At 42.5% G+C, this 144,179-nt stretch overlaps 1 protein-coding gene across 1 annotated transcript; it reads right to left on the bottom strand.

Moving 5' to 3' along the window:
* Positions 1–50,828: 50,828 nt before the first annotated feature.
* On the bottom strand, positions 50,829–92,434 carry ZPLD1 (zona pellucida like domain containing 1). Its single transcript, XM_030205112.1, has 10 exons — positions 92,329–92,434; positions 86,771–86,991; positions 84,392–84,573; positions 78,166–78,238; positions 68,461–68,558; positions 64,532–64,612; positions 63,837–64,008; positions 58,399–58,507; positions 56,727–56,756; positions 50,829–51,004 (listed from the first exon to the last, which is right to left on the bottom strand). The coding sequence occupies exons 1-10, from the start codon at positions 92,432–92,434 to the stop codon at positions 50,829–50,831; spliced, it is 1,248 nt and encodes a 415-aa protein (XP_030060972.1).
* Between the last annotated feature and the right edge of the window lie 51,745 nt (positions 92,435–144,179).

Raw genomic sequence — 144,179 nt, 5'->3', positions numbered from 1 at the left:
CAAGAGATGGATGGGACTGGGAGGGATGGGACTGGGAGGGGTGGGAAGCAGAGGGAAGGAGCAAGAGATGGATGGGACTGGGAGGGGTGGGGAAGCAGAGGGAAGGAGCAAGAGATGAATGGGACTGGGAGGGGTGGGAAGCAGAGGGAAGGAGCAGGAGATGAATGGGACTGGGAGGGGTGGGAAGCAGAGGGAAGGAGCAAGAGATGGATGGGACTGGGAGGGGTGGGAAGCAGAGGGAAGGAGCAAGAAATGAATGGGACTGGGAGGGGTGGGAAGCAGAGGGAAGGAGCAGGAGATGAATGGGACTGGGAGGGGTGGGAAGCAGAGGGAAGGAGCAGGAGATGAATGGGACTGGGAGGGGTGGGAAGCAGAGGGAAGGAGCAAGAGATGGATGGGACTGGGAGGGGTGGGAAGCAGAGGGAAGGAGCAGGAAATGAATGGGACTGGGAGGGGTGGGAAGCAGAGGGTAGGAGCAAGAGATGGATGGGACTGGGAGGGGTGGGAAGCAGAGGGAAGGAGCAGGAGATGAATGGGACTGGGAGGGGTGGGAAGCAGAGGGAAGGAGCAAGAGATGGATGGGACTGGGAGGGGTGGGACTGGGAGGGGTGGGAAGCAGAGGGAAGGAGCAGGAGATGAATGGGACTGGGAGGGGTGGGAAGCAGAGGGAAGGAGCAAGAGATGGATGGGACTGCGAGGGGTGGGGAGCAGAGGGATGGACCAGGAGATGGATGGGATTGGGAGAGGTCAGGCACAGCAGAGGGAAGGAGCAGAAGATGGATGGGACGGAGGGATGGTGAGCAGAGGGAAGGAACAGAAGATGGATGGAACTGGGAGGGTTGGGGAGCAGAGGGAAGGAGCAAGAGATGGATGGGACTGGGAGGGTGGGGAGCAGAGGGAAGCCTACTGGAAAGAAGACACTGCATAAAACAGAAGACACTGGGATCAAAGCGAATAGAAAAACTAAATGATCAGACAACAAAGGTAAATAAAAGTATTTTATTCATAATTTATTAATTGAAATGTGTCAGCTTTTTGAAATGTGCATCTGTGATATTTTGCCTGTAAATTTCATTTCCTTCCTCCATATTAGCATATTCATTTGCATATTTATATATGCAAATTATATGCTAATATGCTCCGCCCATTCTTTGCCCCCCCAAATGAAACAGTCAAACTACGCCTATGCCCTTTCCTTCCCGCTGGCCTACAGCCCAGTTGTGTCCGGCCTCCCTAATTGGTTTGGCCTCCTCCTCAACTGGGGCATTCGGCACTGCTCATTCGTCCACCCTCCTTTTACCACCAACAGAAGACACAGGACCAGCTGCTTCTTTGACAAATTTGGAATTTATTATGGACACAGCCAAGCAGTTTGCATTACATCTCATAAATCGCATTTACTTCTGTTGCCAATTTCATAACTCATAGGAAACTCCTGGGTACACAGCTTGTCATTCGTTTCTTGCTCCTTGCGCTGCCAGTTGTGCCATAAAAGCACACCCCCGGTGATTAGGGTGCCTCCCATTTAAGGATGCACCCTGCGTAATCTCAGGGCCCCCAGCTGTTTAAGCCAGGCGCCGACGCGATCACGCTAAATGAACTTCAACCTGGCCCCTTGCCGGTTGTAAACGTGAACTTGACCTTGAACATCAGCTATTAGTCCCCGCCTGAGAGGAACTATTCTGTGCTGCCATGCTGTGTACCCGCCGTAGGTTTTCCTAATCCCTCTCCCTAACCGCCACAGCCCGCGGCAACGAAGCCTCGTTTGCCGGGGGCTCCCCCCTGTATGTGCTCCTTGGCTGCGGCAAACCCGGTCCTGTAAACCCTAGTGCCCCTCCCCCCCCAGTTTGTAGCTTCAATGTAATCCTGTAGGTCCAAATTAAAGATATCTAGCCCTATGTCTGATAGATGGACCCCATCTGGTCTGTACAACCCTGCAGAGGCTTCTGTGAGGAGGGGATGTGCAACAGCATGACCCTTCAGGGTGGCTAGAAACTTGGCCATCCACTTGTTAAGCTTCCTCCTAGTCTGGTCAATGGCCACATGGGACCGCTCCCCTCGCCACACCCTGTGTGGTATAATATCAGACCAGACCAACCGCAATTGTGGGTATGAGGATGCCAATTGTAACATATTGTGTTGCATTTTTTTTTAAAAGGAGGATGCTATTTACCAGTGCTAGATCATTGCCCCCTAGATGCACAATCAGGACTTGAGGGGGGGGGGGTGAGAGTTCAATCTCCATACCTAGGTTGGCAGCAACTGTGCCCATCGCATCCCTCGTAGTCCTAGCCAAGTGACTGTTACTTGCCCTCTGGGGAAACCCAAGTTCTCCCCATGGGGCCGTACTGCTGCCCTCCTACGAGCCCAATGCACGAAGGAATGACCGCAGATCCATATTTCGTGCTCTTTCACCTGGGCACCTGCAATGTGTGAAGCAAGGTGTTATTGACAAGGGTAAATGCAATACATGAAAGAAGGGATATTACAAGCAAAGCTAAAAGATGACGTGAGAGCGGGCCCGGTAAGGCACAATACTCCTTTTGATAGGAAACCCCTTAGGCTTACTGGGTGCTCTGGTTGTTGGTGTACTAAGGTCTGATATAAGTCTTGTAGGCCTGTGACTTCCAGCGGCCCAGGTTCATAATTTGCTGCGCTGTCATCCCTTGGGCCGCCGCCGTCGCTGCTCCTATGCGAAAGGAATGGGGACTAAAACCAGTAGGCAACCCTGCTTGCTGTACACATAGAGCAAGCACCCGGGTGAACTGAAAACGAGTGAGTGGTGATCCGTTCTGATGGACTAGCAGCCATTCCTCCCCTGTGGGCCAAATCTGAAGGTACTCGGACAGTGACCGCACCGGGCATGTCCTCATGTCTTTTTGCTGATGTAAAGATAGGCAGGTTCCCTTAGACAGCTGGTCATTTTTGGATTTTCTGATTGCTAAGGTTACGGAGCCCTCGTGCAAGGTGACATCCCTTAGCAATAGCCCCATCTCGGGGGAAGCTTTATGTGACTTAGCCACTAGCTCACTCACCCGCAGCGCCCCGAAAAATGCTAAAGAAAAGGCACAGCGGAACAGGCAAGTCTCATGGGGGGTGGCACATACTGCTCCAGTCGCCTGGGACAGTTGTAGCAGTTCGCCGTGCATAATGGGCTGCCTCCCATCGCAACGATGCCCTTCCTCCCTATGCCACCCTCGTAACAATCTAGTGACTACAAAACTGCGTGTCGGATTGTCTAGTCCCATCGCCTTTGCAAAGAAACCTATGGCCGCCAAGGTGACGGCCACTCGCCCCTTTCCAACCCCGTTTGCCCGGGATACCAGGAGATAGCGCACTATGGTGTCTACACTGAACGCCCTCGACTCTCCCTGACCATCCAAGTCATCCAGGAAAGTCGCCAGGGCACTCAGGTATCTTCTCCTTGTGGCTTCTGACAGAGAGGACAGCATTAGTTCTCAAACTGCTACGGGCCAAACTGCCAGACGCTGGCCGGTATTGGAGTCAGTGATGGGTCCGCCGTCGGAGCTCGCATTCTGAATTCTGAAAACTTAAAACGAGACAAAGCATCAGCTACGGAGTTCTGCTTGCCTGGCACATGCTGCGCTTTGATCACTATATTCCCATGAAGACACTGCAACACTATGTCCCGCAACAAGTTAACTGTGCGTATCGTATGGGCGGACAACCTGTTGAGTGCTTCAACTACCGCCATGTTGTCCGAGTGGAACAGTAGTGCCTGATTTGCGAGTCTCTGGCCCCAAATGTGGAAAGTCGCCATAATGGGAAACAATTCGAGGAAGGTAATATTCTTCATGGTCCCTGACTCCACCCACGTTGGGGGCCAGCGCGCCGTGCACCTGGCTCCTTGAAAATAAATGCCAAAACCTTCCCCCCTGCCACGTCCGTGTACACCTGGAGGGCTGACAAAGGGGTAGGGGCATCATGCCAGAAGGAGATTCCGTTGAATTGCGTCAGGAATGTCTCCCAAACGCTAAGATCGGCTTTGATGGCCTGAGTGACTCTTATGTGGTAATGAGGTTGTGTTACCCCCCTCGTTGCAAATGCTAATTTCCTTGCAAAGACTCGACCCATGGGAATGGCCCGCGTAGCGAAGCATAAGAGACCCAGGACTTCTTGGAATTGTTGTAGCGTGGCTTTACGCTGTTGCCTCAGCTGCCACACTGCCGCCCTTAATTTGGCGATTTTGTCTCCCGGGAGCCGCGACAGTTGGCCTATGACGTCTAATTCAATACCCAGAAAAGTGAGGACCATGCTAGGGCCGACCGTTTTGTCTGCTGCCAAGGATATGCCAAATCTCTGGGCCACCTCCGAAAATGCTTGCAACATGGCTGCGCACTGGCGGTTATCCCGGCCGATGCACAGGAAATCGTCAAGGTAATGGACCAGTGCCCCCCCTGGGGCCACCTGTTCCACCACCCATTGGACAAACGAACTAAATTGTTCGAAGTAGGCACAAGAAATTGAGCAGCCCATTGGCATACAGCGGTCAAAATAGTACTTGTCCTCGAAGCGAAAACCGAATAGGTGGAAGGAGTCCGGGGAAATCGGTAGCAATTGAAATGCCGACTCTATGTCGGCTTTCGCCAGATAGGCCTCGCGGCCATGTGCCCGAATGATTTTGATGGCCTGGTCTAAAGAAGTGTATTGCACTGAACACTCCTCTGGGTCAATAAAATCATTCACTGAGCATCCTAATGGATAGGACAGGTTATGAATAAGCCTAAATTTACCCGGGTCCTTCTTTGGTATGATGCCAATGGGGGAAATTATTGCGGCTGAATAAGGGAGTGTGTCAAATGGGCCCGCTAACCGCTGGAGCCGCAGCTCCTTTTCTATCTTTTCCCTAGCTACCTGCTTATAAGTATCTATGGACTTGGCATTTTTTGGGCACATGATCGATTGGAGCAGTTCCCCTTTGTAAGGAATTGGGTAGCCCATTTGAAATCCCTGCCTAATAGCGTCAGCACTCGTCCCGTCTGGGTACTTAGCCAGCCAGTGCAACATGGGCTGCAGTTTAATGGGAGACGGGGAGAGCTCTGTCAAGCACTTGTGGGGTGGGGTGCGAGGGGCCTCTTCTGTCTTTTGGTGATCTGCACTGCACAAAAGGGTGACCGCCCCCACATTGGGAGCATGCATGGCGGAACTTACAGGGATGCCATGTACACTGTCCCCCGTTATATTGCCTGCATACCCCTTTACCTCCCTGGGGATTTTTTCCTCGCCCCCCCTGATCTGGAGAAAAGATTGCCCTTGCCTAGTATTCGTCTGCGCTGTTGTGTCCCAGAGACTATATCCTTTCTCTTGGGGAAAAGGCCGGTTAGCGGACATTTCTTCGAGCCATAGGTCCACCAATTTATGCTGCCATGTAATAGCTGGGTCATCGGCCATGCTCTTCCGGAATTTTGTATCATAATTGAGCCACTCCCACCCCCCATAGTGTTTGTGGGCTCCAATGATGGAGTCCATATATCGGATCAAGTATTGGCTCATTCTGGGGTCTTTTTCGACTACCACTGACATGAAGATATGGAATGCGGAAGTCCAGTTGTTAATGGACTTAACTATGCGCGGTTTTCTCTCCATACCAATGGTATTCAAAATTTTTTCCTGTACATTCCCGCCCTCCTCATCTGACTCATTTGTATATTGCTAATGTATTCCGCTTAGATATAAGCGGACTATAATTAAATTAAATTAAATTAAACTAAACTAAACATGGTCATGTTGCCAAGTGACTTGCACAACCATGTAAGCCGCATTGAGCCTGCCATGAGTGGGAAAGCGCGGGGTACAAATGTAACAAAAAAAAAAAAAAAACTTATAGAATACTATCAGTTGCTCATATTGCATAGTGCACTTAGGCGCACCAACTTACATCAGCCATCAGGCTGCCATACATAGGCATGCCTACATTTTGGCACACTAATGCAGCTTTGTGGTAGTATTCTATAATGACTTAGGCAGGCCTAAGTGCCATTATAGAATTGGCTCTAAGAGCACCCCACTGTGGAGCCTACATCTTGGCCCCAAATTATAGAACTGCCACCTATGGGTGCAATTAAATGGCTCATTCAGAGCAATGGTGCAAAAAGAAGAAGAGCTTCAACACAGGATACAGACAAGGAAGGAGCAGTCAATATGAATGGTGCAGTGGCTACATAATAAAATGGTTCTGCAGCCCATTCATGTAATTTAAAGGTCTTGCCCGATCTCCTCTGATCTTCCCCATCTTGCAATCGTGATTCACTTTTGAGATTTCCAACATTGACTCTATTTTTTGGTGGTCCTTTATTTATTTTATTTATTTATTTTAACTGTAAGGTATATCAGGGAAGGGAGTGTTGTTGGGGACTTATCTGGCCATTGCCATGTTAGTTATTGCCATACTAGTACTACAGCTTGCAATCTGTTATTTCTTTGAACCTTTTTGTCTGCCTCTGGTTCCGAGGGAGCCACAGGAAGGAGCAGGGATTTGACCTAAAGAATAGAAGAGGCCTAATATTGTCAATTAATGCAGTTTAGTAAACAGACATGTTTGTAGCTGAACCAAGAAATTGTGACTTGACTTACCCAATCACACAAGGGGCATCAGTGGGATTTGAGCCCTGGCTTCCCTGGAGATCAGTACTGGGCTACTCCTCCACTCCAATTATTTCAGTGAAGCTATGTACTTATTACAGGGAATGATCTCAATTTGTTTTAGTAGACAATAGATATGCTTTTTTAACTAAGCTTTGATGTTCCAATGTTACCTAATTAAATGAAAGGGTGAAATTTATAATTTCATTATAACTAAGTATGTTCAAGCTGCAGCTGAGATCGTCCTGACTCTATCCTATCCCGGAGCCAAAAGCAAACATTTGGAGAATTTTTTATAGGCAGGTTAGAGCTGTTTCAGTAAACAAGTATGAAACTTCAAAGACAACGAGGGTAATATTCAGCCCATAGCAGTAAGTGGTTTGCAAGTCATGTCTATCCATGGGCTGACCTTACCCTAGATATTGAATGCCAATGCATGTGTAGCTCCCAGCATTGAATATCCAGGTAGAGCCACTGACCCAGATGTTAACTGGCCACCTCTGTTAAACAGTTGAGTTTTTTTTTTCATCAGCATGTGGCTCGAATACTCAACCCATGCTGAAATCCTGGAATGACAATGCTTTCTTCAATCACTTAGTATAATGATTGCAACAATCATTGTTGTGATGAATGTTTAAATAGATCTAGAAAAGGTACAGGTTTGGTATTATTAAATGTAATTTAAAGCTATATATTAAACCTGTTGGATCTGACAACAATAAAAGAAGACATCAGATATGCTAAGAAATAAAAGACAAAATTATTCTCAGATTTTCACCTATTCTGGGTGTATGGGCTCATTTGAGATCCAAAATATTAGTTTTTTAAGGATACTTTCAACTAATATTTTATTGATGTTTTATTTAAATATAATGTTACAAAGAGACTTTAACAATACAATACTAATGTGAAACAGGAATAGGGATCATACGTATAATATATATACAGGTCATGAGATTATAGAAGCACTCTTTTTTCTTTTTTTTTTTTTTTAATCTTCAAAAGTCATTCACAAAATTTAATATTGAAGAAAATAGACATGAAGAACTAAGAATACATTAAAGATACATTTTGTGCCAGGAAATTGACTTGGTAGCAACATCTTCACAGGTTGTGACAAGAACCAACAGCGATTTCAGGCTTGGATAAGAGACATTGGTGTTCACACCAGTGGCGTAGCCAAGGGTGGGCCTGGGTGGGCCAGGCCTACCCACTTTGGGCTCAGGCCCACCCAGTAGCAGCACACCTATGCTGATTCCCTAGCCCCACCAGCTGAAAACTCCCAACAACTGTCCCTCCTGCATACCTTGTAAATAGCAGATGGCATGCAGGTGAGACAAGGAGAGACCAAATCACCTGTGGAACAGGGAGGGGTTCTTCTGCCCACCCATCTTGAGTCCAGGCCCACCCAAAATTGGGTGTCTGGCTACGCTCCTGGTTCACACTCTCTTCTTGTTGGAGATTGAATGAGAAAACTGTGTATGCAACTGTTTCATGATTAGTTTAGTTTATAACATGTTCTTAACTGTCGTTTGACCAACACACCACCAAAGTGGTTTTAGGTACTCCCAACTGGTATCTATAATGTACTGTGTTGGTATAAATTTACTGAATTAAATAATATTTTGGACTGATACGTAGATGAAAACATGACTTTTGTCACCTTCAAGGGAATTGCCAGTATCATCTACTAGAAAATGGATTTTCAGCTTGTAAATTAGCCCTTGTAGGCATTAGTCCATCAGATCACTTTGCCATCATTGCACCAGAGATAACCTCAACTAGGTGTGTTGAGACCAGGGCTAAAACTAGGTATGATGGCATGTGGGTCCAGCCTGAATTGCAGTAGTTGCAGGTGATGGGTATTGGCAATGTTAACATTTTCTCTCTTCCTGCTCCTCTTCTCCTGCACCTTCTAAAATACATAGCCTGCAGCAAAGTCCTGGTTACCCTTCCCTAGTTCCGCTCCTAATAGACCTTATACTCAACTCACACACTAGTAACCAATCATTATTCTACAAGCAGCAGTCAATGATCCAAACATATGTATAATCTGATCGCTAACTGATCAAAATATCTTGTCTTGGGACCCCGATTTGCTTCAGTTCAGGATATCAAATGTTGCTATTTCCCTTTAATTTCATGGATGAATTTTCACAGCTGTCTCTATTCATATTCACAGCTTATCTACAGATAATTGGAAAAGTAATCTAGCTATATATATATCTTGAAAGTGTAAGATAAGATATAACACTAGAGTGATTATGATCATTATAAAATACCTATGGATAGCACAGATTTTAGTAGCACTGATTGGGATGACTGGATAAGCAATAGTCAAGGTAAATATGATGTAAGGGCCTACAAGAGTGTTGTAAAATGATGACTGCCTGGTCCTTATTTGATAGTTTCCCAAACAGCTGGAAACTTCTATAACCTGAAAAGCACTCTTTCTGTTGCTTTTATCCATTGTCTTTGGCTCAATTTATCATCTACAGCCAAGCATACACTACAGTACATCCACTTAGGTAGATAAGGGATTTGGAATAGACTCTTTATAATATTCCAGGTAGGAAATGTTTCCTTCACCTGTGAACATCCATCACTCAAGTGATGGGATGGATTGTGTTAGGTTCTACAATGGTGTGCTTCTTTTATTATTTATTTATTATCTCATTTATACCCCACATTTTCCCAACTGTGTCAGGCCCAATGTGGCTTACATTGCACCGCAAAGGCGCCCACCAATACAGTAAATTAAGCTAATACATCATTAAACCTGCATAAGAAATAAAGGAGAGGATGGGGAAGGAAAGAAAGGAACAGGAAACCAGGGGAGAGAAGGGAAGGGTGGATGAGTCCAAAATTGTCATTATATTGATGTGAATCAAGAGGTGGAGACACATGCTGAGTCTTTGGGGTAGGCTTTTCCAAATGATTTCCTGAAATGTAGATGATTGTGAATTGTTTTTATAGCTTTTGGTAAGGAGTTCCATAATTGTGAGCTGATGAAGGAGAAGGATGAAGCATATGTGGATTTATACTTTAGCCCGTTGCAGGTTGGATAATGAAGGTTAAGGTATGAACAGGATAGTTTTAATACATTCCTGGGGGGCAGTGGTGTTAGTTTTGAAAAAGAAACTTGCAAAATCATTCAGTTATACTGAAGGATGTCTTTCAATAATGAGGGCATAAACACAGAACATCACAATAAAGACAGTTTTGCAGAGTAGACGGTACTGCTCACAGACTAGAACAGGAGCCAAGTACGCTGTCCGTATTGATGTAGTCCCCTGAGAATTGGCATAAAAAGAAGCAGTGCAGTACAGGAGATAAGGATAATCCATGCAGATGTAAAGTTCTGACCCTCAATAGCACTGGAGCTTATAAATAGCCCTAGGGAAAGCTCAGCTTTGATGAATTCAAGTTGATGAAATCCAAAAGAAAATGTATTTACTCATACTTCAAAGGTGCATAAGCTAGAATGGATCAAGTAGAATTAATAGTAATGTCACTAAAGGCCAGGGCCAGGAATAAAAGGATCAGGGGAGGAAATGAAAAATGACTAGTTGCCCTGAGCTATGTGTGATCTTAGCTTCAGGCAACAGGTTTGGACCATAGAGGGGGTGATTTTCAATTGTATTTCTGCAGATAAAGCAGTGCTTCACCTGCAGATGTAGTCTGTTAGCAAAATTATCCACATAATATGCAGATGAACTTATACATGCACAGCCTGTACCTGGAGAAGTGCTTGAAGGCGCCGGTATTGGGAACAGGTTTACACTTGCACACACACTTTTCAAAATTCAAGCATATGTGTGTATTTTAACTCAGAAAAGTTGTGCAACTCAAAGAGCAGGTGAAAATGTAAGCATGTAGTTTTGCTGGGCTAATTTTCAAAGAGAAAATACGCATATTGTTTAACTATGAAAATCTGTTAAAGTCCACACAGAGAAAAGTATGCATGAAATTTTTATCTGTAGAAAAGATATAAAATTAATCGACCAATGAATAGGTTATAGACAATGAAAGCAATTTTCCCAAGTGGGCTCTGTTTGACATCTTGTTTTATTCTAAAGAATCAATTCTGAAAGTATGAAGATATATTTAGTTTTTCAATCTAAAAGCAAATACGGGGCTAGGAGACAACTGAGGAGCAAAATATATTTTTTAAAAAGCGAGATTATATACAATTATTTTGACTACAATTCACTGTGTTTTGTTCATGCAAACTACATTCTAACATTTATTATCAGAACACTTGAAGATAAACTTTTTCTCTGTAAACATACATGATAAGAATACAATTAGTTAATTAAATAGCAGTGTAAAAAGAGGATATTTTCATATTTTGAATGTTCAATTAGAGGGGCATAATTGAACGAAAACGCCTATCTCCATGGGCGTTTATCTCCAAGAACGGGTCCGTGAAGGGGCGGACCGAACCGTATTTTGGGAAAAAATAGACGCCCATGTTTTATTCAACAATGTGTGAGCTGGGCGTTTTTGTTTTTCAGCGATAATGGAAAATGAAAGCACCCAGCTCAAAAACGAATAAATCCAAGGCATTTGTTCGTGGGAGGGGCCAGGATTCGTAGTGCACTGGTCCCCCTCACATGCCAGGACACCAACCGGGCACCCTAGGGGGCACATTTACAAAAACAAAAAAAAAGGTAAAAGAGCTCCCAGGTGCATAGCACCCTTCCCTTGTGTGTTGAGCCCCCCAAATCCCCCTCAAAACCCACTGCCCACAAGTCTACACCATTACTATAGCCCTAAGGGGTGAAGGGGGGCACCTACATGTGGGTACAGTGGGTTTGGGGGGGTTGGACGACTAATAAGCATTAAGCAGCACAATTGTAACAGGTAGGGGGGATGGGCCTGGGTCCACCTGCCTGAAGTCCACTGCACCCCCTAACAACTCCTCCAGTGACCTGCATACTGCTGTCAGGGAGCTGGGTATGACATTTGAGGGTGAAAATAAAAAGTTGAGAAACTTCATTTTTTGTGGTGGGAGGGGGTTAGTGACCACTGGGGGAGTCAGGGGAGGTCATCCCCGATTCCCTCCAGTGGTCATCTAGTCATTTAGGGCACTTTTTGGGGCCTTATTCGTGAAAAAACAGGGTCCAGGAAAAGTGTCCTAAATTCTAGCTAAAAACGCATACTTTTTTCCCATTATCGGTGAAATGCGCCCATCTCTGTTCGGCAGATAACCACGCCCCAGTTCCGCCTTCGCCACACATCTGACACGCCCCCATCAACTTTGTCTGCATCCGCGACGGATTGCAGTTGAAAACGTCCAAAAATCGGCTTTCGATTATACCGCTTTATTCGTTTTTGTGAGATAAACGTCCATCTCCCGATTTAGGTCGGAACTTGGGCGTTTTTCTCATTCGATTATAAGCAGGTTAGCTACCTAAATAGGTTTTGTTTTTAGGAAGTGGCTGAAAGTCAATGTGGTGGAAAAGCAAATAGGTCTTTCTTCCTCTATCTAGTGAAAGCCAAATTTCTCTGGATATGGGATCTGCTGCATTCTTCTGTGCATAAGGAAAGCAAAGCCTCCGACTATGAAGCAGAGCAGAGTCAAGAGCCCCACTGTGATCCTCAAGCCAACAATGATATTAATGATCTGCTGCAATGTCAATGGAGCTGTAGCTGGAAGGACACAGTGATTAGACAATGTTTCTAAAAAAACAACAAAGATTAATAATCTACAGCAGTCATTTGAGAAGGCTTGCAAAACATTTGCATGTTTAACTAGCAGATTTACAATGGCTCAACACATACAAGCAGGTTACAATTAAACATATAATTCTTATATGTCTGATTCTTATTGACAATAGTCATATACTGACCATGTTCCCATTATCCTTCTTGCTACCCCATATCCATCCCTTTCCATCTTTTTATGCTTACCTCCTAATGCTCATTTCCTTCTGAACCCAATTCCTCCTATGTTTTACTTACTTTCCGCTTACTCCATTAGTTTTGCGTTTATCACAAACTGTATATTCTTATTTCGACTTTGTATTATTTATATTGCTGCTATGTAAGCCGGATTGAGCCTGCCACATGTGGGAAAGTGCGAGGTACAAATGTAATAATAAATAAATATGTAATTTTAAAATACATAACAAGTATATATAAGACCACATCAATCTATATCTCCAACCTGAAATTATCTCTCTAAGAAAGCCTTCATAAAATAGTGAGTTTTCAAATATTTCTGTTGAACATTCACACAAAGTCTCAAATGCCCTGGAAGTTTATTCCACGTGGTGGGGCATTTTCGAACGGGGCCGGCCATCTTTAAGGGCGTCCATCTCCAAGGACGGAGCCGTGAAGGGGCGGGGCCAACCGTATTTTCGAACGAGATGGCCAGCCATCTTTCGTTTCGATAATACGGTTGGGGCCGGCCAAATGTCAGAGATGGCTGGGTTTGAGATGGCCGGCCTCGGTTTTGCCAATAATGGAAACCGAGGCCGGCCATCTCAAACCCGGCCAAATCCAAGGCATTTGGTCGTGGGAGGAGCCAGCATTTGTAGTGCACTGGTCCCCCTGACATGCCAGGACACCAACCAGGCACCCTAGAGGGCACTTCTAATAATTAAAAAAAAACATTAAAATAGCTCCCAGGTGCATAGCTCCCTTACCTTGGGTGCTGAGCCCCCCAAATCCCCCCCAAATCCCACTTCCCACAACTCTACACCATTACCATAGCCCTTATGGGTGAAGGGGGGCACCTACATGTGGGTACAGTGGGTTTTTTGGGGGGGGTTGGAGGGCTCCCATTTACCACCACAAGTGTAACAGGTAGGAGGGGATGGGCCTGGGTCCACCTGTCTGAAGTGCACTGCACCCACTAAAAACTGCTCCAGGGACCTGCATACTGCTGTCAGGGAGCTGAGTATGACATTTGAGGCTGGCATAGAGGCTGGCAAAAAATGTTTTTAAAGTTGTTTTTTTGAGGGTGGGAGGGGGTTAGTGACCACTGGGGGAGTCAGGGGAGGTCATCCCCAATTCCCTCCAGTGGTCATCTGGTCAGTTTGGGTACTTTTTTGGGACTTAGACCTGAAAAAAAAGGGACCAAGTAAAGTCGGCCAAATGCTTGTCAGGGACTGCTTTCTTTTTTCCATTCTCAGGCAAAGCCGGCCTTCTCGTACCATGCCCCCATCCCGCCTTCTGTACCCTGCTGACACGCCCCCTTGAAGTTTGGCCGGCTCCGCGGCAGACTGCAGTTGAGACCGGCCAAAATTGGCTTTCGATTATGCCGATTTCGCCGGCCTTGAGAGATAGCCAGCCATCTCCCAATTTGTGTCGGAAGATTGCCAGCCTTCTCTTTCGAAAATAAGCTAGATAGTGGGTCCAGCAATTGAAAATACATGTGTACAAATCTCGACAAGGCGATAAGATTTTAGAAAAGCCGATACTTACATGCATACACCTGTGGCATGCACAATTAAGAAAGGGCCCATGTTTTTGACATGGTTTGGGCACGCTTGAGACTATACGTATTCCTAGTTTGCAATTGTAATATACAGGAATATACTATATTCCGCAAAATCCTCAAATCGTTCCTATTCAAACAAAGCCTCACAAAGAACAACCATATCTCAAGCAACTAATTATTATCTGAATTGGTTACTCTGTTTACCATTAGCCTTCTCTTTACTTCATGTATAATTTCTCATTCATAACAGATTTTCTAAATGTTAATCATCCATAGCTATCCCAGTACGTTTATGATACTGTATTGTAAAATTGGATTCTTACAACAAATTACTTTCTTATGCATTATTCTTTGATATGTATCCTATACTGTTTATTGTAAGCCACATTGAACTCAAACTTGTTTGAGATATAAATGTCACAAATAAATAAATAATATACAAATACTTTAAAAAAAATGTAGACATTAGCATTTATACCTGTTCCAAGACAAGTGTGTCACCTAGCTGCTCATTTTAGACTTAATTAGGATGAATGATTAAGGGTTTATTAAGCCGTGATACAAAGTGGCTGGCGATAGTATTAGCGAGTGGGTTTCCCGTGCGCTCTGGACACTTTTTACCATGGCCATAAAAACCCTTGTTTTCAATGGAGGCACTAAATGGCTGTGCACTAATAAAAACAGTAGCGTATGGCATTTATTGCCTGAGCCCTTACCACCTCCTACTTAGTAAACAGTAAGGGCTCAAGCGCTACTCACGAGGTAATTGGTTGGCGTGTGGCAACAGTCGTGCACTACCCATTACCACTGGGCACGTCCCCACGTACTAGAAAATAGCATTTATTTTCTGGGCATGGGAACGGGTGTGCGCTGAACACAGTATTACCACCAGGCGCACCCATCAGTAATGCTGCTTTCCCACATGGTAACCCTTCTGCCCTTTAGTAGAAAAGCCACTAAGGGAGCTATTGTGCTTACCTCTGTGGTGTTTAAAATCACTTGGAAATATTTTTTAAAAAATAGAGTTTTGGAGCTCAGCTCCTTAACTGACTCCACTTGGATGTCTAGCTTTGTGAACTTCTGCACATACACATGTAAGTGGTAGCCCCTACATGCATAGAAAAACCAATATGGCCGCTATTCAGTCAGTGGCAGCGATGGTAAATGATTCATTTGGGGCCCACATAAGACAGTTATGCGGGCCCTAACTGAATATCATCCAGGACCCACATAACATTTTTACAGAACCATGATCCCTCTTCAGCCCCCTCCCCATCCCCAGAAAGCCCCCTTCCCTCCCCCAGTTCACTCCTTGTAAAAGCTCCCTCCCCCAGGAACATTGCCCCCCTGACCCTCAACCTCCTTCCAGTGGTCTAAGTAGCCCTCTCTGGGCTTACCTCTGTTCCCTGATGGTCCAGTGGAGCATTGGGAGCAGGAGTGAAGCTCCCTCAATTCTGCTCCTTGCAGCAAGCTAGAGAAAATTGCTGCCACAACCTCTCGTGGCAGCTTGTGGTACTTCTGTAGTACTGTGAGGCTGCCACGAGAGATCGCAACAGCCATTTTCTCCAGCCTGCCCCAAGGGGCAGGATCAAGAGGGCTGGGGGAGTGGAGGTGGGGCTTTTACATGATACAGGTTGGGGGGAGAGTGAGAGAGGAGGAGGGGGATTGTGATGCTGAAATACTACTACTACTACTTAACATTTCTAAAGCGCTACTAGGGTTACGCAGCGCTGTACAGTTTAACAAAGAAGGACTGTCATAAAAGGAATAAAAGTTATGCAGGTGCCAGCACCCAAATAGAAAAGCAGGCAGAATTAGAAAAGTTTTTGAGTTGTCCTAAATTCATCCGCATAGCTATTTGGGTGCCAGCACTGAATACTGCTAGCACCTGCATAATTCCTGGCTTTTCCTTAATGCTGCCACCTATACTGCCCTTGACCTGCCCACTTTTTCTGGGGCCAGTCAGAGACAATATTCAGCAGCACTCCCACTTTAATGTCGCTGAATACCTGCAGTTAGGCAGTGGTAATTTAAACGGGCAGGAGCCTCTCCTGCCTGCTTAAACCACTCTGAATATCAGCCAGAATGTTTCTTGATAAAATGGCTGCTCTAATGGTATATACTCTCAACAGCATGTGTATTTCCTGCAGTCTATTTAAATATTTTGTGAAAGACTCCTTGTTCAGTGAGCCTTTTGTAAAATATTCTGTCTTGAGCAGAGAAGTGTGATTACTGTGCTTTTTTTTCACTCAAAGAATAATTAAGCTCTGGAACTCATTTCCAGAGAATGCAGTAACAGCGGTTAGTGTATCTGGGATTAAAAAAGGTTTGGACAAGTTTTTGGAGGAAAAGTCCACAATCTGCTATTAAGATAGACATGGGACTCGCCACTGCTTTCCCTAGGATTGGTAGCATGGAATGTTGCTACTATTTGGGTTTCTGTCCGATACTTGTGACCTGGATTGGCCACTGCTGGAAGCAGGATACTGGCTAGATGGACCATTTGTCCCACTTTGGTTATTCTTATGTTCTTAAGTGACTTGCTCAAGGTCACAGGGAACATTAGGGGATAAGCTGGGATTTGACCCCAATTCCCTGGAATTCTAACCACTCAACTAGTCTCTTGTTCTTGATTTATTATGTTTATTTATTTATTAAAATTTATAAGAGATTCTCTAAAGGTGGTGATCAGCAAGCATAACTGGACATAGGCAACTTATGCTGTAGTAACTATATAAATAGTTGGATTTTGGCTTCATCTAATTTGCACTGATTACTCCTGGGGGTATTCTACTCAAAAAGAATTAAACTTCTAAACAAAAAATTTGAAAATTCTGCAAAATTCTGCATTGGTTATTTCTAGTTTTTTGTTTGTTTGTTTGTTTATAGAATCCCTCCATCAAAAGGCTTGAAACCTCTTCCAGGCCTGAAATCCCCCCCCCCCCTTCATTCCTCATGTTCCAGCCTCCCTAGTTCCCTCATTCCAGCCACAGTTTTCTCTCCCTCTAACCCCCAGCAAAACCCTAAATTCTGTCCATGTCCAAGGTCTTCATCTGCACACTATACTTTCACCTCTTATTCTCTCTCCCTCCAAGCAATACCACCATTTTTCATTCTTTCTTCTTCCCACCCCAGATTTCATTGTTTCTACCCCCACCCCCACCCATGCACCCATAGCATACCCTCAAGATTGAACCCCATGTACCAATGGCACACTCTCAGCTTGTTTTGCCCATTCCTATCCCTGTGGCACACAATCTTACTCTGCTCACCCATCCCAACCCCATAGCACAGACACTCAACCTTGTTCTGCCCTCCTATCCCCATGTAACTCTCAAGCTTTCTCTCCCCCCCCCCCCCCCCCCCCCATATCTATGGCATACATTCAGGCTTGCTCTGTCCTCTTTCATCCCTATGGCACTTATTCAACCTTGCTCTGCCTCCCCCACCCCTCCTACAACACATCCAACCTTGCTTTCCCCCCTCCCCATCACATCCCTCCCAACATGGTCCAGACACCCTCACCCCTATGTGTTACTTATTCCATTACAGCTTGCTTTATCCCTTACCTCGTCCTCATTCCTATCCTGATTATGCGGCAAGGAGAGGGGGAGATGCAAGTCTGCACATCGGACCATATACTTCTCCTCTGCTGGCCTAGGCCTAACAGTGCTGGTATCTTTATAGCTGCATGATTCATATGAACAATCAGGTCTAGGCCAGTAGAGAAGGAGGATGCGGCTCAATGTGAAGCCATGCACCTTTTGCCACACAACCTCTTGCCACAGGGAAGGGGGAAGAGGAATTGAGGTAAGTCTCTAATGCCAGTGCTATGCAGAATTCTGCACAGGTAGAGAATTCCATGTAAATTCTGCATTGCACAGTTTTGCAGAATTATCCCAGGAGTAACTGATTCACTGTGGTATATGTCTACCTACTGTTAGCAGGTATCCACCTATTGCTACATATAAGAGCAGTTCTATAATGGACACCGGTATTGATACTTCCCTTTTGCGCATAAATTTATAGAATACTATCACTTAAGTGCACACTTACCTGTGAAAGTCCATCAGGACACCTAAGCATGTTTCCCACTTACATGTGTAACTTAAAAACTACAGTAAGTACTCTGCCCCATTTACATAACTGCAGTTATGGCTGGTGGAACTGAGAGTTGCGGAAATGTAAGGTGTACTGATTATGCTAGTATTCTATAACAGAATCTGGATGCCCAGATGCTATTATAGAATAAGTTCTCACCACATGGCATCAGGGCAACTAAATGGAAGCCCCTATTTATAGAATTGCCCCATCCTGTCACCAGGGACAGTCCCTGGAGGATGGGGAGGGATGCAGAGTCAGGTGCATTGTGGGTCTCATTTGCATAAGTCACAGGGGCTGAAAAGCCAAGCAATAAAGTGGGGCCCTAATTGTCACACTTGGACTTATCTCTCTCTCTCTCTCTCTCTCTCTCTCTCTCTCTCACCTTTTTCCCTTTCTTTTAAGTAAGAACTGAGCAAAACATTTCCCTGCATAGCTGGTTCTGGTATGAAGGTAAAAGAGAAGAGAGTCACCAAAGTATTATTTTTATCTATGTCCCTGATCTCCAGGAAACTGCTAAAGATTATTTATAGTTTCTATCATATACTAGGAGATTTTTCACTCATTAATTTAGGCTGTATCTGACAGATTGTTTGCATTTCCAACCATTTAGAATTCTAGCCACCCAAAATACATCCAGAAAAACCAGTGGGCATGATGCAGCTTCTAATATTAACGGGTGTGTAATCTTCTGAAACTTGCCATCATAATTGTTCTTTAATAATTATCATAATACAGACTATTGCAAAGCTAACAAGTAGTAAAGAAAAATGAAGGTGTCCAAGTGTAATTATTGTCCGCTAATGGATTATTCTGGAAGCATAAATGTCTATGCCTAACTCTTTTCTATTCTAAAGAAAACTGTCCCCTTGCATGCCCCTAAATCCCCAGCCTTCTGTTGGATAGTCGAACATTTCTGTCTGGCAATTCTGTCTTTGATTGAAGCCTTCAATATTTTAGCTGGCAGAAATGCATTGTGTTATCTGAGCACCTGGCAAACTCAGTGGATACCCAGCACAATTCCTGAAAAATGTCCAGCACATCGCTGAAAACCCTCTGATTGTATGCTATGCCCAGTGTGCGGTATTTCAGAAATAGGCAGGTCAAGACTCTCACTATCACATTTAAAACTGGTGTTGTTTAGTCTCTTGTTTTAAATTATTGAAGCAACTCTTCTGAACCTCTGGGAGCAACAAATGACCTCAGACTCATTGGATCAGATTAAGCTTAATGTCAGACTTGATTAACCGCCTGACACTCACTGCATGAATCCATCAGACCCCATTCTAAGTAAAGTCATTTCTGACATTGTTCTAAATGAGCCTCCTCACAAAGGTCCAGGAATTGGTACTGAATGACAACAGCATTGTCTTTGCTTTCTGTTGAAATGCACCTGTCTTGGACACAACAAACAATTTTCTGATGAGTGGTATGTTAAAGAACTGTACACTATCCTATTAAGACTGAGAAGACATCAATTTGTAATACCACTGCCTTAGAATGTTATTTTTCATTTAAAAAATATTGATCTGCTGTGGAAAACTAGGACTGTGTAACCCCTACTTTAACTCCCTGCACTGATATACTTTAGAAGTCATTTACTAATGGTTAGTGTTCCCTATCTGCCTCAGAGCCCACTGGATTCCTATGGACGCTGCGGCAGATACAGTATGCTAACTATCAGGCTTATTTTCGAAAGAGAAAGACGCCCATATTTTGACCCAAATCGGGAGATGAGCGTCCGTTTCCTGTGGGCGCCCAAATCGGTATAATCGAAACCCGATTTTTGGCGTCCTCAACTGCAGTCCGTCATGGAGACGAACAAAGATCAAGGGGGCGTGTCGGAGGCGTGGCAAAGGTGGGACTGGGGCATGGTTATCGCCCGAGGAGAGATGGGCGTCTTTAGCTGATAATCGAAACAAGAAGGGCGTTTTTGATGAGAATTTGGTCCGCTTTATTTGGACCCTTTTTTTTTTCAGGTGCAAGTCCCAAAAAAGTGCCCCAACTGACCAGATGACCACCGGAGGGAATCGGGGATCACCTCCCCTGACTCCCCCAGTGGTCACTAACCCCCTCCCACCCAAAAAAAACACTTTACAAACTTTTTTTCCCAGCCTGTATCAAGGGCGTATCTGAACTTCAACGGTAGGGGGGGCCAGAGCCGAGGTGAGGGGCACATTTTAGCCCCCCCCCCGCGCGCCGCTGACCCCCCCCGCTGAAGACGACGACGACACCACCACCACCCCCGACCGACCGCCGCCAACACCACCACCACCTCCAACTACTTTAAAAACCCACATCTTGCCGAAGACGACGACGACACCACCACCCGCCCAACGACGACACCACCACCTGGCTCCAACTACTTTGTACCCCCCTCCTGCCATCACTCCGCCGTCGTGCCTCAACTCGCTTTACAGGCGGGGGACCCCAACCCCCACCAGCCGAAGTCTCCTTCCTTCCTTCATTTGGGTTTGGATTCTGACGTCCTGCACGCACGTACAACGTGCAGGACATCAGACTCAGTTCTGTTTCTCTGAGTATGTTGTCCTGCACGTTGTACGTGCGTGCAGGACGTCAGAAACCAAACCCAAACAAAGGAAGGAAGGAAGGAGACTTTGGCTAGCGGGGGTTGGGGTCCCCCGCCAGCAAAGGGAGGTGAGGCACGACGGCGGAGTGACGGCGGGAAGAGGGGGCTTGAGAGGGTCATCGGTAGGGGGGTCCAGGGGCAAATCTACAGGGGCCAGGCCCCTGTGGCCCCATAGCAGATATGCCCCTGGCCTGTATGCCAGCCTCAAAAGCCGTACCCACCTCCATGACAGCAGAATGTGTTCTATCCTCTGACAGCCTTTCCCTGGTTCTGATGTGGGTCTCGGGTGAGTGTGACACCTTTTCTGTTAAGGGCACTGCAGAGTCACATCAGCAATGCATTGTGGTGGGTGTAGGGTATTGGGCTCCGTGATTCCACTAGCTTGTGTTAAATGCTCACGATGTTGGTAGTTGGTAGGATCTACTCCCATGGTGCTTTTCCTTCTGCTTACTGGGTCAGAGTGTGCCCTGTTTTGTTTCTGGTAGTCCATGAGGTAGTGGCCATTTGTGTAAGACACTTTTAGATCCCTTTCATGTGTTAGCCACATTACAGCACTTAGTTCTTACCTTGAATGTTGCTGAAAGAGGGCATTGTACACCATTCTGCCAGCTCGGACCTACTGCTCATCTCAGTACCAGCGAGACTCATTGCCAGTGGGGCACAACCTCTGATCTGTAATTAACTGTGAGTAAAGGTGCTTATCCAAATAAAGGACGTTTTCAGCGAGATTAGTCTTCAGGTGTGAACTGCTGTGCCAAGGTTATACACCAGCAACAAGTCCTGTCCCTGGAGCACCTTTAGTGGGTACTGCAGTGCACTTCAGGCAGGCAGACCCAGGCCCATATCCCCCCCCCCCCCCCACCTATAACACTTGTGGTGATAAATGGGAGGCCTCTAAAACCCACTGTACCCACATGTAGTTACCCCCTTCACCCCTAAGAGCTATGGTAGTGTTGTACATTTGTCCCTCCCACGACCAAATGGCTTGGATTGGGACGTTTCTGAGCTGGGCGTTTTTAGTTTCCATTATCGCTAAAAAAAAAACGCCCATCTCAGAAGGGACCAAATCCATGGCATTTGGTCCGTCCAAACCGTATTTTCGAAACGAAAGATGGACGCCCATCTTTTTCGATAATACGGTCTGTCCCGCCTCTTCACATACCTGTTTTCGGACATAGACACCCATGGAGATGGGCGTTCGCGTTCGATTATGCCCCTCCACATCCTCCTTAAATGGTGAAGTCTCTTTAAGAACTCAAGCCTCTTGCAGTGATCTTTGACATTCTATTGTGTTCCTAGTTAGTTCAGGACCAGTATCTGAGACAACCAGATTCGCAACACAAGGATGATACTTAAAACTCTAAAATAAAGAGATCTGAACTCTATTATAAAAAGCTATTACAGCTTCATGAGATGAAGTGCTTGATAAGCAGCCCATTGCATGGCAGCGAGCTACACCCATAGAGGACCTGGCTATAAAGGTCTTGATTTGCCCTCCTCTCTTTCTTTCTCCCATCTTCATCCTGTGTCACTACCCAAAATGCAATGGGTATTTTATAAACTTCCCTTTAATTGAGCCACGGGTATTGCAGAAGGCTATGGCAGGATGTGGGTTTGGGAGGGGAGATGGGAGGGATCAAGAAATTGTTAGAGGGAGAAAGCCAGACCCTCCACCATTAGACCCATCATCACCAAACAGACACCCACCTGCCTACCCTTGCCAAGCATATATTTAACAGTTTATTTATTTATTTATTGGGATTTTTTAACTGCCTTTATGAACAGATTCACCCAAGGCGGTGTACAGCAGGACTAGTTTAACATAAAACTTACAATTTTGTTAAACAACAGAACAATAGTAAAATGACCAAATATAAAAATAAATACAATAAATGAAGTAAACTTGGAAATATGATGGCAGTACAATACAAACAGTACCATAATAGACAGCATGGAAGAATATTCAAATAACATAATACGATGTCAGCTAATGCTAATGAAACACCTAATAACAAGCAATAGAACATTCAAATAGCATAGATATGATGCTAATGGTTTTCTATGTAGCTGAGGGTACAAGTGCAGATATATAGAAAGGGACAAGGTAGGAAGTACAGAATCAGTTGGGTTAAATAGATAGATAGAAACATAGTAGGTGACGGCAGATAAAGACTTGTATAATCCATTGAGTCTGCCCAACAAGATAAACTCATTACATAAGGTATGATGTAATACTTCACATGTGTAATTGATCTTGATTTGTCCTTGCCATTTTCAGGGCATAGACTGTAGTCTACCCAGCACTGTCCTTGTTCTAAAATTTTTGAAGCCCCTAAAAGCTCCATTCCAGCTTATCCAAATCTATTTATTCATGATCAGGGCACAGTGTATAAAAGTCTGCCCAGCCCTGGCCTTATTCTCCAACTTCTGAAGCTGAATCTGTTCAGTCACGATCAGGGCACAGATCATAAAAGTCTGCCCAGTACTGGCTTTGTTTCCCAGTTACTGGTATTGCCAGTTAATCTCCGCTAAGCTTCTTTGGATTCATTCTTTCTAAACAGGATTCCTTTGTGTTTATCCCATGCATTTTTTAATCCACCACCTTCTGTGGAAGGTCATTCCAGGTATCTACCACCCTCTCGGTGACAAAATGCTTCCTGACATTATTCCTGAGTTGGACCCTTTCAACCTCAAGTTATGCCCTCTAGTTCTACCACCTTCCCATCCCTGGAAAGGCTTGTTTATACAAGAAAGCTGTAATTTTCTAAATGTTAGCTCAATCATTGACAGTTATATTCTCAAGATATGTTAATTGATGTTGTCATACTGCTATATTCATCAGTCCATTGAAGCCTAAAAACAGGCAATGTCACACAGAGCAGAGAAAGCAAGACATTTCAATGGGAGCATCTCTTTGCTCCAAGGTCAGCTGCTAGCTTGGCAAAACAATGGAGGCTTATCTATGGGAGATAATACCATGACAAGATGAACATTGAGAGGTTTAGTTCAGAATAATGCAGTGAGCCACCTCCAGGAATTTGCCATATCATTCACCTAGCTTGAATGGGTTGGCAAGTAGCATCTCATACCTAGAAAGACTGGCTCAGGTGACAGATTAGTGTTACTCTCCCCCCCCCCCCCCCCAACAACCCTTTTTTGTTTGTTGTGTTCAATAAAACTTGTGACTGTTCTTTCCCCTCAAAACACTGTCCTATGTTATTCTTTAATTTATGTTGAAGTATGTCTATATAGAAGACAGGCTAAGCAGGAAGGTCCTCTCCAGTCCTTGTTAATGTAGGTTGCAGGATTCATCAACCACCCATCCCTCCTTGGAGACTTCAGCTTCATAGAAGCAGCCAATTGTGGAGACCTAGTAGGGCAGAGCCCCGGGCTTGAACTATTTACATCACTTAACAGTTCCAGACCATCATTTTCATTTTACACTAATTTTCACATAAATTTCTAGATTTTATGAAAGGACAAAATCAATTTCAATCAATTTCCACCCTAATTTTATCATCTGTAGTAGGTGTCTTTGAAACTCACAGTCACAATCTGGACCTGACACAATCACAGAGGAAGCAGAGCATTTTCAAGACAGGCAAAGACTGCAGACTCACAGCAACTCTGCAGCTGTTAGACACATAAAGAGTTGGGATGTTGAAGATTCCAGAGTGAAATACAGGATGAGCAAGATAAGTGAATTGTGATTCTAGAAGTTTCACTATCAGAATTAAGTGAAAGAATAGCACTTTTGTAGTTTTAGAGCAGGGTCACAAAGGAGTTTGTTATTTATGAGGTGTAGATTTTTTTCTTTTTTCATTATTAAAGAGTTGTTTTTACTGTTTTTTTTTTTACCTTGCACCTTTATATTTAGTGGAACCAATGATAGAAAAAGGCAGCATTAAGTACTCCGTGGTGAGTGTGGTTTAACTTTAAAATTTGAGATTCCTTTTTATAAATTATATATTTAACTCCCCTGTGGCGCTTCTTAATAGTAAGCAAACTTTTTGAGTGGTTTAGTGATATAGTACAGTTTGCACCTCTTGGATTAATAAAGACACATGAGGGAGTAATTTTAGAACAGATGGGGTCTGATAGGTGTATATTCTCTAAAGGAAAGTAGACACATACTTTCCTTTCTAGAATACTAGTGTAACTGGGCATATATGTGTGTGTATGTGCTTAGACACAAACTCTTACACCAGCCTTAGTGCTGACATAAATGTGTGCACCTATGTTCCAGTGATATGTGCCTCACTTTCAGCTTTCTATAAGTTACGTGCTTAAAGTAAAATTTGGGGGTTTTACTGCACCTCAGTTTATTGCGGGAGTCACTAACTTGCAGTATCACAACACATAAGTAACTCCCACAGTCAAACCCCGGCAAGCTGTGTTATTCAATTTACATAATAATGAGATGTTTTGCATTCATTTGCATGTTTTGCATTTCATTATTATTTATCCCACAGTAATTTAAATTAGCATTTGTTGTGGTCATAAAGCACACTTAGCCCATGATTCTATATATGGCCTCGAATTTTCAGCATGGATTGAAGATGTGCATGCAAATAAATTAATGATCCAATTAACATCGATTAAATGATGTTCACAAGCATTAAAGTTAATTGGCAATAATTTGGATTTAAATGTGCATCTGCCTGCATGCTGTTCCATAACTCTGGGTGCCCAAATCCTATAGCACGCAACCCAAAGGGGGGTATGGCCATGGGAGAGGCATAAGTGGGTCAGGGGCATTCTGAAAAAATTGGAAAAGTGTTATACAATCAAAGCTCTTTACATATTATATACAGGCACTTATTTTTTACTTGAGGCAATGGAGACTTAAGTGACTTGTCCAGAGTCATAAGGAGCTGCAGTGGGAACCAAACCCGGTTCTCCTGGTTCTCAGGCTACTGCACTAATCATTTGGTTACTTCTCCACTCCAAGGGGGTTTTCATGCCCAACTTGGGTGCCAGGAATTACACCATGGGTCAGTGGGCATAGGTCTGGTGTCCAGAGTTGGGCACAGAAATTGGTGCTAAGCACTATTCTGTAAATGCTGCACACCCTTTAAAGAATTGTGCTTAGTGCCAATCTTTTCCAATGCCCAGATTTCAGTGCCATTTATAGAATGCAGCACTTATTGTCATTTTCACATGTTAAGGGCAAATAATGTATATCCAAATCAAATAGAGGAAAGAAGAGAATATACCAGTTTCAAAATTCTAACTCTTCTTACTTGTCAACATTTTTACCAATCACACTTAATAATGCAATAAACCATACGGCATTGCACAGAGTTTTAATGCTTTGCGTGGGAAGGTTTTTTATGCCAATGACTTGAAATACCCTAACAGTTTTGCCACTAAAGTAAGTGGAAACAGGCCTCTGAAGCTTTTTCCTCCCATGATAGCACACTTTGTTGCATTGTTTATTGCTTTATTACGTGTGATTGGCAAAAATGTGGAATTAGAAAAGGTACAGAGCAGGGCAAAGAAAATGATAAAGGAAATGGGACGACTTCCCTATGAAGAAAGGTTGCAATGGCTTGGGCTCTTCAGCTTGGAGAAAAGATGGCCGAGGGGAAATATAATACAGGTATAAAATACTGAGTGGAGTGGAACGGGTAGATGTGAATCACTTGTTTACTCTTTCCAAATATACTAGGACTAGGGGACACACAATGAAGCTACAAAGTAGTAATTTAAAATGAATAAGAGAAAATCTTTCTTCACTCAACATCTAATTAAACTCTGGAATTCGTTGCCAGAGAATGTGGTAAAAGCAGTTAGCTTAGTGGGGTTTTAAAAAGGTTTGGATAGCTTCCTAAAAGTCCATAAGCCATTATTAAAATGGGCTTGGGAAAATCCACTGCTTATTTCTGAGATAACCAGCATAACATGTATTGTACTGTTTTGGGATCTTTCCAGGTACTTGTGACCTGGATTGGTCACTGTTGGAAACAGACTACTGGTCTTGACAGACCTTCGGTCTGTCCCAGTATGACAACACTTATGTACTTATGTACTTATGAGTATGAATTAGAATTTGAGAAAGCCAAATAATGTGCTATATTGCCATAAGGAGACCCTCACAGTTTAAACTGGGGGGGTAATAACATTGACTGAGGCCGAGGGCAGTAAAGTTATTGAAAGGTGAGGGTGACAGGGAAAGTAAGAGTGGGAGGGGGGGAAGAGTGACTTAGTGAATGGTAAGGTTTAGGCAGGCTAGCAACAAGAGGGAGAAAGGTGATTGGTTAGTTAAGGGTGATGATGATTGGTTGAAACATAGAGTGGAAAAGACGAGGAGAAAAGTTTTGGTGGTTTAGAATTATTAGGCGGGTGGGTAGGAGTGGGTGAGGATAGATAAGGTTGAAGGTTTTTGACCCCTCCCTGCCCGCCCGCTGTGGTGGTGGGTGTGTTAATTTTAAGGAGGAGGTTAGTTAGATATGAGTTTTACAGGGGGGGACGGAGGGAGTGGAGGTTGAGGGTAGGAATCGGTAGCAGCGTTTGGGTGATTGGGCCTGTGATATGGGAATAAATAGGCACCAGAGGCGGTTAAGTGGATATTTGTGAATGATATTGGATGAAAATAACTCGGGGGTGGAACCGCCACGAGTAAAATGTGGCTTGATGGCACCGTAAGTCACATGAGTCAAAGGGGGTAATGTGAGAAGAATCAGAGCCAGTTTCGTTACCGAATGGCTTATTACTCTTGAACCGCTCTAGGAAGTTTAACAGGGTGATAAATGATTTGTATGTTGTTAAAGAAAGTTAAGTTGAGGAATTGAGTTGGATATTCCTATGTGGTGAATAAAGCTGCTGCCAAATTTTATTCCAAAATAAAGTGTTGTTGTGTTATTTAAATATAAGAATGTTGAATGGAATAGACTAACTGAAGTGCGAATGTCAATGTTATGCACCTTAATAACTACCCCCCTTAGCATGCAAAGTGTCTTCTTTCATCTCAGATATCAATTCTGTTACTGCAAGCAATTCTTCCATAATAGCGGAGAGGGAAATCTCTTCTGCTTTGTGTGGTACCATTTTGTGCAGAGACGGTGGTTCAGCTTTGTGTCTCTTACTTCCAATAGCAAATCCCACCACTACCCAGGTTTGCTAGCTTTGCCAGATGCCATCAGAAGTCCAAGTGACACATGTTCATGGTGTAATTTATTTATTTATTTATTTATTGTTTGCATTTGTATCCCACATTTTCCCACCTCTTTGCGGGCTCAGTGTGGCTTACAATAAGATAAGAATAATGAAAATACATTTGTTGCAACTTGGTTATGGGTTATATTGTACAAGTTATGCGAGATAATCAAATTATCATTAGGAAAATCACAATGGGACATCAACATTGAGACATTGGGAGGAGACAATGGGAAGCTTAAGGGCAGTGTTAAGACACAAAGGCATATGGTGTAATGCAGCATTAGAATGGGTGAAAAACTGGAGTGTAAGCCTGAGTTTCCCAGAGTGCTCAGTGTAGGCTGACATCTTTAACAGTGCTCATCAGTGCCATTTATGAAGCTTTCCACATTATAGTGCATTGGCTTTCTTTGTGTTTGTAATTACTACATGAGAAAGAGGCCTTTAAGTTCCAAACACATGTACAATTATACTTTAGTTTGTTTGTTTGTTTATTTATTTATATCATTTATACCCCACAATTTCCCACTGCTGGCAGGCTCAATGTGGCTTACAACATTTAGTTAACAAACAGGAAAGTACAATAAATTGAAAGTGATAGGGGTGGCAGGAAGGTGCAGGGTGAAGAGAAAGTAGTTAAGTCCACAAGATATATGAGTTGGAGTCCAGGAATCACAGAGGCAGGACGGGATCTTTAGGGTAAGCTTGCCCAAATAAGTAGGTCTTGAGAGACTTCCTGAAAGTCAGATGATCTTGAACCGTTTTTACAGATTTAGGCAAATACATATAACCAAATACATATAATATCTACCTAATACATTAGTTCTGTTGTCATTTACCAATGGTATTCATATTGGTTAAATATGAATGATTATAAAATATGTGTTGTAGCTTACAGTTGTCCATATAAAGGTAGCATAACATTTTGGCTATTTTGTATTCTTTCTAGAGCTCAGACTGCAAGCAAAATTATATTGCTTAACACAAGACGATTTGAGCAAAGCTTAAGTTATCAGGAGGGGACATTGTAAGTGGATAATGCTTATCGCTAGGTACAGATGAGTCTCCCATGACTGTGACCCACTTTAGTTTCAAGTGTGGATCTTTGAAATTTTGTTTTAAATGTATTCTGATAATCATAATCTTTTCCAACCAGTCTTGTATCTAGCTCTGGGTTTTGTTTTGTTTTTTTACAAAATCTAGATTTATTTGGATTTATGCAAATATTCACTGATTTTAAATACTGGGCAGTGATACAAATCCTCAGATGTTATGATCTTAAGTACAATTATCTGAGTATTTATGCACAAATCAGGTCAAAAAAAGATTTAAGCCCAGTGAATATAGAAAATAAATATATCTGCAAATGGCTTGAGATTGTTGAGTTGATTCACAACTTGTCCTAGTTTACATGCCAAAAACAGCTTCTTCCCTATTTAATAATTAATATGATTGACTGCAAAGACAGTGTACAAAATCCAATAAAAAATGTAGTAACAAAAGAAAAGGAACACAACGGAGCTACGATTCAAAAGATAATAGTAGTGGATTAGGGAAAGACGTGGATAGAAAAATTAATGCAAGATGACAGAAACAGAGAGAGCAGTTGGGGAGCACAAAAGGCACATGCAATGAAGCAAAAACAGTCTAAAAGAACAGACTGACATTGAGAACAAAAAGAGAGACCAGCAAACAGAAACAGACACCAGCTAACAAAGCATAAACCACCTGATGAGTCCAGATAAGACAGAAAACAGAAGGGACAGGGACTCAGAGCTGCTGACTGGTGAGAGACGACCAGATCAAAAGCCTACCAGGTCTCGCTCCATGGGGAGGGCATGAAAGAATTCCAGCTTTGATTTTCAAACAGAAGGGCTGAAGTCTGAGATTTTATGAAAGTCTATTTAATAGGAGTAGAGCCTGATATGTGAAAGACATATTCCCCAGACTATATAGTGCAACCAGAGTTGCACGCACAAATCAGGTCGTATTCTGATTTGCGCACAACTTAATTATCTTAACAAGCCAATCAGCACCGATAATTGCCACTTCACAGGTAATTATTGGCACTAATTGGTATTAATTTGAATGTATGCGCAGAACTTGCTAACCGTATTCTGTAAAGTTCTGCGTGTAAATTGTAAGTTGCAGAACTGAAACAGGAGTGCGGTCATGGGCATGGAATGGGCGGGTCATGGGCATTTCTAAAATCTAATTGCACTGATATAGAATACACCCGCTCTGCACCTAACTTAGTCGCCAGCATTTATACCAAGTTTTACTTGGTCTAAATACCCATGACTAAATTTAGTCGCGTGGATGAGTACTAACTTTAGTCATCATTTATAGAATACTCCATGGTGTTTTTTTTTTTTTGGCGCCATATATAGAATCTGGTCCATGATGATTAGCTTCTAAATGTATCCGAGTAGGGTTTGGGAAGGTCAAGACACTACACTGGGATGATCTCAGGAGAATGAGAGAGAGTGGAGGGAGTGAACAGCCTAACTAGATCTTATGGGTTCCAGGGGAAGTAGGCCTGGTAGGTCAGCACCCGAACCTTGAACATGAATAGGAGGGGAGTAACATGGTTGCTTTTTGGTTGAGCACTTCAGCTGAAGTATTTTGAATAAACTGAAACCTCTTTAAAAAGGAACACTTTGATTCATTGTATAGAGAATTGTTTACGATTAGAGCATGAACTAGAAACTGAAGATCTTTGTATCCTAGCAGATGTCAAAGATTTGTCTCCTAGCAGATGTCAAAGAGCCCAAATCTTACAGAAGACAAAACAGATGACTAGTGCTTAGAATTGAAGGCAAAGAAAAAGATCAGTATCAAGGTGAATGCCCAGAACAGGCATACTAATGCCCAAAATGGAGGAGGGAAGTAGAGTTAAAATTTCTTCCACAGAACCAGATTGCTTCACATTTCTGAGAATTTAATCTCAGCTGATGTTCAGTGAAACAGTGGGCCACAGCATGAAGCCAAGAATTTGAAAGGCCTAAATTCATGTCCTTGGAATTTACAGTAGCCAAGAGCTGGATGTCATCAGCCCAGAAAAAGCAATGTATGTCAAAGTCTTAAATGAGAGTGGTGAGAGGAGACAGTAGAAAACCTGAAAGATAAAGGAGAGCTAGGATAGAGCCTTACAGCCAAGGCAATCTGCCACCTGAGGCAGGGATGACATGGCGCCCCGGTCCCCTTGGCATCACCCCCCCCCCCCCCCCCCCCCCGCCAAGTCCAACATCTTTCCACACTGTCTCTGCCAACTCCCCCTCCCCCTAGCCCTGGTCTAGCATCTCCCCCCTTCCTTCCTCCCTAAACCCCCTCCCCGAGCCTATCTTTTTTTGTTGTTTTCAAAAGGCGGCAGCAGCAATCCTCATATGCTGCCCTGCTGCCAGCACTGAAGTCTCCTCTGTACTGCAGCCCACCTCTGAGGAAATAGGAAGTTAAGTCAGAAAGGTGGCCTGCAGAACAGAGGAAATGCCAATGCCGGCAGCAGGCAGCATATGGGGATCGCGGCCGATGATGATTTTTTGAAAAACAAAAAAAGAAACTATGCTGGGGAAAGGACTTGAGGAAGAAAGGGGGGAAAGAGCCTCTAGATCTGTCATTGGCCTCACATGTGCATTTGGGATACAACAGACCTCCCATCTCGGGTCATTTGTACATCAGATAAAATTTGATGACTTTCAATAAAACTTTGGATTAAAAGCACTTTGTCTCCTTGGCTACTTTCCCTCCTCATATTGGTTGTCACTGCTGTTTCCTTCACCAAATATAGGTGCAATCATTTTCGCCAGCTGACATAAGTGCTCGTGTCTAAACATATTTCTTAAATCCCTCAAAGACAGTGGCCATTTGGCTTACTGATCCTTATTACCATCCTCATCAACTTTAGTTAATATACCGCTAAATCAAAAGAATATCTAAGCAGTTTTCAATAACCTAAAAAAAGGATAAAAAGACTAAACAGACAGGGAGCCACAAAAGGAGAAAGTTACAATCAATTCTATAATGCTGTGATAGACCAATATACTGTATTAAAGAAAAGGGGTAGGATACAGCCATATGGTAAGCTGTATTGTAGAAAGGCAGTAGTATCTTAGCAATGTTAATTGAACATTCTAATTATGTGCTTATTAGATATTCCATCACTATTATGCTTACACTGTATTATATCACTGTTATTTGAATTTCAGAGCTGTTAAATGTGTATATTTTTGCTCCTGTTTCATGGTAGTCCTATTCTTAGGTTTCAATTCGCTGTTTTAAAGTTTTCCTCATTTTAACATATTTATAAATGATCTAGATGTGGGAATAACTAGTGAGGTAATTAAATTTGCCGACAACACAAAGTTATTCAAAGTTGTTAAATCACAAGAGGATTGTGAAAAATTGCAAGATGACCTTACGAGACTGGGGGACTGGGCATCCAAATGGCAAATGATGTTTAATGTGAGCAAGTGTAAAGTTATGAATCAAAGTTACGTGGTGCAAGGTTCCACATTAGGAGTCACCAACCAGGAAAGGGATCTAGGTGTCATAATTGACAATATATTGAAACCCTCTGCTCAGTGTGCGGTGGCGGCTAAGCAAATAGAATGTTAGGTATTATCAGGAAAGGAATGGAAAATAAAAATGGGATGTTATAATGCCTTTATATCACTCCATGGTACGACAGCACCTTGAATACTATGTGCAATTCTGGTCACCGCATCTCTAAAAAGATATAGTGGAATTAGAAAAGGTATAGAAAAGGGCGATGAAAATGGCAAAGGGGATGGAACTCCTCTCATATGAGGAAAGGCTAAAGAGGATAGGGCTCTTCAGCTTGGAAAAGAGACTGAGGAGGGAAGATATTGGTTGAGGTCTACAAAATCCTGAGTGGTGTAGAACGAATCGATTTTTTACTCATTCCAAAAGTATAAAGACTAGGGGACACTCAAAGAAGATATATGGAAATACTTTTAAAACATATAGGAGGAAATATTTTTTCACTCAAAGAATAGTTAAGCTCAGGAACTCTTTGTCAGAAGATATGGAGGGGGATAATCGAACGGGGCGCCCATCTCTAAGGGTGCCCATCTCTAAGGATGTCCCGGCGAAGGGGTGGGGCATCCCGTATTATCAAAACAAGATGGGCGTCCATCTTTTGTTTCGATAATACGGTCGGGGATGCCCAAATCTCCACATTTAGGTTGGCCTTAGAGATGGGCGACCTCGGTTTTCGCCAATAATGGAAACCGAGGACGCCCATCTCAAAACCAACCAAATCCAAGGCATTTGATCATGTGAGGAGCCAGCATTCATAGTGCACTGGTCCCCCTCACATGCCAGGACACCAACCAGGCACCCTAGGGGGCACTGCAGTGGACTTCACAAATTGCTCCTAGCTGCATAGCTCCCTTAACTTGTGTGCTGAGCCCCGCAACCCCCCCCCCCCAAAACCCACTACCCACAACTCTATACCACTACCATATCCCTTAGGGATGAAGGGGAGCACCTACATGTGGGTACAGAGGATTTCAGGTGGGTTTTGGAGGGCTCCCATTTACTACCACAAGTGTAACAGGTAGGGGGGATGGGCCTGGGTCCGCCTGTCTGAAGTGCACTGCACCCACTAAAAACTGTTCCAGGGACCTGCATACTGCTGTGATGGAGCTGGGTATGAGGCTGGCATAGAAGCTGGCAAAAAATGTTTTATAATTTTTTTTGAGGGTGGGAGGGGGTTGGTGACCACTGGGGGAGTAAGGGGAGGTCATCCCTGATTCCTTCCGGTGATCATTTGGTCAGTTCGGGCACCTTTTCGAGGCTTGGTCGTGAAAAAAAAGGGACCAAATAAAGTCGGCCAAATGCTTATCAGGGACACCCTTCTTTTTTCCATTATCGGCCGAGGACACCCATCTCTTAACCACGCCCCCGTCCCGCCTTCTATACACTGCCGACATGCCCCCTTGAACTTTGGTCATCCCCGCGACAGAAAGCAGTTGAGGACACCCAAAATCGGCTTTCAATTATGCCGATTTGGGCGACCTTAGGAGAAGGACGCCCATCTCCCAATTTGTGTCGGAAGATGGGCGCCCTTCTCCTTCGAAAATAAGCAGGATAGTAACAGCACTTAGCATATTAGCATATCTGGGTTTTAAAAAAAGGGTTGTACAATTTTCTGGAGGAAAAGTCCATAGTCTGCTATTCAGACAGACATGGGGAAGCCACTGCTTGCCCTGGAATTGGTAGCATAGAATGTTGTTACTATTTGGGTTTCTGCCAGGTACTTGTGACCTGGATTGGCCACTGTTGGAAACAGGATACTGGTCTGACCCAGTATAGCTATTCTTATATTCTTATGCAATTCCTAATATCCCAGGTTAACAGTAAAATAGCATGTCGTAACAGTAGCCCACATTAATAACTTCCCCCTTAAAGAAAAAAGAAAAGTCAAAATCACTGCTAACTGTAATAAAATTGAACCAAGTATAGGGCAAGCAAGCCATTGTGACATCACTGTTGAGGCTGGCTCTTAGGCATTGATGGAATAAGGCATTATGACATCACAATACCATCTCTGATTACCAGAAACTGAAACTCTTCACACTAAGGGGGGAATTATCAACATAGAATACCACTAATCACCTACAGTATGCTTTTGCTAGCTCCACAAACCTGAAAATTCAATGCTGAATGCTGGACTTGGCTCAGGATTGAATTCCTGGCAAAACACTATATTGAGCCCCACCGGCTCAATATAGACCCCTACTTATTCATGTCATAGCAACGTTGCAATATTATTCAAGCCTAGTTTGAGAAAACTGAGGGTTGACTATCAGTAGGTAACCATTTGTGAAATTCATAGCAGATAATTATGCAGGATTTGAAAATGTTTGAGCATAATTTTGCCCTCCCTCAGATAGTAGAAAAAAAATCACAAAAATACTGAAAATAAGGATGAGTTAAACCTTTTCCACCTAAGGGATGTTCTTTATATGGAAAATAACTATTACATATTTGTGCTGGTTTATATAGGTGACAAGAGAATGCATACTTTTACTCAGTCAATGTATAGGTATTCCTGGGGCTACGGTTGGGCAGAGCTGGGGCAGAGTTGCAAGATATGCATGTAAAAATACATGTGCAGCTGAACAGCATTCATGCATACAGTTACAGGTATCGCTTTATGCAAGAGCATTTGTGAGCTACTGGAATAGTTCTGGAAGCCCACTTTATAAAAGTACATACATGGATTTATTGCCTTTACAAAATAGGCATAAGATAGGTACACTTTCAAAGTTTTAATAGACATCCTGTTATAAAATTACCCCCTTTCATCCATGATTCTCTTTGCCATGTAGCCCCCCCCCCCCCCCCCCACCTATAATTTATTTTTCCAAAAGCTTTCCAATTCAATAAAAGTAATGATAGGCTTAGAAGTATTACACAATTATTTGCCAAATTTGGTCTTATACCTTTGCTTTCAAATCTGTCTCTGGTTTTCTATATTATTTTCTTTAGAAGCCTGCGGTTTATGTATTTCTCTGCTGTAATCTGATTGGAGCAAATTGAGGTCAATATTTATCCAGCACTGTTTCTTAAAACAATTATAAACTCTGTGAAATAAATGGAAAGTACACACCTGAGGCACAGACAGAAAAATGATCCACCAGCAGAGATATCAAGTAACTTAAGCAGAGATGTATTCAACCGAGAATAATTGGTGAGGAGGGAAGAAAATGTAATAATCAGACTCTGATTCTGGGGTGTCTGTTAAGCAGTAACACTAATGGAAGGAGTTCCAGGAAACTTCAGCCAAAGCATCCCCTGACCCAGATACTACTAAAAAGGATGAGAAAGGGGAAAGGAATTACTTGTCCTTGAAAGTTACCATCCTGTTGGACATGTGGACATAAAAAAAATGAACTAGTAACATAAAAAAAGAAATCCTATGAGTGGTATGTTACTAAACAGTTCTATAACTATCATCTTGTTCGTACTTAACTCTCCATTACCCTACATGTTCTGGCCTCAAGTATAAAGCCACTTACGCATCCACCTTCCCCTATGTTGGTGCTCATTTGTGGAATGGATTACCTAAATCTGTAAAAATTACTCCAGATCATCTGACCTTCAGGAAAGCACTCAAGGCCACCTTATTTGGAATAGCTTGCGCTAAAGTCCCACCGTTGTATCCCTAACTGTTGAACTGTACCTATCTTAATGACATCCTCCACTTTCTTACCCCTTCCCCTTCTCTGTATTTACTTACTGATCACTCCTACTTCCGTGTACTTGTTTGTTTATGCCAAATTAATGTATGCCTTTTCAGCCCTTTACTGTTGTAAGCCACATTGGGCCTGCCCGCGGGTGGGAAAATGTGAGATATAAATGCTATAAATAAATAAATAACAATGTGCCTATATATACAGAGTAAGGGAAAAAGAAAGAAAGTAACCCCCTAGAGTTTTTTTGCCATTTTCTCAGCAACCAATTTGAATTTCAACAAGAAATTGTACATGCTTATTTAATCATCATACTTACATATCACTATTAAACAACATTTTGGGCCTCTTTTACCAAACAGCATTAGCGATTCTTGCACAGCAATGCCGATGAAGCCCATTCAAAGTGAATAGGCTTTGTCAGCATTGCCGCACCAGGAATCGCTAGTGTGGTTTTGTAAAAGAGGCCCTAAATCATCTTACTACCTAGCGATTTTTGCGCATTAAAAATGTTCAAGCTAAAACACAGTAAGATAATGTCATTCAAATGAAACAATTAGTAATGTGTCAGAATACGCAAAGTGTCCACCTCCAGCTTTAACACAGGCCTTCAGTTGCTTTGGGAAGTTCTTACAGCCTTGTTGATCAGTCCCTCTGGCAGGCTGGCCCAGATCATCTGCAGCGTTTCTTTGAGTTTGACGATTGTTTGTGGCTTTGGTTGGAGCTTGTGATAGGCCTCCAGCATTGCTCCCCAGACAAAAGTCTACGTCACAGTAATGTCATTAACAGTAAGTTGGTACCCTATAACTTCACCATATTTAAAGGTAATCTCATTCTACTTAGCACATAAATGTAGATAGTAACAAGAAATGAAGCTGTAAAATTTCACATTGAAATTCCAAGCTTGCCTTTCCCTATAGATGCCAAGGGTGCTTATGTGGCACCTATGTGGCACCTGTTCTAACAGATGAAACCCACACCTATTATTTAGGTGTGAGCACTTATGCAAACCATAGAGCTATTGTGAGTTCTCATGCCTAAATGTCAGAGATGCACATGTAATTTATAATATTCTATTAATATGAATCCCACCTATGCGTCATCCAGACTCTGCCAGTGTGTATGCCTACATGTAAAATACATGCTATGTAAGATATGTTCATATTTATAGAATAAAAACAAAAACAAGAAGGGTGGAAGGGAAAATGTTCCAAGGTAATCAGACAAAAATGAAATCCAAGCTTCTATTAAAAAAAAAAACTCTATTCTTCAGTAGGTAAACAAACAGGTGTACAATCTTGATCCACCAGAGGAGTAAATAATCATGACCCAACACAGGCCATGTTTCAGCACAAAGCCTTCCTCAGGGGTCACCATAAAAACAAGACATGATTGAGTACAACGACAAACGTTTTTAAAGAAATCAATTATCAGTGCCTAACACTTGGACGTCTTTGACCCATAATCGAAAAAAGCAAGGACATCCCTGACGAACACTTGGACGTTTTCACCCGGATGTGTTTTTTTTTCCAAATAAGGCACAAAAAGGTGCCCGAAATGACCAGATGACCAACGGAGGGAATCGGGGGTGACCTCCCGTTACTCCCCCAGTGGTCACTAACCCCCTCCCACTGTCAAAAAACATCTTTAAAAATATTTTGTGACAGACTCAGATGTTATACTCAGGTCCATGACAGCGCATGAAGGTCCCAGGAGCAGTTTTAGTGGGTACTGCAGTGCACTTCAGATAGGCGGACCCAGGCCCATACCCCCTCTACCTGTTACATTTGTGGAGGAAACAGCGAGTTCTTCAAAAACCACCACAAACCCACTGTACCCATATATAGGTGCCCCCCTTCACCTGTAAGGGCTTTGGTAGTGGTGTACAGTTGTGGGGAGTGGGTTTGGGGGGAGTTTGGGGGGCTCAGCACACAAGGTAAGGGAGCTATGTTCCTGGGAGCATTTTATGAAGTCCACTGCAGTGTTCCCTAGGGTGCCCGTTTGGTGTCCTGGCATGTCAGGGGGACAAGTGCACTACAAATGCTGACTCCTCCCACATTCAAATGGCTTGCATTTGGACATTTTTGACATGAACGTCTTTGGTTTCGAAAATCGCTGACAGTCAGAAACGTCCAAATCCAAGGACATCCAAATTTAAGGATTTGGACGTCTCTGATGGTATTTTCGAAGCGAAAGATGGACATCCATCTTTTCTCAAAACTACGGTTTTCCCCGCCCCTGGATTTCGACGTTTTGCAAAGACGTCCAAATCGCAACTTGGACGTTTCTTTCGAAAATGCCCCTATGTCTGTCTAAGATTCTGTGCTAGTTGTTTGTCGACTTAGCACTCACTTTGGTGAACTCTGATAATTGATTATTTTAAAAGCTTGGCATTATACTCAATCACGTCTTGCTTTTATGGTGACCCCTGAGGAAGGCTTTGTGCCAAAACCCAGCCCGTGTTGGGTCAACATTCTTTACGCCTCTGGTGGATTAAGACTGTATACCTGTTTGTTCACCTACTGAAGAATAAAGAGTTTTTTTAAAAACTTGGACTTCATTTTTTTGTCTGATTATCTTGGAAACTTTTTCCTTTCACCCTTTTTGTTTTTCCTTTGATTTACTGTGAAAATCCTGTGTCCCTCTTTTGGTGCCATATTTATAGAATAACACTTAAGCAGAATTTTGGCATTTAGGCATTCTATCAGGGGCACGTTCGAAAGAGAAGGGCGCCCATCTTCCAACACAAATCGGGAGATGGGCGTCCTTCTCTCAGGGTCACCCAAATTGGCATAATCGAAAGCCGATTTTGGGCTTCCTCAACTGCAGTCCGTCACAGGGACGACCAAAGTTCACGGGGGCGTGTTGGAGGCATAGCAAAGGCGGGACTGGGGCGTGCTTAAGAGATGGGCGTCCTCAGCCGATAAGAAGGGTGTCCCTGACGAGCATTTGGTTGACTTTACTTGGTCCATTTTTTTCACGACCAAGCCTCAAAAAGGTGCCCAAACTGACCACCGGAGGGAATCGGGAATGACCTTCCCTTACTCTCCCAGTGGTCACCAACACCCTCCCACCCTAAAAAAATTTTTTTTGCAAGCCTCAAATGTCATACCCAGCTCCATGACAGCAGTATGCAGGTCCCTGGAGCAGTTTTAGTGGGTGCAGTGCACTTCAGGCAGGCGGACCAAGGCCCATCCCCCCTACCTGTTACACTTGTGCTGGTAAATGTGAGCCCGTCAAAACCCACCCGAAACCCACTGTACCCACATGTAGGTGTCCCCCTTCACCCCTTAGGGCTAAAGTAGTGGTGTACAGTTGTGGGGAGTGGGGTTTGAGGGGGTTGGGGGGCTCAGCACCGAAGGTAAGGGAGCTATGCACCTGGGAGAAATTTCTGAAGTCCACTGCAGTGCCCCCTAGTGTGCCCAGTTGATGTCCTGGCATGTGAGGGGTTGCCAGTGCACTACGAATGCTGGCTCCTCCCACGTCCAAATGGCTTGGATTTGGTCATTTTTTAGATGGTTTTCTTGCATATGCTGGAGTGTCCTGTTAGTTGAGAGTTGTGGCATTTCCGTAACATTTCTAAATGTAAAGCATTTTTTGATGCTTACAGTTTGTCTTCTTCACAAAGCAATCATTTCCAAACTGTGGATCACAACTTCAAATGGAGCGACAAACCCTCATACCTTGGACAGCAATGTCACTGGACTGCATGGGCTGATGGCATGCTCTAATTCAGCCTATAGAAGCTCAACAATAGGCTGAGACAGCAATAGCGTTGTCAGTTGACACTGCAAGTCAAACTGATCCAGAATCACAGGAGGAAAGGCAGGGCTGGGGGGTTCTGTAATTTTTAGAACTGCTAAAATATGTCATGGCAAGTAAAACTTTGCAAAGCACTATCATAAAGGCAGCACCCTGCCAGCTTACCTCCCTCTCTTTTCTAGACTCCTATATGCTCTGTTTCTGGTCTTGAGCAAATTGATTCTCAGTTAGCTCTTTCTTGATTGGTTCCAGGATATTCTGCTTTCTTGTACCTATAATAAGGTTCTCAACTTGAAATATGGCAGTCGCTTTATCAAAGACATCCTGAAACTCTAAATATTTCTCAGTTAATTGTCATCATTGGTTGTGAAATAAGACCTGAGTCCTGGCTTCCTTCTTCTGGCTCCTTATCCTTTGGTTCTAAATTAGGTGAGCAATTTTGTTAGCAGAAAGTAGCAGTGAAGATGGGAGTGAAAAGGAAAGTAGATGGCTTGATGGCAGACTGGATAGACCATGTGGTCTTTATCTGCCTACATTTTCTCTGTTTCTATGTAGTCCTTCTGGGAGTAAGTTCCAGAGTGTGGGGGCTACTCTTGAGAAGGCTCAGTGGCTGAATTTTGCTGCTGAACACATATTTTTCATCCACCTTCATTCTATTGCTAATCATGCCCCTTTTGTGGGTGATAAAGAGGGGCATAATCAAATAGATCGCCGGCGATCTATTTTGGAAGCGACGCAACAGCTGGCCATAACCGTATTATCGAAAAAGATGGCCGGCCATCTTTTCTTTTGATAATACGGTTTGGCCCGGCCAAATGCCAGAGTTCGCCGAGTTTGAGATCGCTGGTTTTGTTTTTCAGCGATAATGGGAAAAAATGCCGGCCATCTCAAACCCGGTGAAATCCAAAGGCATTTGGTCATGGGAGGAGCAAGCATTTGTAGTGCACTGGTCCCCCTGACATGCCAGGACACCAATCGGGCACCCTAGGGGGCACTTCTAAAAATTTTAAAACAAATATACAAATACCTCCCAGGTGCATAGCTCCCTTCCCTTGGATGCTGAGCCCCCCAAATCCCCCCCAAAACCCACTCCCCACAACTCTATACCACTACTATAGTCCTTATGGGTGAAGGGGGGCACCTACATGTGGGTACAGTGGGTTTTGGGGGGGTTGGAGGGCTTAACATTTACCACCACAAGTATAACAGGTAGGGGGGGATGGGCCTGGGTCCATCTGCCTGAAGTCCACTGCAACCAACAAAAACTGTTCCAGGGACTTGCATACTGCTATCAGGGAGCTGGGTATGACATTTGAGGCTGGCATACAGGCTGGCAAAAAAGGTTTTTATTTTTATTTTTTTAGTGTGGGAGGGGGTTGGTGAGCACTGGGGGAGTACAGGGAGGTCATCCACCATTCCCTCCGGTGGTCATCTGGTGAGTTGGGGCACCTTTTTGAGGCTTGGTCGTGAAAATAAAAGGACCAAGTAAACCCAGCAAAATACTGATTAACACCGCTTTTGTTTTCCATTATCCGCGAAAGCCGGCTATCTGGTAGCCATGCCCATGTCCGCCCATGTCCTGCCTTCGCTACGCCGCCAACACGCCCCCTTGAACTTTCGCCGGTTCGGCGACAGGAAAGCGGCAATGGTGTCAAAAAAGCAGCTTTCGATTATACCGATTTCACCGCTTTTGAGAGATCGCTGGCCATCTCCCGATTTATGTCGGAAGATGCCCAGCAATCACTTTCGAAAATAAGCCTGAAAGTTGGCTATTCTATCCATATAGTCATTTCAGATATTTTATTTAAAAAAAAATTATGTATGTGGTTAATGCTGCTTCTGGCTCCATAAATGCTTTTGAATATTAATCTGTTTGTTTTAATTCAGATAAAAGCAAGACTGAATTTTTTTTTTCTTCCTTTGAATGAGTGAAGATTGAATGCTGTTTGGGAGGAGAGTGTCTACTAAGATCATATTGAGGGGCATAATCGAAAGGCGCCAGCCATCTCCGGCGATGCAAGCGGGTGGAGCCAACCGTATTTTCAAAAAAGATAGCCGGCCATCTTTTTCTTTGCTAATACAGTTGGGCCCGGCCAAATGTCAGAGTTCGCTGGGGTTGAGATGGCCAGCCTCAATTTTCGGCCATAATGGAAAAAAATGCCGGTGATCTCAAACCCGGTGAAATCCAAGGCATTTGGTCATGGGAGGAGCCAGCATTTGTAGTGCACTGGCCCCCTCACATGCCAGGACACCAACCGGGCACCCTAGGGGGCACTTCTAAAAATTAAAAATAAAAATAGCTCCCAGGTACATAGCTCCCTTCCCTTGGTTGTTTAGCTCCCCAAACCCACCCAAAACCCACTGTACCCACATGTAAGTGCCCCCCTTCATCCCTTAGGGCTATGGTAATGGTGTAGAGTTGTGGGGAGTGGGTTTTGGGGGGCTCCCATTTACCACCACAAGTGGAACAGGTAGGGGGGGATGAGCCTGGGTCCACCTGTCTGAAGTGCACTGTACCCACTAAAAACTGCTCCAGGGACTTGCATACTGCTGTCAGGGAGCTGGGTATGACATTTGAGGCTGGCATAGAGGCTGGCAAAAAAGGTTTTTTGGGGGGGGGGTTGGGGTGGGAGGGGATTGGTGACCACTGGGGGAGTAAGGGGAGGTCATCCCCGATTCCCTCCGTTGGTCATTTGGTCAGTTGGGGCTCCTTTTTGAAGCTTGGTCGTGAAAAAAAAGGGACCAAGTAAAGCCGGCGAAATGCTCGTCAAGGCTGGCTTTTTTTTTCCATTATCAGGCGAAACCGGACATCTCGTGAGCATGCCCCCCGTCCCACCCCCATCCCGCCTTCACTACCCTACTGACACGCCCCCGTGATGTTTCACTGGCTCCGCAATGGAAAGCAGTTGAACCCGGCCAAAATCAGCTTTCGATTATACCGATTTCGCTGGGTTCAGGAGATCGCCGGCCATCTCCCGATTTGTGTCGGAAGATGGCCGGCAATCACTTGAAAATGAACTGGATTATGACATACACCTCCCATGTCCCACATGAGCCCTGAAAGTAAGAAGAAGATCTTCTCTTTCTCTTCAGTAACCCTCTAGACACAGTAGTAGAGGGAGATCTTATATATTTAGGTAACTGCCTCCTTCTCTATTCCATCTAGGATTTCTAATTGCTTCTAACTATTTTTACAGAGGCTGTGCACATAGCAAGCATTATATCTATATTTCATATGATCTTCCTCCTTTGGCTGCTGGAAACAGCATTTTATCAAAGGACAGCCACATGCAGTATGGCATTGGGAAGATATATTCTATTGCATGCTTATTCCCAATTATCTCATTGCTTATGCCAGCTGGTGCAAGACAGATGGAGGCGATATTCATGCCTTCAACACACAGAAAGCAAGCCAAGGAGGGCTAGTCCTGTGCCAGAGTACATTCTGTTTATTGGAAATCTGATAGCTCTCTGGACACAAGAATGTCACGTTAAATAGTGATGGTAAATGTTACAATGATTTAATTGCTTGTCAAGATGGAAAGAGCGTTTATCACTTAGGATGATATATTTTAGTTATTTTAATATGCCTTTGTCACTTGCCATTGTAATCTTGTCTGTCTTATCTCTTTTTTTCCCTATTTTATTTCTTGTGCATCTTTTCTTTTCCTAATAAAAGCCTAGTATAACCTTCATTTCATTTCCCCCTCCCTTTTTCTAAAAATCTCCTCCCAAGAGTGCATCTTTCCATTGTCTGTACTATATTCCTGCTCTGCATGGTTGTGCATTGCTAAAATGAAGCTCAAATGAGGGTGGACACGAGAGCAGTCCCAGCTGCATTAATTCATAATCATGGGAGTAGCTAAGCAGGAAGAGCTCTCCAAATCAATAAATACTAATGTTCCTTCAGGAATGAAATCAAATTAGGAAGGAAACGAGGACCTTAATGATTTAATTTGTTGTACCCACAAGTTGAATTATCAAAAACTTGGCTAGTACTTCTATAAATGTTTCATCATTCATGGGACTATTGAGAACACTTGGTAATATTTATTTATGAAGCCTCTAAGTCTACTAAGCTAGTGTCATTTATCATTGCAAGAATTAAACCAAAAGAAAAGCAACTTGAGTTTAAACTGAGCAGGTTTGTTTTTGACATGTTTTGGCAACCTCTCCTGCATTTTAGACTTCTAAACACATTCCCCTGGATTCTATAAAGGTCCCCAAAATTTGTGCACCAAATTATGGGTGCAATCCTGAGATGCGCACACAACATAATTAACAAGCCAATTAACACAAATTATTGGCTTTGTCAATTATTTGGATTTATGTATGCTTCTGCCTGTGCGCTATTCTATAAAGTAGCGTGCCAAAATTGTATCATATGCAACCCAACAGGGGGTGTGGCCATGGGAGGGCCATGGGCAGGTCAGGGGCATTCCCATAATTTAGTCACAGTGATATAAAATTCTGAGGTTGCATGCCCAACTTTTGCACCAGGATTTACACCAGGCTTCACTTGGTATAAGTCCGCATACCCAAAGCTGGTGGTGGGAATCAGCACTAAATCCTATTCTATAAAGGGCATTTGGCGTGAAGTGCCTTTTATAAAATGTAGCTTCAGTGTGGATTTTTCCAGCGCCTAACTTTCATCACCATTTACTGAATCTAGCCCATTGTGGGATGAAGCAGTTAACAGCTTGTGGTTTCTGCACAACACTTTCCACAAGTGTAATCAGATCTTTCTACAAGCCAGTTTCATAGGACATGTGTGAAACCCAGACTATGAGAAAGTAATTCTATATAATGGGCATCTATTTGCAGCAGCTAAGAAGGCAAACAGAATGTTGAGTATTATTAGAAAAGGGATGGAAAACAAGCATGAGGATGTTATAATGCCATTATATCGCTCCATGGTGCCACCGCACCTGGAGTATTGTATTCAGTTCTGGTCGCCTCATCTCAAAAAAGATTTTAAGGAATTGGAGAAGGTGCAGAAAAGGGCAACAACAATGATAAAAGGGATGGGACGACTACCTTATGAGGAGAGGTTAAGAAGGCTAGGACTCTTTAGCCTGGAGAAAAGGCGGCTGAGGGGTGATATGATAGAGGTCTACATAATAATGAGTGGGGTAGAGCAGACAGATTTGAAGCGTTTGTTTACGCTTTCTAACAATAATAGAACCAGGGGACACAAGATGAAATTAGAATGTAGTAGATTTAAAACAAATCAGAGAAAGTTTTTCTTTACTCAGCGCATGGTTAGACTCTGGAACTCATTGCCGGAGAAGGTAGTGACTGCAGCTGGCCTTGCTGAGTTTAAAGGGGGTCTGGACAGATTCCTGAAGGAAAGGTCCATTGATCTTTATTAAATTTTGGGTTTTTGCCAGGTTATTGGGGCCTGGATTGGCCACTGTCGGAGACAGAGTGCTGGGCTTGATAGACCTTTAGTCTTTTCCCAGTGTGGCAGTGCTTATGTACTTATGTAACTATTCTATAAAGAAAAGTAGGCACCTACTTTTCTTTATAGAATACTAGTGAAATACATTAAATACGTTAGAATGAAAAAAAAAAGCTAACTTTATTAGCTAGTCTCCATACTCTTTACCCCATAGGAACATCAGGGCCCAGTTCAGTCTTAGAAAAAAATAAAAAAGAGAGAAGCAAGCATTATTAACTAGTTTCTATAGTGTACAACTCTTTCCTCATATTTTAAATGGGGTGAGGGGGTTCTTTCACCAGGGTGGGGGGGTGTTCTTTCGCCGGGGGGGGTGGCTGCGCTGCACAGGGGGGGTGCTGCTCCCGGGGGGGAGGGGCGCATCGGCGATCCGCCCTGGGTGTCAGCGCCCCTAGGAACTCTGCTGCCCGTCTCATCTTCCGCCAGGGTCGCTTTACTCATACTACCCCTCTCCTCAAGACCCTTCACTGGCTCCCTATCCGTTTTCGCATCCTGTTCAAACTTCTTCTACTAACCTATAAATGTACTCACTCTGCTCCTCCCCAGTATCTCTCCACACTCGTCCTTCCCTACACCCCTTCCCGTGCACTCCGCTCCATGGATAAATCCTTCTTATCTGTTCCCTTCTCCACTACTGCCAACTCCAGACTTTGCGCCTTCTGTCTCGCTGCAGCCTACGCCTGGAATAAACTTCCTGAGCCCCTACGTCTTGCCCCATCCTTGGCCACCTTTAAATCTATACTGAAAGCCCACCTCTTTAACATTGCTTTTGACTCGTAACCACTTGTAACCACTTGCCTCCACCTACCCTCCTCTCTTCCTTCCCGTTCATATTAATTGATTTGATTTGCTTACTTTATTTATTTTTTGTCTATTAGATTGTAAGCTCTTTGAGCAGGGACTGTCTTTCTTCTATGTTTGTGCAGCGCTGCGTACGCCTTGTAGCGCTATAGAAATGCTAAATAGTAGTAGTAGTAAAAGAAAGTCATTTTTTGTTCTTTGCCTGCTGGAGAGGTAGCACTGCTACTGACCTGAATTAGATGCTAATTAAAGTGTGAGGACATAGAATATTTGCAACAGTTACTAAGAGCAATCTGATTACTGGGTTAGCTTCAAAGGGTATGTTTGAAGCAGTCTCCTATAGAGAGGAAAGGTCTCACTTAACTTTCTTTCTGAGATGATCTGAGAGAAGAGGACATTTCTCTGGGTAAGTGACATCATTTTGCTCTGTGCTTGGTAACTTAAAGATTTTGTTTAAAAGAGGAATTGAAGGATATTGATAAAAAAAAGCAAACTTTATTAGCTAGTCTACATACTCTTTTCTAAAACTTGAATTTTCTGCTACTGCATGGCTCTTGTGGTAATTTCATATTTAATTGGCGTGCATCCGCTTCCCACGTTCAAAAAATAATGTTTATTTTCTGACGTGCGTCCGCTACTCGCATCAAGTGGCATTTGAAGCACGTAGGTCAATACCGCCCAGTTACTGTGTGAGACCTTACCACTAACTCAACAGCTAGCAGTAAGGTCTCAGACCCAAAATGGATGTGTGCCAATTTTTATTTTGCCGCACGTCTATTTTCGGCAAAAATTTTAAAAAGGCCTTTTTTATAGGTGCGCTGAAAAATGGATCTGAGCAAGCCCAAAACCTGCGCCTACACTACCGTAGGCCATTTTTCAGCACACCTTAGTAAAAGGACCCCTAAATTGTATCTAGACTTTCATTAATTTTTTTATTTAAAAAAGGTTTTGCTTAGTAAATCCCCTTTTCAACTGTGTTGGGTAGTTAAAGCACTAATAGATGTGAACCACTGTTATCGATCACAGCCATTGTAGGATAATGTAGTCAGGGCCGTGCCAATGCGGTAAGCGGGGTAAGCAAGACAGGGGGGTGCCTGCCTTCGAGGGGCGCGCTGCGTCCCTGCCTTCCGCTCACTTGCAAAATCTTTTACCTGAAGTTGCAATTCTCCTATCTCCCCTGCCCTCCTTTTTATGGCAAACCAGAAGTGAAAGCAACACAGCAGTATTCACTGAGGGAGGCAGGCTCTTCAAACTATTTGAGAAAATGCAACCAGATTGCTATATATGCTTTGGTTTGGGGATAACTCCTCACTCAGGGTGAGCTTCAGAGCTTGAACAGCATTCAAATTAAAGAGAACCTGAAATGTTAAAAGTGCTAAAAATAAGTTTTAAAAGTATTTGCATTAAATCTAATTGCAGAATTCAAGTGCTGGGAGTCTATACTTGGTTGTCATATGCTCAGATTTTTTTAAATCATATGCAAATTAGTCCATTTTGGGAGGTTCTCATTTGCATATTTATGGATAAAAAATGATGGAAATGTTTACAGCCTTAATGTTAGGTCATGGCTCTGATCAAAAGTGTGAAGTTTGATTCAAAAACGAAGGGCTTATCTAGTGTTTTTGACTAAAAATTCCCATTACAGTGTCTGTATGTTAATCTGCATTCAAATAGAGCTCTCTGATTGGATGATCAGCTTCTGTTAGAAATCTGCCGGGAAGGGAACACAGTGAGAGAGCAACTGACCGTCGGTTTGGCCAAGAGAGACATGCAGCTGTGAGTTCTTGTGTGTGTTGACTGAAATTATAAAAGAGTGCCTGATTATGTGGTAAATGAGAAAATATGAATGAAAAGAGGTTGGTGGAGATTGAAGTTTGAGGTTTCTCTAGTGAGAAAAGGATCTGAATATTTCAGGATTACTTGAAGTTTACGAAGAATAGAAAAGGGTGAATTTCAGTTTGAGTGTTTAAATCCTATAAGCTATATAAAGGCTAGGTAGATTTAAGTGACTGTAAGCAAGGAAACCTTAATATTTGATCTGAAATAAATATTTGATCTGAGATAGTTGATCAGAGATAAATGTTTGATCTGAATTATATCCTTTGGTGCAAAGGAGATTAGAAAAAGAATCTTTGGAAACTAAGAGGACTTTGCTCACATTTTGAATTAGCATTCCTATTTTGAGTTGGAAATCTTTGAAGTGTTATGAAAATACATTTTGCTTTAATGAAATTGCTAAACTTTAGAGTCAGAGACTTATCAATGAGGGATACATACAGTGCTATTTTTTCCTGAGGTCCGGCTTACTTGCCTGCTCCCTTCTGTTCCTGCTCTGCTAGACGGGGGGGGGGGGGCAACTGATAGTCTGCAGGGGGGCACCAGAGACCCTAGGCACGGCCCTGAATGTAGTGATGTGGCCTACACATGCCCAGTTGTGTTTTACATATATAAGACTTGATCCGAAAGTTCATTCACTTTCTTACCTGCTTACAAAGGCGATGACATCTGCAGATGTTGACAGCAAATCCACTTGCCAGTTCTTGGGTTTCTCTTCCCTCTGCTTTCTTACTAGTCACACTAAGAGCAGTCTTACCATGGAAATCATATATTAGACAATCAGTTCTTCAAGTGTTTCAGTAAGAACACTCCTTGACAGGGCTGCCAAGAGACTGAGCCGGGCCCAGGGCAAGGCCGCCACTGGATCTCCCCCCCAGGATCGTTGCTTCCACCAGCCCCCCCCCCCCCCCCCAGGATCATTGCTGCTGCTGCTGCCGGCCCCCCCCCCCAGGATCATTGTCACCACCGCCGCCACCGGGCCACACCCAGGATAGTTGCCACTGCCGCCAGCCCTTCCAGGATCCGATGCCCCACCCTCCCCAATCGCTGATGCCGCCCGCCCTTGGTGGTACCTTGGCTGGCGGGGATCCCAAGGTCCTGCCATTAGAAGAGTTCATCCTCTAGTGCTGCTCTTCTTCCTTCTGCTGTGTGGCCTTCCCCTGCGGCCGCTTTTTCTCTCAGGTCACTCATGTGCGGCATCAGCGGGAAAAGCAACCTGCAGGGGAAGGCAATGCAGCAGACTATGAAGAAGAGTAGCCTGCTGTGTCTGTTCCTCCAGGTCCTCCCCAGCCTCCAAGGGGGCCCGGCATCGGAGTTTTCTCCGACACAATCACCCGGGTCCCATCAGAAGCAGGAGAGAGAGAGCGACCCAGGCGCCGGGCCCCCCTTTGAGGTCTGGGGAATTTTGCCCCACCCCCTGCTCCCCCCCTTTCGGCAGCCCTGCTCCTTGAACATTCCAACCAAAAGCAACTGTAGTAAGCAATGAACTCATAGTGGAGGACTGCTGTGACTGGCACACTGAACTATTATCAGCAGTGCACTAAAGTACTTAACATAACATCACCCAGCTATGTAAATAAACTGACTATATACAAATACCTATATCAGGGCTTTCCAAACCCACAGCCAGTCAGGTTTTTAGGATAGCACAACTGGGTTCAGCTCATAACTTTCTATGCAGTTCAAGACAAGTTACTTTCAGGTTAAGTAGATATTTTCCTATCCCTAGTGGGCTTACAATCTAAGTTTGAACCTGAGGCAATGGAAGATTAAGTGACTTGCTCAAGATCACAAGGAGCATCAGTGGGATCTGAACTTGCTTCCCTCGTTCTCAGGCCACTGCTCTAGACATTAGGCTGCTCCTCAATGAGATAACTTTACATTCATTGAAGACTCAGAATATGCATATTGATCTCATGTATACTCATTGTGGCTATCCAAAAAGACTAACTGGCCAGATCAGCTTTGGGAATCCCTGGCCTATATGTTTACAGGCACTGTAGTTTTGTAGCCCCTCGTTAAAGCCAGCTCAGTTTCATCATGTGATTGGTCCGATTCTGGAAATATGAAAAGTTTGTTTCCAAATGGAAGATTTTGACCCCATTGTTCATTCAATAACAGCTAGTCATGCTATAGAATCTATTGGGGATGTAATACCTGAAGTGTTCACAATCGACTGGTACTATGTGTTGTTTTCTGGGATTGTTGAATGCACTGCTTATGTATATAACTGAATAGATGATAACCGGTTAAAAATAGGAGCAGCGCCTGTGAGCAGTAACAACATGGTCTCATAGGCATTCTGTCCCCATAGTCAGCTCCTAAATTCAAGGAGATCCCATAAAGCAGAGATTTCCAGATTGTTTCTTCTTGAGAACTCTCTGACTGTGAGTAATTCTTGTGCAAAATGTGTGAAGGGACAGTAACGAGTTGATGCCTTGATGATGGTTTAACTATTTCTGAGTTTCATGCTTCTGCAGATTCTACCACAAAAGATAGAAAATCAATAACGGGGAAGTAAAGAGCATTGGAGAGCTAAATAAGAATTTATCAGAGCATCCCAGTGTAGCTTAATTATGGAGGATTCTGGGTTTGGAGCATCCCATCTCTAAGGCCCCTATTTGACACAACTTGTTAGCTTGCTCATACAACACTCTGATAAAAATATACCCAGTCATATTCTAAAATACTTATTATCCTCAATCACTATGCAACGCTACAGACTAAAAATTTAAAGAAATCATAGTCCAAGAAGGGCAGTATGTGACCTTGTCAATTTAATATACAGAGCGCCATATATGGACTCTTAAGGCAGCCCCCAATCCAAAATCAAAGTGCAAGTGGGCACAGTTAGTTGAAAACTGGGTTTCGTATGTCAGTCAGGACTAAGCTGTTGTGTCTCTTTCTGTTCAGAAGGATGATGGAGAGTACAAAAAAGCAGAACGCTGTGATTCCCAAAAGGACTGTTCCTGAAATCAGTGCACTGGTGACCGAGTTTAGCTGGAATGGTGCGCCGTTTAGCTGGGCTGTAAAAGATGAATAAATAGAACATTATGATGGCTTCTTGCTCTCTGATTGTAGCATTATTAGCCACCTGAAAAGACATGTCAGGCATGGTACCATGGCAATTTGAAAAATACTGGGCATTGCATGCAACTGTGGTATAGCAACAAAGTGAATAAAGGGGATTGGTCCATTCATCTGATCCAGATTCCTGCCAAGCTACAGCTGAGCCTCAGCTTCTCTTAGCTTTGCATATCTCAGCTTCTGCATCACAGATATGAAGAGACCTCAGACATTCCAGTTTGGAACACTGAGGCCTGAATCCTTTTAAAATGTCATATAAAAGTTTTTCTTCGGAAACTGCCAACATCTTCAAATGCATTCAAGTCATAATAAAAGGGTCAGCACAAAAAAAATTCTGGAAAGATAAGATCGATCTGTCAGAGATTTTTAAATCCTATTTTATTAGCGCTGACAGTGACCCTGTAATAAGTGCAATGATCATTTTAGCAATAACATAACTGGCAGAAGTCTGTCTACTACTACTACTACTTAGCATTTCTATAGCACTACAAGACATACACAGTGTTGTACATTTGAACATGAAAAGACAGTCCCTGCTCGACAATCTAATTAGGACAGAAAAACAGGACAAAATAAGAGATAAGGGAATTACTAAGGTGGAGATGATAAAATAAGGGTACTGAACAAGTGAGTAAGGGTTAGGAGTTAAAAGCAGCATCAAAAAGGTGGGTTTTTAGCCTAGATTTGAAGATGGCCAGAGATGGAGCTTGACGTACCAGCTTAGGAAGTCTATTCCAGGCATATGGTGCAGCAAGATAAAAGGAACGGAGTCTGGAGTTGGCGGTGGAGGAGAAGGGTGCAGATAAGAGAGATTTACCCAATGAACGCAGTTCCCGGGGAGGAGTGTAGGGAGAGATGAGAGTGGAGAGGTACTGAGGAGCTGCAGAGTGAATGCACTTATAAGTCAGTCAGTCACAGATCACTGTTAATTAAAGCTAATTACAGTTTTCTATGTGCTGGAATTGCTTTTGATTTTTTGCTGATATGCTCTGAACTTACCATGGAAGGAAGCACACCATACCCAGCAGTATATCTAGTAAGTATTCAACCACTCTGGAGCACTTGCTTCAGGATACAACTGATAGATAAGCCAATAACAGATTTGTCTTGGGAATAATGAACTTCTTGATAAATCTTATATCTTCATTATTTTTTTTTCATAAGACTCCATCTTGTGCCCATTTCACTGCTATTTACTGTGGGACCAGTTAATCAGTAGGATAAACCAAGGCATTAACCAGCTGGCTCCACAGGGTGAAAAGTTTACCCTGCAGATCTAGTAGCCTAGTGAAACTGCTCTGCTCCCTCTCAAAACCAGCCCCTATGCATGGAACAGAATCAGAAATTACTGACAAATATAACCTGCACAGGCACGTTTTAGATAGAACATCCAAATTGGAATTGAGAAGTTCAGATTGAGACATCAAGTTCTGCTAGTATTTTAGAACAAGTTCCACTATCTAAAATACATCCATGAATGGGCATGAATCTTCTGGTTATGTGCAGCTTGAGAATCCATTTTTCAAGCATCAACCCTCAAATTCTGTATAGTGCAACTAGAGTTGTGCATGAAAATCTGGGTGTATTCTGATTTGTATGAGCAACTCAATTGGTTAACAAGCCAATCAGTGTTGATAATTAGATGTTAACAAGCAATTATCGGCACTGATTGGCACTAATTAAAATGTAAATGCACTACTCGCTAAGCATAATCTATAAAGTAGTCCATGTAAATCTCAAAATGGGGTGTGGCTGTGGCTGTGGGAGGAGCATGGGCGGGTCATCGGCATTCCTAAAATTTACACACAGTGTTATAGAATAACCTGTTCTGTGCCTAAAATTGGGTGTTGGCATTTTCACCAGCTTTTCATTGGCGTTAATGGCTGCGCCTCAATTTTAGTTGCATGGACAATGCTATGCATAGTCTAAACTGTGCCTAACTTAGGCACAGTTTATAGGGAAAGGGAAATGGGACTTGATATACCGCCTTTCTGTGGTATTTTGCAACTATATTCAAAGCGGTTTACATATATATATATAGGTACTTATTTTGTACCTGTGGCAATGGAGGATTAAGTGACTTGCCCAGAGTCACAAGGAGCTGCAGTGGGAATTGAACCCAGTTCAGGTGCGTTTAAAGAATGACACGGGGACGGGGACCCAGCGTAACTGCGGGGATGGGGATTGAGATAGATCCCAAGGAGACGGGGTGGGGATGGGGACAGAGCCCATGGAGACGGGGACAAACTTTGTCCCTGTGTTATTTTCTACTTTGAAGCCTGTTAATGAACAGGACTGTTATTTATGTTTGAGTGATACAGACAACAATATTTTGATTTTTTGGAAAAACAAGCAAACATGCTCGCCACAACTAGCAAAATTTGCTTGGAGGATCCTGTATATCCTGCTACCAGCATATCTTCTAAGAAGACATCTCCTATTGTCGCAAGGACTATAGAAGACAGGAGAACTAGACTGAATCCTGAGATTGTTGATGACTTCTTATTAATCCACAGATGAAAAAAATCATAACAGTGCTTCATAGGGCATATTTCTCCCCTCTAGAGCATACAGAATGGGTTGTATTTTGTACTCGTGGACATTTTAACAGGGTGAATTAAGATTCCTTGGGGTAGTAGAAATCAGCTATTATTGGGGTTGGAATGGCAGAGGGTGGTGGTGAGGAGAGTTATTATAGCTGCTCGCTGTTATTATTGTTTTCTATTTGTAATTTATACACAACAGTTGAACAGCATATTGTTCCTTTTTATACTTTAATAAAAAGATTTAAATATAAAATCATAATTGTTCGAGGTTTCTGCAGATGAGGACAGAGTCCATGGGGACGGGGACAGAACCTGCGAGGACAGGGAGGGGACAGAGACAGGGCCTGCGGGGACGGAGACAGAACCTGCAGGGATGGGGTGGGGATGGAAACAAAACCCACGGGGACTGGGCGGGGACGGGGACAAAATTTGTCCCTGTGTCATTCTGTAGGTGCGTTTTCCATTTGTGCTGTTTTTTTTTTGTCTCCAAATATAGAATCTGGCCCCAAATATTTAAAATGCCAACAGATGCAAACATAAATGTCTGTGTGCTGGACACTGGCACATACATGTGTATGTCTGCTATTATTAGAAAGCTATATTTTTAATGTCTCCACAAGCTTCACAGCATTTGATAACATTTGCCAGTGTCTCTTTCGGGTATGAGGGGAGGACAAAAACAGTGGGGGATTAATCCCTCCAATGTAGTTTACTCGGAAGCACTTTAGTTTCCTCCACCTCTCCTATTCATTTTTTGTTTTGTGTTTCTGCCCCCACATCACTTTCCTTAGAGCAATGGAATCTTTTTTTACAAATATTACCGAGGCATCAACCAGGAACAGGTGTAAATTTGTTTGAGTGAATTTATGCACTATTTGAGATTATTCTGAAAACCTACTGTACAAAGGTACATATATTGCCTTTATAAGACAGGTAAGGTCCAATATTCCTAAAATGTTGGGCCCCTAAATTTATGCTCCTACATTAACCTCCTAAATTTGTGCCCTATTTTCAGCCAAACTTAACAGCATAACTTTTTAGCTGAAAATTCATCTCATTTTAGGAGCTTAAAAGTTATGCTCATAAATTTAGGCCTGCCATTTGTTTGCCTAGATTTATGAGCCTAATAGTGCCACCCACTTGTTATGCTCCTAAATTTAAGAGTTTAATGAAATTTTGGAAAAAAAAGCTTAATGCACTCATCCCACTTAAATTTTGAAAGAAGCTAATTTATAAGCATAACTTTCAAAGTTAGGCGCATAAACCCTTTGACTATCGGGCCTATGATCTTTTTGACATTTTACATACATATCATGTTATGAAATAACCAGGGTTGGCTTAACCATTGAGCCAGATGAGGCTCTGGCACAGGGCGCCAGCAATTAAGGGCTCCAAAATACCCAACCTCTGACCTCACCTGGTCTACAGGTTAAGGCTTTTCTTCTCCCCCCCCCCCCCCCAAACTCAGTCCAGTCTCTTCCTTTCTCTCCCCCCCCCCCCACCCCCACCCCCCTTGAGGCTCTAGCACTGCTCCCTCATCTCTCTCACTCCCCTGTGGTCCTGCAAAGTTTACGTTGGTCACCAATGGCAGTGCCAACATCAATAGCATCAGAGGGTCTTCCCTCTGCTGTGTCCTGCATCCTCTGATGCAATTTCCTCCTGAGGGCAGGATATGGCAGAGGAAAGACTCAGGAGCTGACCAAAAGGCAGCCTGTCATGCTACTGCTGCTTTTGCTGCTGGCAAACACAGAAAACTTTACAGGGTTTCTGGGGAGTGAAAGAGGTGATGGAGTAGTTCTGGACCCACAGAGATAGAGACAGAGGAGGGAACGGGGGGGGGGGGGGGTGAAAGATGCCGGCTCAAGGGAGGGAGAGAAGCCAAAGCTGTGGGGAGGGTGGGGGTGCTGAAAGCAATGCGACAAGGGGGCGCCACCGAAGCAAGTTGGCTCAAGGCACCACTGTCTTTTGAGCTGGCCCTGGAAATAACTCCCTTAAGGAGTAGCTTTATAAGTGACTGGAGCATACAGAACAGCATTTTGCTCACTCGGTGCATGCACACATGGCACCTACTTTTATGTGATATGGAAGTAATTTTTAAAGCATAAAATGTCAAGGGAATGTGCAGGCATAAAAAGTAAGCACCAGCTACAAAGGGGGTAATTCTATAAAGACCATGTCAGGAAAGCATGTAAATGACTTGAATACCAGCATTCGTATACTATTCTATAACATGGTGCCTAAATTAGCCACACTCGGTAGGTAGTCAGGCACTGAAATTGTTTCCACAGGGCAAGATATCATCTTTTGGGCAAAGTCTGTGCCACTTCTGCTGACCTCAACTCCCAGTCAGCCATTTCTTGCATTCCAGACACTAACAGGTAGCACAGTCAGATGTCCAAAATTTCAAAATCCCTTTATGCAGCAGGTTGAGGGGGAGGGGAGACCATGCAGGGGGGAAATTTGTATAAAAGTTTGGAACCAAGGAGTAACTCATTTTGTAGTTTGTAATTTTTACACCTGATACTGCTATTTCTGCTGCTATGGGCAACTCACTCAATGTATCCAGCCTGCTTGATTTGGTTTATGCACAATGTTTGGTTTTGGCACCCTTTTGGTTCTTGATAAAGATATTTTTAAAAAATGGTGCCTAAATGCAGTGGTTTGTAGTTAGCTGTTCGCATGGGTGGAGTCTGAGCATTATGTGGGTGGGGTGCACAAGTGCACACCGATTATAGTATATAATAATCTACTCATATCCCTTTGCAATTTAGTCGTGATCATTTACATCACCTCTACAGCTGGTGAAAGTCAGTTTGCATTAATTCTAGGTGCATTTGACATATTATACTGGTATTCTTTCTTTCTTTTTTTAAGTAGCATGTGCTTTTCTTTATATAATAGGTTGCAAGTAAGCTTATTGTAGGCACCACTTAATAGAACTACCCTCCACAATTCCTCCTATTGCAGGATGTAACCATTTTCAAGGGTCTAAAGGTGGAGATGGGTGGAATAATGATGTGTGTGTGTACTGTACTATATATGCATACACACATAGGTGGTAATTATTATTTAAAAGATTCTCGACTTTGTATTACCCAGATTGTTACCCACGTACCATGCTCAGAGTGATTGGTTGGTATCTCATCTGTGCAAAACATAAAGAGCAAAAAATTAATTACTCCTTTGCAAATGAATCACTATATCAATAAAGTTTGATATAAGACATAAGAAAGCATTTGGATGTGTTACATGTATAAAAATGCCATTTAGATATGTAAATCTTCATATACAAGAGAGCAATTTTAGAAGCGGTGCTATTTATACATGTTTTTATCCAGTACACACAAATTGGAAGAAGATGTGTTCTGGGCATAGTTTGGCTGGACCTTCAAAGTATGGGCCCTGTTGCTAAGCCGAGCTGTAGACGCACTAAAAGGAACAGATCAGTGTTAGAACTGGATGTAGTAGAGGAGGTAAAGAAAACAGAGGGAGAAAGAAATGACAAATGGACAGGAGACCTTTGGAAAGAGAATGAAAAGAAGACAGAAAGTAGTAAGAAGACTGGGGTCAACACAATTAGAAAAATTAAGTTTTATTTAGGATGAATTAATGTGGTAGCCATGTAGTCCACTTTAAAGGTTAATTAATAAAAAGAAAAAATAGATAATAAGATAATATCTTTTTATTGGACTAAATACATTTTGTTAAAGAATAAAGGGGTTTTTTATGCCTATGATTGGAACAACCCTATAGATCCTGCTATTACAAAAAGGAAAATGCAAGTAGGGTTCTGAGACTTTTTCCCCTTTATGCTAATCAGACTATGCTGCTACACATTAGCTATTAATTTTTTGAGTGGTAATTAATTGTTAGCCTTAAGAAGAGTGTTTTGGATAAGAATATGTAAATGAAACATAAAAGCTTTCCAATGACAGTCTCACAGGAAGAGGATAAGGTGGGATGAGAAACAGGGAGTGCTGATGGGTGATAAGAAGGTAACAAAGCAGTATAATTTATGGTTTATAATGGGATAGAAAACCCAGATCTTTGTTAAGACCTGTCTGCTGGGTGTCAAAGTATTTCATCATTTTGACTTCAAAAGTCTTACATACCTGGAATGTCTTAAAAATTCCTATATTATTCTCAGCATAAAATCAGTGATGTAGTGTTCTGATTTTGTAAAGTGTTGTCCCCTTCTTCACATTTTTTTATACTTCACCCTTAGCCCAACAAGTGAAATATGTGCATAGAATTTAGGTGTAATCAGTTCTATGCAGATTACAAAAGTTAAATTTGGAAATTACCAGAAATTAACATTACATTGAGACAAAAAATGAAATTCCCTTTAAAATTTACAGTAAAGCCAATGACAAGGTAATAAATCACCAATAATCATTAATCTACAGATGTAAGTGTTGGTGCTTAAATGTCAGTGATATCTGCGTAATTTACAGTATTCTATAGGTTTTGTGTGTAATTGGGAGTCTAGCCCAGGTTCTGCTCATGCAAACACATTATGCACTAGCCAGTTAGTGTAAAGTATAATGTGCTAACTGGCTAATGCTTCAACACTCATGCCACTCCCCTTAACAGAAAATTCCTAAAAAGAATTCATCAATGTTAATGCGCAGAAATAGTGAAAGTAGCGCAATCCCCCTTAACACAGTTGCGAGGTTGCCTGTTTCAGTAAGTTAACTGCATGTTAAAGGCTTAACATTCTTTAGTAAAAGGGTCCCTTTCTGAGTTTGTACAGTACAAAATAATAAGGTTTATACGGACAGTCCTACCATTCCTTGTTATAATCGGTCCAGCTGAGACTACAGCGCTTCCAGAGGTGATCTGAGGGGTCCAAGTTGTCCTTCTTAGAATGTCTCTTCTCTCCCTGTTATTACAATTCTGAGGAATTAATTAAAACCAAAGTTAAGACTAGAAATGAATAGGCCTTTCTATGTCATCACCATATGTGCTATGATTTTGATTTTTTTTTAACATTTAAAAACTTGATACAGATGCATGTTCTCTCACATTGTAGCAGGAACCAGTGATGTGCTGTTTAGATTTTAATTAAAGTAAATTTTATTAAAATTTTAAGGATAACAAACATCCAATACAATACTAGATAGCAATCAGGCTTATTTTCAAAAGAGATCGCCGGCGATCTTCCAACACAAATCAGGAAATCGCTGGCAATCTCCTGATCCCAGTCAAATCGGTATTATCGAAAGCCAATTTTGGCCGGCCCCAACTGCATTTTCGTCATGGCACCGGCCAACCTTCAAGGGGGCGTGTTGGTAGGGTAGCGAAGGCGGGACGTGGGCGGGGTGGGCGTGGTTACGGGATGGCCGGCTTCACCTTATAATGAAAAAAAATGGCCGGCTCGAACGAGCATTTCGCCGGCCGGACTTGGTCCATGTATTTTTAGGACCAAGTCTGAAAAAAGTTCCCCAACTGACCAGATGACCACCGGAGGGAAGCGGGGATCACCTCCCCTTACTCCCCCAGTGGTCACCAACCCCCTCCCACCCAAAAAAAAAAACTAAAACTTTTTTTGCCAGCCTGACATGTCATACCCAGCTCCTTCACAGCAGTATGCAGGTCCCTGGAGCAGTTTTTAGTGGGTGCACTGCACTTCAAGCAGGTGGACCCAGGCCCATTACCCCCCCCCCCCCCCCCCCCCACACACCTGTTACACTTGTGGTGGTTAATGTTGAGCCCTCCAAAAAACCCCAAAACCCACTGTACCCACATGGGTTTACATATAAAGTAGCGCATATGAGTATATCTTGTTGGGCAGACTGGATGGACCGTATGGGTCTTGTTCTGCCGTCACCTACTATGTATGTAGGTGCCCCCCTTCACCCCTTAGGGCTATGGTAATGGTATAGAGTTGTGCGGAGTGGGTTTTGGGGGGAATTTGGGGGGCTCAGCACCCAAGGTAAGGGTGCTATACAACTGGAAGCTTTTTTTTAAGTGCCCCTTAGGGTGCCCGGTTGGTGTCCTGGCATGTGAGGGGGGCCAGTGCACTACAAATGCTGGCTCCTCCCATGACCAAATGCCTTGCATTTCATCGGGTTTGAGATGTCCGGGCCCGGTTTCCATTATGGCTGAAAATCGGAGCCAGCGATCCTGCTCTAAACCCGGCAAGCGATTTGGCCGGCGCCAAGCATATTTCAAAAATACGCTTGGCTCCACCCCCTTGCGGAGCTGGCCCCGAAGATGGCCGGCCATCGATTTGACCGGCGCCATTCAATTATGTCCCTCAATGTTTCCCAACTTCCATTCCATATGAGAAACAATGATAATAGACACTTCTTTCACATGTATTGATAATGTAGAACAATAATACATATAATTGGAGGAAAACTGAATAATGTTATGGCAGTTCAAAAGTTTGAATTGAATGAATACACAATCTCAACAAATATACAGATGAAATTAACAATGTACTTTAATGGAAGTTTGATTCTGTTCATAGTTGAGATTTATATAGACAGCAGGTTGGTTTTGGACCATGTGGAGGGGCATAATCGAAAGGGGCGCCCAAGTTTTCCTGAGGACATCCTCGCAGGACGTCCCGGCAAAGGGGCGGGGAAACCCGTATTATCGAAACAAGATGGACATCCATCTTTCGTTTCTATAATACGGTCGGGGACACCCAAATCGCAAAATTTAGATCGACCTTAGAGATGGTCGTCCACGATTTTCGGCGATAATGGAAATCGAGGACGCCCATCTCAGAAATGACCAAATCCAAGCCCTATGGTCGTGGGAGGAGCCAGCATTCATAGTGTACTGGTCCCCCTCACATGCCAGGACACCAACCGAGCAACCTAGGGGGCACTGCAGTGGACTTCAGAAATTGCTTCCAGGTGCATAGCTCCCTTACCTTGTATGCTGAGCCCCCCCAAAACCCACTCCCCACAACTGTACACCACTACCATAGCCCTTATGGGTGAAGGGGGGCACCTACATGTGGATACAGTGGGTTTGTGGTGGGTTTTGAAGGGCTCACATTCACCACCACAAGTGTAACAGGTAGGAGGGGATGGGCCTGAGTCTGCCTGCCTGAAGTGCACTGCGCCCACTAAAACTGCTCCAGGGACCTGCATACTGCTGTCACGGAGCTGGGTATGATATTTGAGGCTGGCATAGAGCTGGAAAAAATATTTTTTAAATTTCTTTGAGGGTGGGAGGGGGTTAGTGATCACTGGGGGAGTAAGGGGAGGTCATCCCCGATTCCCTCCGGTGGTCATCTGTTCATTTAGGGCATATTTTTGTGGCTTGGTCGTAAGAAAAAAAGGATCAGGTAAAGTTGTCCAAGTGTTCATCAGGGACGCCCTTCTTTTTTCCACTATCGGTCGAGGACGCCCATGTGTTAGGCACGCCCCAGTACCGCCTTCACTAAGCCTCTGACACACCCTGTGAACTTTGGTCATCCCCACGACGGAAAGCAGTTGAGGACGCCCAAAATCGGCTTTCGATTGTGCCAATTTGGGCAATTTGTGTCAAAAGATGGGCACCCTTCTCTTTCGAAAATAAGCCTGATAGTGTATATGATTTTAAAACACCTATAAAAGATCTTTAATTAATTTTTTCAAACTCTTATAGTAGCCATGGAGGGGCATTTTCAAAATAAATGTTTATCAGAAAACATCTAAAAACACAAGTCCATAATGGAAGAAAGAACTAAACGCTTTCCAATATTCAAAAATAAGAAAAATAACGTTTAGAAAGAGGAAGCACTGCAAACGTCATAGATATTCAGAGATAAACATCTCCTCCAATCGGAAATATGCTACATAAAAAATGCAACTACTATACTGGTCTCCGCATCAAGAAAGCGTCCATGGCAACTGCAGGACGTCCCTTCCATATGCAAAACATGCATATATACCACTGAACCTGGAGGAACATTCCTCAGTGTGCACAGTCATGTCTCTGTGCAAGGAGCCAAATTTCAGTGTGTCAGAGACAGAGCTCCTGGTCCTCCTGTGCCTCAGGCAAGGGAGAGAAATATTTAAGTACCACTACACCTATGGAACTTTGGAAGGCTAAGTGCTTTGAAAATATGCCTCCAAGTGAGGAGCATTATGTGGAGGAGTGGCCTAGTGGTTAGAGTGGTGGACTTTGGTCCTGGGGAACTAGATTCGATTCCCACTGCAGGCACAGGCAGCTCCTTGTGACTCTGGGCAAGTCACTTAACCTTCCATTGCCCCAGGTACAAATAAGTACCTAAGCCGCATTGAGCCTGCCATGAGTGGGAAAGCACGGGGTACAAACAAACAAAAAAAAACATGTTGTAAAAAATAGTAATGTATGTGATACAAAGAAGGCCCATCAACTGAACCCTATCTCTACCAACTTGTGTTTTACAGACTCTTCAGTATCCACAAGGACCTTGAGTCACATCTACAGAGAAGACCCTGCCCTAATCCAGTGCATGAGGGAGCGCCTCATGGCCCCACATAAATACTACAAACATAGCACCCCTATAACAGTTCTGTCCCCAATCAAGGCTTCAGTATGCAGCTACCCTAGATTGTAAGCTCTTTTGAGCAGGGACTGTCCTTCCCCATGTTAAACTTGTACAGCGCTGCGTAACCCTGGCAGCGCTATAGAAATACTAAGTAGTAGTAGTAGTGTGCCTACACCCCCATCTCTACTAGAAGGTATTGCAGGCAACCCCTACCTAGAGATGATATGGAAAGGAAGGGGGCAGGGGGGGAAGCCCTTTGGATAGAATCCTCCAGCAACCAATAGAAAAGTGCCCAGCGTGTCACACACACCTACCTAGCACATTGCAGCCGCTCCAACGCAGCAAAATCACACATGGGTCTAAAGACAGATTTAGCCTTACCCTAGAAGCTTTTAAAGCAGGTCTAATTCTAGCCATTTTTCTTTCCACCACCAAGAAGTCATTTTGCTATCTGTTATTGGCAAAAAAAAATGTTCAGCATGTAACATCACCCTTGTCAAGCCCACAAAATGTCCCCTCTGGGAACGTATTCTTTTCAAGAACTAGCAGACTTGGACTCCTTTATTTTTGTTGTTTGATTACATGTTTTTCTGTGAAAAATACATATATGTGCCTGTTATGACATTTTTGTGATGTTTTTCTGTTTCAAAAATGAGTCCCTTAAGATCTAAAGCCCCTATAATTAGAAGATAATTTTATATGGCTCTTCTGTGTGTAAAAACATCATTTTTCACAAGAAATAAGATATGGCCTAGAAAGTACTGTAAATATGTATTTACAGTACTTTATATTGTATGCCCCTGAAGCAGCCCTTGGCAAAACATGGCCATGTTGGGCATCTGTTTTAAATAACATGGAACAAGCATAACGAATAAACAAGATTTTATCCTTTTCATCAGCTAGCTGTTCTCTTCCACGTGTAAATAAACCAATACTGGATTACGCTAGTATTCTATAATGTGATCTGGGCACCCAGATGTCGTTATAGAATAGCCTCTGACCACATGGCATTCAGGCACCAAAAAGGATGCACCCACTTAGAGATTTGCCACCAAGAGGTCAGACAATCATAGTGGCTGGCACAATTCCAATGCATGTGCCGCCTCTCCCACAATCTATATAGTTGAAACTCAAGTATGTACGTCTTGCCCCATCCTTGGCCACCTTTAAATCTAGACTGAAAACCCACCTCTTTAACATTGCTTTTGACTCGTAGCCACTTGTAACCACTTGCCTCCACCTACCCTCCTCTCTTCCTTCCCGTACACATTAATTGATTTGATTTGCTTACTTTATTTTTTGTCTATTAGATTGTAAGCTCTTTGAGCAGGGACTGTCTTTCTTCTATGTTTGTGCAGCGCTGCGTACGCCTTGTAGAGCTATAGAAATGCTAAATAATAGTAGTAGTAGTTGAATATATGCATTGAGCAAAAATGAGGGAAGAAAACAAGTCTATTTGCATAATTTGCACTGTTTTAAATTTTATTTCTTCTGATATATAATAAATTAATAGATACTTTCAGAGATGTCATGTATCTGGGCTTCGAACAAAATATAATATCTCTCACAGGCAATACAGAAATTAGGTAACTTTCTACTAATAAAAACACATATAGAGACTAAATACAAAAACAATTATATCTTGTTGAATTGGAAGGTTGCCTACCCAAACTGTGCTAACTGGGGCTCTACTTCATATAATTAGTTTTGTTGAGTTAATAATGGCTTCTTCTGGCCTCAAGAACTTACAGGAATGATGTGAAGGCAGTCTTCTGCTCTGCACAGCTTCGTCACGCAATGCAGAAAAACTGTGGACATTTTCTGATTTTTGTGCTTCACGAATCGGAATACTTCAAAAGAAAAACGTCCCATCTGACTCTTTCCATTTTCGATAATAGTTGTCTGAGGGTCCTTGTCACAGCTAATAGTTAAGAGAGGTGAGAAATGGAATATCAAAGTGCCGTGGTAAATCTGAGAAGTTTTGCCTATATCTTGGGCATATCTACTGTACCTGTATCTGATTAGCTTTGTATATACTTTATAGTGCCAATAGTGTGCCATAATATTGAACAAGAATATTAAGAGTATACTATAAGTACTGTATAGTTAGTTTGACTGGAACTAAGAACTGACATGCAAACTACTGAGACAAGCAAAAGCTAAAATCCAAGTCCAATGGTTTATATGTATTTAAAGCAAAATATTTGCTTCATTTATGAAACTAAAACACTATCTATATATTTTTGTCAAGGGAAAAATCCTTTATTTTATAGTCCCATAAGTTTTTTAACGTTCCCTATAATAAGTAGGTCTCTGGAATGCTGGAACCAGTTCTGAAACCATTTATGGACAGGTCTTCCCTATCAACATCATTGACCCTATTTTTCCAAAGGAAAAATCTTTATTAATAATAGAGAGCAATGATATTAGAAGCTGATACACACCTTAAAAAGAGATCGTATCGAAGTTCGTCATTTGGATTCCCAGAAGGTGTGGTATAACAGTAGTCCATCAAGACATTCCACCTATGAGAGTAGCAGAAATATATTTAGGCTTCAGGTCATTTTTCTAAGATATAGAAAGAATCTCTGCACCTTAGAGCAATTTCTTTTTTTTTACAGAGTTTAAAAGATTACAACAGTAGAAATGAAAAAGAAGAAGCCAATAATGAAACTCTTTCCCCCCAATATTGTCAGCAGTGGTGAGCGTTTTTTAAAATGCTTAGAGGCATATTTTCAAAGCACTTTGGGAGGCTAAGTTCCATAGGTTTCTATGGAACTTTGGGAGGCTAAGTGCTTTGAAAATATGCCTCTTAGCGTCCCTGGCTAAATTGGCTCCAAATATTCAGTGTTTGGCCATGTCTGGGCACTGGTACTGAATATTTTGCAGCCAAGTAAGGGTGGCAGGCTGCTGGAGCTTATGCAGGCCTGGCCAGTATTCAGCTGGGTCTGCATAAGAAAGTTATACAGGCACCGGCTTAAAATTGAGCCTGGACCTGCATTAAAAAAAATTTCCCCTTTCACGCTCCCGATGTGTGGCCCCCCAACAGCTCTTCCCCCTCCCCACTGGCAGCATCCCCATCTCCCTGTCAGGATAGGACCCCCCCTTGGGTCTACATGACCTCCCTGGTGGTCCGCTGGGGCATCATGGGCAGGAATGAACCCCCCTTGCTCCTGCCCCTAGCGGCAGTTTCTTCAAAATGGCTGTCACAACCTCTCACTTAACTTATGCGATCCTCGGCTAACTTTTGCTAGCGCCCACATAAGACCCGGTACCTCCCCCGTGCTACCCCCTGGCCTGCCCCTGACTGGCCTACTTTTTTTTTTGGACCAGTCAGAGGCGATATTCAGCAGCATTCCCGACTTTAGTATCACTGAATATCGGCCGTTGGGCAGCGATGGGCCATTTAAGCGGGCCAGAGCCTCTACAGCCCCCTTAAATCACTCTGAATATTGCCCCCTTTGTCTAGTTTCCAGTTCCATGAACACTTTCCCCATTGTTTTACACAGTGCGCCATATCGTCACGTAACCTCCACGCTACAATGACAGTTTTATGCCAAATGGGGTGAAATCGCAGGAACGTGTGTAAGGTCAGTTATGCGCTATTCTATAGCTTGGTGCCTAAGGGGCCGATATTCAGACAATGGAAGGCAACCCAGTTAACTCTCGGGGTTGACGGTGTGACTGGATATTCAATGCCAGGCTGTTTCTGGTGACCGGCATTGAATATCCGGTTTATTTTTGGCAGGTTTTAAACATAACCAGCCAAGCCAATATTCAGCACTGGCTGGTTAAGATTGAACTGGCCAAAGATAGGCCTGCTATTTGGGTGGCCCAATTTGACCACCAAACGTAGCCAGTGATGTGCTGAATGTTAGCGGATAGCCGGTTATATCACGTGATATAACCAGTTAGCTGCTAAGGGCCTTATTCTATAAAGGTTATGCTCCTAAATTTAGGAGCATAACTTATGCTTATAAATTAGGACATACATTTTAGAAGCGTACATTTAGGAGCACAATCTTTATAGAATAAGGTTTTAAGTGCTGATTGGGAGTATTCAACAGGAGATAACCGGCGATCTCCTGCTGAATATTCACGGATAGTACTGAATATCGGGGGGGGGGGGGGGGGTAAGTGTTCTAGCATGTAACTGCAAAGGGATATTCATGTGGAAGGGGTATGGGTTGGCCATGAGTGTGACACCAAGCGACTTGCACAGCTTATAGAATACTGTTGGTTATACATGCATGTGCATTTATGCCTGCTATTGTCATGACATAAGTGGGTGCACCTAAACATTGGCATATAACTGGCAACTTAACGGTAATATTCTGAAATGGATTTGGCACACATATTTGCCAGTATAGAATACTAGCTTAGCGCACAGAGTTTTGGTGCCTAACCTTTACTACCCTTTATAGAACTGACTCCTTTGGGGGCAATTCTAGAACATAGATCAGTGGATCCCAAACCTGGTCCTGGAGGCACCCCAGCCAGTCAGGGTTTCAGGATATCAACCATGAATATTCATGAGAGAGATTTGCATGCACTGCCTCCACTGCATGCAAATCTATCTCATGAATATTTATTGTGGGTATCCTGAAACCCTGACTGGCTAGGGTGCCTCGTGGGCCAGGTTTGGGGGCCACTGACATAGATGCTAACAGTTGCAAGCCTAACACATTAATGTCTAGAATAATGGCATTTACACACATGTGTGCCAAAATTCCACATAAGCACTATTCTGTAAATACATGCTTAAGTTACATACCCCCTAATTCAGTGATTGTCTGTGCAATTTAATTAAATAACAAGCTAATTAGTGCCAATAATTGGCTTTTAGCAAGCAATTATTGTCACTAATTAAATATAATCAAACTTTACTCATGTAAATTTAGGCACAGGATCTGCACCTAAATTTTACATGTGAGTTGAAAAAGGGGGCACAGAAATGGGCATAACAGGGGCATTGCTATGATTAATGCATGTAGATATAGAATAACGGGGAAATGTATCTAATTGAGGCGCCTACATTTACACCACATTTCAGTTGGAGCAAAGCTTCCCGGGTATAAGCGCTATTCTATAAACCGTGCCTAACTTTAGCATGGCTTATAGAATAACATTTTAGAATTTAGTTCATAATGCATATTTGACAGATGGGTGTACACATGAGCAGAGCCTGGGTAGGACTCTCACTTACAAACATAACTTATAGAATACTGTAAGTCACTGGCTTATGACTTTTTACTTGTGATGTCATTTGTGATGACTGCATTATTTAAGACAGCTTGTTTTTGGTTGTAACACGCGGCTTTTGGCTGTGCGGCACGCTAGAGAAGAACACATTGAACTATTGGTACCATACGCATACAGTAGACTTCCGTTTTAAGTCCTGTGACTCCTGATGCAGGCAGCTTTTTGCCGCCAAAACACTAGCCCATGTCACGTCTTCAGTTTTTTGGTGCCTAATAAAGACTTTCAACTTGAATGCTCCCTGCTTGAGAGACGTGTCTCCCTCTACTTCCTTTTGATCTCCATTGCAAATTGTTGAGGGCATCTTCCTGTTTCCCCGTGGATCTGACTTTTAGGTACCGACACTTTCGCCAGCTCTATGGCTGGCATAAGTGCCCGCACCTATAGGCATGTGCCTATAAGGCTAGTATTCCATAAAGGAAATAAGTGCCTGCATTCCTTTATAGAATAGACTCCTATCAGGCACCCTGTTATAGAATTGCCCTGTTCATAACTGCAGGACTGCAAATGCACATCAGCAATGGTCTAAGATGCCAAATTATGAAGAGGTCAAATACTAAGACTAAAGAGGGGCTTATTAACCTTTGCTTTAAGGACATGTGCTTCAACGGAGCACCATGTTGACAGTCTAACTTCCTCCACCTTCACTCTTTCCAGTCCTGTCTATGGGTGCCAAAATCTTACATCCAGCCCTGTTCATGGCATTTCCCTTTGAAAATGCAGTAGGCATGCAGATTGTGGGTACAATATACCCACATATTTTTACACCTGCATGGGAGCAGGTGGAAAAGTTAATGGCAAAAATTGCACATAACAATTGACTTTTACAGTCTTCAGCCCTCATTTTCTTTCCTTGACCAAACTCCGCCCATTCTTTCAGGCAGGCAAAAGTACTCTTGTATTTACCTATATAGAATCATAGGGGCAATAATCAGTCCACGATTCTATACAGGTAACACAAGTTCACTCAGGTAAATCACTTTGATTATTGCCCCCCTAACATGGGGGGCTGGGGGGGTTCATCAACACTGAGAATTTTAATGTGAAACATGGTCAAAAGAGCATCTTTATTCATAAAATTAATTAATATGACAAAAGAGAAACATTACAAGACCTTCCATCAAGATTAGTTGCTCTCACTGAAGCATATATTTTTGTTTTCAGTGGCAATCCAGTGCTTGGTATAAACAGCGGCTGACCGTAGGTTGAATCCTGAAAAAGTTCATGAATATTGTTAGAATGTCTCTAAAATGCAGAACACATGCAATTGAATTTCTCCAATAAGAAACATTACAGTACAAAATATAGCTCTGGCCATATGGTTTTGCAGATATTTGTCCACAAAACAAATACATTTACTCAGTGTTTCCTTACTACAAAATAAATATTGATGTTGTTATCTACAAGACTGTGCTACCAAAACTACATTGGTAAGACACACTGGACACAATGAGCTAGTACAAGTCAAGAGACCTACTGTGGTCTACACCAAACTACATGCTGAAATCAGCATTCCTCATTCAGTTTTTATAACCTTTGCATAATATATTTCCAAAGTAGTTCTAAGAGCAATCTTACCTAAACTAAATGACTAACCTTTAATAACAAAGCACCAACCCTGTTCTATCATAAAAGAAGCAAAAATCAGTCTTTGGGTCCAATTCTGTAAATATCAGTCATCAGGGCTGATGTTAGACATCCAGGGTCCCAAGGTAGAAAGTGGGGCGGGAGCCCGATAGCCTGCCTGCAGCCTATGCCTTCTTCAGCTTGAGGCACATGGGCAGCAGTGCAGCAGAGAACCAGAAGAGTCTATGTGTGTATGTGACCGAAGAGTGACAGACTGTGGTCGTGTGTCTGAAGAGCAAAAGTGAGTGTCTGTCTGTCTGTCTAAAGAATGAGACTGTATGTGCACGTTTGAACAGCAAGAGTATGTGTGTGTGTATCCATCTGTCTGAAGAACATGAATATGAGCAAGAGGGTATTTGTCTGAAGAGTGTGTGTGTGTGTGTGTGTGTGTGTGTTTGTGTGTGTGTGTGTGTGTTTCTATATCTTTCTCTGATAGGGATAGTGCCATATAAATACAGGGGTCAATATTCAGTGGGATATAATCAGGTAAGAGCAGCTTCTACCTGGTTAACTCCCACTGACCAGATCCAGCACAAATTCAGTGGCACTTAACTGGAGATTGTCGCTAAATATCTTCTCTAACTGCCTCAGCACTATCCAATTAATGTCTAGACAGTCCAAAGACAGAGCTAAACTGGAGCCAGAAATGATCTGGGTAGTGCCGATATTCAGTGCTGGTGCGCAAATAACTATCCTGGTATGTTTGACTGGTAAAAGACTGTCTTAACTTGCTTGGAGATCCTTTTACTAAGCTGTGGTAAGCACTAGTGCATGCTAACTGCAATTTAAAAGGGCTTACCATGGGATGCGTCAAGGCATCCCATGGTAAATTCCCAATGTGCAAGTGCAAACTGCACACTAAAAAGAAATTTTACAGTACATTTTTCTGGAAAGGGCCTTTCTGGGGCAGAGAGTGGGCATTTTTGTGCTAATCAGTTAATGTATATCCATTGCCAGGCGCTAACTGATTAGCACGTGAACCCTTACCACCTATAAAATAGGTGGTGGTAAGGGCTCATGCACTAAGTTTTGGTAATGGCTGCGAGCTAATGGCAGCATTAACACGTGGCCATTAATTTGGAAAATGGGAAATCAGCCATTTTCTAGCATCAGTAAAGATGTTCTTAGCCAGTAAAGATGGCCTTAGCAGTAGCACTTTGATGTTCCCGCCAATATACACTGTGTAGTGATGGCTTTGTGCTACCTCTTTGAGTAACGATTTCTGAGGAGCAGAACAGATATCAAGACTCCTGAAGTAGGCGAAACATGGGGCCATGTTAAGTCTACTGTATCCATATTTTGAAAAAAAAATTTATATTGATCCACCTCTGGAGTCCTACTTGTTTGGTTGACCTACGTTCCTTCCCTACTTTACTGGATGGACTTTTCCCCGAAGGGTTTCCTTCCTTATTTTTCAAGTGTAAGAGCACTCTGTGGACACTTTCTACTGCAGCTTTTTAAAAGGACCCCTTGGAAAGTTATCCAGGTTCTGAATCTGAATATCAGCAGCACCCAGATAACTTCTGGTACCTGATAAAGACAGAGATATACAGGTTTGGTCTGGCACTGAATATCTAGGTCCAAATCAGCCCACGGCAACCAGCATTTAAAAAATAATACTGACCATGGCAGGGTGAATATTGACTAGCTAGTTTCTCCTTGAAAATCTGGGCTGAAGTAGAGAAGTCCAGTGCTACAAATGTACTTGTGTGCATACTAAGTGGATGGAATTTTTCAGCCCAAGGAGATTTACCTAGCTAACTTTTTAGTTATATGGGCAACTTCCTTTGAAAACTGTCCTAATACTGCCTCAACTCTACCTGTATTCTTTCAGAGGCACTAAAGAAAGCTAAATATTTACTGTGCTTATTGCATGTGTGAAGTCTTTTGGGCATTAAAACCTTCTAAATGTATACCTCAGACACTTTGCCTGTAAATCTTTAGGGTGGTTTTTCCTTGGCTGTCTTGGTACATGTAGGAAAATGTGGGATGGAGGTTCTGGAAGTCAGATTTAGGCATTTAGGTAGAAAGATGAAATTCAGAACCTCCGGGGTAACTTTCTATGAAAAGCTGCCCATTTGACATGCAGGATCCAAGAAACAGGTAGAACTCTGAAGTTTAAATTCATGAATGAGATGATGCTGCAGGGAGGAGGGATTTTGATTTGTTAGGAACTGGGCAGCATTCTCGGGAAGGGGAGCCTATTCTAGAAAGATGGGCTCCACCTTAAACAGAGTGGAACCAAGTCACTGGTATCAACATTTAAAAAGGAGATAAAGCAGCTTTTTTACTAGAACGTGGGGGAAGGCTGACAGTTGCTCAAAAGCTCATGGTTTGGATCAAGGTATCTTTGAAGGATGTTACTTAAACAGGGAAGTTAGGGCATCCTGATAGTGAGGTTGCAGTAAAGGTCATAGTAGATTAGTCTCCTTAAATAAACAGCAGACATACTTGACAGATTGTAAATTATCACCATCACCATCCTTCTGAAAAATGGAAGAAGGATCCAACTGAAAATAAAAGGAAACAGCATAAGGAATGGCAAATTAAATGCAAAGCACTGATAAGGAAGGCAAAGAGAGACTTTTTAGCTACATTTCAAGCAAGAAGCCAGTAAAAGAATCAGTTGGACCACTAGATAATTGAGGGGTAAAAGGGTCAATCAGGGAAGACAAGGCCATAGCAGAGAGACTACATGAATTCTTTGCTTTGATCTTCACTGAGGAAGATGTAGGGGAGATACCCATCTTTTAAAAAAAGGGTATTTAATGATGATGAGTCAGAGGAACTGAAAAAATAACTGTAAATCTGGAAGATATAATAGGGCAATTTGACAAACTAAAGATTAGCAAATCACCTGAACCAGGTGGTATAAATCCCAGATAGAGCTAACAAATGGAATTGCAGATCTATTGTTAGTAATATCTTTAAAATCAAGCACAGTACCAAAATATTGGAGGGTGGCCAATGTAATGCCAACTTTTAAAAAGACTGGTGAACCTGACAACAATGCTGGACAGAATAATAAAGACTATTATATAGAACAAAATTACTGAGCATATGCATAGGCATGGATTAATGGGGCAAAGCTAATATGATTTTAGACAAGGGAAACCTTGCCCAACCAATCTACTACATTTCTTTGAAGGGGTGAATAAACAGATGAATAAAGGTGATCCGGTTAATATTATGCATCTGGATTTTCAGAAAGCATTTGACAAAGTGCCTCATGAGCGACTCCTGAGGAAATTAAAAAGTCTTGAAATAGGTGGCATTGTCCTATTATGAATTAGGAACCTCTTAAAAGATAGAAAACATAAAGTAGGGTTAAATGGTCAATATTCTCAATGGGATTCCCCAGGGATCTGTGCTAAGACTGCTACTTTTTAACATATTTATAACTGACCTGGAAACAGAAATAATGAGTAAGGTGATCAAATTTGCTGACAATACAAAGTTATTCAAAGTTGTTAAATCACAACAGGATTGTGGAAAAAATTGCAAGAGGACCTTAAGAGACTGGGGGACTGGGCATCCAAATGGCAGATGACGTTTAACGTGAGCAACTACAAAGTGATACATGTAAAGAAGACGAACTCAAACTATAGCTACATGATGAAGGGTTCCACATTAGGAGTCACTGCCAAGGAAAAGGATTTAGGTGTCATCACTGATGATATGTTGAAATCCTCTGCTCAGTGTATAGCTACAGGTAAGAAAGCAAATAGAATATTAGGAATTATTAGGAATAGAATGGAGAACAAAACAAACACAACTAAAACTATTATAATGCCTTTCTATTGCTCCATGGTGCAATTGCACCTTGAATATTGGGCCAGATTCAATAAATGGTGCTATTCTATAAAAGGTGCTTCGGAATGAGCACTTTGGGCTCTAATTCACCACTCAACTTTGAGCACGAGGACTTATGCCAGCTGAAACCTAGTTTAAATCCTGGTGTGCAGATTGGGCACGGATCCCTGCTACTCTCTAACACTGCATGCATTTTTTGTGGATGTCCCTGACCCACTTGTGACCCTCCCACGACCACACACCCTTTTGAGTTGCACGCAATCCAATATATGTACACATTTTTACAGAATAGCGCGTAGCCAGATCCATGCTAAAATCATAATTAGTGGCAAGCTCTAATAATTAAATCATTGGAGCCCTTTAACTAATTATTTTGGTTGCCGATCTAGGATCTACACCCAAATTTGGGTGACCTTTATAGAATCTAGGGAGTTGTGTGCAATTCTGGATACCGCATCTCAAAAAAAAGATATAACAGATTTAGAGAAGGGGAATAAAAATGATAAAGGGAATGGGATGACTTCCCTATGAGGAAAGGCTAAAGAGGCTAGGGTTCTTCAGCTTAGAGAAGAGACAGCTAAGAGGAGATATGATAAAGGTGTATCAAATCTTGAGTGGAGTGGAATGGGTAGGCGTGAATCACTTCTTTACGATTTCCAAAAATACATGGACTGGGGGCACATAATGAAGCTACTACCTAGTACATTTCAAACAAATCAGAGAAAATAATTCTTAATTCAACATATAATTAAACTCTGGAATTTGGTGCCAGAGAATGTGGTAAAAGCCATTTGTGTAACAGGGTTTAAAAAAGGTTTTGGGCAAGTTCCTAAAGGAAAAGACCATAAACCATTATTAAAAGTGAACTTGGGAAAATCCACTGCTTATTCCTGGGATAAGTAGAATACAGTCTGTTTTACTTTTTTAGCATCTTGCCAAGTACTTGTGACCTGGATTGGCCACTGTTGGAAACAGGATACTGGGCTGGGCTTGATGGACCTTTGGTCTGTCCTAGTATAGCAATGTGTATATAGGAAATGGAGGATGAAAATCTCTTGCATAGCTTCCCTGGTACTCAGCTCACTAGAACAGCTATCGAGACCGCTCCACTCAATGCACGTGAATGCAAAGTCTCCATGCTCATTCACAAACTGCTGATGTCACACCTAGAACTAGGCCCTGTGGTTTCCCCTCTGTTGCTTCTGGAAAGATGAAGTATAGAAAGGGAAATCATAAACAAAGATCCTGGGGGGGGGGGGGAGTACAAGGGAAAAAGCAAATGTGATTCTTAGGAGGGGGAACTAATAAAAGAAGTAAATGGGAGTCTGTGTGGTAGGGGCCCACAAATATATATTTTATCTAGGGCCCAATATAAAGTTAATCCAGCTCCGATGATCACCCATAGAATTTTTCTTGGTCCATTAAAAGGTATTACAATCTCCAGAGACTTCAGATTAAAAAAAGAATAAGCTTGTGGCTTTTAAGATGCATCGTTAAGAGATGCATAATATAGTCATTAGCAGAATGAATTTCTCACGCCACTTATTTTCACCATTCATTTTCAAATTAAATTCTGCCAACTCAATTAAATTACATTCCTCATCCAATTTGTTTCCGTTACACTGTATAAGATGTAAGCAATTTAAGGAATAATGTTTGAATCACTGATATATGAGATTAAAAGTTTGGAAGCAAAAAGTAATATACAATTTAATGTGATGGGGCATTTTTGATAAAACATTGGACGTTTTGCTAGAAACATTCAACAATCGAATAATGAACATAGCCATTTTTGAACCTGAAAAAAATCTATATTTTTGGTTCAAAAATCTCCTTTTTGCCTAGATGTTTTGTGCTTAGTGCATTTTTCGTTTGGGACCATTTTGGAAAATAAAACACCCAAGAGAAAAACTTCCAAAAAACAGCCATTGGGATATCTGGGGGCCATCATTCTTAGTAGACTGGCCACACAGACATCCCAGCATAGCAGTGGGGTAGCCTAGGGGGCACTGCAGTGGATTTCACATAAAAGGTCCCAGGTACACATCTCACCATAACCCCCTTATATTTTATGGTGAGCCCTCCAGGAGCAGAGAAATATCTACTGTACCTCACTGAACACTACTACAATAGCTCTTAAGCTTGAAGGTATTGTATTGTATTGCATTGTGCAGCTTATATTCCGCCTTTATCCTTAAGGATGCAAGGCAGATTACAAAAGAAAGAAAGTTTACATAAGAAGGGGCTTACAAGAATCTTCCTTAATAAGGATCACATCAAATGTACACTTGCTAATTTAGAAATAGATAAGTTTTTAGTGCCTTTCGAAAAAAGAAGTTAAGATAAAATCTGATGAATCTGGTAAGGAATATTATGCCAAATTTTGGCACTTCAATATGCAAAAGATCTTTCCCAAATTGACTTTTGACTTCTCTTTTTCACTAAGAGAAAATCTAAGTTTAATTTGGTCTATTTATAGGAAATTCTAGAAGTTGTACTATATTTTCAGAATTAAGTCCTTAAAAGTTTTTATAAATCATACAGGCTATTTTAAAATGAAGACGTGATTCTACTTTAAGACAACATAATTTGTTCAAAAGTGGATTTGCTTCATGAAACTTTCCTAGTTTGAAAACCAACCTTGCAGATGTATTTTGTAGTAGTTGCAGTTTCCTGCGTTATTTTGATGTAATTGAACAATACAAGGAATTGCAATAATTCAAATGAAGGATCAAGATGGCCTGAGCAATAATTCTAAAGCATACAGGGCTTAAAGATAATCTTATAGCTCTTAAATGACATGAATTGGAAAAGAATTTCTTTACAAGCTCATTAATCTGAAATTTGAAAGTTGATTTTGAATCTAGAATCATTCCTAGCACTTTAGATTTACATTCAAATCTGAACGTTTCCCCTGCAGACAAAATAATGCTAGTTGGAGAAATGGTTTGAAAATCTCCAAACCACAATAATTTAGTCTTCTGTTTATTTAATCTAAGGAAGTTGTTGTTCGTCCAGTTATCCACTGTGGTAATAAAATGTTTCACAAAAAAAAGAGTATCTTCAAAAGTGTTTTGTTCTGGGAAAAGAATGAATATCCAGCTTATAATCGAACGAGAATAACGCCCAAGTTCCGACCTAAATCGGGAGATGGGCGTTCTTCTCACAGAAACAAATAAAGCGGTATAATCGAAAGCCGAACTTTGGACGCTTTCAACTGCACTCCGTCGCGGGTGCGGACAAAGTTGACGGGGGCATGTTGGAGGCGTGGTGAAGGCGGAACTGGGGCGTGGTTATCGGGCGAACAGAGATGGGCGCCCTTCGCCGATAATGGAACAGTTTTGAGCTAGAATTTAGGACACTTTTCCTGGACCCTGTTTTTTCACGAATAAGGCCCCCAAAAGTGCCCTAAATGACCAGATGACCCCCAGAGGGAGTCGGGGATGACCTCCCCTGACTCCCCCAGTGGTCACTAACCCCCTCCCACCACAACAAATGATGTTTCACAACTTTTTACTTTCACCCTCAAATGTCATACCCTCCTCCCAAGCAGCAGTATGCAGGTCCCTGGAGCAGTTGTTAGGGGGTGCAGTGGACGTCAGGCAGGTGGACCCAGGCCCATCCCCCCCTACCTGTTACAATTGTGCTGCTTAATGCTACTAGTCGTCCAACCCCCCCAAACCCACTGTACCCACATGTAGGTGCCCCCCTTCACCTCTTAGGGCTATAGTAATGGTGTAGACTTGTGGGCAGTGGGTTTTGAGGGGGATTTGGGGGGCTCAACACCCAAGGGAAGGGTGCTATGCACCTGGGAGCTCTTTTACCTGTTTTTTTGGTTTTGTAAAAGTGCCCCCTAGGGTGCCCGGTTGGTGTCCTGGCATGTGAGGGGGACCAGTGCACTATGAATCCTGGCCCCTCCCACGAATAAATGTCTTGGATTTATTCGTTTTTGAGCTGGGCGATTTCATTTTCCATTATCGGTGAAAAGCAAAAACGCCCAGCTCACACCTTGGCGAATAAAGCATGGGCGTCTATTTTTTTTAAAAAATACGGTTCACTCCGCCCCTTCACGGACCCGTTCTCGGAGATTAACGCCCATGGAGATAGGCGTTTCTGGTCGATTATGCCCCTCTATGTCTTCTACATAGGATAATGATCCTTATATCCAAAATAAATCACCGTCTGAGTGCTATGTATCTCTGATTGCCAGATAATGTATTGGACAAGAAATGGTTACTCATTAATGAGTTAAAAAAATACTTTAGAAATGGTCAAATGAATTATGGGGTCCTTTTACAAAGGTGCACTGAAAAGTGGCTTGCTTTAGTGTAGGCGCGGGTTTTGGGCACGCACAGAATCATTTTTCAGCACGCCTGTAAAAAAATGCCTCTTTTTTTCCCCCCGAAAATGGATGTGCGGCAAAATCAAAATTGCCGCACATCCATTTTGGGTCTCTGACATTACCACCAGTCATAGACCTAGCGGTAAAGAATTTGTGCAGTAAGGACCTACGCGCATCAGATGCTACTTGGCACACGTCCGCTATGAGCATCCGAAAATAAAAATTATTTTTCAGACACATAGCGGACGCACGCCAAAAATGAAATTACCACTAGAGCCACACGGTAAATCCATTTTGGCACGCGTAAGCGCCTACGTGGCTTAGTAAAAGGGGCCCTATGTATGGTACCACATTAATTTGCATTTCGGCATAGCCCTTGCTAACAGACCACACTTGTCTTTTCTAAATTTTAGGCTCTAGAGGAGTGATTGGAAATTAAAAAGGAGATGATCCCAGCAAAGCTTGCTGGGAGATTTAGTTTTAAAATAATTTGGTCTTGGGAGCTTCATGAAAGTTATCAGGGAAATTGGGGAACAGAGAAAAGAGACAGCTGACAGACAAACAGAGGGAGAATAAAAGGGTGCTGGAGCATCGTCAATAAGACAAAGTTTAGATTCTGGTCTGGAGAGCAGGACAGCCAACACACATCTGAAAAGGTTGAGCAGACAGCTGCTGGAGATTTCAGCAGCTTGTCAGTGTATAGGAGCAGAGGTTGCTTTCCCAAAACATGGAACTATTCTAGCTTGTATTTAAACCTTTATGCCTAGCTTGAATGCCTCGGTACTTTAGACCACTGAACTGTACGCATAAATAATGAATTTCTAAGTGAAAAGACAGAAAGAAAAAATATCCGTGTGTCATGCATCATAAAAATCATAAAACAAATGGAGATCAAATCACTATTCCAGATAGTTTCCTGGGTGGAACATTAGTTCACAATCTTTCACCTCATCAACTTGTCATCCTGAATGTCCTTCTCCTGGGTCTGGAAAGCTACTTTTGCATTTTCAAGGCACGGTTAAATTGTTTCCAACTTACATTGTAAAGGAGTAAATTCAAAGTGCTGATAAATGTACCATTGCTGTCTTTTACTGAAATTGCAGCTGATGACCTAAACAGATTTTAAAACAAAAGAAGTTAAAGTAACTTTGATTTTAATATTTCCTTAACCTGCTCCTTCCATGACAAGTACCATACAAAGCAGCTGATACAAATAATAGTCAGTTGTAGGAAATCACATGGCGTGTTTGGAATGACTCCACTGATATCTATGGAATTGTTTTTTGATGTTCCCCACTTTTACTGGGTGGAACTATTTATCCTCCAGCTCTGGTTACGAAGAGGTCAGCTATTTGATTAAAAGAGCTAGTAATATAATAATAACAATAACAATAAAACTTTATTTATAGTCCGCTATATCTATAAAAATCTAAGCGGGGAACAAACCGCATACATAATACAATGAAACATAACAATAAAAATTATTTCTTTCCTCAAGGCTATACAGTAATTTGCTGTGTTACTCTTAAAATAAAGCATACTGCAAATTAAATTCAAATGCTATTAACAGCAAAATAATATCATACATCAAAGGAACCAAAAGATGGAAAAAATAAATGAGTTTTTAAAGCTTTTTTAAAATGAACCATATTCTGTACTGAACGAAGTTCAATGGGCTACGAATTCCATAATTTCGGACCTTTGATGTAAAAAAAATAGAGGATCTACATTCTTCCAAATAGACCTGATGAAATGAAGGCACTTCGAGTAACTGTTTCTGAGATAATCTCAGGGAGCGAGCAAGTTGATAACACCTAACAGTGACACTGAAGTGTTGGGGAAATATTACCGTTCAATATTTTAAAACTAACAATAAAATTTTAAAGTCAATATGGAATTTTATAGGGAGCCAATGCAACGATTTCAAAATTGGAGTTACATGAACATAACGTGATCCTCTTTCAATCACTCTAGCTATGGAATTTTGAACAACTTGCAATGCTTAAAAGCTGTGGGATTGAAATTTTCTACCCAGTTAAATCACGTTGGTTGCCCATAGAGCAGACATTCAGTGACACTTAAGTAGATAGTGTCACTAAGGGGCCCATTTACTAAGCTGCATAAGCATCTATGTGTGCCCAACGCGTGACAAAATGGAGTTACCGCCCAGTTACCATGTGGCTGTTGCAGTAATTTCATTTTTGTCGTGCATCTGATACGTGCATCCGAAAAATGCGCGTGTCAGATGTGCGCCAAGTGACATTTGATGTGTGTAGGTCATTACCGCCCGGTTACCACGTGAGTCTTTACCGCTAGGTCAATGGCTGGCAGTAAGGTCTCAGACCCAAAATGGATGTGCGGCAATTTTCATTTTGCCGCACGTCCATTTTCGTCTAAAATTTTTAAAAGGCTCAAAAGCTGTCTTACATTAGGCTGCTGAGCGATGCGAGTGCCAGCACTGAATATTGGGCTGGCACCGACATAACTTTTTTTTTATGTTGAACCCCCAAGCCACCTTTCACCCTACAAAGCCCCCTCCCCAGCCCATGGCCAAGGAACAGCCCCTGTCCCCCCTTAGAAGGCCACCACCCCATCCCCCCAGTCATCCAGGTAAGGGCCCCACTAGGTCTACCTCTATCCCTAGTGGTCCATTGTGGGTCATTGGGGGCAGAGGTACAGCCCCCTCACTCCTGCCTTGGAGGCAGGTAATTGTGAGGGGCAGGAGCAAGCGGACTGCACTCCTGCCCCCAACAACCCCCACTGGACCACCAGGAATAGAGGTAGGTCCAGGTGGCCTACATGGATGGCTGAGGGGTTCAGGTGGGGAAGGCATTCTGGGGGGGAGAGAGGATTGCTTTCTGGGGGAGGAGGGAGGGAAGCAAGGGGTGGGAGGAGATGGGGTGCTCAAATTTGTTTATAAAAATGTATGTGGGTCCCGGCCTGATATTCAGCCAGGGCCTGCGCAACTCTCTTATGCAGACTCTGGCTTAAAATTGGCCAGGCCCGCATAAACTCCAGCACCCAGCCCACCCAAATTTAGCCACCAATATTCAGTGCCAGTGCCCAGACATGGCCTGCACTGAATATTAGTGGTTAATTTAGCCGGTGACAGTTAGTATTTTTTAAAAAAACACTGACTGTGACATCAAATGTGTACTTGTCTTGAAACAATGTTTCACAAGTTGGTAATGGATTATTATTCCCTTGCAAGTTATGTTTTCAGGATATCCACAAAGAATATGCATGAGATTGATATGCATATACTACCTGTATTGTATGCAAATCTCATGCATATTCATTGTAGATACCCTGAAAACCTGACTGAGAAGGGGGTACTCCAGGCCCAACTTGGGAAACACTGCCTTAAAAGATACTAATATACAAGTTTAATAAATTAATTTATTCATTGAATGGAGTTTAAAGCCTAAATATATAACTCAGTTTTTATGTAACTGTAAGTTGTATAGGTGATAGATAAACTTTGGTACATGCTATGGATCTCATAAAACAGTAGCAGAGGTGGTCCAAATAACTGTAGTCCTAACCCCCACCTCAAATCTGAATAATCACTCATGGGTAGGGTTTTATTGAATCACAGTTGCCAATTATAATAATAGGTGTTGAGTAAATCAGGGTCATAATGACAGTCTATCTATTATCTATCTACTTATCATTTCTATAGCGCTACAAGGCATACGCAGCACTGTACACCATACACAGAAGACAGTCCCTGCTCAAAGAGCTTACAATCTAGTCACTAATGAATAATCATTTTGAGTAGTTAGAGCATTATTTTTTTTATTGATTTTCAATGCAAAGACATAACAGGAGATAAAACTTATGCAACAAGATTCATTATACAAAATAATTTGAGAATCAAGAGAAGAGGGAGGAGAAAGGAGGATATGCAATAAGACATGCTTCATGCAAATGTCAGAGGATACACAAGGTACATCAGGAGATAAAACGTAGCAATTTACACTAGACATTCTTAAAATAAGACATAAGTGGAAGCCACTTTTCCTCATGTGAGGCAAAACAAAGTGATTTTTTAGCAAGATATACTTCATACCTATAAGTTTGAAATAATAGATTCCACCATTCCTGATAGGTAACTCAATATAAGGTCTTCCAATGCGAAAAAAAACTACTTTCAAAGCCAAGGAGAGCATGGTATTGATAATGAAACATTCATTAGATTTCAGAATACCTTTGAAGCATTGGCCTTTAAGTATCACATGTTTATAAGTTATTGAGCCAGGAAGATGGAAAATATCTACTAGCAATGACCATATTTCTTTCCAGTATTTTTGAATACATATACAATCAAATACAAGGTGCTTAAGATTGCGTTGCTGAGACAGACAGGACCAGCACAAGTTGGAAGTAGAAGAGTCAATTATATGCAGCTAGAGGGGCGTCCACAAAGATCTATGCATAAAAAAATACAAAGATTGCAACGTTGATGAAGATCTGGAACATTTAAATAAGGAACCTCATATCTGCTCCCATAGATTATCTGAGATGGATTGCTGAATGTCTTCCTCCCAACATTTACATAAACCTGTGCACTTGAAAGGGAATTTACTTAGCATTAACTTGTAAATGTGGGAGGCAACATGGCCTGTGTGCTGGAGCCGCAGATTAATGTCAATTAACTCTGGGATTTGAGGCCTATGCTGAAATTGTAATTTACTTTTCTTCAACATAGAGCTAACCTGTAGCCACTGATATAATTGAGAATCTGGTAGTGAAAAAAATCAGCTTTCATATCCGAGAAAGTTTTCCACGTTTGGTTTCTTAAATCAATTAAATCGTTAAGGGCCCATATTCCTATACGCTGCCAATGAGACCAAGAAACTTGCTTTTTATCAATTCTAAATTTAGAGTTGTTCCATATAGGAGTTAAGGTCGTGACGGATCAAGGAGTGCTCAGAGATTTATCAAAAGAAAGCAGTAATTTATGGGTAACATTGATGATCGGATTGGAGACAATATTTTTTGGAAGGCGCATGCCAACTAGGTAGGAGTGCAGCAGTGGATTAATAATGGATTGTTGAAATACTAGCCACCTGGGCAGGGAAGCAACATTAAGAGGAGCAACCCACTCCAAGCCCTGACACATGATGAAAGCCTTGTGATACAGTAGGAGGTCAGGGAATCTGACTCCGCCCTGCTGCTTAGGCAACTTTACCTTACTTAAAGAGACTCTGGGTACCTTATGGCTCCATAGAAAATTTGAGAGCAGCTTTTTCCATTCGTCTGTAGAAAGAGCAGGGGAAGAGAATAGGAATCATACTCAAAGCATATGTGATCTTGGGCACTATCATCATTTTGATAGTATCCAGTCTACCCCACCAGGTAAGATTTAGCGGGGACCATGCTGATAAAGAAGCCTCAATGTTTGCAAATAGTTTGTCAGAATTAATTTTGATAGTGGCTAAGTGATCTCTATCAAAGAAAACACCAAGATACTTAATGGAAGAAATTAGCCATTTAACAGTGAAGCCTTGAATTGAAAAGGGAACACAGGCATCATTCAGAAGCATCAACTGTTTTGTCCCAGTTAATTTTATAGCCTGAAATTTCTGAGAATTGGGAAATTAAGTTAATGAAGGCTTTCATAGATGATTGTGGGCTAGTGAGGCATAACAAGATGTCATCCGCATATGCTGAGAGTTTGAATTCCTCTTTGCCTAAAGAGACACCAAATATGTCTCTAGACTTATGAATGGCCACTAAAAGAGGTTCAAGGGCCAGATTGAATAGCAATGGAGAAATGGGGCAACCTTGCCTGGTGCCTCTATACAAAGCAAATGAATTAGAAAACTCTCCATTGGCCACAATTTGCGTGGAAGGAGATGAATGTAATAGTTGCAGCATATGGGTGAAGGATTCAGGAAAACCAAACTTCTCCAGAACTCTAAACAGATATTTCCACTCTACCCGGTCAAAGGCTTTTTCGGCATCTAAAACAGACAATACAGGGTAGCTCTTTGACCGAGCAAAGTGGATGACATGACACAATAACCTGGTATTATCAGCACCATATCTAGACTTAACAAAACCAGCCTGGTCTCTGTGTATGAATGAGCACTACTATGTTAGCGTCCAGGAAATGGGCTGAGGAGGATGACTCAAGTAAGGCTTGGAAATAGGACTTTAGATGGACTGATAAAAAAGATGAGAAGGACTTGTAGAACTCCGCTGGCAGGCCATCTGATCCTGGTACTTTGGCTAGAGGTAGCTTCTTGATTGCAGAGACAATCTCATCATGAGAAATGGGTTGATTAAGCTGGTTGATATTGCTCCGAGAGGTGAGGTAAGTGCAATGATGAGAGAAAATTGGAGATCTCAGAGTCTTCAGCAGTAACCTCTGAAGAATAGAGTGGCTTGTAAAATGATACAAAAGCTTCAAGGATTGAAGAAGAGGAGGTCAAAGGGGACCCTGTGGATGACTGGACAGTAGATATATGCTGTTTGGTTTTCTTGCCTTTAAGGTAGGATGCAAGCAGTTTACCAGCTTTGTTAGCTTCTGAAAAGTACACAGCACTTTTAATTTTTATTTCCTTTTTTTACATGTGACATCACACTGTCTACTGGTAATGCCTAACTCTGGTTTTAATCAAGAGACTTTCTCTCCAGCAAGTCTTAATATACAAGGCAAACAAAGTAAAATCAGGAAATCTATCCAGTTTAATTAGCTGAAATTGTATAATCGGAAACACTGCACACTATGTTGCTATGGTTCCTATGCTCCTAATTTATCTTTTTCTAGCAGATATGTAACTATAGATGATGTAATATCACTAAGGTCCTTATGTTGGTGCACTGTGTATTGTCCTGATGTCAATATGGTACTGTGATTTCAAGCTTTCTGTGTTGATTTTCTTACATTTAATTAGAAATGACATTTTAGAAATAACAAGCACAAGATGTAAAAGCCAAGAACTTCCACCCACAGGGACTTTTCAATATAGCCAAGGAACCTTACATCGCTTTAGCAAGTGTAGCCCCAAGCTCATTTGAGATTGAATTATAATGACACAGCTACTTGGTGGCTAAGAACCAACTGAACAACTTCATATGCATTCAGAGTCTTGAAGTCATCCCATGATAAGCAATAAATTATGAGCAAATACTTTTCATTGGTCAGTGAGTAACAACATACTATCTCTCACTCTCCTCCCTTATTTTAATGCAAAAGCTAAACTGCAATTGTGTTTATTCTAGAGACTTGCAAACATGCACATGGTAGACTTACGAGGCAAGTTGGGTGTTATTCACCAGGTACTCCAGAGGATAAGTGCAACTAAACTTATACAGAAGTCCAGGCAAATAGCTGATGATTGTTGGTGGATCTGGAGTATTTATGTATCCAGAAATGTTCCCTATCTGCACCATTGATATATTGCCATATGCATTCATACCTTGAACTGAAGACACCTGTTAAAACAACATGAAAATTTGGGCTACAGTGGAATTACGTATGCTCGATGATTGCAGAACTGGAGCAGTCCTGACATAAGTCATGCAAAGAGGCTTAATGATTGTTTTGTTTGTACTTCAGCTCAAACTGCAACTTAGAACATCAAGTAGCCTATTTGCCAAGCCATGTTAACTGTTTAATGGGGGAATTATCACGTACTAAGAGTTAGTGCAGGTTCGTTAATTACTAGCGTGCACTAATTCCCACATTAAATAACTAATGAGGGAAATGCCATTTTTGAATGTAGAATAGATGGTGATTGTGCCTTATAGTTAATGTGGAGGACCTTACCATGCATTAACTGTTAATGTGACAAATAATGAAGCGCCATTCACACCTCCTCAAAGAAATGAAGCTATCTGTATTGTATCTTGAGTCTAAAAAGAATACTAATTTTTTATTTTCTAGGGCCTCCGCTTTGTAATTCCCTTCTTGCAGTGTCAAGCCTCTTATATGTGGTTTTGAGCCACCATTAAGACACATCTTTTTAGATTAGTTTTTGGCAGTGATGGTTTGTGGTGGTTTTTCGAGCCTCAGCATAACGTTTCAGAGTTTGTTTCTGTTGTCAGCTGTCATGGTTGTTTTCTCCTTTTCCTATACCTCTTTTCTTAGCTCTGTTTCCCTATATTCTTTTATTCTAAACTATTCTGGTGCTTTCTACCTTGCTTTTATTTTACATTTGTAAACCGCCTTGGGTGCAAACATAGTATATAAAGATCAAATAACATCTGCATCTGCTGTGCAATAAATGTAGCATAGTGACTTTTTCTCTGTATTAACTGCAGGCCAACCTTCCCAAAAATGTTGGGAATGCCCCCAACAGTTAGCACAAAAGTTATGCAGTTACCACACCTTACTTTTGGCAATTACTATGCAGTAAATGCAAACACCTCCCCCCACCCAATATTCAGCCTACGGCAGTCATTACGGTCGCCAACTAGATTAGCCCCCAGTATTCAGTGCCAGGCTATGTCTAGGCATCAGCACTGAATATTGGAGGCTAAATTAGATGGGGATGGCTGCAGAAGCCTATGCGGGTCCCAGCCAATATTCAGTCAGTCTCTGGCTGAATATTGGCCAGGACTCACATAACTATTTTTGTCCTTAAAAGCTCTCCTGATCCCCTTTCCAGCCTCTGAAACTGCCCCCTCCGCCTACCCCCAGCCCACGAGCATCAGAGCACCTCCCCTCCCCCTGAACGAGCCCTCCTCCCCAAACCTCCCCCAGGTCTAGGTAGGCCTCCCCGAGCCTACCTGTCTCCCTGTTGATCCTAATGGGGTCATTGGGGGAAGGAGTGAAGCCCCCTTGGTCCTGCCCCTTGTGGCTGCACATGGAAAATGACTACCTCGACCTCTCACGGCAGCTTGCTGTACTACATGAAGTAGCACAAACTGCTGTGAGGGGCAGGACTGAGGGGGCTTGGCTTCTGCCCCATCAATCCTTACTGGACTACTAGGGATACAGGTAGGCTTGGGGAGCCTACCTAGACCTCGAGAGGAGTTGGGGGTTGGGGGTATGGTTGTGGAGGTTGGGGGCTTCAAATGGTAGTAGGCTGGGGGAGGGGGAGAGAAGTCAGATAGCAGCTTCAGGGGGCTTCACAGGGGGAATTAAAAAGCAAAAGTTATGCAGGTCCTAGGTTAATTTAGAACAGTTTTTGAGCTGTCCTACATTAACCAGTATAGCTATGTGCATCCCAGCACTGAATATTGCCGGCACCTGCATAACCCATGGCTCCTCCCTAATGCAGAGCCTTGTACTACCCCTGACCTGCCCACTCTTTCTGGGCCTGGTCAGAGGCGATATTCAGCAGCACTACCCACTTGAGTGCCGCTGAAAATCAGGGGTTAGGCGGTGGTAAGCGCACTTAAATTGCTTTGAATATCGGCCGACTTATCTTTACCAAACTTTAGTAAATTGGGGTCCAAGTGAAGTAAACATTTATTAAACATAAAGATATCTGTTGTTCTACATTAGATTTAATTGCATCTAATTTACTAATAGGGATCCTGAATCATGTATGTTTCACAAATATAAAATGGCCTCACATGCCATGGGGAAAAAATTGGTCCACATGGCATTGGCAATGTCATCGACCCCAGGCTTGCACAGCTATATCCACCGGTTAATGCCAGGCAGTATCTTACTGTATCTTACCTCTAAACTGTTTTCGCAAGCTTCCAACGTGCTGAGATTGATGGTGAATATCACCACTGCAGGGTAGGTATTATTATTGATAAAGCCCTTGCAGTGAGCATCCCCATGCTTCCCGTTCAATGACAAGTCATTCTCAGAGTAACCAGAGAAAAGAACTGTGCAGAAGTTGATCTTCATGGTAATCGTCTGCACCCCACAGTAAACACTAATATCTTTTTCATCTGAAAAACAAAAGAGGTCAGGACAAATGGAGGTAAAATTGAAATGAGTCTGGCAATGCAATCTCTGCATGTCTTAGGGATGCTGTCACATCTGTCCTCTTCAGTTTATTGAGAATTCATCATTGCAATTGGTGTCCCACACCAAGGTTGATTAGTCATATTAGAGGCAAAGCTTATGGGATGGCTGGCAGTGAGCAATATTAATGCAATTCTGTAAGAGGGTGCCAATAATTAGATGCCTAGAGGGTGCCTGGTAGTAGCCTATTCTATAAAAGAACATAGGCACAGTGGCGTATTTAAACTAGGTGCGTCAATTACCTATGCACCCCCTGTCAGACCCTGCCCCCACCTCCACCTTAAAATCCTCACTGTTGCAGTCTTCACCCAGGCAGCGACAGTGGCACTTATAGGCTGCCTGTGGCCTGCACCGGGACTTCCTCCTTGAAACATCCTGCCATTCAAAAAACAGGAACTTGGGTCAGAAGGGGGAGGAGCGGTTCAGGGAGGAAGACCTGGTAGCCTATGAGTGGCGCTGCCCCTGGTGAAGACTACAGCAGAGAAGAGGTGGGGGATGGCACAGGGGGGCATGGGGAGATGCACCCCCTGCAAAAAAAAAAAATCAGGCTATGTTACTGCATAGGCACCTGCTTTTTTTATATAATGCTAGTCTAACTGGGTATATTACCACCTAATTGCTGCAGATACATTCATAACTTACAGCAGTCTATAAGTTGTGTGGGTAAGTTTGAGCCCTGCCCATGCACCACCCATGTGTACACCCTCCTTGCAAATATGCCCTGTACAAGTACTGTGCAAGTTAAGCAGATATTTACAGAACAGCATGCAGGCAACATATATATATATATATATATATATATATATATATATATATATATATATATATATATATACAGTGCACTCCATTTAAATGCATGTCGGATAAGTGCATGCTCTGTTTAACTGCATGCCATACTTCGGTCCCATTTTTGGCACCATCAATTTCTATGGGAACAAACTTTGGTTTAGCACCCCAATGATATGTGCAAGATTCACTTATATGCATGGTTCAAGACCGCTCCTCTGCAGGAAAGACTCCGCATAAGCGCGCGCATGGAATATGGAAGCCAATTGGCGCGTGACAACCAACGAGATTTCAAATTTACCGCCCCTTTAACAGCCACAGGCAAAATAAGCGAAAGAATGTTGTTAGAGTTTACACTGGGGTCGTCGTCGTTGTTGTCGTCATCGTCGCCAACTGTAAGACTTTAACACTGGCTGAACGAATAGAAGTTCTTAAAAAATGAGAAAACAAACAAAGTCAAGCATCTATTGCTAAAGAATATGGTGTCAATCCCAGTCAAATTTCACGTGTCTTGAAGCAGAAAGACCAGCTTCTGGAAGACTGGCAAAACAATACAAATCCACAATGGAAACAAAAACGGGCGGGAAAAGCTGAGGAGGTAGAAGATGCTCTTCTTCGGTGGTTTTCTCGCGTCAGGAGCAGACAGTTTCCTGTCAGTGGTCCACTGCTTATGAAGAAAGCTAACCAGCTAGCTGAAAGTCTTGGACTAACTGAATTCAAAGCCACTGTTGGATGGCTGGAAAGATGGAAGGAGAGGAACAACATAAAATTCAAGAAACAGTATGGTGAGAAACAAGACACTGATTACTTTGGTGCTGAAAATTGGGTTGTTTCAGTTCTTCCTACCATCTTGAACGAGTGTAATCCGGTGGGTTGGTCGTGAGCCCATGGGCCCTGGCCGAGGCTGGCAGAGCGCCGACCCAGGCCAAGGGGAGACCGACCCACCACCACACACCCCAGCTACCCAATACCCCTAAGCTACCCTCCCCCGCAGTACCTCAGGAAGAAAGAGAAATAGGCATACAGGCGGGCCTCGCGGCCGAACCGGAACCCAGGCGTGTAGAGCCACTCGTGCGGGCCTCACGGCTGAACTGGAACCTAGACACACACAGGGAGGGGTGAAAGAACCCCGAGGGCCCCCCTGGGCCCCCAAAATGCCCTGCCAGCAAACAAGGTATCAGCTGTGGCGGCGGGGCGGGCGGCGACGGCGGGGGAGGGTTGGTGGCGGGAGGAGGGTTCAAGGGGATCGTCGGCAGGGGGTCCAATGCGGCTGCAGGGCGGGCGGCGACGGCAGGGGAGGGTTGGTGGTGGGAAGGGGGTTTCAAGGGGATCGTGGTGACGGCGGCGGTGGTGGCTGGGGGGGGCAGCTAAACAGTGCCCCCCCCCCACCTCGGGCTGTGGACCCCGCTCCCGGCGAGGTCTGTCTATGCCCCTGCTCTGATCCAACCTGTGGATCAGGGCATAATAGCCAATTTCAAACAACATTATCAGGCTCTTGTACTACGTCGTCTGATAAGAGTTATGGATGACCAGACTGGCAAGGATAAATGTGCTGTTGAACTGGCTCATAATCTATCACTGTTGGATTCCCTACATATGCAGAAAGAAGCCTGGAATCATGTTACACAGGCAACCATTGTGTACTGCTATAAGTGGGCAAGCTTTGTTAAGGATGTGGAGAGGGACCAAACAGATGCAGCTGTTGCAAACGCGTCAGATGAACAGGTTATTGACATCCCAGCCGGTGTTACTGAAGAGGAGTTTCATCGCTACGTAGCTGTTGATTACGATCTACAAACAACTGACGACAGCACTGATGTCGAGATATGCACCTACACGCAGGCAACAACGGCTGATGATGAAACAGATGATGAAATGAGCAGCGAGGCACATGCTGATGAAATTCAACAACCTCCTCCTGTCACTTTTGCAAGAGCGCTGGAGAGTCTCAACACTGGATGTCAGTGCTATGACAGTTTTTACCGTCTGGCAGACGTGGTCTATGGAACTCACAGATCCAATAGTGTACAGCGGACTATAACTGATTACTTCAAGTAAGCCTAATGTCAGTTAACAGAGTCTGTATACTATATGTATAATAATAAACAGTACTGTACATATGTTTATCAGATGTCAAGCTTCTTTGGGTCACAACGGTTAAGTGCATGCTCTGGTTAACTGCATGCATTTCTTTGGCAGATATTTGGGATAAGTTGCAAAGGATTTTTGGGTTTCAGGATTCTTTTCTACCAAAGTATGTAATCTGGAAGTCAATTTGCACCCCATTTATATTTACAGAGAGCGATAAACTGCTTTTTGACATCTTGGTCTCTATTGCGTTGAAATTAATAATATCGCATTGGAAAGATAACTCTCCAGTCAATGTCATTCTTTGGTGGAATTGGGTCTTATTGTACAAGAAATATGAGCAACTGTCAGTGAATGATATCCCTAGGTCTAATTATGGTTCTCAGAAATGGAAAACTTTCGACCTCTTTCTTTTATCAGCTGTCTAACTGTATTGCCTAATGTTTGATCTCAGCTTAATGTATAACATTGTCTTGTATTGCATAAGTTGTTTTTTTTGTTTTTCTTTTGTTTGCTGTATTTTTGAAAAACTCAATAAAAAAAATATTTTAAAAAAAAGAAAGAAAAGAAAATATGTTTTATCTCGGGCTCAATGAATACAGTTCTTAGATATGTTATGCTTTTCCTCTTTTGTTTCTTTTTTTTAACAATTGTGTTAGTTGTAAGCTAATGGTTCACTAATGTTCCTCTTATTATATATAACCCGCGGTGAATCAAATTTTGGTATTTGCAGGATATAAGTCTTGTATAATGTAATGTACTGTAATATCCTGAAAACCTGACTGTCTGGCTGCGCCCCAAAGACTGGGTTGGGAAACACTGGTATAGACTATTCATAAACTTGTATTTACAATGGGGTCCTTTAACTAAGCTATGGTAAACACTAATGCATGCTTACCACAGCTGAAAAGGGCTTACTGGGGGATGTACTGAGGCATCCTGAGAATTTTGCAATGTGCACACCCTATGCATGTGCTAAAAAATAAATAGTATTTTTGGCTCAGGGGGCATGTCTACTACAGCTACATTGATGCACACTAACCTCCCCCCCCCCCCCCCCCCCCCCCGTTTACTAAGCTGCAGTAGTGGCTGCTGCATGATAATGCCGACATAGCCCATTCAAAGTGAATGGGCTGTTTCAGCATTAGCGCACAGCAGCCGCTAGCGCAGCTTAGTAAACAGAGAGGTAACTGATTAGCGTGGGATGAACACATGAGCATTACCGCCCACAAAATAGGTGTCAGTAAGGGCTCATGCACTAATTTTTAATAATGGCCATTAATTCAGAAAACAGAAAATCAGACATTTTCTGGCTGCTGTTGAAATGGCCTTAGTGCACAGGAAAGACCCGTGTAAGGGTGCACTAAGGCCACTTTCCACCACAGCTTTGTAAAAGCACCTCAATACCTTTAAGAACAGGACTGCTGTAGGGTAAAACCAGGACTGGATTAGCCTTTCCTGATTAAAAAAAAAAAAAAAGAGCCAGCTAGTCACCCTAACTGTATCCATTTTGAGGTCAGTTTTCAGCCTCCACACTTGAGTACAAACCTTACTTTTGAAATCTATTGTGGCTAGTTCCATTGGGGAGTGTTTAAGCCATGCTCTTTACAAAGTGCATGAGTTAAAGTAAGGAAAAGAGAGTGCAGAGTTGAAGGTGAAATCCCCTTGCCTGCTTTTTTGTACCCTTACCCAGAGCTGACTCTATTCTACTTGAAGAAAAGTATAAATATCATTATTTTGTGAAGGCCTTTCTGGAAGATAGATTGTTGTTGATTGACTATGGTTGTTTTAGTTATGGTTATGTGTATTCATGTTTTTATTGCTTGTGTACATTTATTTGTTACCCACTTTAGATAAAGGCAGTATATAAATAAAAATAATTAATTAATATGCATTATCAGCAGCACATATACTTTTCCATGCAGAGGGCCTGGGATGGTTTAAAGGAGACCTTCTTCATAGGAAAATTGGCTATATCCAAGCAAATCTAACTTAAAAAGGTTACTATGCCCATGTCTACTATGGGTTAATTTTTATCCAACCAAAATTCACCAGTGATGATGTTTATTCTACATTTAAATTTTCCATGCAAATTTTATTACAGTTGATAGAAAATTAGGAAAGAAAAGAAAGCAAGATGGTGTATTTTGAGTATACATAGAAATTAATTATTATTTAATAGAAAGAAGGAGAATCCCTCATTTATTATTGTGGTGAGTGGCAAAACTATGGTTGCCCCACGTACTTCTGTGAATTTGGCAAAAAGGGTATCATTTTCCAATACATACTGAGAGAAGGCAATCCAAGTTTTATACATTACTAGTAGTATGAAAATTCTTTGCACATCTCTGCATTTTCAAATGGGGTCACCTTTCATTTATACATACCAGGAAATCTGCTGTGCTGATGGGCATCACAGTTGAATCCATTGAATTGTGCAGTCACACAGAAGACTTCTACTGTCACCAGCAACAGAAAGCATACTCGGTCCATGGCAAATCCTACAAAAGGGCATCTAGTTCTATCAGTCAATGTGCACTGTTATCAGTGTCTCTAATTACATAAGATCATTATCAGGTGCATGTTAGCAGTGTTGTAGGACAAGGAAAGAATTAGGGGGGGAGAGGATGAGTTCTGACTAATCAAACATATACTCTGTGATGTTCTTGTGCAGTAAGAGAGGCAATTCTATAAATGGTGCCCCAAGTTAAGTACCAGAAAGATCCGTACTAAAGTAGCTTAGGGCTAGGTTCTATATATGGTGCCAAAAAAGCGCTATTCTATAAGCCGTGCTTAAAGTTAGGCATGGTTTATAGAATAGTGTTTATGCCCGAGAACTGCGGCTAACTTTAGGTGCAGCCATTTGCACCAACTGAAACGGTATAAATGTACGTGTCTACATTAGGCACATATCCCTTTTATTATATAACAAAGCACATTAATTTTAGGAACGCACCCATTATGCCTTTGACCCTCCCATTTCCACGTCCCCTTTTTCAAATCACATGCATATTTGGGACGTGGATCCTGCACCTAAATTTACAAATGTAAATGCCAAGTAAATCTAATTATTGGCCATAATTTCTTGTTGAAAAGCCAATTATTGGCACTAATAGGGGAAGGATAACAAAAAGAAAAAGGGATGTGTATAAACAATATCTTAGAAATACTGGGGTAGATATTCAAAAGGGTTTAACAAGGTAGAAAGTCTCCCACTGGCCGCCCCAGAGCACATATTCAACAGCACTTATATTATATATATTATATTACATGAATTCTTATATTCCACAAATACCCAATCAGGTTTTATGCGGATTACATAATATGAAGTCCAGCAATATCCAGAGAATAACAAAGATTGGCTTGTAAATACATTTATTGAAATCCTAGTCTAACAACCACTTTAAAAAATCATTTAAAAAGGTGAGTTTTCAAAGCTTTGCAAAGTTATCTCCTCTTTAGGAATGATCTGATTTCAAAAGGAAGATCATTCATAAATAAAAGAAGCTTGATACATAAGAGAGACATTATAAGTGCTCCTGCATTTCAAGCCTTTTGGGCTCGGAAAATGCAGGAGCACAGTATCATGAATATGATATCTAGAAGACTGTACACAAATTAAATCAGACATGCAAGATGGAGCCAGGCCATAAATGATTTTCTGAACTCTCACACAAACCTTAAAGCTCCAGCAGGTTTCCGTAGGAAGCCTGTGCAGCTTTATCAGTAAAGGAGTACACTTAACTGACTAGTGATGCTGAATTTGTGCTCTGACTGCCGTGGCACTAACTGATTAATGCAAGGGTGGTGCAGAGACTTCCTTGGTTAGCAGCAATTTTCAGTCTGCTAACTGGGTAAGTGCCTGGATAAAGTCAGTACAGCAAAATGCTGCCCTAACTTGATCCACCTAATTATCCAGGCAATTGTCTGAATATCAGCGACATCTGAATAACTCCAAGAGACCACAGATCTGAATATTCATTGTCAGTGCGTGGATTAGGCATTTTCTGTCTGCAGCAGTCAGCACCTCTCTGATTGCCGATTGCCACATGCTCAATATCAGCCTGACTGCAATTAGTCATTAAAATCTCCAGGAGGGGGAAGCACTGCTGTATAGATAGTTTGTATCCAAACCACTAGGAGCCAGTACTTTATAAATAAAAACTTTCTATACAGCAATATAGCTATACAGCTTTGTCCTGAAGGCATGCCTAACCAATATGGTTTTCAGGATGTCTGTAATAAATAGACAAGAGAAAGATTTGCATGCATTGGATTCATGCAAGGGCAGCCCGACCATTAGGCCACCTGACACCACTCTTTTGGAAGCGGCCTCTTCCCCTTTCTTCCTCCACCCCGTTCCAGAGTTTACCTTCTTTCTTCATATTCCAAAAGCCGACAGTGGCAGGCACAATTCCCATATGCTGCTCTGCCACCGGCACCCGCCTCTTCTCTTTACTGTGGCCAGCTCTCTAATGTAATTTCCTTCTTCCTCAGAGGCAGCCACAGTAAAGAAGAGGCCGGTGCCGGCGGCAGGGCAGCGTATAGGAATCAGTGCCTCCACTGGCTTTTGGAACATGAAGAAAGAAGGTAAACCTGGGGAACAGGGTGGAGGAAAGAAGGGGGGAGATGCCAGAACTTGGCCTGGTGGGCGGCATCTCTGGCCTGCCTCAGGCGGCATCTTGTCTTGGGCCACACCCTAGGCCAAGTTCTGGACTCATGCAAACTCAAGAACAGGGCTGACTTCACCATTAAGCACAGAAAATTGTCTTCCTCAGAATTAAACTAAAACTTTGGAAATTCCCTTTTAAATTTCACTTTCAATCATTATTCACTCCAAAATGTATTGCTTGTCATAAAACATTCACTTTCAAGACTTAATAGTTTCTCTTACACCCTTAGCAGCACCTCTGCTCTCCTCAGTGGTGTCCATTGCTCTCCTCAGATTCTTTCTGTCAAGGTTCCTTTTCTCACTACTGCAGCCAATGAGAACACAGCTTACAAACACTCATAAGCCCATATACATTTCATTACGCTATTTCAAGTTAAGCTATTTAAAAGTTTTGGGTTTGGTTTAAACTAGAATCATTCATGTGTACTAGCCTCAAAACTCTAAACATTTCCAAACTTTGAATTTAATTATTTTTATTTTTATCTCTAACCACCTCCTGTAATTTTCAGACTTCTACAACATTTTTGCAATGTTGCAACCTCATAACACATCCCAAGAGACTCTCAGCACCTCTACTGTCCACTTTAAACATTTTAAAATCTGCAAAAAATATATTTTTATATTTTTAATAAGGAGCTGGCCTCCATGCCAGTCTCACATGACCCTACTGGGCATGCACGAGAAAATCACACCAAAATACCAATTCTGGGCTTAATGTGAGCTTTTTCTGGCCCATGCTCTCCCAGCATTCAATTTGGCCCCTTGCTATGCAATTGTGCATGGGTGATTGTACAATTGCACTGATCACGGTTCTACCAAGGCCACTAGAAACTACCTTTACCCCATGCTTCTCCTGCCTTTTTGGCACTTTTTATATTTAAATATAGGCTCCCTGTGCCCAAAAATCTCTATTCTGGGCCTGCCCGAGGTCCTGGTTGCATCCCAGGAGCAGACTGACCATTCGATCATTCTGCAAAGGAAAAATACTGCATGGCATACGTAGGCAGACGGTGGCCCAACTATTTGGGGAGGCTAAAGGGGGTGGGGTTAGGGGCAGGGCCAGGGGTGGAGCTTAAATCCATAATTGTCTGATAACACAGAAAAAAAAATAAAAGTCACAATTAATACCTTGTATTAAATTTAGATATTAGATATGTATCATATGTCAAAGAATAAAGTGGTTGCTCAAAGCATATACTAACCACAATTGCTGAACTGCAAAACACTATGCACAACTTTGTGCAAAAACACACTCAGAACCTTACTGTACCATAAATATTACACTGGGCAGAACCTAATACACCAATATACCACCCATATGGAAAATGCAGACCGTCAACAATATGAAACAAGGGATCATATCATCACAATTCTCATGTAGAGCCACAAAACACCCTAATTCATGTTCAATGTAGGATAAAATGCCATAAATAAGTAAATAAATAAATATAAACTTTTAATGTTGAGCACCTAATTCTCAAAGTGGACATATTCCAAACACTATAATGAAAATAAAATGATCTTTTCTACCTTTGTTGTCTGGTGACTTTGTTTTCCTGATCATGGTGCCGCCCTTTCAGGTGCTTAGCAATAAGGGTCCAGTGTTTTGTGCCATATTTTTTAAACAATTAAGTGTCCCTCTGATCTTCCTCTTTGGTGCAAAACCCTCAGCCATGGTGCTGGCATTGCTGATCACTACGGTTAGGGAACAGGCTAGCTATCAGCTTCCACTCATTTTGTCCAAATTGTTTCACCAGTTTTTTCAACCATTCATCCTTTGCTGGGGTCCACTTTACTTTTACTCTGTTTTCTCGCTGATCCGTAACATCCAAGTCTGTGTCCTGGTAATGAAGCTCTTCAGGATCTTCACATCGGGAGCGCCGAGCCATCCTCCCTCTGTTTCCCTGCTAAGAAAGGCACTTGCCACGCTGGAGCGAACGAAGAGGTTTCCTGCTTACAAAGCAGAGCGCCCCTGTGCGAATTTGAGGGAACGCCAGGATTTTTGTCTCCTCTTCCCCTGCTCTTTCTTTTGGGCAAATTAACAAGGCTTTTTTTTTCCTATCTCTCGCCAACTTCTCCCGGCTTGCACGTCGCACATAATATGGAAATGAAGTAAAGACAAGTTAATTGGTCTGGAACTACGGTGTTTTTTTTTTTTAAATATTTTATTTATAATTTCAATTTTTCACAAGTATTCAATCTTGTTATAGAAAAACAGAGTAAGTATAATACATATAGGAAATAAAGATAATAAACTTTCCCCTCTTATATTAAGAGAGGTAAGAAAAACACAAAACATCCTCTTTCTTAGACCACCAAAACTTTGGAGGGAGCGTTAAGCATATACAGGTGGTTTAAATAAAAAGAAACTATCTTAAACATAGTTGGCCTGGTTAACTCCTTACATCTTTATTATTAATCCTGATCTTCTTAATATTCAAATACTATCTGGTTACTTTCTTCATTTCTAGAAAAGTTTTTAGCTGTTGCGGTTCAAAAAAAACATATTTTTTATCTAGGTAATTTACCAAACATTTACATGTATAAGACAAAATAAATCTCGCTCCCAGCAGTCTAGTCTCTTCTCTAAGTGCCAAGAAAGCTTTTCTTCTATCCTGTGTGGTCTTAACCACATCCGGGTATATCCATATCTTATCACCAAGAAAAGTTTTCGCGGCATTTTTGAAATACATTTTCATTATATCATTCATATCCTGTTCGAAAACCAACGAAACAAGCAACGTTCTCCTTGCTGAAACTTCGGTTGCTGACTGTTCTAAAAAGTCAGTCAGATTTTGCAAATCTCCCATAGACTTCAATTTTTCCCCCCTTTTTAAATCAGGTAAATAATAAATTTTGTTGATTGGAGGAATCAAATCAGGGGAATATTGAAGATTTTCCATCAAGAACTTTTTAAATAAATCCTTCGCATTTATTTCTGGGGAAATTGGAAAATTCAGCAACCTCAAATTCAAACGTCTGTTATAATTTTCGAACAGTTCTATCTTTCGATGTATTAACATTTTATCTTTTATAAGTAAATCCGTTTTTTCCTTCAGAGTCAATATGTCTTGGTGGGTAGCAGAGTTAATTTTTTCAGATTCTTTTTTAAATGTCTCAAATGTTAATGCTAATGGAACTACGGTGTTTAAACCTTTTTAAACTGCAGCGACGGGCCGGCTCACCTCTGCTCCAGCCTTTCCCTGCCTTCTCGCTTCTCGCTTAGACTCAGAGGAAGGTGGGACACTGAGCGAGAAGGGAAAGGCTGGAGCGGAGGTGAGCCGGCCCATCGCTGCAATTTAAAAAGGTTTAAACGCCAGACGGCCACGGCAGGTATGGAAAGGTCGGGCAGATGAGGGCGGGCTCAGTGGGGGGTGGGCGGCAGCGGAAAAGGCGAGGAAAGGTCACAGCTTGGCTGGGGAGGCTTAGCCTCCCCAAGCCTCTTATACAGGGCGCCTATGATGGCATAGCTGTACTAGTGACTTCATAAGGGCATGTGTACATGCACTAGCCTTCCAGTTATCTCCTGGAAAGGTGTGTAGTAGTAGCATGTGTTACACAGACAGAGTCTCCGAGAACATCTGTGAACCATGGAGGGGAGTTTGCTACCATCAGGCTTGTGACTAATAAGATATTCTTGCTGGAATCACATGCCCTCATTGTCATGATAGTGAATTCTGCTGGACAGAGGTACATGGTTTATGTTTGGTCCATATGTGTGACCTGAGCCAGAGGAAGGCCAATGCTGGGCATGAGAGGAGAAAAGGAGAAGATTTGATGGTGAATGGATCTCTCTCAGAGGAGACCCTCAGGGGGAGGAATGCTGGCTTCGGCCTAACCCCTGGTAAGCCTTTCCTCAGCTGAGAGGTGCCCAGCTCTACCACTGGCTGCCTTTCAGGTGCTGTGGAGGACTTGCAGCTCATCTGCATATCCTTACAGCCTTCTCCGGGGTGACACCCAGGTCCACTTCGATCCACTCAGGGTCTCCGCTCTAGGTGCCGCGCGCCGTTAGTCACGCGGGGCATTTTTCTCATTACATCTAATCTTCTTCCCAGTTGCTAAAGTACCTCAGTCGTTTATGGCCCCTATTCACATTCTCTTCCTAGCCCTGTCCCTTCCTAATCTTTTCCCTCACCCCCTACCTCTCTCCGCTACAGGAACTCACTGCCCATTGACTTCATCACCTCACCTTCTCTCCTACCCTCTTCCTCCCTCTTGGCTTTTAATCTCCATATCTCTCTTCCCTCCATTTTGCCTTCCCCATTCCACCTAAACACCTCTCGCCTTCAATGCCTTCGTGGCCACACCTCTCCTACTCTCGTCCGCTCTCTTTAACTCCTTCTCTTACTCTCAGCCGGTGACATTAATCCCAATCCTGGCCTTCCTCACCAACTATTATCCCAACTCTACAGATCTCACCGCAACCTCTCTAACCTCATCTCTATTCCTCTACTCCCCTCCTCATCTCTGCCCTTCTCTTGCGCCCTTTGGAATGTCCGCTCTATCTGTAACAAACTCCCCTATATCCAGGACCTCTTTATCTCGCGTCACCTCCATCTGCTCACCATAACAGAAGCCTGGCTCTGCCCTGATGACTCTGCTTCAGTCGCAGCCCTCTGCCATGGCGGTTATCTTTTTTCACATACTCCTCACCCTGCTGGTCGCGGGGGCGGTGTTGGACTACTTCTCTCTCCCTCCTCCAGATTTCAACCCCTTCTTCCACCTCAATCTCACTGTTTTTCCTCTTTTGAAGTCCACCCTATCCGCTTTTTCTCTCCTCTGCCTCTTCGAATAGCGGTCATTTATCGTCCCCCTGATAAGTCCCTTTCATCCTTTCTCAGTGACTTTGATGCCTGGCTTGCCTTCTTCCATGATCCTTCTTCCCCCTCTCTCATCCTTGGTGACTTTAATATTCCTGCTAATGATCCTTCCAACTCTTATATTTCCAAGTTACTCGCTTTAACATCCTCCTTTAATCTCCAACTATGCTCCACCTCCCTCACTCATCAAAATGGTCACTGTCTTGATCCCATCTTCTCCTCTAACTGTTCACCCTCTAGTTTCCTTGCCTCTGATCTTCCCCTTTCTGATCACCATCTTATAACTTTCACACTTAAATCTCCTCCCCCCCAGTCCCGTCCTATCTTATCTAATTTATCTAGGAATCTTCACAATATTGACCCTTCATCTCTATCCTCCCATGTTTCAAACCTCCTCTCTACTGTGGCACCATCCACGTCTGTCAACGAGGCTGTTTCTTCTTACAACAATACTCTGTCCTCTACCTTAGACACTCTTGCACCTTTGATGATCCGCCCTTTAAGGCGTACAAAACCCCAACCTTGGCTGACTTCTAATATCTGCTACCTACGTTCCTGTACCCGCTCCGCTGAATGCCTGTGGTGGAAATCTCGGGCCCTTCCTGATTTCTTACACTTTAAGTTCATGCTGACCTCCTTCCAATCTGCTCTTTTACGCGCCAAACAGGATTGTTATATCCAACTGACCAACTCTCTTGGCTCTAACTCTCGACTTCTCTTCACCACATTGAACTCTCTCCTCAAGGTGCCCCTCCCCCAACTCCCCCTTCATTATCTCCTCAGACCCTTCCTGAATTCTTTCACGACAAGGTTCAAAAGATAAACCTTGAATTCTCTACCTTGCCACCTCTCCCTCCACTAGTCCATTCCCCTCTCTCTCCTTTCCCTCATTCCTTTTCCTCCTTTCCTGAAGTTACAATAGAGGAAACTACACTTCTCCTTTCTTCCTCAAAATGTACCACCTGTTCCTCTGATCCCATTCCCACCCACCTTCTTAATGCCATCTCACCTGCTCTTATTCCTTTTATCTGTCACATTCTCAACCTCTCACTTTCCACTGCAACTGTCCCTACTGCCTTTAAACATGCTGTGGTCACACCCCTCCTTAAGAAGCCTTCACTCGACCCTACTTGTCCCTCTAATTACCGACCCATCTCCCTCCTCCCTTTTCTCTCCAAATTACTTGAGTGTGCTGTTCACCACCACTGCCTTGATTTTCTCTCCTCACATGCTATTCTTGACCCACTACAATCTGGTTTTCGCCCTCTCCACTCAACCGAAACTGCGCTTACTAAAATCTCCAATGACCTATTACTGGCTAAATCCAGAGGTCTCTATTCCATCCTCATTCTTCTTGATCTTTCCACTGCTTGTGACACTGTCGATCACAGCATACTCCTCGATACCCTGCCCTCACTTGGATTCCAGGGCTCTGTCCTTTCCTGGTTCTCTTCCTACCTCTCCCTCTGCACCTTCAGTGTTCACTCTGGTGGATCCTCTTCTACTTCTATCCCTCTGCCTGTCTGCATACCTCAGGGTTCTGTTCTTGGTCCCCTCCTCTTTTCTATGTACACTTCTTCCCTTGGTTCATTAATCTCATCCCATGGCTTTTTCTACCATCTCTATGCTGATGACTCCCAAATCTACCTGTCTACCCCTGAAAACTCACCTTGCATCCAAACCAAAGTTTCAGTGTGCTTGTCTGACATTGCTGTCTGGATGTCTCAACGCCACCTGAAATTAAATATGACCAAAACCGAGCTTCTCATTTTTCCCCTCCAAACCCACCTCCCCACTCCCCCCATTTTCTATTTCTGTTGATGGCTCTCTCATTCTCCCTGTCTCCTCAGCTCGAAACCTTGGGGTCATCTTTGACTCTTCTCTCTCCTTCTCTGCTCATATCCAGCAGATCGCCAAGACCTGTCATTTCTTTCTTTACAACATCCGTAAAATCCGCCCCTTTCTTTCGGAGCACTCTACCAAAACCCTCATCCACACCCTTGTCACCTCTCATTTAGACTACTGCAATCTGCTTCTTGCTGGCCTCCCACTTAGTCACCTCTCCCCTCTCCAATCGGTTCAAAACTCTGCTGCCCGTCTCGTCTTCCGCCAGGGTCGCTTTATTCATACTACCCCTCTCCTCAAGTCGCTTCCCTGGCTCCCTATCCGTTTTCGCATCCTGTTCAAACTTCTTCTACTAACCTATAAATGTACTCACTCTGCTGCTCCCCAGTATCTCTCCACACTCATCCTTCCCTACACCCCTTCCCGTGCACTCCACTCCATGGATATATCCTTCTTATCTGTTCCCTTCTCTACTACTGCCAACTCCAGACTTCGCGCCTTCTGTCTCGCTGCACCCTACGCCTGGAATAAACTTCCTGATCCCCTACATCTTGCCCCATCCTTGGCCACCTTTAAATCTAGACTGAAAGCCAACCTCTTTAACATTGCTTTTGACTCGTAACCACTTGTAACCATTCGCCTCCACCTACCCTCCTCTCCTCCTTCCTGTACACATTAATTGATTTGACTTGCTTACTTTATTTTTTGTCTATTAGATTGTAAGCTCTTTGAGCAGGGACTGTCTTTCTTCTATGTTTGTGCAGCGCTGCGTATGCCTTGTAGCGCTATAGAAATGCTAAATAGTAGTAGTAGTAGTAGATAGAGAGACTAATTTGCCCTGTAAACTGAACTCTGTGTTGAGCACTGCACAAAGTATAGTTTAAAAGCAGCTCTGTGGCTTTCTATGAACTGAGTAACCAGCTGCACAGATCAGGGACCGTGGACTTTTCTGATCTACAAGGGCTGCTAGAGCTGGAAGAAATCTGATTCTGCACATCACTGAACTCTGGAACCTACAGGGGTGAGAAAAGCAGGAATTTTCTACTTATAACTCAGGTTTTACTTAGCTTTGGTTTTGCCTGTAACTGATTGGTTGTCTCAGGACTGGTGGTCAGTAGCCTAATACTGCTGCTGTTGGTAATCTTTTCTCAGGATATATTATAGTTGCATAATTACTATATTTTTTCCATATATCTATTAGTGTAATAATCAGTATATTTTGGTAGTTTACAGAGTTTTGTAACTTGATTTGCATTTTGCCATATTGCTATTTTCATATCTATAATAAATAATATATTTCCACTTTGGCATTATTCCTTTCTTTGGGAGTCAGCCTGACAGGAACCTAAGGGCCAATTAGGTACTCTCATATCCTTAGCAAATGAGTCCGGAGTAATTACTGCATAAGTGATTTTCTGTTTCCTTACAAAGTACCTTACAAAGCAACCTTGTAAGCAGCATTAGTCCATCAGCCTGGGAGCATCAGGGCTCCAAGCTGCAGCCTAATGTTTCTTGGTCATCTCTTAAAAAGGCCAGCAATATGAAAAATTGTAGTCTCTCTCCCCTCCCCCCTACACACTGAAAGCCTCTGTTGTGATCCCCTAAATCAAGCTCCTCCAATAATATAACTCAACCAGTCACCCGCACCCAGAGGGCACCCCCAAGTTGTGATCCTGCACCCAGAACCCCCACCCCCAAAGTCATTAATAGCCCCAAGGCTCCCCATAACTTAAAGGCTCCCCCCAACCAATACCATAAAAATTCTCTGGGGTCTAGTGGGCAGGCAGAAGTGGTCCCCAGCAGTTCCTGCCCTTCTTGGTGCTGGGATCCATAATGGCTCTGGTAACCCCTAGAAGTAGTCTGGTGATACTACTGCAAGGGGAAATCTTTACATATAAGTGGGGTCACATCTTGAGGATCCCTTTGGGTGGGTATGGTCGGATGGTGTATACTATTAGTGGGCTTTATGGGAGGTTCCACAATAGAGGTTTTCTATGGGGGACACACATGGGAAACTACAATTTTTTTATGGTGCTGGCTTCTTTAAGAAATGGCCTGGAAGTATTGGACTGCAGCTTAGTGTTCCAATGCTCCTGGGTGGTAAAATAACTTCAACCTTTAGAATTTACACAGGAATGAGCTGCTTTACATGCATTTGCTTGTTTTGCATTTCATTGCAATGTAACATGGGATGCCATATTTAACGCTGCGTTAGGGCACCACATCATGTATTACAGCTTTTAAAATGTGTTAAGAGGCAAATAACATGGGTTAGTGCCCTAACACAGCTTGATAGCTTACCCCCTTAGTGAAGAAACAATTGGAAGAACAGGTGAAGGTAACACGATTAAACTGTGCACCATCAAATCTAGCCTGGGAGGAGGCCTCCCTATTAACAACAATCACCATTGCCTCAAAGTTAATGGTGGCAAGAGTATGGAACCATGTAGAACCACATGATGATGTAAAGATGCAGATGTGGGATTTGTGGTTAGGGGCAATTCTGGAACTGGGTGCCTCCATTTAGGTGCCCTGAGGGCACTTTGTAAGAGCCTAGCATTTAGGAGCTTGCACTTACGCTAACCATAGAGCTGGTGTAAGTGCAGCAGGGACATGTGTGCAGTATTCTGTAAGTTATCCCCAGGATTCTACATAGCAAGACTTAAGTTGTGCGTGCAAATCCAGTGGTTTTATGGATTTGCGCGTGCAACTTAATTAGTTAACAAGCCAATTGGCACCGATAATTGCCACTTAACAAGCAATTACTGACACTACTTGACATTAATTAGAATTTAAGCACACAACTGTCTAAGCTTATTCTATAATGTGATGCGCATAAATTCTAAGTAGCATAGTTGAAAAGTGGCATGGCCATGGGCGTGGAATGGGTGAATCATGAGCATTTCTAAAATCTATGCGAGTTGTTATGGAATACACCTGGTCTGCATCTAATTTAGATATCAGGATTTACACCAAGTTTTACGTGACGTAAATGCCCATGATTAAATTTAGTCATGCAGACTGTAAGGAGGTTGGAGGGTCTAAGCAGGTCAGGAGGAGGTATGAGGCTAGACTACATTCCCCACAAGGCCCTGAGAGAAGGGATCGGGGTGGTAGGTCCCAAAAACCCGGTATGGCCCCCACGTGGAAGGGAGGGGGAAAAGGACTGGAAAGAGCAACTGCTATGGCAGACGAGGGCCAGAAGGGGGAGCAGGGATGACAAAGCTCAATTCCCTTGGGTTCGAAATCAGTACAAGATTCCTTCCACCTGGGAGGGGGAGGAGGTCTCCAACCAACAGCCTAGCAGAGAAGCAGAGTTAATGGAGTGCTTGGAGGAAGGAGAGGCTGGAGAGACCAACACACCAGGTTTGGAAGAGCCGGTTGACATGGACTGTAATTGTACTTTGGGGCAGAGTTGCAGGGACTGAAGGCAGTGGGTGGTCACAGGAGTCAATTAGCTGTGTTGTGGGCGGTGTACTACCATTCTGCAACCACCCAAGCGGAAAGACTTTTAAAACTGAAACCTAGGCTGTTGAACTGGGGGGAGAACTTGGATTTAAAGGGAAGTTTTTTTCTTGTTGTTTTGTTTTGGAAACTGAATAGGACTTTAACCCCCTTGAACTGAGATTTGTGGAGGAGGGGGAATAAACTGTTTGGAACTAAAAGCTGTGTTGTCTGGAAGGACTTTGTTTGTGGACTGCTGAAGGGAGCCTACCACCCCCTGAAGGTTTGCTACCGGGATACAGATATTACAAGACGAACACTCAGAAGAGAAAAACCAGGTGGTGCGGACAAAAAAAACCCTCCTTGTTTATTTGTACTAAAGGTAATAATATATAACTCAAAACAACAAGCTACCAAGTGGAGTACCCCTAAAAACATGTGTGTAGGTAACACTTAGAATTACTTGAGAGGTGTATAAGTGCAAGTCAATCTAAAAACGTGAGAGTGAAAAATAATAAGTACCTTAAAATCAGTTTGCATATGCATAATTAGGCCAAAAGAAAACATGTTTCAAATGTATTTGTGTGTAGGCCAACAAGATAATGTACAACATACAGGTCAGGACTGCATCAGAGGGTCTGCACTGTATTCTCTGATAGAGGCGTTTCAGGGCAGAGACAGATGACATCAGCAGGGACCTCTGTCCTGACAAGGCTCAGGTTTAACAGTGAAGTTTGTACATGTAGCTACATAAACTCTAAATACATAACTCAAGCTTGAAACTATTTACAAATTACTCTCATACTGTTTCATTTATGTATGTGCACTGGTGCTCTGTGTCAGCTCGTGATGCTAGCTAAACCCTAATCTTTCTGATGGGCAGATGGGAAAGCCATGGATGTCCTGGCAGTAAGACCAACAGAACCTGCACAGGTATCTGCAGAAGGGTTTCTCCGTGATCCTTAATGCAATACAGGAGAAGAGGGGATACTGAAAGGCAACCAGAGAAGAAAACAGTACTGTTGTTTATTCATGGGCACAACCCTGCAGTTGCAAATAGGTTGAATACATGTGGGATCCTCCAAAACACAGCAGCACAGGGCCTCATCTTATCACAGGATACCACAGTGCTTTAACAGCTAGAAAAATGTCAGGAAGTATTTTTTCACGGAGAGAGTGGTGGATGCTTGGAATGCCCTCCCGCGGGAGGTGGTGGAGATGAAAACGGTAACGGAATTCAAACATGCGTGGGATAAACATAAAGGAATCCTGTTCAGAAGGAATGGATCCTCATGAGCTTAACCGAGATTGGATAGCAGAGCCGGTAGTGGGAGGCGGGGCTGGAGGTTGGGAGGCGGGGATAGTGCTGGGCAGACTTATACAGTCTGTGCCAGAGCCGGTGGTGAGAGACAGGGATAGTGCTGGGCAGACTTATACGGTCTGTGCCAGAGCCGGTGGTTGGGAGGCGGGGCTGGTGGTTGGGAGTCGGGGATAGTGCTGGGCAGACTTATACTGTCTGTGCCCTGAAGAGCATAGGTACAAATCAAAGTAGGGTATACACAAAAAGTAGCACATATGAGTTGTCTTGTTGGGCAGACTGGATGGACCGTGCAGGTCTTTTTCTGCCGTCATCTACTATGTTACTATCTTCCTAGACATTAATCTTTCACTGCCACAGGCTGTATAATTGCATGATATGGTACTATGTATAAGATAACAGATAGCTGATAACAGTTTCAAGGAAGAGGATCTTATACCCTCTCCTCCTGATGCCAAGCTGTCCAGAACAAAGATGTCATGGTTGTTTCCAGTGTTCTATCCTTGGATCTAAGAACCCAGCTCTTGCCATCACAGATGTTCTTGTCCTGTCTCAAGCACAGTAAACAAAAGTTGTTTTGAACAGTTCTTTTGCCTCTGTCAGCCTGGATGTCTCCACAATGTCCTAGAGGCCTATTACAGTACCAAGCCTCAGCATGAAAGCTGACATGGCCTAAGTGTGTAAAAAGTCAGGTTCACAATATGGAATCGTGTTTCATGGTAGTGCTTTATGCAGGGCCTCCTTTTGTCCCTACAGCACGAAACTTTAGGCTTATTTTATAAAGAACACCTACATTTAGGCGTACTTTATAGACTATGCCTAGCCATATTTCATTTTGGCATGGATTTTTTTAGGCATGATATATAGAATCTAGCCCTATATGTGTAAGTGGGAGCCCTGCCTATGTCCTACCCATGCTTCACCCCTTGCAAATATGCGCTACAGAAGTTAACTCTTAGGTAGCATGCTAGCACATATGCACATAAGTAAAAACATGCACGTATATATTCTAGTATCCTAAGCATTTATGCTTGTACCACACATATATCTGTTGGCACCTAGGTTATAGAACTACTCCCTTAAAGGGCAACTCTATAAATAAGGTGCTCACATTTATGCACAAGCTATGCACATAAACCTTTAGAATAATGACATATACATATATAGTAACATAGTAGATGACGGCAGAAAAAGACCTGCATGGTCCATCCAGTCTGCCCAACAAGATAAACTCATATGTGCTACTTTTTGTGTATACCTTACCTTGATTTGTACCTGTCCTTTTCAGGGCACAGACCGTATAAGTCTGCCCAGCACTATCCCTGCCTCCCAACCACCAGCCCCGCCTCCCACCACCGGCTCTGGCACAGACCGTATAAGTCTGCCCTGCACTATCCCAAGTATGTGCACATATACATACATAAATGCCAATATTCTGCCTAAATGCTATTCTGCAAATACTTATTCAACTTACACATCACATATTTACAAGGGAGTGTATACAGGGGTGGAGTATGAGTAAGACATAGATGGGGCTCCCACTTACATATGTAACTTACAGAATACTATAAAATAAATTAAGCATGTCCCTGCCATGTTTAGTGGCCTGCACTTATGCCAGGTCAATGGCTGGCATAAGGGTAGGCACCTAAATGTTAGGCTTGCTGATACCAGGTATTGCTGGTATTCTATAAAAGAACATAGGGGGTTAGGTTCCTTTATAGAATATTTTCTTATCATGCAGAGTTGGAATGCCTAAATGGAAGTGTCCAGTTTTAGAATTGCCACATTAGGGCCAGATTCTGTAAAAAAACACTCAAATTTAGACACCAGAAAAGATCCATGCTAAGTGCTATTCTATAAAGGGCACTCCAGACTGTCCACCCTTTATCGAATAGTGCTTAGAGCAGATTCCTGAACCCAAGTTTGAGTATGAGGACTTACACCAGCTGAAACCTGGTATAAATCCCAGTATGCAAGTTGGGCATGAACCCCGGTATTCTATAACACTATACCTAGATGTTTGGAATGCCCCTGACCAATCCATGCCTTTCACATGGCAATGATCTCATTTGGGTTGCACACAAGACACTTTGGGCATAGGTAGTGCGTGTAAATTCAAGTTAGTGCCAATTAACAGTTGAGCTCTTGATTAATGAAACCCCAGAATTAATTGAGCCAACAGGTCAGTGGCATCGAAGACTTTGTGAATGTGTCAAGGTTGAAGGATGACATTTTAAACACAAATTATGAATTAACTAAGAAAAAAACATTATACTAATGTATTTTCAAAGGCCATACTAAATGTTTAAGCAACTGCAAAGTATATTGAAACTATGTAAGGGGTCCTGTTTTATATGGTGGTGTCTGTATATATTAGGGCTGCATTTCGATTACATTTTTTATTTAAAAAAATCAATCACAATTAATCACACAATTAAAGATATTTTTTATTATTTATTTCCCACTGCAGTTCCTTCTGACTCTGGGAAAGTCACATAACCCTCCATTGACCCACATACAATATAAGTACCTGTATATAATATGTGAACTGCTTTAATTGTAACCACAGAAAGGTGGTATATCAAATCTTATCCCCCTTTCCTTCCCTAAAAGACTAATAATCTCCCTCTCCCCCCAACCCAGATCCAACATCTCTCCCTTTCTCTTCCTTCCCTCCCTCTCCTTTTCCCCCCAGATCCATTATTTCTCTTTCTTTCCCAGGGTCCTTTATCTTTCTTTCTTTCTTTCTTTCTTTCTTTCTTTCTTTCTTTCTTTCTTTCTTTCTTTCTTTCTTTCTTTCTTTCTTCCCTTCATCCCTCTCTCCCTCCCTCCCTTGCAACCCCATGAGCAGCAACACAAACTTGGTGGTGAGCAGCACCATGCTCTTCTCATGGCTACTAGAGCACACCGCCTCAGCTATAGTTTCCACCAGTGGCCCCTCTACGTCTGCTTACTTCGCTCCTCCCACCCAGCATCTGCCCCCTCTCTCAATTCCTCTCCCCACCCCCACTGCCTTACCTTAAAGTGGACCTCTATCACTTCCTGTTTCTGCATGGGTGGGAAAGGTCAGAGAGAAAGCTTTGGACCGAGCTGTAGGCAGCATATGTGCAACACTGCTGCTGCTGCTGCTGCTGCTGCTGCTACTGCTGCAGCTGTGGACAAACACCACCGTTAAGGTAAACCAGCACAGGGGGGGGTGATGTTGAATTAGGGGTGGGGGAAAGAAGTTGGATTGCACTGAGGACAGGGGTTGGGAGTTGAGGAGAGCAGAAGAGATGTTTGGAGGAGATGGGAGATATTGAAATATGATTTAATTTTTTAATCGTGATTAAAAATTAATGCATTAATCACAGAATTAACTGTGATTTACTTGCAGCTCTAGATAGATAGATAGATAGATAGATAGATAGATAGATAGATAGATAGATAGATGACCCATTGAGTGAAAAGGTACCAAAAGTGGGGTATGTCATTTATTTATACCACATGATAGAGAGATATCAACTGCATAATCCTGCAAAAATTTCAGCCTCAGGTATGGACTAATTACATCTTTAAAAACTGAGAAACGGTTATCGATAAAAAAGTAATTAACCCCAGAAATCACATACCCCACTTTAGGTACCTGCAGTGTTTAGTCTGCAGAACATGAAAAACATCAAAGCTGTGAAAAAAAAGTCACATAATCCCATTCTATGTACCTGTAGTACACAAAACTTTCACAAATGAAAGTTGCCCTCCAAACTTTTATAGCCTTTGTCTCTGTTATTTGTAACCCCACTTTTGGTACCTTTTCAATCAGTGGGTCACACATATAGATAGATGTACACACACACACACACACATACATACAGTATATATGTACTAAACTTAAAAGACATAACAACATAATAAATTGGTAATTCATCATCCCACCTAAGCTTTTATTGTGATGAATCTTAGGGGCTCATTTTCAAAGCACTTAGGGGGACTTTTACAAAGGCACGCTAACATTTTTAGTGTGCGCTAAATGCTAGAGACACCCATAGAAATATATGGGCGTCTCTAACATTTAGCACTTGCTTATTTTTAGTGCATGCTAAAAAAGTTAGCGCGCGCCTTTCTAAAAGGACCCATTAGAATTAAAAGTTCCATAGCTTACTATAAATGAAGCTCATTTTCAAAAGAGAAAAACATCCAAAAAGTGTCATAAAGCACCATTTGGATGAATTTCTTCTCAAAACGTCCAAGTTGATATTTTCAAAACCTATCTTGCAGACATTTATCTATGCAATTTGTCTGCAGTGCATCCAAATCACAAGGGACGTGTCAGGGGGCGTTTCAAAGGCGAGATTATGGCATGTCTAACACATGGAGATTTTACAGCCATAATGGAACAAAACCAAAATATCTAGGGTGAAACTTCATTGTTTTGGTCTAGACCTGTTTTTCTAATGAATAAGACATAAAAGGTGCCCTAAATGACCAGATAACCACTGGAAGGATTCAGGGATGACCCCCCTTACTCCCTCAGTGGTCACTGACCCCACCCACCTCCCAAAAATGTGAATACAAATAGTATTTACTAGCCTCTATGACAGCCTCAGATATTATAGCCAGGTCTATTAGAGCAGCAGCAAACAAAAGCAGACCAAAGATACAGGAGTGCTGGGTAGATTTATTAATACAAATACCCAACGTGGCCATGTTTTGCCCTATGGCTGCATCAGGGGTTAGAAATTAATAAAAAAGCAAATGAATTAAATACAATTAATCAAAATGATAAAATCAGCAGACAACAATAATTAAAAATAGCCAACTTAAAATATGTCAACCAAATAAGATAATAGAATAATAAAATCAACATCAAACGTAAATGCATAACACAATTAAAATGTAACAAACAAAATGAATAAAAACACTCAAACTGAAAATTGTAGACTAATATGCTCAAAAAAGTAACCAAAGGAGGAGTAAGAGATGTGTGAAAAGCACATACCTATTGGGGAAAATACCCAGTTTTCCCCTGATAGTTATTATGGGGGTCTTTTACTAAAGATTAGCTCAAGTTATCTGCAGCAGGGTCCATTTTATTCCTGTGGGCCCTGCTAAAGATAACTCAAGCTAATATTTAGTAAAAGACCCCCTGTGTTTCCAAATATCTTTGAATGGGCTGTGTGGTGTGGAGGGGCATAATTGAACTGGGCGCCCATCTTTATGGGCGCCCCAGCGAAGGAGTGCGGCATCCCGTATTATCGAAACAAGATGGGCATCCATCTTTCGTTTCGATAATATGGTCAGGGACGGCCAAATCTCAACATTTAGGTCGACCGAAATGTTGAGATCGCCGACCTTAGAAATGGCCGACCTCGGTTTACGTGGATAATGGAAACCGAGGACAGCCATCTCAAAAACGATCAAATCCAAGCCATTTGGTCATGGGAGGAACCAGCATTTGTAATGCACTGGTCCCCTCTCACATGCCAGGACACCAACTGGGCACCCTAGGGGGCACTGTAGTGGACTTCACAAATTGCTCCCAGGTGCATAGCTCCCTTACCATGGGTGCTGAGCCAGCCAAAACCCACTACCCACAACTGTACAACACTACCATAGCCCTTAAAGGGTAATGGGGGGCACCTAGATGTCGGTACAGTGGGTTTCGGGTGGGTTTTGGAGGGTTCCCATTTACCACCACAAATGTAACAGGTAGGGGGGATGGGCCTGGGTCCACCTGCCTGAAGTGCACTGCAGTACCCACTAAAAACTGCTCCAGGGACCTGCATACTGCTGTGATGGAGCTGGGTATGACATTTGAGGCTGGCATAGAGGCTGGAAAAAAATGATTTTTAATTAGTTTTTTTGGGTGGGAGGGGGTTGGTGACCACTGGGGGAGTAAGGGGAGGTTATCCCCGATTCCCTCCGGTGGTCATCTGGTCAGTTCGGGCACCTTTTCGAGGCTTGGTCATGAACAAAAAGGGACCAAGTAAAGTCGGCCAAATGCTCATCAGGGACGCCCTTCTTTTTTCCATTATCGGCCGAAGATGCCCATCTGTTAACCACGCCCCCGTCCCGCCTTCGCTACACTACCGACACACCCCCTTGAACTTTAGCCGTCCCTGCGACGGAAAGCAGTTGAGGACAGCCAAAATCGGCTTTCGATTATGCCGATTTGGGCGCCCTTAGGAGAAGGACGCCCATCTCCTGATTTGTGTCGGTAGATGGGTACCCTTCTTCTTCGAAAATAAGCTGGAAAGCCACACAGAAGTCACCAGCGCAGCTCTGCAAACAGGGGGGGGGGGGGGGGTAAGATTCTACACACTGTGCCCTTCTCCAAAATGTAATTTTGAAACAAAAAGCGCTGTAAAAATGCTGGGATATCCATATAAGAAAGTCAAACTTTTATGTGTTCCTGTGACCATTTTGTTTTGCACTTCAATGATGTCACAGGTATATCAGGCATAGAAACGCTGCAGAAAAGCTAAGAGCATGCAATAAATGAATGAGCCTCTAAAACATTAAAAATAATAAATAATGAAAAATCATGAATGTCAAACTGCTATAGAAATAATGTTAAAAATAGTCCTGTGTATAAAAACTAAGAGACCCTTTTACTAAGGGGCTTAGGCGCCTACGTGCGTCCAACATGCATCAATTTGGCAGTACTGCCTGGCTACCGCGTGCCCCAAGCGGTAATTCTGTTTTTGACATGCGTCCAAAACACGCCACAGAAAATATTTTTTATTTTCTACCACATGGCGATAACTGGGCGGTAATCGTCAGTGTACTTGCACTGATGATTACCATCTGGTGAACGCATGGGACCTTACCGCTAAGTAAATGGGTGGCGGTAAGGTCTCAGGCCGAAAATGGATGCACGCTGGTTTTAATTTTGCTGCATGTCTACTTTTGGCCACAAAAAAAAGGCCTTTTCCAGGCAGGCTGAAAAATGGACCTGCTCACATCCAATACACGCACCTACACCAGCACAGGCCATTTTTCGGAATGCCTTAGTAAAGAACTCCTATGTATATAAAAAGAAAAGGAATGCTTATGATCAGTGCAAAGTTAATGGGCTATGTCAGCATTGCTGCACCGGCGGCCGCTGGCATAGCTTTGTAAACGGGGGAGGGGGTAAATCTACCATCATTTTTTGAATTTAAAATTTTTGAAAACCCTGAGTTTTTCCATTTTTCGTGCGGTTTTAAGGTGCACATTTTGTATTAAAATGTACATTTTTTTCATTAAGATGCCATTGGCAAGGCTCTTTTACATTTTTTTTAGTTGTTTTTTTTACCTGGAATCCAGATTTTAAATTGTCTTTTAGATTCCTTTAATGAGTCTGATCCATGACCTTATGTGGGATATAAATAGTGATTAGCAGCACTTAGCAGATTCAATGCTGGCAGTGAGAAGGTGAATCTGCTTCACTGGTGACGAAGTGCTGCAATGTAAGTATCCCAGATTTGGCTCATTTTCATTATTTTAATCAGAGAAGCTAAGTTCCACTGCTTTTCTTAGTTCTTAATAGCCCTGTTTGGTTTTCTGTTTTTTATTTTTACAGATATTTTGAAACATAATAACTATCAGGAGAACACTGAGTATTTTTCCCAATAGGTATGTGCTTCTCACATATTTGGTTACTTGTCTGGCATATTAGTCTACAATTTTCAGTTTGAGTGTTTTTATTGTTTGTATATATTTGTTACATTTTAGTTGTATTATGCATTTATATTTGGTATTGATTCTATTATTCTATTTAATTGGTTGACATTTTTTAATTTGGCTATTTTTAATTATTGTTGTTAATTAATTTTTAATTATTGTTGTTTGCTCATTTTATAATTTTGACTAATTATATTTATCTCATTTGTTTTTTTTTATTAGTTTCTAACCCCTGATGCAGCCATAGGGCGAAATGTGGCCACGTCGGGTATTTGTATTACTAAATCTGCCCAGCACTCCTATATCTTTGTTCTGCTTTGGTTTGTTGCTGTGTTTGAGTGCAGGTCATCGCCTTTCTTGTTGTCTGCCTTTTACAACAGGATGCAGGTCCCCAGAGTAGTCTAGTGGTGGGTGCAGTGCACTGTAGACAGGGGTCCCAGGCCCATACCTCCTCTTACCTGTTACACTTGTGGTGGAAACTGTGAGCCCTCCAAAACTATCTAAAAACCCACAGTACCCACATATAGGTGCCCTCTTCACTCATAAGGGCTATTCTAGTGGTGTATAGTTGGGAATAGTGGCTTTTGGGTGGGTTTTGGGGCACTCAGCAGACAAGATAAGGGAGCAACAGTGAGATGTGTACCTGGGAGCATTTATATAAACTCCACAGCAATGTCCTCTAGGGTGCCCCATTGCTCTCCTAGGATGTCTGGAGAACCAGTCTGCTAAGCCTTTTGGCCCCTTCTTTTGGCCCCAATGGCTTGATTTTGTGCATTTTTAACTTGTACGGTTTTTTTAGGGGGGGAGGGGTTTAATGGCCTAGAAAGATAAATGCACAAAGCACAAAACCTTGTTCAAAATGGTATTTTTGAAAAAAATATAGATATTTTTTTTTGAACATGATTATACTTGCTATTCGAATTTGGGACATTGTGCAAGACATCCAAAATCCTACAGACATCCAGTGGCGTAGCTAGGGTAGTTGACACCCAGGGCCGGTCATTTTTTAACACCCCCCTCCAAAATCCAGTACTAGGCATACCGAGAATACAAAACACTCAGGATCTCTAGAACAATTTTACCATACCATAAGCAGTAATTTCTACGAGTCACATAAGGAAAAGGAAAGCATCTTAAACACTACAGTGAGCACTAGAACATCAATTCACCTGTTGTAAAACGTAACCAGACAGAGTAGTATAGATCATCGATCCTGCACAGTCAATGCCAACTGAAAGCCGTGTCTTTTTCACAAACACAGATAAACCCTAAACCACTATAGAATAAGTAATCAAACTTTCTATTTAGACAAAAATTAAACTGAACCCCCAAGAGGCCAGACTGAGCATACAATGCAACACCACAGAAACAGAAAATAAAATAATACCATTTTATTGGACTAATACATTTAGCTTTCAGAGGCCAAAACCTCCTTCCTCAGATCAGTATAGTGCTTTTACAATATCCTATCCTGACCTGAGGAAGGGGGTTTTGTTCTCCGAAAGTTAGTCAAAATATATTAAAATTAGTCCAATAAAGCTTACCTTATTTCCATGTTCTATTTATATGCATTTATTAACACAGCTACAATACTACTTTATCCTAAAGCAAAAAAAAATATATATATATATTTTTTTTATTTATAGTTTGTTTTCTCTGGTTTCTGCTTTCCTCATCTTCTTTTCACTGTCTTCCTTCCATCCAGCATCTGCCTTCTCTCTCTCTCTCCCTGCCATCCAGTGTCTGCCCTCTCTCTCCTGTCCCCTCCATCCAATGTCTGCCCTCTCTCCCTGCCCCTTCCATCTAGGATCTGCCATCTCTCCATGTACATCTCCTTCCTTTGTCTTCCCTCCATCCTTGTCCAACATTTCTCCTATCTTCTCTCTTCCATCCATGTGCATTTCCTTCCTGACTTTCCTCCCCTCCATCCATCCATGTCCAACAACTCTCCATTCTCCCCTGCACTCTCCTCCATCCACCCATATCAAGCAAATTTCCTCTCTCCCCTGCCCCCATTCATCCATCCATCCATATCCAGCAATTCTCCATCTATGTCCAGGAACTCTCCATTCTCCCCTGCTGTCTCCTCCATCCACCCATATTCTCTCTCCCCTGCCTCCATTCATTCATCCATGTCCAGCAATTCTCCTCTCCTCTGCCCTCTCCTCCATCCATCCATATCCAGCAAATTTCCTCTCTCCCCTGCCCCCTCCATCCATCCACGTCCAGCAATTCTCCTCTCTCCCCGCCCTCCCCTCCAGCAATCTCTTCCCTCCCCATGCCCTCCCCTTCTCTACATGTACAGCAATCTGTTCTCTCCCCCTGCCCTCCCCTCCCATCCATGTCCAGCAATGCTCCCTGCCCTCCCTCAGCTCCCCGACAGCCCTCCTATCCCTTCCTTCCTGCCCTCCCCTCCATCCATCCACCCATGTCCAGCAATTCTCCTCTCTCCCCTGCCCTCCCCTCCTCTCCAGCGATCTCTTCTCTCCCCCTGCCCTCCCCTTCTCTCCATGTCCAGCAATCTGTTCTCTCCCCCTGCCCTCCCCTCCCATCCATTTCCAACAATTCTCCCTGCCCTCCCTCAGCTCCCCGACAGCCCTCCTCTCCGTTCCTTTCTGCCCTCCCCTCCATCCATCCACCCACGTCCAGCAATTCTCTTCTCTCCCCCATGCCCTTCCCTTCTCTCCCCATGCCCTCCCCTTCTCTCCATGTCCAGCAATCTGTTCTCTCCCCCTGCCCTCCCCTCCCATCCATGTCCAGCGATTCTCCCTGCCCTCCCTCAGCTCCCCACAGCCCTCCTCTCCGTTCCTTCCTGCCCCTCTCCATCTATGTCCAACATTCTCCTCTCTCCCCTGCCCTCTCTGTTCCTTCCTTCCTTCACCTGAAAGTTGCCCCCACAAAACGCAGGGCTAGCACTGCAGCAAAGCAGCTCTGCTCTCTTTAACGGGCCCTGTCCCTCTGAGTCTTTCCTTCCCACCCAGGGCAGCTCTCCTCCTCCTCCTCTCCACCCCCCCCCCCCCCCGTGTCATAACCCTTTTACTTCCAGTGGTGGCAGCGACGTCAGTTACATTACAAAGAAGACACCACAGGCTCCCCTCCGGCTCCAGCTTCTCCCTTTGCTAGTTCGCTTTTCACACAGTGAGTGTCCCGTCTTCGCGGAAACAGGAAATGCATCATCGTGAAGGCGGGACACTCACTGTGTGAAGAGCGAAGGGAGAAGCTGGAGCCGGAGGGGAGCCTGTAGTGTCTTCTTCATAACGTAACTGACATCGCTGCCACCACGGGAAGTAAAAGGTTATGACACGAGAAAGGGGGGGTGCAGAGAGGAGGAGGAGGAGGGCTGCCGTGGGTGGGAAGGAAGGACTCCCTATACGAGGCACCTATGGGGGGGATTTTCAGTGCGGGGGGTGCCTGGGAGCAGCGGAGCACCCCCCCCCTTGTGCTGACACCCGGGGCGGACCGCCCCCCCTTGCTACGCCACTGCAGACATCATATCGAAAATGCCCCTCCATGTAACTTTGTAAGTCTAACTGCTTTGAAAATATGTCTCTTACCTTCTTCCTGAAACCCAACAATTGAATTTCAAGATGAAGTGACTCTTGCAACAAATTCCAAAAAATAAGCCAGTGCTTATCAATCTTTTTGTGGCCATGATTACTGTCAAATAAAATTTGACACCTACGGTGTGAGCCTCCTCCCCCCCCCTCCCCCAGAGGTGAAAACTAATGACGTACCTATGGAGATCCCATCTATGTCCTGACCCCAAATGTAGGTTTTGTGACCCTATTTGGGAAGCTCTGAAATAGACCATATAATAGAGAGAGTGCATCAATGAATGCATTCCAACTGAGTTTGTTTCCATTTGTGTACTCAGTAGGACTTATATACATTGTGCAACTCCCAATTATGCTAGAATATTTTATAGATTTGTAAAAATGTTATTATAGAAAGCACCTCTTTTGGGGGTCTGTTTTTGCCCATTTTTTAATTGCATGGCCAGGGGCAGGACTCAATCATAGAAAAATACTGTATAATTATGAGACCTCTCCAGTTGTTTCCTAGCTTGTTCTACTTCATTTCTGTTGCTATTGGAAAGAAAGAACAAAACTCTGCAATTCTTGGCATTGACACTAGAAACAGTAAGTCATTTGGAAGTGTAAAATTTGTGACTGGTCTAAAGATTGTCCTTTAGTCTGGACCATCAGGGGAAGGAGGGAATTAGGTTGGACTCACAAGTCTAAACTCCATCCTATGCAAGCTCTTTTCTGAAACACGGAGAATCCTCTGAGACCATTTATGGGTCTAGTTACTAGGAAAGCATGGTAGTCACAGGATATCATTGAGTTCAGGGCCCATTATCACACAAGGCCCTTCTCTGGCCTACAGACAACCCTACAGACCAGTATATGGTAAATGGCTGCTATGCGTTTAAAATAGCAGAATGGCACCATTTTGCCTTCAGTGATTTAACTGAAGTACTGTACACTTCCTTTCTGCATCCATTTGCATTTTTTATGACCTATAAAAACAGTTTAATAAGGATCAGTGACACTGTACAGCCAAGCAGAACTCTCTTAAATAACTTGAGATAATTAAACTTACATTTTCTGCGCTTGCAGTCAAACTGAATGAGGATGTGCAATAAATCTAAGCAAAATAAATAACTGGTTATAAGCATTTAAAATAATGATCACTCCAGTGTACCAGAAAATAAAACACAATAGAAAACAGAGTAGTTCAAATGAGGATCTGCTAATAGATTTTCTAAGTACCACGTTAAATCTGGTGTCATACTGTGACATTATACAGAGCTGAACTCATTTAAACAGCAGTTACAGAAATAAAATAATTAAAAGAATATTTTTTTGCTGCCTCTAATGTAGGAAATGGAATGCCTTTCATTTATAAACACTGTGGCTTGCCTATAAGAGTTTTGGAAGGCTATAGGAATGTGTTGGGTTGAGAGCCACTGACTTAGTCCTTCTCGCCTTTCCAGGAAGGAGCATTCTCAACTCTGCAATCCCAGATGGATTTTATTTCAACTGCTCTTTAAAAATGTCCAAATATCTAAGGAGGAAAAGGAGTTAATCCTGTTGGGAATGAACTGATCCTTAGTTCATACCAAAGGACCTTACCTCTGCAGTCTTTGCTATGAGTTACTTGATTGCTGTTTGCCAAAATTGGGCAGATAGCATGGAAAACGAAGAAATCCTGCTGTATAGTAATGGAGTAGATCTTCCAGAGCAAGTTGTGGAATGCCGATTGCTGTTAATATCCAACACACCAGTTTGGGCTTCAGAGGAGAATATGAATTCCAGAAAGGAGCCTCTCAAGGGGCTGAAGGCAATTTGGAGATACTGATAGTGTCTTGGACACTTGCCAGAAACATTAATAATAATAAAACCTACTAACATTTTAGAAACAGTTTGGCTCACAATCTCAGATTTGATGAAATCTATTCATCCAGTAGCGTATTTTATCTTCCCAAACCTGTTATGGGAACAGCGGGAAATGTTGAACAAAAAATAGCTCAAATTCAAACAACTGTAATAACAGATGTGACTTAAGTTAGAACTAAATTAGAAATTGTGGAAGTGTGATGTTCTCTAGGATGCAAAGATTTCCCCCAGGAAAACAGTGAAAATATACTGTGTTAAAATTCTATAGTTATCCATGGAACAGATACCATCTATAATGAAAATGTATTATCTTCCAACTAAACAATATGGAACCTCAATGTAGGTTGGAGACGTAACTGTGGATTCATTGGATTCTCTTCATAAAATGTATTCTAACGCAAACTCTGAAGCTGAAATGCTGCTACTTACTTTGATTAGTAGTGTAGAAAGGGATTATCTTAAATACTACTTTAAGAGTAGAATGAAACTATTTAGAGGAGTTAAAGTTTATATTTTTCCTGATTTATCCAGAGAGTCCCAGAGTCATGTCAGTTTCTTGTATTGCATCCTGGAGTACTCCAGATAAGAGCTATGTTTTATCTCAAGTTTCCCTGTACATGTACTATTGTATACCAAGCCTTTAAATATGTATTTTGGGATCCTACATACTTATCCACCTTCATTGCATCTACAAGTGCTATCAGCACACTCAACCAGGATTTGTAAATGTAGCATTAAATTTAAGGTTTTTCTCCTTATCTAATATGTGGTGTCACTTATTTTTTTTCCTTTATCCATTTAGGGGCCCTTTTACTAAAGCTTAGTGGGGTCCTTTTATTAAGCTGCAGGAAAAAGGGCCCTGCGCTAGCAGCAGGGGCCGGTTTTCCCATGTGCCAGGGCCCTTTTTACTGCAGCAGGTAAAGAAGCCCCCAGCACACATGGCCATGTGGTAAGAGAACTCTTTTTCCCCAGGAAATAGCGCACACTCAGGGCAGGACTACCGCCACCGGCCGCATTGGGCAGGTGGTAGTCCCGGAAGAGAGAGCAGTAAGCCCGCATTGGGCTTACCGCAGCTCTGTAAAAGGGCCCCAGTGTGCGCTAAATGCTATGGGCCCAATATTCTGCGCAAGTTAACTAGCCAGGAATGGACACCAACCAGTTAACTCACATCTTGGCAGATTAGTCATTTTCAGCAGCAATTAACCGGTTATTGCCACTGAAAATGCCCAGTTAGCGCCAAAATAAAGCAGGTGAAGTGGGGACATTCCAGGGGCACTCCGGGGGTATGACCAGTTAAGTCCCAATATTTGGAACTTAACTGGCCAGGCTTAGCAGCCAAATAAGGTCACATAAAAAGCAGGCCTATCTTTGCCCACTAAACCATGGCCAGTTAAATCTGAATATCAACTTAACCAGTCATGCGCTAGCCAGTGTTTAAAAAACCCAGATATTCTATGCCGGTCACCATAAATGGCATTGAATGTCTGGGTTGAACACCAGCAGTGGGCAGTCAAAGTGCTGCCTGCTGCTAGCTAAATAACGGGAGGGGGGGTATGTGTCCTTTTTATAACTACGGGCCACATGGCACTTAATGCATGCTAACGTCTATTACCGCATGGTAAGCTTTAGTAAAAGAGCCCCAACATTAGTAAATGTCCTTATTCTCCTCTGGTGTTTCTGGATCCTTTATATAGAGGACTTGTGTTGATCTTGAGGTTCTAGTTTCCTTGGTCATTTTTTTTCCTATTTTGTAAATTATTACTTCCTCTTTGTCAGCTTTCTGTACAAGTGTATTGTTTGATTTGTTATTGGAAAATTTCATAAATAATTTTTTTTTAATGTCCAAAGATCAAGATTATACTGACTGCCTAGCTAACGAGTCCTGTCCTACACAGGTATCTCCACTAAAACTTCTGGGTCCCCCATGAGTGTACGCAAATTCTGCAGTTTCCTATAACTTCTCAAGAGCTAGGGTCATCAATAAGGATCTGCTACAAGAGAACTGAGTAGCAATAGACTGTACCGCTAATGAGCTTTCTACAGTAAATATGCTAATTAATTAACTACATTTACGCATAGTTAAGTACAAAAATTAACAATCTTTTTAAATATAATTCAGTGGGCAGTTACAGCAAAATCTTTAACATCTGCATTTTTCCCTTCCAATCTTTAATTAATCCCTAGGGAGATATTAGCATTTTCAGTTTTCAATTGCTTTCCCTGCTGAACCACTGCTACTATTATGAACTTAAGGAAATCAGGAGCTTTGCTGAACTAGTCCTACATGCTGTCTTGACATCATTATATGTAAAACATGAATACGGCATCTACTGTGTGGAACTCAGAGATTTTTTTAAACGAGATGTTATGGAAAGGAGATAAGTGCCAAACAGGGTCCATGGCTAAATTGAAGGTGTTAACAGGACCAAAGATCTGTTGGGGAGGGTAAGTTACTCCAACAGAGATTATAGAGTACAGTCTTAAAGCAAGTGGAGTCAGACTCCTGTTTAACCCAGATACTAGATGCCTTCGAAATTTGGTACCCTAGGCAGTTGCTTATGTTGCCTACTCTTGAATTCAGGCCTGACTGGATCAGACCAAAGGTGCTCCCTGCCACCCTGAGGTTTATGGGTGCCAGTTAGGTTAATTTGGCTTTGGTTGTATCATACTAAAAGCTACCAACAAAGAGGGTCGGTGAAAGGGAAATGAGTGCCCTAGGCAAACCTTTAGCCTTACACCCCACCTCGATTAACTTTCAGTCCTCTAGTTCCCCTCCCCCCAAAGATTTTGATAATCTGAACACGCCAGGGGAAGCCAGCTGACGGGTCAAAAATAGTGACCTGAGAAAAGTGAAGCTCCTTTGTCGATATTACTTTCAAAGATAAGTTCATGTTTTGATTTATTTAGTGTTTCAGTAGCACTTATCACATAGGCAATAGCACATTTTTAAAAAAATAAGAGTTGCCCGATGAAAGAAGTGCTATACCACTTGGCATAAAATGTATTGCCTGAAAAAGTGGATATTTGTCTGAGGGCACTCTTTAACATTATAAAGTATCCACTGAACATAAGATACTGGAAGTTTACGGTTTTTGTGATCTATGCCTATGTAACAGCAATTTGTCCTGGTTCTAGTATATGAACATAGACATCCCAGCAGAGCAGTGGTTCACCCTAGGGGACACTGAAGTGGACTTCACATAAAAGGTCCCAGGTATACATCACACCGTTACCCCCTTATATTGTATCGTGAGCCCTCCAAAACCTACCAAAAACCTACTGTACTCAACTGTGCACCATTACAATAGCCCTTATGCCTGCAGGTGTAACCTATATGTAGGTGCTGTAGGTTTTTGGTGGGATTTGGAGGGCTCACACGTCTTACCACAAGTGTACCAGTTAGAATGGGAAATGGGTCTTAGTCCCCTTCTCGACAGTGCACTGCACCAATCACTAAGCTACTCCAGGAACCTGGTTGCTGCTCTAACAGGACTGGCCATAACATCTGAAGATGTCACAGAGGCTGGTATGTACTGTTTCTTTCACATCTTTGATGGGTGGGACAGAGTCAGTGACCACTAGAGGAGTAAGTAGGGCCATGCCTCAGTCCCTCCAGTGGTCATTTAAGTCATTTAGGGCACCTTTTTGTAAATTAGTCGTGATTAAAACAGGTCCAGACCAAACCATCTAAGTTTTAGCCCTTTTAGGTATATTAAAAGCAGGAAGCTGACAAAAGAATCGGTTGGACCGCTAGAAGACCGAGAAGTAAAAGGGGCGATCAGGGAAGATAAAGCCGTAGTGGAGAGATTAAATGAATTCTTTGCTTCGGTCTTCACCAAGGAAGATTTGGGTGAGATACCGATGCCAGAAATGGTATTCGAAGCTGACGAGTCGGAGAAACTGAATGAATTCTCTATAAACCTGGAGGATGTAATGGGGCAGTTCTATAAATTGAAGAGTATCAAATCTCTTGGACCGGATGGTATTCATCCTAGAGTACTGAGAGAACTGAAAAATGAACTTGCAGAGCTATTGTTAGTATTATGTAATTTATCCTTAAAATCGAGCGTGGTACTGGAAGATTGGAGGTGGCCAATGTAACGCCGATTTTTAAAAAAGGTTCCAAAGCAGATCTGGAAAATTGTAGACCGGTGAGTCTGACATTGGTGCCGGGCAAAATGGTAGAGACTATTATAAAGAACAAAATTACAGAGCATATTCAACAGCATGGATTAATGAGACAAAGTCAATATGGATTTAGTGAAGGGAAATCTTGCCTCACCAATCTACTACATTTCTTTGAAAGGGTGAACAACCATGTGGATAAAGGTGAGCCAGTTGATATCTGGATTTTTAAAAGGCGTTTTACAAAGTACCTCATGAAAGACTCCAGAGGAAATTGGAGAGTCATAGGATAGGACTAGTGTTCTATTGTGGATTAAAAAATGGTTAAAAGATAGAAAACAGAGAGTAGGGTTAAATGGTCAGTATTCTCAATGGAGAAGAGTAGTTAGTGGGGTTCCCCAGGGGTCTGTGCTGGGACCGCTGCTTTTTAACATATTTATAAATGACCTAGAGATAACTAGTAGGTAATTAAATTTGCTGACGACACAAAGAGGGGCATAATCGAACGAAAATGTCTATCTCCATGGGCGTTTATCTCCGAGAACGGGTCCGTGAAGGGGCGGACCAAACCGTATTTTCGAAAAAAATAGACGTCCATGTTTTATTCGACAATTTGTGAGCTGGGCGTTTTTGTTTTTCAGTGATAATGGAAAATGAAAGCGCCCAGCTCAAAAACGAATAAATCCAAGGCATTTGTTCGTGGGAGGGGCCAGGATTCGTAGTGCACTGGTCCCCCTCACATGCCAGGACACCAACCGGGCACCCTAGGGGGCACTTTTACAAAAACATAAAAAAGGTAAAAGAGCTCCCAGGTGTATAGCACCCTTCCCTTGTGTGTTGAGCCCCCCAAATCCCCCTCAAAACCCAGTGCCCACAAGTCTACACCATTACTATAGCCCTAAGGGGTGAAGGGGGGCACCTACATGTGGGTACAGTGAGTTTGGGGGGGTTGGACGACTAAGCATTAAGCAACACAATTGTAACAGGTAGGGGGGGGATGGGCCTGGGTCCACCTGCCTGAAGTCCACTGCACCCCCTAACAATTGCTCTAGGGACCTGCATACTGTTGCCAGGGAGGTGGGTATGACATTTGAGGGTGAAAATAAAAAGTTGTGACACATCATTTTTTGTGGTGGGAGGGGGTTAGTGACCACTGGGGGAGTCAGGGGAGGTCATCCCCGATTCCCTCTGGTGGTAATCTGGTCATTTAGGGCACTTTTTGGGGCCTTATTCGTGAAAAAACAGGGTCCAGGAAAAGTGCCCTAAATTCTAGCTACAAACGCATCCTTTTTTTCAATTATCGGCGAAAGGCGCCCATCTCTCTTCGGGTGATAACCACGCCCCAGTCCCGCCTTCACCACGCCTCCGACATGCCCCCGTCAACTTTGTACGCTTCCGCGATGGAGTGCAGTTGAAAACGTCCAAGTTCGGCTTTCGATTATACCGCGTTATTCGTTTTGGGGAGATAAACGCCTATCTCCCGATTTAGGTCGCAATATAGGCGTTTTTGTCTTTCGATTACAAGCTGGAAAGTTATTCAAAGTAGTTAAATCGCAGGAGGATTGTGAAAAATTACAAGAGGATCTTACGAGACTGGGCGTCTAAATGGCAGATGATGTTTAATGTGAGCAAGTGCAAAGTGATGTATGTGGGAAAGAGGAACCCGAATTATAGCTACGTCGTGCAAGGTTCCACGTTAGGAGTCACAGACCAAGAAAGGGATCTAGGTGTCGTCGTTGATAATAAGTTGAAACCTTCTGCTCAGTATGCTACTGCAGCTAAGAAAGCAAATAGAATGTTAGGTATTATTAGAAAGGAATGGAAAAAATGAGGATGTTATAATGCCTTTGTATTGCTCCATGGTGCGACTGCACCTCGAATATTGTGTTCAATTCTGGTTGCCGCATCTCAAAAAAGATATAGTGGAATTAGAAAAGGTACAGAGAAAGGCGACGAAAATGATAAAGGGGATGGGATGACTTCCCTATGAGGAAAGGCTAAAGCGGCTAGAGCTCTTCAGCTTGGAGAAAAGGTGGCTGAGGGGAGATATGATAGAGGTCTATAAAATAATGAGTGGAGTTGAACGGGTAGATGTGAAGCGTCTGTTTATGCTTTGCATAAACACTAGGACTCGGGGGCATGCAATGAAGCTACAAAGTAGTAAATTTAAAATGAATCGGAGAAAATGTTTCTTCACTCAACATGTAATTAAACTCTGGAATTCATTGCCAGAGAATGTGGTAAAGGCAGTTAGCTTAGCAGAGTTTTTAAAAGGTTTGGACGGCTTCCTAAAGGAAAAGTCTATAGACCATTATTAAATTGGACTTGGGGGAAATCCACTATTTCTGGGATAAGCAGTATAAAATGTTTTGTACTTTTTTGGGATCTTGCCAGGTATTTGTGACCTGGATTGGCCACTGTTGGACCTTTGGTCTGTCCCAGTATGGCAATACTTATGTACTTATGATGTTTTTGCTTTATTTCATTATGGTAGAAGAATGTCCAAGTTTTGGAAATGCCCAAATCTCACCCCCAACACACTCCCTTGTGATTTGGAGACACTGCATATGAACTGTATAGAAAACCTTCTTTAAAAATAGAGATTTGGATGTTTGGGGGGGAAAAAAAGTCTATCTGCCACTTTGTGCCACTTTTTTGAAAATGAGTCCCATAATAAAGGCAATATCCAAAATCCATTTACCCAGTTAAATGGGCTCTTTGAAAATTGCCCACTGTCCTTGCAGGTAAAAGTGCATGCTGATGGCTCTTTTATGTTAGTGGCTGTTGGGACCTATTGTTTTGCCTTGACTGTAGCTCCTCTTTGCTGCCCTACAGATGCTGCCACCCTAGGCAACAGCTTATTAGTCTTGCCTGATGTTAAGCCAGCCCTGCCAACAAATAAAAGGGAAGTCAGCACTCACCAGTGTTAACGCTTTACAATCAAATTGTTTGCTGAGAATATTACCCTCAAAGTGAAACCAAGCATGTGTAATGGCAATAAAAATAATCCTTTTATATTGTACTCATCGGTGTTCTAATATTGCAGTTGAATCAAAAGACTGGAAATTCAGGGCCCAGCACTCAGGAAAACTTACAATATGTGTTAATGCCTAAATCACTCCTCCATTTTGGCACTGCATGTATGACAGAAATGAATCTGGCCAGCAAGGAATTGTTATTCCCTAGCATTCCAGCTCCTGTAGCCCTTTCTTCTAGGGGTGTACAGTTTTTGTTTTGTTTTGTTTGTGGTATCATTTTCATTTCTTCTCATTTAGTTTGTTTTTATTTCAGGATGTCCTGTTGTCAGTAGCACATGCTAGGTTTCAACAGCATACACTAGACTTCAATATATTGTACTTGTCCTCAATAATGCACACTAGTCTTTGATAGCATGCACTACTTGTCAATAATGCATGATACTGATGCTATCAAAGACTAGTGTGCATTATTGAGGACAAGTACAATATATTGAAGTCTAGTGTATGCTACTGAGAAACAGGACATGTTATTGATAATATGACAAAAGACACTTATAGCCCACCATTTCCCATCTATATAGTTCACAGAGGATTACAAGATTCTAGAACATTAAAGTCTAGGAAGCTACATAATGTGATTACAAAATATATTTAAACCATAACAATATCACACAAAAATGAAAGCATAAAAATAACTATAGTCAATTATTTTTAGTCACATAAATCTGAAACAGCAGCATCTTCAAGCATTTCTTAAACATGTTATATAATTAATGATACATCTAAAATTAACTGGAATAAATTTCCAAAAGTGAGCACCTTGAAAGGCAAATAGTTAAAAAGCTTCTTTGAGGTAGCTTCTTTGAAGTAATACCTCTAAGACTGGGCAAATCAAATAATGCAAATTTTCAGAAGTTATACAAGTAACTTGTCAATGAATTATACACAAAAGTAGTCATATATAGTGGAACTTGTCCAAATGCAATTTTCCACAACAAACAGCCCAACTTTAAAAATATTCTCATCAGTTAACCAATGAGTTTTAACAAAATAACAAAATAGCCAGTAATTCTGTTATTTTGTAGGGAGACTATAAGGCGTAAAGCCACATTTTGAACTATTTGACGTTTTCTCAATAGATATTTTAGTAAGCCCAAATAAATTATGTCACAGTAATCGAGCTTACTAATAAAGCCTGCACCACTAATTGAAATAAATCTACTGTTAAATATGTATGATTTATTTTCAAAACAACCTGAAATGACATATTGTTTTGACATTTATATTGTTTCAAATGAATGCACATCTATAACACAAAATTCTTATGCAGTAGCATGTATTACCTCCTAAATACAAATATAGCCCACATGCACTTAAGTATTAACTAACATAAGCACAAGAAAAAAGCAATGGAAGTCATTTTAGAATGGTTGTACAGCATCGGCAGGTAGAAATGGCATAAGCATATAAATGTCAATTTTACAATGATACTTTTTACATGGGTAGATACAACTGGGACACATAGAGGGGCATTTTAGAAAGGACATCCAAGCCAGAATGGAGATGTCCTGCTCATAACATCCAAGAAAGCATTCATCTCACAGCCATTTTTGAACAGGAAATACATCAGGTTTTCCTGTTCAAAAACACCAGAGAAAATCCAAAATGAACAGCCATTTTACAAACTGAAACATCCAAATTATGAACACCAAAAATCCAGAAACAAGGGCGTCTGTCTCGTAGCATTTATACAGAAATGGCCACACAGACGTTCTTACAGAGCAGAAGGGCAGCCTAGAGGTCAGTGCAGTGGACTGTAAACCAGGGCACCCAGGTTCATATCCCCTACATCTCTTTTATTTTAAATGCTGAGCCCTCCAGGAATAGGGAAGTGACTACTGTACCTGATTGTACACCACCTCAATAGCCTTCAGGCTTACAGATGTCATAAATATTTAGGTATAGTATAATGTGTATGTCTGCTTCTGGATGACTCACAATTTAAAGGAAAAAAAAGAGCTGGTTTATAGTCCACTACACTGACCACTAGGCTACTCCTCAGACCTGCTTTCTGTTTTCTGCTTTGTTCAGTATGTCCATAATACCTGATGCTGTCATAGAGCCTGGTATACTTTCCAATTTCACTTTAAGGGGAGAGGGAGGGGACAGCAACCACTGGGGGATTCATGAGAGGTCATGTCTTAATCCCTTCAGTTGTTAACTGCGCGATCAGAACACCATTTTGACCCTGGGCATTACTGAAACAGGTCTAAATAAAAATGTCCTTTTTTAGACTTGTACGTTTCTTCTCGTTTGATTATCGCTGTTGGACATCCTAATTTTGGGCCTCTCTAGTCCTTCCCAAAACACACCCACAATGCATCCCCTTGCTATTTGGCGAACTGTAGTGTAGGATGTCCAAATTCTGCCATTTCAAAATCGCAATTTGAACTTTTTTTTGTTTTCAATTTTGAGACATCCATTTGCTTTGAAAATGAGTCCTATATATTCTAAGTGTGCATGGTTTGGGTGGTCCATAAAAGTATGGATGTATTCCCCATTTTACATGGGAGTACTTATATATTTAAATTCCCCATTGGATTTTGTGCCTCCTCTGAGGTACGCAATCCACAAAATCCAAAATGGCAGTGCAAAGAAGCAGATCACAGAAGGAAAATACTTTTAAGACACTTTATTCATGTGAGGTCTAAAACTAAAATGAGCCCGACACTGTCCATTTTGTCCACACAAGGGCGAAACACAGTCAGTGTCAGGCTCATTGTAGTTCTAGACTTCACATGAATAAAGTGTTTTAGACGACTTTTCCTTCTGTGATCTGCTTCTTTGCACCACCAGTCTAAATGCAATGGCATGTAGTTTGAAGGAGGGAGGAGTCTGGTCAGAGCATGGCCCGAGTGTACAGCTATACATATAAATTATAAAATACTAGTAAAAAAGGCCCGTTTCTGTAAGAAATGAAACGGGTGCTAGCAAGGTTTTCCTCGGAGTGTATGTTTGAGAGAGAGTGTGTGTGTGAGAGATAGAGTGTGTGTGTCAGAGAGAAAATGAGAGAGACAGAGTGTGTGTGTGTGTGTTTGTGTGAGAGAGAGAGAGAGTGTGTGAGAGGCAGAGTGTCTGTGTGTGTGAGACTGTGTGTGTGTGACAGAGAGATAGAGTGTGATAGACAGAGAGTGTGTCAGAGAGAGTGTGTGTGTGTAACAGAGAGATAGAGTGTGGTAGACAGAGAGTGTGTCAGAGACAGAGAGTGAGTGAGTGCCCCACCCCCCTCTCTCATGGCCCCCTCTTTATGGTCCGAGGACCCCCTTCCACCCCCACCTCTCTGGTCTCAGGACCCCCTCCCTCTCCCCTGCTCTCCCCTCCTCCAGCCACACATGTCCAGCGACCCTCCTCTCCCCCTGCCCCCCCTGCAGCCACCCATGTCCAGCAACCCTCCTCTTCCCCTGCCCCCCTCCAGCCACCCATGTGCAGTGACCCTCCTCTCTCCCTTGCCCCCCCTGCAGCCACCCATGTCCAGCGACCCTCCTCTCCCCCTGCCCCCCTCCAGCCACCCATGTCCAATGACCCTGCTCTCTCACCTGCCCCCCCTGCAGCCAGCCAGGTTGTGTAGTTAGTTCTTCAGGGCAGGCAGGAAAGATCCCCGGTCCTGCCTGCCTGCTGCTGGTGCTGGCACTCCCCCGCTACCGGATCGCTGTTCAAAATGGCCACCGAGATGTCCAATGGCGGACTCGCGAGACTTCTGTTGAAGTTTTAGAGTCCGCCCTTGTAAGTCTTGGCAGCCATTGTGAACAGCGATTTGGCAGCAGGGGAGGGCCAGCGCCAGCAGTGGGCAGGCAGGACCGGGGATCTTTCCTGCCTGCCCTTAAGAATTCGCTACACAACTTGGCTGACTGCAGGGGGGGCAGGTGAGAGAGCAGGGTCATTGGACATGAGTGACTGGAGGGGGGGCAGGGGGAGAGGAGGGTCGCTGGACATGGGTGGTCGTTTGATGCCAGATTTGCGCGTGGCAGTGTGTGTGGGGGGGGATCAGCTGTGAGTGACATCAGCCTGGCTACGGAGCCTAGCTCAGCAACGCCTAAGGAGCCACGAACACAGGCAAGACATTAGAACATTGGTGGTGAGAATTATTATATAGGATTATAATTTGGGTGCATACTTTTTTAGCAATTTTGTGTAAGATGGACATGAGGGAAGACACTGCTTGCCCAAGGACTGGTAGCATAGAATATTGCTACTAATTGGTTTTCTGCCAGGTACTTGTGACCTGGATTGGCTACTGGTGGAAGTAGGATGCTGGGCTAGATGGACCGTTGGTCTGACCCAGTATGGCTATTCTTATGTTCTTACCAGCTGTCCCCGCTGGCTTTGCTCACCAATAAGTTAGTACTTTGTAACTGAAGTCAGCAAGGTTTATTTCTGTGTAATAACACTGTATAAGTATGTATTTTTAACTTGTTTATGATGGTAGTTACATTATATTTCATGTCTTCAATGTGAGAACTGAAACATAAAGAATATGTATAGATATATATAGATAGATTTATATTTGTACAAACAGAAATAGAACACACAGGAGTAAATATTAAATGTGTTTAATATAATTTGTTATAAGTTCTCATTTGAGCACATTTTGATAGACAACATTTTTTGTTTTTCGACTTGGAGCATATATGTATAAAGACTTATTTAAGCCAAGTCTTAAACATTGACAGTGCTGAGTGGGTGTGTGAAAATGGCTGAGTGGGGGTTTACTGCTGAAAATGAGTGTGAATAGGTATGTTAGAATGAGTGAGGGTGAGTGAGGGTGAGGGTCTGCTACTGAGGAGTTGTACTGTTGAGGGAAGATGTGAGAATGGGTGAGTGTGAATGGGGGTGCGGTACTGAGGAGAGTGAGAATGTGTGAGTGGGGGTGTACTATTGAGGGGGGGAGAGAATGAGTGTCAATAGGGGTGTGCTACAAAGGGGATATGAGAATGGGTGAGTGGGGTGTACTGCTGAGAGGTGAGTGTGAGAATGAATGAGTGTCAATGGGGGTGTACTGGTGGTTTGAGTGGGGGTTTTCTGCTGAGAGGTGTGTGAGAATGGGTGAGTGTGAGTGTTTTGCTGAGGGTGTGTGAGAATGGGTGAGTGTGAGTGGGGTAATTTGCTGAGGGGTGTGTGAGAAAGGGTGACATTGACATTAACACTCAGAAAATGTGGAGACTGGATCCCTACCTAGCACTAACTTTCCAATCCATTTTTTAAGGTTGATTTTCTTGTTTAGTTTTTTCTTTCAATCTAGCAAGTGCCTGCCATTTGGCTTTCACCATTTTCCTGTCAAAACACAGTCTTCTTTTCAAGGGCATATTGAAATTCATTTTCCCGCCCTTTTTGAGGAGTTCTCCCCTGGCAGTGTAGTGAATTCATGCACACACACACACACACTTCCCAGCCTGACCCAATAATTTCTCCCTACCCTGTTCACACTAGTCTCTAAACCTCCCTTGTACTGAAATTGTTAGGGACGAGGGTATTAGAAAATGAGAGAGGGACAACTGCACAGCTGCTGTCCGTGTTTCGCCCCACCAGTCTTTGTCTAAGCCCTCACCCTGTCCCAAGCAGTTTGTCTCTTAGCAACAGCAAGAAAGAACTTTCCGACCTGCAGCCTATGCATTTGATAAACGTATTGCTCCCCCTCCCCTGAGTGCCCCCGTGAACCGAATTGCTTCAAACTGTACAATAACCTCGGCAACAGCAGGTAGAGTCTGCATGCCAGGTTTGGTGGCTGTAGCTCTTTGGGGACCGAAAGAGTTTGGACAAGAACAAACAAACAAACATATGCGTCTGCTTTATATTTATAGATGTTCTTAAGAATTTGCACCAGCTGTATAACTGGTATAATTGATTGTGCCTAAATTCTACACATATATTTGCACTGTTCCACTAGTATTGTAGGGATAATTCTAGGGCTGTTATTATAGAATGCTTTCCCTAGCCCCTTGCATTTTTGTTCATCTTTACTGCAATTTAAAAAGGCATTAAAAACATATCTATTCATGCAGGCTGTTATGGGTATGTAATATATCTTGGTGGTTATTTTTAAAACTGTTAATTTTATATATCAATTGTTGTAAAAATATGATGTTCTGTTTATTTTCTTTATGCTTTTTTCTTGTAAACCACTTACCCCTCCCCCCCCCCCCCCCCCCCCCCACCACCACCTCACACACCCATTTGAATGGGCTGTGTTAGTATTACCACATCAGCAGACGCTAGCATGACTTTGTAAAGGGGGGGGGGGTTTAGGTGGGTATAACACACTTAAATGCCAGTGATCCAGTCATTTATGTGCATAAATGAGAAGTTCCCATCTAAGTGATATTCTAGTATCTAGATGCAATGGTGCGCACTTTCCGGGTGAGTGTCACATCGGCAGAGCTTAGGCAGCATGTATAATTACATGCGTAGATTATAAAATCTAATAATCTATGTGTGGTTTGTTGCCATCTAGGTGCAAGCCTTTATGCCACTTCTTTGGCTGGTTGGGGCTTTAACTATTGGTGCATTTTTGGTTGCTTATGCTAGTATTCTATAAAGTTGGTGCTTACTTTTCTTTATAGAATATGCTTCAAATAGGCACTTTCCTAGAGCCTAAATCTAGCTGCCCTCGGATAGTGTAATTTTATTACAGGCTATTTAGGATAAGAGAGTAAAGAGGCATAAAAATGAAGCCAATTCTATGGAAGATTAGGCATCTACTGTTCTTTATAGAATACTAGTGTCATAAAACACACTTGCATTTAGGGTGCAATCATTTACATCAGCCCTCTAGCTGGTATAAGTGGCTGTTCGAAGATGTTAGCCAGAATGAGCCAAATTCTATAAATGGTGCCTTAAAAATCAGCACTGAAAAACCACACAGTTAAAGTGATTCTATAAACTACGCCCAGTTAGGCACAGTTTATAGCATATGCTCACACTCCGTTCTTGCAACTAAAATTTAGGCACACCCGTTTAGGCCACCTAAAACCAGGCCTAGATACCTGCGCCTAAGTTAGTCGCACATTGGGTGTATTCTGTAATAGTGTGCATAGTGTTTTGGAATGCCCCCAACCTGCACATTCCATGCCCATGGCCACGTCTCTTTTTCAACTGCATGTATTAGAATTTACACACACCATATTATAGAATACCCCTAGAAAGTTGTGCATGCACATTCTAATTAAAGCCAATTAGTGCTGCTATTTGGTTGCTAAGTACCAATTGTCAGTGATGATTGGTTATTAATCAATTAAGTTATGCATGTAATTGGGCCATGTGGCCAAATTAGCGTGCACAAGTTAAGGCGCCATATATAGGACTTTGGGGAATATGCATAAATTCTAGAATTCTAGAATGCTATAATTTAAGTGCATATTTGAGGGCTCTACTCATTCTCCACCCATACTCTACCCATCCAAGTTTCAAGTTTAATATAGCGCTCAGTTAGGAGCTTTCTAAGCAGTTGATATACAATATATTAAATAAATCAAATATGGAGGGAGAAAAAGGAACTTACAATCAAAAAGAGGGCAGAAATGAAGAAATAATAGTAATAATCATGCAAATTCACTCTGAAGAGGGCATCCCCCAAACCATCCCTCAGGCAGGAGATAGTCTAGGCAAGGGGAACTGTAGATTAAATGCATCCTGGAAGAGAAATGTTTTTAATCCAGTCTTAAATATTTGAAAGATAGAAGGGAAATCATTCCACAGGGAACTGTCCATGGCAATAAATGTTTTGGTCCTAATGGTATCCAAATAAATACAGCTCAACCCTGTGAAAACACGGTGTTCAAAGTCCAAAGAATCACCTCGTGGTATAAGCGGATCACGTTAGAAATTTCAACCCAATTTTCTGCATTCAACTTATACAGTACTATAGTATAAAATTAAAAAGAAAAGGGAAAACATAATGCATTCTGTATTTATTCAACAAATTAGGAAAATTGTGAAACTGAAAGGGAAACTACAGTACCTTTTCTGTTTCAAGAAATGTTAATGCCGTTTGCAAACTAGCAAGCACCTCTGTGATCTTAGGTGGTGGCTCAGGTTCCTCATCCTCATCTTCTTCAGTTGCATCCAAATCATGATGTTTACCAGTAACATTTTAGATTATCTCCGGATCGATCATGTGGCCCTACTCTCCTATCAATTAATGCTTCCAGCACTCTTTCTGCATCAGCTATGTCATTTTCTGTAAGGCCTCAGAAGTGTATCTTTCCAAGAAATTGACCAGGACTATACTTGCACCAGTTTGGCTTCACCACCGATGTGGAAAAACTTCTTTTAGGTTTTGCTTCTTTTAAAAATGCAGTGTCTGAATCCTGACTCATGATTATTCACAGTATCAGCGTTTTTCAGAAGTTCAATTTGTTGATGCAAGTGTCATAAAATGCTGGAAGTCATTCATGCATTTTTGCTAAACTCTTGGGGAAAAGGCATAAAGGTCATGTTCACTCACATGGTTGAAGCACAGATTAAACTGTTATATGTATAACAGTTCTTTCCTCTCCATTTCTGTAAATATGTAGATATGATGCATCTGTTTGCACATCTTCCAGAGCCCTCAGCCATGTTTGTTGTGGGCAAGTGATCTTGCAGAACAGAGAGAAATGTGTAGTCTAGGCACTGCCTACAAATACCAGCTGGTTAGTACCAGATTGGCAGACAGTAAACAATACACCTCTCTACCCACTTGGGTCTGCTGGACTTCAGATTTGATCTTATCAGCGTCTCCTGTCAATCAAATTGGGAGCCACGCTTGCATCGTGTTATAAGCGGATTTGCATTGTAACGAATTGCGTTATAAAGGGGTTGAGCTGTATGTCTGAAATGGCATTATAAGACAGTTTTGATGAGATCTAAGAATTTTAGATGGAGCGTAGGAAACAAGTAAATGTAAGATGTGATTCTGTGCGGTAAAGGTAGCCAATGTTGCTCCTGAAGTAATTGGGTTACATGGTCAAATTGTTTACATCCTGTCACTAGTTCTACTGCCATTAAATCATAGAATGTACTTTTCTGCTGGTCAGTATTCTACAAGAGGCCATTTACAAGCGTATAAGTGTCCATTTACGTGTGTAAATGACTAGAATACCTCTATTTATGCACATTTTTGCTTCCCAAAATAGGTGGCTTCTTATTGAATTACCCCATAAGGCCTCTCATTTTGTACATATTTATTTTCCAAGAATGTCTGCTACTTCTACACATTTGGAAAAATACATGTGTATTTCCATGTGGTCCTATACATATTTTACAAAGGCTCTCTATTAAGTAGGCCTTTGTAAAATACACTGGAAATTTTACATTCTGACTTGGACATACCACTTTCAACCTAGACATTTTACGCAAAATAAGACCATGAGTTTATCCATTTAAATGTAACCAGCTGCTACTCGTTGACTGCTGCTGAGCACTGGTCTCATTTTGATTTAAAACTGAATAGTTCATGGTATGCAGTTTTGTAGAATAATTTTAAACCTAATTTGTAACTAGTTTCAAATATATTTTTGTAGAAAATTAAATGAAGAATGTATTAAAGATAGAAAGTCAAGGAGGCTAAGAAATTATTTCTGTTTCCTGCCCCTACTAAGCACCATGATTTGCTTCAAACGTTTTCAACAAAAATGTATGGTGCATCCTTCATTCACACCATATGAGTTTCTAATGTGACTTCAAAAGTTGCTTTTTCAGTGTTGGCTACTTTGGCTTTAGTTCAACAACTGTTCTACAGTAGGTGGAAGAGTATATTGGCCATGAAAATGTTAGAAGATGCTAAGAAGCAATGATGCCATACCATTGTTAAGAATCAATCGTCTTTGTAATACAGACAATGTCACATCCAATCAGTGAGATAATGTTGAACTGGATTGGAACTCTGATTACAAAAGAAGTCGGACTTCAGTCTTACTGAGTCAATCTGCCTTTGTTAATGCAGTGATTGCAAGACCCGAAGAACTGCACCTGAGACTGGACAAGACTCATTTTCATGCCAAAGTCGTTTGGAAAAGCACATTTGACCTTCAGCATGCCAACTTCAAATCTTTTTTAAGAGAACTCACAACGAATATCTGGCGAAGAAAAATTATTTGCTTGTAGGTTGATTGCATTAAATTCAAATTTTTTCTTTTATAGACAGAAACTTCCAATAAGAAATACAAGCTTTTTATCTCTTGCATGCCTTTTCTTTGTTCCAGTCAACTTCCACTGACCTCAGCATAGATGTTGCTGCTGAAGTTGGCTCATTGAGCCTTTGAGCAGTTGTAAGAAAAGCAAGAAAATAAACAGCAGTAGTGGCATAAAAATATGACATTTTTCCATTTTAACTAACATGATAGTATTCTAGCTAACTATGGGGTACTTAAAATGATGGGCACTTACCCAAGACCACAGTAGCTGTTGCATCAGCTAAACTCCATGTATCCTGTCCTGCTACATGTAATCAAGTGTTCAGCTTCCCTGCCCTGTAGAACTCTTTCAGAAAACATTGAGATGGGCAGAGAGGCATTCACTGTGAAATTCCTTGAAAAAAAGTAGGCCTGGATTTAGATAGGAAAATCAAGCAAAGATCTTTGTCAGCCTGCTTGAAATTCAAGAAGGTTGTGGGGAGGTGGCAGAGGGGAGGTTTGAGCTTTTCCTTTTCAACCCTGGTTCTTTCTTTTGATGTCATCTTCCAAAGGGCAAATATTTTAAGTGATTCATGGGGAAAGGGATCAACCTGTAGAAATTATTCTATCATCAAGTCATTCAAGAAAAACCTTGTTTGAAGAAAATAAGATTAACTTTCAGATAGAATCAATGACTAATCTGCCCAGATTTCAATAGCCTCTTGTACACTGTGAGAAATGTGTAGCCTTTCCAGTCCTGGCCTCAACAAATACATCAATGGCTATATTTCATAGTGTGATGAAACCATGATATGGAGTGTCATCATGAAGCCTTGTGTCATCAGAACAGTAACTATCAGTTGACTTCAACCAAACACAATTACAAAGATCAAACCAATGAAAATTTATCCTACTTCATAATATCTTCTTTTGTGCTTTCCAGATATTTTACCTTTTTTTTCTTTTTGATTTTCATTCCTGGCCACCTTTGTTTTTCTTTGTAGTTAAAAATTTCTATATGGGAATGGAAAGTGGTTGATTAATAATTGTTTTAGAAAATAGAGCATGACTGGACCTTCAGTGCTGTAGCATGTGGTGGTGATTCGAAATCATAATACCGAACTGAAAACTAAAAATCCTTAAAAGTTCTTTTGTATGTTTTTGTTGTTGCGCCTGAGAGCTTTGGCGATTGGGGCAAATTTTCTTTTGAGATATCCATGTGTATGTAGATTAATCTTGTAGTCTAAGCAATATCAATTTTTTGACCCAAAACAATTAGAAGATTTTCTAAAAAGCAGAGAAGAGGTCAATGTACAAGTCTAGTCACTTATGCAACGCTGTATGCAGGTTTTGAGTAACCCACTCGGGAATGTAGCTACTTATTTGATCTAACTCAATGTGAAACTGCCTGTTTAAGCAGGGAATTTCTTTTTCTATTTCTTTCGTGGATCAATTTCATATTATTGTGGTCATTAGAAAGAGTATTATTTTGTGTAGAATAATTTTCTTGTAATGAATGGAATATTAATTCAATTAGTGTAATATCACTCATAAATGTTATGTTTGGTAAAAACTTAAATAAAGATAATTTTTTTAAAAAGTACTTTTGTAGCTGTGCACAGATCACCCAAAGGCTCCTTGACTAGAACTAACAGTTCAATATATACCAGACTGGATTCTGTAAATGGTGCTCAAATTAGGGCACAGAAGCAAATGAGCGCTAAGCGTCATTCTATAAATGGTGCCAGGATCCGCACTTAATTTGGGGTGTAAGGATTTACATGAACTGAAACCTAAATTAGGTGCAGACCTATAATTGAATATTATCACCCAATTACTGCCTGTGTGGTAAATGCGGGACAGGTGGTTAGCACAACCACTGCATTTACCTCACATGCTCTGCAGTTACTCCCCCAAATTCTATATATGGCACTCAAAATTGTAAATGCAAATTTGGGCGCATGCCCAATTTGCACGCACAATTTAATTGAGCAAGTCAATTAGCGCCAATAATTGGGCACTAACAATCAATTATTGGTGCTAATTGGCAACAATTAGAATTTGCATGTGCATCTTCCTAGTTAGGATTCTATAAAGATGCAGGCGTAAATTTTCCATATGGATTCAAAAAGGGGTCATGGAGGCATAGGTGGATCATGGGCATTCCTAGAATTTTAATGCACTCAGGGCCGGTCTTAGGGCGAGGCGTCCGAGGCGACCGCATAGGGCCTCGCGCTCAAGGGAGCCCCACGCGGTGCGCCTCCGCCCTTCCCCAGACCGCCCGAGTTCCAGTCCCCATCCCTCTGAATTTTAAAAGTTACCTCGTCGGGTTACAGGCAGCAGCAGAAGTGAAAAGCGTGCGAGCTGCTCAGCGCTTCAGGAGCCTTCCTTTCCCTCTCTCAGCTCTGGTCCCACTCTCGTGGAAACAGGAAATGAGGGCGGGACCAGAGAGCTGAGTGAGGGAAAGGAAGGCTCCTGAAGCGCCGAGCAGCTTGCACACTTTTCACTCCTGCCGCTGCCTGTAACCCGACGAGGTAACTGGAGCTGACAGGGAGGGAGGGAGGGAGGCCTTGGAGCTGGCAGGGAGGCCTTGGAGCTGGGAGGGAGGCCTTGGAGCTGGGAGGGAGGAAGGGAGGGAGGCCTTGGAGGGAGGGAGGCCTTGGAGCTGACAGGGAGGCCTTGGAGCTGGGCGGGAGGGAGGACTTGGAGCTGGGAAGAAGGGGGGACTTGGAGCTGGGAAGGAGGGAGGAGCCCTGGAGCTCAGAGGGAGGGGGGCCCTGGAGCTCAGAGGGGATGGCCGGCCCTGGAGCTAGGGTGGGGGCGGAGCTGGGGTGGGGCCCCATCAAATTGGTCTGCACAGGGCCCCGCACTTGTTAAGACCGGCCCTGCATGCACTGGTATAGAATATGGTAGACCTGTACCTAATTTAGGCACAAGGATCTCCACCACTTTTCAGTTGATGTAAATCCTCACACCGAAAATTGGACACAGATCCAGGCTCTAAATGCTATTCTATAAAAAGTGCCCAACTCACAGCACCAATTTGGATACCGGTTACAGAATCTAGCCCACTTTAGTAAACATGCTGCCTTATTTGCTATTTTGGCATGCATTAACACGTTGCAGCCTTCAGCTCTGGTTATCTGAGGGCAGTTTATTTCGTACGTTGCAGTAAGAAATAAACTGCCCTAAAACATACTCTTGCTGATAGCATAATAGCTAAATTGTTTCTTCTGTAACAAAACGCGGCCTTTACACTCTTCCATTATCTACCATTTACGCACGGATACCAAGATCTGAGTCCTTGGCTTATGTAGGATAAAAAAAAACCTAATAAAAGATCCTGAACACTTTCTGTCCCTTGCAGCTTTTTACTTAGAGTTGCCTTTTGTTAGAACCGTAATCGCAGTCACAAAGCATTGAGGGGATGGATTTGTACGAACAAGGTCTCCTCTGTTGCCGATCAAGCTTGCGCAGTATCAGGAAGCTCAGTCAGAGAAACACATTTTGACAGCTCAAACATCTTTGAAACTCAAACTCTCTTGAAGATTTAAGTGTCTCCTTTGCTGTCTAAACATACAGGTACCTTAGTAATCATTTTGTTTTCCCCTGGAGGAACGAACGTCTTTTTGATCAAGCAAAGATGCAATCTTGCAGGCAGTGAAGAGATGCTAACAGAAGACTCCGGCATATTCTGCAAGCTTCTCCAGAGCTCAAATTATGCCATGAGATTAACACAGGGCATAATACAAAATACAATTAACATTTTAATGAGATGCGCTTTATTTTTACAGCTGCCATGTGGTATATACCATACTGCAGGTTTTACCCAGCTCAGAGACCTCAGTAATGCTTCATCTCATAACCCCATGTGCAAGTTGAAACCCATTGAATCAAGAGTAGTTAATACTAGGCTTCAAGAGCCACAAGCAGAGCTAATCTTCAGATTGATTTTAATGAGCATTCATGAGGTACGTTTTAACTCAGTGCTTCTAGTTTACAAGAGCATTATTGTCACTTTTATTATGGATGTGCTTTTATCACAAACAAAACTTCATGTTTCATTTCCCCCCATTTTGAAATAAAATGAAATACTAAAGAGCCCTTTTACTAAAATACACTAGAATCTGGCTTAACGCGTGGTAATGTGGGGTTTTACCTTGCACTAAGCCCAGATTTAACGCAGCTCTTTGGGGGGAATTTGTTTATCTATTTCATCGCAGGTTGTGAACTGATGTTGTCATTAGCGCACAGCAACTGCATAGAGTTAATACACAAGCACTTACCACCTCCTAGTTATTTATTTATTTATGACATTTATATCCCACATTATCCCCAAAACAAGCTCCTAAATAGGTGAAGGTAAGGGATCACCCAGGAAATGTCTGCAGGAGTCGTTTTCCACAGCTTGGTAAAAGGACCTCTTAATGACCTGTAGTAAAAGGGTCCCTAACATTCATTTTCATTTGGTTTCATTTGATTTTCTCCCACACTGTGAAAAAACAAAATGAAAATAACTCCCTGGCTCACTGGCTCTTTCATGCCTCTTCCCCCCATGTCTGCCATCTTCCCAGTAAAGTAGTGATCCCCATTTGCCCCTGTCCTGTCAGTTCAGTAATATAAAATGGCACTGGCACACAGTATCATTTCATTGTAGAACAAGATTTTAGTATGAAGTCAGTTTCAGATCGGTTGGTGATGTTGTCCATTACTGTACCTGCAGAGGAGGAGTGATTAAAGATCAGCAGACATGAGGTAAGAGGCTGAGAGCAGGCCTAGGGATCAGGAGAGGGCCTAGGGATCAGGAGATTTTGGTTTTATTTCTGGGAGATCTGAACCAAACATTTGAATTTCATTTATGATTTTCATTTCCTTTTCAATTTCATTCTTTTGGAGAGGTTTGTTTAACATTAATGAGACAAAATACAACAACAAAAAAAGGAAATGTTCTTTGCACACCCCTAATTTATATGTAGTATTAATCTGTTATCCTGAAAACCAGAAAAAAGTTCTACTTGGGGGCAATGTCTCTCAATGGGTCCGCATACCATGACAGTAGCAAACATTACTCCTAAAGCAGGATATATGTAGTTTGATCTCAGTCTCTCAAATTTACTGCTAGCACTCACCATAGTACTTGCATTGTACAAAAGAGAACTTTCCTCTGGAGCCCCTATGTTACATGTATAGGCAACCTATCCAAATCTGCTTGAAAATCCTTTTTTTATATATATTTGTATCAGTTGCCTTTTGCAGGTTTTCCTTTGATATTTTAACTGGTGAGCTCTCATTGAGTACTCTCTGTAATGAAATATAGAGTTTATAACAGTACATTATCACCTTATCTAGGCCCACATTTGTGTAGAAAGGATGTGTACCCTTTAGAGAATAGTGTTTAAGCGTGGATCTCACACCTAACTTTGGACTTATGCCTGCTGAAACCTGATGTAAATGCTGGTGCTCAAGTTAGGCGCATTGACCCAGTATTCTATAACTACGTGCATGAATTTTCAGAATGCCCCTGACATGCCCATACTCCTCCCATGGCCATGCCCCTTTTTGAGATATGTGCTATGGGAGTTAGGTGCACTGCCTTATAGAATAGCGCACAGCCAGATGCATGTGCAAATATTACTACTACTACTTATCATTTCTATAGCACTACTAGACATATGCAGCACTGTACACATGAACATGAAGAGATAGTCCCTGCTTGACAGAGCTTGCAATCTAATTAGGACAGACAAACAGGACAAAGAAGGGATAAGGGAATTACTAAGGTGGGAATGACAAAATATGGGTACTGAACAAGTGAGTAAGGGTTAGGAGTTAAAAGCAGATATGATGAGACACTGTTGTGTCTATTTAGGATTCTGGTAGTGTGCTCAGAAAGGAAAGGACAAATTTTGGTGATATTATAGAGCAAGTATAGTATCCGCTCTGATTAACTAATGTTTTGTTAATTTAAATGCTTAATTGGAGCAAAAGACTTCAGATCCTTGGCTTTCACAGAATGAATTTTAGCTATGCGAATGCCGGGCGAGCTTTCTCATCAGTCAGAAAAAACTCCGTTATAGTTTTTAGTTAACCTCTATTTTTATATAACATAATTCATGTAGAATGAAAATTGAATTATGATTATAAGAGGGCACTTATCTCAAATGTAGCTCGCATGTTTAGGTTCGCTCTAAAGAGAGCCTCTGTTTCACCATAGCTTCTTCAGGAGCCAAACCCATGGCAAGTCCCTGGAAAAATAATTGGAGAGGAATATGTCTAGAATATCATGGAAGTTTGTTTCAAAGGGAAATCAGGCTTACAGATTCAGTGCTTTCTTCGTTGAAGTGCAAGGTTACAACAATAGATTCACAGTGTGATAAGTATGAGGCTGTCCTATCCGGGGTAGGCCACTAGAGGGCGCTAGGAGAATAGGTGGAGGTCGCTAGGACCGGGGAGAGCCCTTGGAGGTCCACAGGTGTAGGAGGTTATGGGCTGGGTCCTGTGTAGCTAATTAACCACTTTATACCCCACCTGGGAGGTGAAAGGAAGAGAAGTGAGCTGGCAGCAGAAGAAGAGAGATTCCCCTGGAAGATACTGGCTAACCCTATGGACTTGTGGAGGACTGTGTGTCCAAAGGAGATCAGCAGGCTGAAAATCCTGGGGTAAGAAGTCCCTAAAGCATTAGTGTTTAACTGTGTGTCCTCAGTACTTATAGGAACTGTGTGTTCAGTGAAAGGACTGTGTGTCCAAAGAAGAAAGGACTGTGTGTCCAGAACTGTGTGTTCAAAGAGGGAAGGACTGTGTGTCCAAAGAAAGGGGGACTATGTTTCCCAGGACTGAAAGAAGCAGAATGCAAAGCCTAGGGCTGAGAGTCCCCAAAGTATTGGTGTAGTACTGAGCCCATGTATCTATGTGGGGAGGCTCAGTGTGAAGATCTATGAAAGCATAAAGTATTAAGCTAGATGAAGTGTGCCCAGGGGCTGGAATAAAGAGTTGCCTGAGAAATATGCAGTTGGTGAGACCGGTTTAATTTGCTGAGTGGGAACCAGGTCACCCTGAGCGAGAAGGGGTAGCACACTAATTTGCATCTGATCTGCATATTGAGAACCAGGTCACCCTGAGTGAGAAGGGGGATATCACAACAGATTACAAACACTAACGCCAAACAGATTAAACAAAAAGATAGAATGGAAAGCTTTTTTGTAAGTAAGCTTCAACCTTTTAGTGGGTGGTAGTTTAAGAAGTTTCACTTCCAGAATATCACTTTAAGAAATCGAAGAAATGTTTCAAGCACCTGATAGGTGAACCTTCACAGCGTCCTTTTAAATGTCAGATGCCATTTTGTAACCTTGCACTTCAATGAAGAAAACACTGAATCTGGTAGCAGATTCTGGAAATCAGCCAAGGCTGGGGTTTGGTACGCCTTACAGAACGGGGAATGGGAGGAGTGAGAGTATCCAGAGCAGAGGAGAGAGCAGTATTATAGGAAGAGGCAGCCTCATTGACAGACTTGGATAACGTGGTGGTTGAGAAGAGATTTGAAACACTGGAGGACAGAATAGAAGGGTCAATAGCCTGAAGATGCCTAAATGTATTGGTATAGATTAGACGGAACTGGGGGGCGAGGGTGTTTAAGTCTGAATGCCAATTAAATATCAATAATTGGCTGTTAGCACCCAATTATTGGTCATTGAGCTTGTTAAGCAACTAATTTGTGCACAGATCTTGGGCATGTAAATTTGGGTGCCATATATAGAATCTGGCCCTTAGCGTTTCCTAAATAGGAGGCGGTAAATGCTCCCCATTAGCTCTATGCAATTACCTTGTGCTTATGACATGAGCACA

Source organism: Microcaecilia unicolor, chromosome 5, assembly GCF_901765095.1.
Source record: "Microcaecilia unicolor chromosome 5, aMicUni1.1, whole genome shotgun sequence".
NCBI classification, from domain to species: Eukaryota; Metazoa; Chordata; class Amphibia; order Gymnophiona; family Siphonopidae; genus Microcaecilia; species Microcaecilia unicolor.
The sequence above is the reverse complement of the archived record's forward strand: the minus strand, read 5'-3'. Positions and strand labels throughout refer to the sequence as shown.

Bases quoted from the DNA above. Each gene is read 5' to 3' on its own strand.
- ZPLD1 (XM_030205112.1), bottom strand. From the start codon at position 92,434: ATGGACCGAGTATGCTTTCTGTTGCTGGTGACAGTAGAAGTCTTCTGT. The intron at 84,574-86,770 runs GTAAGATACAGT...TTGTTTTAACAG, and splicing joins CTTGCGAAAACAGTTTAGAG to GTGTCTTCAGTTCAAGGTAT. The intron at 51,005-56,726 runs GTACGTGGGTAA...CATCTTTTACAG, and splicing joins AACCAATCACTCTGAGCATG to CCCAGCTAAACGGCGCACCA.